Raw genomic sequence first — 144179 nt, forward strand, 5'->3', positions numbered from 1 at the left:
GGTTGCCGTGCTCAAAAACAGTCAACTCAAATAGCCTCATGTAATGCAGTGTTACATGCCAGATTGGATGTGTTTTATTAATTTAGATAGGCCAGATTTAATAGGAAAATCATTTTGGACTTTTCTGCTAAGAAAAAATCAATTTATTGAGCACTCCAGAGTTATGCATTAAATTTGACAATGTTGAAATCAGATTCCCCCTGCCCATCCACCACACACACATTTGTTGTTGTTGTTCAGTCATTAAGTCATGTCCGACTCTTCGTGACTCCATGGACCATAGCACGCCAGGCCTTCCTGTCCTCCGCTGTCTCCCGGAGTGTGCTCAAGTTCATATTCATTGCATCAGTGATGCTATCCAGCCATCTCATCCTCTGCCGTCCCCTTCTCCTTTTGCCTTCAATCTTTCCCAGCATCAGGGTCTTTTCCAGGAAGTTTTCTCTTCGCATTAGGTGGCCAAAATATTTGAGCTTCAGCTTCGGTATCTGTCCTTCCAATGAACAGTCAGGGTTGATTTCCTTTAGGATGGACTGATTTGACCTCTTTGCAGTCCAGGGGACTTGTAAGAGTCTTCTCCAGCACCACAATTCGAAAGCATCAATTCTTCGGCGCTCAGCCTTCCTTATAATAGTCCAGCTCTCACAGCCATAGGTTGCTACTGGGAAAACCATAGCTTTGATTATACGAACTGTTGTCGGCAAGGTGATGTCTCTGCTTCTTACTATGCTGTCTAGGTGTGCCATAGCTTTCCTCCCAAGGAGGAAGCATCTTTTAATTTCATGTCACCGTCTGTAGTGATCTTGGAGCTCAAGAAAGTAAAATCTGTCACTGCTTCCATTTCTTTCCCTTCTATATGCCAGGAAGTGATGGGGCCAGATGCCATGATCTTAGTTTTTTTAATGTTGAGTTTCAAACCAGCTTTTGCATTCTCCACTTTCACCCTCAACAAGAGGCTCTTTAGATCCTCTTCACTTTCTGCCATTAGGGTGGTATCATCCGTGTATCTGAGATTGTTGATAATTCTCCTGGCAATCTTAATTCTGACCTGTGATTCATCCAACCCGGCGTTTCTCATGATGTACTCTGCATATAAGTTAAATAAGCAGGGCGACAATATACAGCCTTGTTGTACTCAATTCCCAATTTTGAACCAATCGGTTGTTCCATGTCCGGTTCTTACTGTTGCTTCTTGACCCTCATACAGGTTTCTCAGGTGACAGGTAAGGTGGTCTGGTACTCCCATCTCTTTATGAATTTGCCACAGTTTGTTGTGATCCACACAATCAAAGGCTTTAGCATAGTCAATGATGCAGAAATAGACATTTTTCTGGAATTCTCTTTCTTTCTCCATGATCCAGCGAATGTTGGCGGTTTGATCTCTAGTTCCTCTGCCTCTTCGAAACCCTGCTTGTACTTCCGGTAGTTCTTGGTTCACATGCTGCTGAAGCCTAGCTTGTAGGATTTTGAGCATAACCTTGCTGGCATGTGAAATGAGCGCAATTGTACGGTAGTTTGAACACTCTTTGGCATTGCCCTTCTTTGGAATTGGAATGTAAACTGACCTTTTCCAGTCTTGTGGCCACTGTTGCGTGTTCCAAATTTGTTGGCATATTGAGTGCAGCATTGCCCTTATTTTCTCCGTAGTCTACGTAAATCTTTATGTAGACTACCCGTGCCCAAATTAGGAACGTAAAAGGCGGCGCCCATGGGCGCCGCCATTTGCGTACGCGCTTTTCTTCTTCTTCTTCTTCTTCTTCTTCAAAGTCAGCCGTGATAGGCTACATAAATCGTTACGTAGCCTATCACTTTTTTTTTTTTACTTTACTGGGAAATGGCGGTGGCGGCAGCCGGTTGGAAGACCGGCCGCCGCCCCCGCCGCCACCGAAACGCTGCTGGGACCCGCCGCCGAGAGGGACATTCACATGAGGTAAGTCCCATCCTGGCGGGGGCGGGGGGTGTCAGAGAATTTCCCCACCAATTTCGGGGGGCCAAATGCGTTGGCATTCGGCCTCCCGGAGATTCGTGGAGAAATTCTCCGACATCCCTACTTACGAGTCCCCTGGACTGCAAGGAGGTCAAATCAGTCAATCCTAAAGGAAATCAACCCTGACTGTTCATTGGAAGGACAGATAGTGAAGCTGAAGCTCAAATATTTTGGCCTCCTAATGCGAAGAGAAAACTCCCTGGAAAAGATCCTGATGCTGGGAAAGATTGAAGGCAAAAGGAGAAGGGGACGGCAGAGGATGAGATGGCTAGATAGCATCACCGATGCAATTAATATGAACTTGAGCACACTCCGGGAGAGAGCGGAGGACAGGAAGGCCTGGCGTGCTATGGTCCATATGGTCACAAGAGTCGGACACGACTTAACAACTGAACAACAACAACAACAACAGCAGCACTCAAAGGGATTGTTTTAACCCAATGATTTCCATGGGCATTAATTTCAGTGGGCATTGGTGCTCCCAACTCTGCATTGGATTGGGCTAGTACATGAGTTCAAGATTTTGAAACTGGGCTGTTGTGCACAACCACTGCACAGGTGGTTGTGCACACTTGTGTTGTCAGGTAGTTTTGTTATTCTCTAAAGCAGCCTTCCCCAACTTGGTGCACTCTAGATGTTTTGGAATTCAACTCCCATCAGCCCCATTCAAAATGACTCATGGTCAGGAATGCTGGGATTTGTCATCCAAACCATCTGAAGGACACCAGGTTGGAGAACGCTGCCGTAAAGAATCAAAACTGTGATGGATATTCAGTGCTTGATTTGAGCCAGTTCTGTCCAGACCAGTGCTGAACTGAAAATTTCTCCCACATTTTTTGACCATTCTCATTCAATCTGATAGAAAAGCAATTGCTTTTGAAAAGACATTCAAAGGAGGAGAAATTTCAGAGAATTTTTCATTGGTTGGATTTGGGGTTCTTGGGCTTACTTTACTTATGAGGTGGCTGAGGAATGTGCATGAGTGTCCTGTCTTGTCATTTTACTGTAATCTCTGTGGCAGCCTGTACCCTCCTCAGCTTCCCAAACTCCAGTTAAAGCCACCATGAGGAAGAAATCATGAGGCGATTTCTCCAAAGGGCCTTTTTCAGTTCAGGAAGTGCAGGTGGCCTGGAAGGCTGCAGAGCAATGGCAAGATGTGTAATACAGAGAGAAAACACACACAGCACCCTTGGCCACCTTTCAGTGATTAGGTAAGCTCAAAAACACCACCAAAAGGAATTCAAAATTCTACCTCAAAAAAATGGAAGCCTCAACACAGTTGATGCTGTTGTCACCTACAGAAGCAGTGCCGTAAACCAAAAACCCTTAGGTAAAAAGAAAGAACCTGTGCGACAACCTCTGTCAATAGTGAGCCCTATCTGTGAGAAACTGTGGGAGAATTTCTCCTCCCCCAGGAGAAATGTGGTGGAATTGTCCCCGCAATTTCTCTGCCCAAAAATAGGCTGGAGAATTTTGAGAGGCCATTTGCACACAGCTGTAGTCCAGAATCCATTTCCAGAATACTTTGTGTTAGCCATTGAACCAATGGGGGTAGTGGAGCCAGCACATGCCTCCTTTCAAAGTAGAATGATTTGGCCACCTTCTGATTTGATGCCAGTGGTGATGAAAGGCACTGGTGTTCTTGTTGACTCTGTCAGTTATCACAACAATTATTTACTGCTCCTACCAGTGGTGATAATTAGCTTCCACACGGACTATGTTATGAACGGACAGTTTGTATGAGAAATCCATCACATTTCAAGGGAACTTAAGCTCATCTCCTGTGAGATGCCCACATTGCTGAACCCAAGGGCAGTGCTTGCACATATTGGAGGCCTGCATAACATGTGAAGGAAAAGAAAGCACCTCTTTACACTATGGCATGTACAGAGTGTGCACGTACAGAGAAAATAACAGTGCTGCTTGTTTTACCACTGCCTCTGACAAAGAGTGTATTTGAAACATGCAGGGCTGAATACATTATATTTTAGTGCTCCTTCTTCTCTGTTTCTGCACAGCATGTGGCCTACCAAAGCTAAACGCAGCACACCTGTCATGCATAGTGACCCACCAGGGGCTTGACAAACCTACAGGCTTTGCTGTCAGCTAAAACTGGAAGGTTGTCAAGTGTCTTTCAAGCCACAAATATATAACTGGAGGGCTGCATTCAAACTGGATCACATGTTGTGTAGGCCTGACATTTAAAACAACAACAAAACACCTCTTTCAGAGAACCAACAGGTGATGAAATTGGAGATTCTAAGTACAAGAAGAATAAGAATAAGAGGAGGACGAGGAGGAGGAAGAGGAGAAAAATAAGATATGGTTCATGACTGCAGCTCTGATGATGATTTTGAAGAAGCAGTCATGGGGGTCTGACCTGGAATGTGTTCCCAATCTGGACTGGGGCCACACACTAGGGTTTTTGGTGTGTGTGTGCTAAAAATCACTGCTTTGCTAGCTAGTGTTTTTGTCCAGACTTAGTGTTTGTAGCATCTTTGAGGGCAAATAGCGAGATGGGAGATTTTCAGCTGGAAATGTGGGGTCCTGATCCAGATTGGGAGCATGCTACAGAATAGAGCCCTGCAGCTGCTTTTTCTTCAATAGATGTGGCTAGTTTAAGCCTGGATTTTAAAATGCATGAACACCTCAATACTTGGCCCTAAGTACGTGATTAAACTGTGCAGTGCAAAGCGTTTGAATAATATGGGCCTAGGAAGTGGAACATAAAGGTTCTAAACTGACTTATGAAAGAAATCCTTGCCTTTTTCTTATGACATTTTTGTTTTGTTTTCCCTGCCAGAAAATCTCAGTATAGCTTACGCATAGGGTGAGCCATATGGTGCTTTCACAATTCAGGCTAAAGTGGATTTTTGTGACTTGACAGCTTTAGCAAGTGAGCATAATGGAACCAAGGACCCTTGAGTATGATTCCAGTTAATGTAATGGAATTAAACACAAGAGTAAATAAAGGAGTACATGTTCTGTGGAAACATTGAAGGGTTTATACGGTTTTTACAGCACGGCTGCAGGTTCCCCTCCATAAAGTATATTTGAAAGAAAAAAAAACTGGACTGAGAGATAACAAGGTGCTAGGGCTCAAGGAAGGAAGCAAGAATATTTATCAATCATTAACACCCAAGGAACATGGCACTGGGTGGGTAGTGGTAAAATTCTCAAAGGCCACAGTTGTTTATCTGTAAGTGAAAGTTGGTGTTAATAATCAACAATTCTGATCAACACCTACTAGCTGAGAGCTGAAGTGACTTATTCTAGTCGTGGTGCCAATCACAGCTTCTTTTAGAAGCTCAGTTGCATGGGATTTTATTTGGAACAATGATAATGAGGAACAAAAGCCATTGTCCTGAACACTTTATTTCTTAGCAACTATTAATTTTCCTTTCCTAGTTTTTTTTTTTTAGAGATGTTAGAGATGCTTACAGAATTCTCCCTACCTGAATCCCCCTCCCCTAGAGTTTGGGGCACTGAACTGTCTGTTGTTTTCATATATAGAACAGTAAGGAAGCATTAAGTGGAGAGCCAGTGCAATGGTGAGAGTGTTGGACTGGGATTGGGCGATCTGGGACCTAGTCCCCACTCAACCATGGAAGCTCACTGGGTGACTTTGGCCCAGTCCCAGACTCTCAGCCCAACCCACCTGACAGGGTTGTTGTTGTGAGGTTAAAATGGAGTGGAGGAGGGTTATGTATCCTTCCTTGGGTTCCTTAAGGAGGGGAAAAGATGGGATATAATTGTAATAAATAAATAAATAAATAGTTCTTTCTTTTTTGAATAATGGAGTTCATACAGACTGCTACACGTGCCCACTTTATCACAGTTTTCAGATTGTGTCTTTGTTTCCACTTACAGGTTAGTCCTGCACATAAACCCATGCATGCATTGAATAAACAGCCAAAAAGGAACATTGATGCAATAACATAATCCCATAAAAATTCATTGTGTGCTGTGATTTAATCCATGCACACATGTGCATGGATTAACTGTGCAATCCTATACATATCTGCTCAGAAATAAGCCCCATGGAATTCCAAGGGACTTACTCCCAGTGAATTGTGTATTGGATTGCAGCCTAAACCACTGTGAAAAATGGCATCCTGATATGGTTGTGAGATCATATCAAGACTGCTTTTTGCGGGTGCTTTAATGAATGCTCACATGCACTCATGTGCAGCCTGTAGGAAAATTAAAAGATGTGTTTGAAAACAACAGGAAACTGTGCAAGCACCAATTCTGAAACTAGAAGTTTAGAACTTTAGAAATTTTTGCAGTTAAATGGGAAGGGATGCAGAACAGTGAGTGGAGACAGAACTAACCTATGGAACAATGACAAAACAGAACAGGGGGCATTCATTCATCCCTAGTTTTCTTGTGGTACTCCATCGCTGAAGAGCCATAAGGGAGGGAGTGTGTGTGTGTGTGTGTAGAGCAATGCTTTATCTGATCCTTCCACCAAAAAGCAGTCTAAATATCAACATTGTCTGTGGGCTGCTGGATGCAATTAAATATGTGCAAAAGGATTAGAAGGCCATCTGTACAGTGACTTTGCTGAATCAGGTCCATGTGTGCATCTCTCTCCCCACCCTTTAACAATTTCCATCCCATTAGTTGCAAGGGGTGTGTGAATTATGCCAGCTCCAGGACTGGCATACATTCCCCACCATTCTTTTAGAGGAACAGGAAGGCAATGGATCCTGCAGGTCCAAGCCTTCCCTTGATCCACCCCAAGATGCCACAGAATACCCCTATTTCTGCTCCAATGCTGAGAGGCAAGGGCCACTGAAGTGTCTGCAGCAGATAGGAGAGGTGTTCCAATGCCAGATCTCTCCCTCCACCCTTGGAGGGGGATATCTGAATCATTCTATGAACACCCTCCACGGGACCATAGGATTGTGCTCTTAAAGCCTGTGGAGTAATGCAACTCAAATTAAAAATGGTAGGATGGTAGATATATGATATTCATCAGTTCAGCTGTGAAGTGATCCTTTGCTTTTAAAATGAAAATCAATATATTTAAATATGCCTCCCCAGCTAATGAAAATAGTGATGAATATGTAGGGCATATACATGTAGGAGGTATATTGGATTTTATTATTGGACTATAATTTTTTGTAGCAATATATCTGTCATTGGATGAAAAAAAAAAAAACATTGCAAGAATGCATAACTGACACAATAGATAGATTCTGTTCATAACCCTGAAATCATTTACCTTAAGATGTCCCATGGTAATATCAGAACAACTGATCTGAGCATTGCAGTCTATCAGTACAATCCTGTACATGTTTACACAGATGTGAGTCCCATTTAGTTCAATGAGGATTACTCCTAAGTAAGTGGGTACAGGACTTCAGCCCTAAGGTTGATTTTAATGTTCAAGCAAATAATCCGAGAAACTCTAGATTTTACTACAACATTTCATATACTTAGGAGTTGATTCATCTTTAACCATCTCTAAGTACACTTTGTTTTCACCCTGATCCAGTGGTAATGTAGTTTTACAAAACAACTTGAATTCATGTCCAGACTGGCAGAGTGATCCTAAGGGCTTTCAGCCCACAGGATGGAGCACTCCAATGTTGGAGTGCTCCAGGAATCCAACAACCTGCCGGGAGACCCAGGCAGGGTGAGAGGAGTGATGGAGCCATTTCCAACTCCTCCTTAAAAAGCATTTAGAACTAGATGGGCCTCTGAGCCTGTCTAGCATGCTTACCTGGCAGTAGGTATGGGCAGGTATGGAGAGGCTTGTGGATCCAGTAGATCCACAGCATCTCCCCTCCTCACCCACCAGCATGTCCCCTTCCATCCTCCCTGTCCTCATCTAAGGTCACAAGAAGAGAAATGGGTTCTCTTCTTTGTGATCTACTTTGGATGCTCACCTCTTCCTTCAGTTTTCCTCATCAACAGTCACAACAGCAACCTTGGAAGAGGAACCACTGCAGGGCTAGGAGGGGTGGGAGTGGAAATTCCCCCAAATCCCCTGCCAGGACTGTAGCTCTGTCTAAGGTCCCTGAGGCCACAGCGCTGTCTGTGGCCTGCGGTGGGAGATCTGCCCTGTCCTATGACCCCTGGGACACACTCCCAGGGACCATAGGATTGCTTTGTAATACATTAGCCTGAGTCAGTACTTCTCAAACTTCATTAAATCAAGCCTCATACACTAAGTAAGAAGAGACCTAGAAATACCCAGTTAATTTTTTAAAAATAAAAACAGAATTCTAATATCCATTTATGAAGCCTTTTGCTCAATGGCATTTTATATATTGGTACATCTAAAGTATACTGACTCTTGAGGGAAATGTTTAAAAGCAGCAATATATATTCTGCATCTCCAATGGACTTTCACAGTCCTTGAATGTATGAGGCAAATTTTGCAGGGCAAACATAATAAAACAAGGCTGTAATATAGCTCAGAATCCCTTTGCCCTTCTTGCTTCCTGTGCTTAAAGACATAAACTCATGCTTTATTTTAAAATAGTTAATATATCTAGTATAAAATGTATTACTGATGGTTGAAGGTTTATATTAAGTTTTATTAGTATATAATACTATATTATATAATACTAATATATATTAATAATAATAGTATTATAATAATAGTATACTAATATATATTATTATTAATAATAATAATAATAACATAGGCTTTTAGGAATGAATTGTAGACCTGTTTCCTTGATATAAGATTAATGGTATGATATAGAAATGTAAGGTTGTTTGTTAAACTGTTAGATTGTTAAGGTTATAGATATAGTTTTTAAAATAGAAAGGCATCAGAGGCCGGGGGGTGTTGGAGTTTAAACTTAATTTTTTAAGGGGGAGGGAGAGGGAGAGGGGGAGGGAAGGGGAGGGAATTTTTTTCTTTTTTCTTCACTTCCTTTTCTCTTTCCTCTTCCCTTTTCCCCTTTTTCTCTTTTCTCTTTTTTTCTTCTCTCTTTGTTATTGTGGTGTCTTCATCAGAATATTGTGCTGTTGGGAAACTGAAGTATTGATTAGGTTTTGGGTAATTTTAGTATTGTTTATTTCATTTATAAAAATAAAATAAATAAAAATATATTTAAAAAAGGGAAAAAAGACATAAACTCATGCAAGACAGTTATATGCCAGCTGTGTTATACAGAGTTAAGCAGACCTCAGAAGACTGCTTTTACAAAACCACCTTTTCGCAGACGGTTCATTTCAAAATGAAAAAGAAGTTGGGGGGAGGAAAGGAGTGGGATTGTATGTTTCTATACTGTTTACCAGCTCAGACAAGTATGAGCAGAAATAGATGCACAATATGTTTGATTTAAAAACAAACATGTTTTGTTTTTTAATTGGACATCAGTATATCACTACATCTGAGGTCCCCAGAGCTTATATTCCATACTTGAACATGATGGTTATATAAACCATGAGTACCTAAACTGTAGCCCACAAGCTACAGGAGGCTGTGGTTTTCCTGGACAGAAGTGCAAGGGTCTGGCTGCAGCATAGTAATATACTCCCACCTCCTCTCCCTTCTTTGCTGCTGCTTTCTTTCTGGATCAGTATACTAGACACATAGTCTTGCCGCGGCACATAGGTATTATACGGCAGATGTATGGTAGTCTGTGCACTCGAGCGGCATTCTTTCATATTTTGGAACTGACTTGTGGGGCTATGGATGTATGAGGAATTTGTTTCAGTTCGTTTTTGATCAGGATTAACCCAGTTTGCACCTTCCAGGCTGAACACAGACTCAGATGCAATCTCCGGTTGAAGTCTGTACATTTCCGAGCTTGCAGTATGATTTGCAGAACACCACCCACCCACCCCTAAAAAGCATTCTATCTCTATGGCATATGTACATTTAGAAAATATGTACATTTGAGAAATGCACACTTTTGAAAAATGCACACAAATACACTTTAATCAATGAGAGAAGAATGTATACATGTCAGCGATGCACACAACTGATGTGTACATTTGGAAAAATATGCACAAAAATATGCATGGTTTTTCATACGAAAAAAAAAAAGAAAAAAGCTCGTAATCTGATATGGGCTTGAGGTGGAACGACCTTCAAGATTGGAATTTGGGGAACTTTGGCGAGCTTGGGTTTTGCTGATTCGCACATCCTTACTTGTAGCAGACTTGTATGGTTGCCGTATTTCCCAGTTGGCCAGATTTCACTTAGATTCTAGCCATCCAATGCCTGTTCGAGCCACTAGCTGTCCTGAATCCCCAGCTTTCATTTCTTTGTTTGCTTTAGACCACATAATTCATAGCTATGTGATAAACAATTATAATGTTGGTGTCACCATCACTAACAAGGGGCCAACATATGGAGCTCTGTGCCCCAATTTGATAGGGTCACATTGGTGGTGATGGCTATTCTGGGTTTCAGCTTTGGCTGCCTTTGGCATGCAAAGAGAGAGGAAGATGGACACATCTGAAAATTGGTATGTTTGAAGGACTGAGTTTTCCCTGGGTCAGGGCTCTGAAAAACATGGCAGATGAAACAGGACAATTGAAGAGTAAGCTGTAGAAACACTAGTATACTGAACTCAGGTCTTCACAACTTGTGACCCACCAAGCCAAATTAGCCCAACAGTCTTCCAGATGCTTGAGAAGCCCCTGGGTCCAGCCTATCAAAAATAGGAAGTTTATTAAGGTCCTGGTGGGCCATCATATTGGTAGTTGTATTTGGCTTATTCAACCACAGGTTGTGTAGGCCAGGGTAATCTAGTTCAGGGGTGGCAACTTTGGTGGGCGGGGGGGGGGAGAGACACATTCCCTCACCCCTGAACACACTTTCAGCTGCACCCCTCCCCCACTGCCATCCCTGCCACCACTGGAAGTGACTGTGTGACTGGATTCCCAGTGATTCTGCTGGGAAACAAGGCAAGCAGGGAATGCATGCCTTATTTTTCAGCACAATCGTGCTCCCACCACTCCACCAGATGGCTGATGGGAAGTATGATTCTGCTGGGAAAGAAAGCACACTCTCCCTGCACACCCTGTTTCTGAGCAGACTCACTGTTTCTCTGCGGAATCTCACTCTCCCGCCCCCCCAAGCTGTTTGGTGGGCTGCAGGGCGGCGGGGAGTTGTTTATGTTGGGAAGCAAGGTGCATGCCCCCCATGCACCTTGTTTTCAGCATAATTTCTGGGAATCAGGTGATGTGGTGGCCACAGTGGTAGTGACAGGGGACCCAATGGTGGCCACAAAACTCCTCATAGGGGGTGGGGACTGAATGTGGCCCATGTGCCACTTTTGCCCATCCTAGATCTAGTTGGACTCTGTATGTGGCACAAACGGTATTAGCAAAATTAATGAACAAGGTACCACCACTAAGTCTTCATCATTGCCAGGCCATTTGCCTCTTTCTGACCCTATGCAGAAATTATTTTTAAAATGTTAATGAACACTGTGTTTAACCCATGCACTTGCGTTGTAGCATTGATCTGTCGTGGCTGCCTTTCATATCCAAATGAGACAATTGGTGCAGCCTAATGCCAGCAAAGAAATGGAATCCCATTGATCAATCGGCCTGGAGATTTAGAGTCAGGCAGTGTAAGCAGTGGGCAGCCTTCCACAAGACATACAAGAGAATTAATAATTGGCGAGATGCACTTAGCTACTGTTGTGCTGGGACATTGCCAGACTCTCACTTGCAAATGATGCGAGAGACTATAAGGCAGTCTTTTTTTCCCCCTTTGTCTTTCCTTCAAAAAAATAAAACACCATTTAAAACAGTGTTCATTGTTTAAATCAGTGTCTTGGGAAACAAGTTTCTCTTTTTAAGTTGAGGGCTCCCCATCACAAAAAGCCTTCCTACCCCTTAAACAGCTGATTAAATGGGAACAATTTGTATTCATAGCAGTAACTAATCGGGAAGGGGAAAGCAAAAGTCCACTCAGCCGCAATACAACTATCCACTTGGAAACAGTAGTAGTAGTAATAGTAGTAGTAGTAGTAATAATGATAATGATATTAACACCAATAATAATAATAATAATAATAATAGAGAAAACTTCAAAAATGGATGATTTGCATCATGTTTGAAGTTATAAATAGCATAGCTGAAAACTCTGCAATTTTTGCAGCTTTTTGAAATCTGTTCCTTAAGGGCCCCTTCTTTCTTTCTTTCTTTCTTTCTTTCTTTCTTTCTTTCTTTCTTTCCTTCCTTCCTTCCTTCCTTCCTTCCTTCCTTTCTCTCTCTCTCTCTCTCTCTCTCTCTCTCTCTCTTTCATTCTCAAATTCTGTTGACCTTTTAAGTCTCCTGATCTGGGCATCTGGGATGAGTGTGGGCAGTTTGACGGGTGGGGGAGGGGGGAATCAGAGACTTATATCTCCCTTGTGGGTATTGCATTGCATCTCAGAAGGTAAAGAGTGGAGTTATTTCATTTATGTATTTATTTATGTATTTATGTATTTATTTATTTATAAGTGTCACTGCTGGAAGTCTTGTCTTTCTATGTGTATGTTTGTCAGGATTCCATTGTTCACTCCGTTTAGGATAAAAAAATAATAACTCATGATTATAGTGGGGTGTTTGTTTTTGCTTCTTTCAGAGCTGTATGATTCAAAGTATAATTATGGATTTAATTTGTTGTCCCTTCTGTACAGAACAGCATGGTTTATTTCAGAATAAACATGTAGCCCTTAACATTTCCCTGATGTGTGCCCTAATGTAGGGATTGGCAGCTGGAAAGCACTGGGACATATTTGATCCCCTGAAAAGTTCTGTCTGGCCCACCACTTGGCAACTCGAGACAAGCAGTAGTAAAAAAGAAAAAGAAAAAGAGGAGCTTTTGGGGCCCCTGGGCAAGGTGCAAGCATGAGAGGAGAAGGTTGCCCTTTACTGAGGCCTGGAGATCCAGGGTGGATGGCCTACATACAACTTCATCACCATGGAGGAAAAATGCTGAGTAAGGGAACAATCCTATGGAGACAGGCATCAGCCTCTGAACCTGGAGGCTGATGTCTATCCAATGCAGGACGGCTGGAGCAAGGAGGGGATCTTCTCCCCTGTGCTCTGGCAGCCCTACATTCTTGGCTAGATATGCGATTTCGTATGTCTAGCTGTGGATGTTGGAGTGGGAGGGGGGAGATTGCATGGCACATGGGAAGCCTCATAAAGAGGATTCGGCGGACTCCTCCCCTCCCCCTGGACTGCCCTCTTTTCGCCCTGTCCACGTTCCGTTCCAGAATGTGGAAAGAACCACGCCAGCTATGAGAGTGGGGGAGGAGAGCATGGTTTCCCCAAGCTCTGGCTCCGAGCTCGGTTGCCAGAAACCAAAAAATCCTATGGCCTCTAGACAGTGTCTAGTGGACATAGGATTGTTCTCTAAATTGTAAATGGTCCGTGTGGCTGATGGACATTTATTTCCTTGTATCTATGTCCCTATTACTCAGATTCAGTGAGACTTTCTAGAGCCAATCCGAGGCAATTTTAGAGCAAAACAAGCAACATTTTGAACAGGGAGTTGCTAGCCCAGGCCCTTCTCTAGAGCAGAGAAAATAGGCTTTTGCAGTTAAACTAGGTCTTGTAATTTGAGAGACAGAGATTTGTGTTTCCCTATGTGATGTGCTATCTCAAGCACTACTAGTCTCAGTGCATAGGCAGGAGTCAGGAAGGGCAAAGCACCATAATAATCAAGGCTACTGTTCCTAGGGTCCTTGGGAACCAGTGCTGCTGGCAGAATTTACAGGCTCATATATGTGAGTAAAAGTCTAGTTCATAGGAATCATACTATACCATCTCTAAAACTGAACCTGTCTTTATTCAGAAGGAATGTTTTGATGAAACATTGGACAATGCCTTCTGTGAATGAGAGCACAGGTTCAAAGCAACCAATAACATTTGCAGTACATTCCGCTCGCTCCTAAAAACTGTGACACTACAGCCCAAAGAACAGAAAGAAGCTTCTAAATATCTAGTTCAGAAGTATCCAACAGACCTTTATGAGAATGTTATTTGTGAAATAGGCCATCTGACAAATTAATCTTCAGGTCTACTTTAGAAAAAGAGTATAGACTACCCCATTTTTTTTGTATTAAGTCAGATTTACCACACACACAAAACCCTACCCAACAGCAATTAATTATTGGTGATGTATGCACAGCCCTGCAGAGTTTTTGCACGCTGCCAGTGACTGTGGTAGAAGCTGAAAGAGTTTTCAGCAAGCTAGCACTCATTAAAATGGTTAAGGGCACAGTCCTATCGGGATAAGCGGCCTATCCAATGCAGGGCAGGAGAAGTGTGGAGGGGATCGTCCCCTCTGTGCTCCAGCCGCCCTGCATTTACAGCTAGACAACTGATTTTGGCTGTCTAGCCATGGGACCTCAGAGTGTGGGAAGCAGCAGCTGGACGACATGTAGGATGTGTCATACCAGCATTTCCGACTTCCACACTCTGAAACGCCCCAAGGAATGCCCTGTTTTCACCACTCCGCACTCCTCTTCTGAGCGCAGAGTGCAGGACCTTTCTGCGCTGCCTATGAGGCAGCACGGGAGGGGAAAGAGGTCAGTTCTCAGGGAACTGACCTTGGAGCGCGGGCTCAGAGGGCAGTTCCCGGGAACCAACTTATCCTGTGGCCGTCTAGCCACTGACTAGCAGCCATAGGATTGCTCCCTCTGCCACCTTGCTATGTTATATATCAAGTGTGAACTTGCAAGAGAAATTAATTTTGGGGAGATAGATTTTGTAGTGAAAAAGGCCAGAAAAATTAGATATGATTATGATGAGGATGATGATGATGATGATGAGAGAGAGAGAGAGAGAGAGAGAGAGAGAGAGATGATCGATCGATCGATATCTACGCACACACACACACACACACACACACACACACTCATCTTTGCAGCTACATTCATCTATTAGAATAATTAAAATTCAACAGGATAATATTAGGCCCAAGCAAAAAGTTAAAATATAGTCAGCAAGCTTTGTGGGACTCTTCTTCAGGCTGGATACTAGGTTAAACACAAATAGCAAAAAGTATGTTGGAGGGGATGTTTGGGGGCATGGTAGAAAAACCTCAACATGAGTAGGGATGTCAGAGAATTCCACCGTGGACTCAAATGAGGCCAGATTCTTTGGAATCTGGAATCCGCGGCGGAACAGCACAACTTACCTCCAGCTCTGGAGGATTTTCTGCAGACTGGCACTCTGGCTCCATAGTGTTTGCGATACGGTAATGGCAGCCGCCATTACCATATTCCTGGGAGAAATACAGCCGCAAATGGCGTAGTGGACGCCACTTGCAGCTGTAAAGCACTGGGTTTTTTTTACCTAAATAGAGCCATGAACAGCTGCAGTTAGGTTAAACTCAGGGCTTTACAGCCGCAAGTGGTGTCCAATACGCAATTTGTGTCTGTGTTTTTCCCTGCAATAGGCTAGACACAGACGCAAATGGCATATTGGATGCCACTTGAGGCCATAAAGCCCTGAGTTTAACCTAACTGCAGCCATTCACAACTCTATTTAGGTAAAAAGCAGCACTTTACAGCCGCGAGTGGCATCCACTATGCCATTTGCAGCTGTATTTCTCCCAGGAATATGGTAATGGCAGCTGCCATTACTGTATCACAAACGCTACGGAGCCAGAGTGTGGCTCCGCAAAAGCCCCCGGACGCAGAGCTGCTCCAGAGGATTCTGGGGGGGGAGGAACGGATCGCCTCCCTCCCGCGGACACCCCCATGGACCAGAAAGTAGGGAATCTGCCCATCCCTAAACATGAGCCATGGCGTAATTACAGAAAGGAAGATAATTTAATTTCAAAAGTAAAATAGAAATATTATTTTTATGAATAATGAGAGGCATGGGATGGGGCTGTGATATTGTGGGAGGGGGATGCTACAAATTGCAATGTCCCCCCCATTATGCTTGAGCCCTGCTCCTGGGCAAGTCCCCCCCCCCTCCATATCTCAAGAATTTAGAGATGTGGAGCACATCGAAGAGGGAAAAGCCCAGTCTTCTGCTCAGATGTTTCATGCAAGTATGCCAAGCCACATGCCAATTTCTTTTGAAGAACATTGCTGTCTAACTGTATCACCAAGGGGCAGCTTCATTATAATTCATAACACAGCAGTTCTGGAACAGTGTATCATTCATTACCACCACCACTGCAGGTTTCAGGGCTACTGCTCTACTTTGCCTTCCTCTAGAACCAGTTATAACTCAAATTAGCTCTCCTCACTCCTTTGCCAGAAAGAAAATTCACATGGCCAGGAATATAGAAGGAGTGTAAGAGAGATGGGAGCCCTAATTGTAAGGGCTTCTCCATACAAGCCATTTATTGCACACTCATGATTGGCCACTTATGGAAGTTTGTGGGTCCTTTACACAACATCATCAACCTCCAGGGCATCTCCCACACTTTCCCCCTGTTAGCCCGCTTTAAAAAGATCAGAGATAAGCTGTAATAACCCTAAATGGTGCCATATCGGCAGTGTGAAATTCCGCTGTTGCGCAATAATTCAGCCACTAGATGGCGACGCTTCACTGAACATTTCCGGGAGAGGAAGTTTTCAATTCCACGTCATGTGCTCACTGTCTACAGGAGCCCATCGTAATCCTGCAAATAAACAAAAACAAACCAGAAGCAGAAGCAGAAGAAGAAAGCCCCAGTAAAGTTGTGGGATTTTAGCCTGGTATAGAAATGCTCTAAGGCTACTACTGGTGCAAGGTGGGAAACGAAAAGTTACCTGTAACTATGGCTTGCTTTCAAACCAGGATCTACTAAGGCACTTTGTCTAATCTATAGACTGAGAGCCAACTATGGTTACCAGTAACTATGATTAAGTCAGTTCAGAGGTCACTCTGCACCATAGTTATTGCTAGCCAGAAAAAGAAGGGAGAATTCATGCAGATGTGTAGAGGAGGATGGAGAAGGTATGTGTGAGCACATAGAGTGTGCTCATCATTGAATCATAGTTTGGAAGTAAGCTCACAGTGATTTCTCTTCTTCTTTTCTGACCCAAGCCAATGTGTCATACAGAAAAAGTTCCATGCACAAAGCTTTCGTCATCCACAATTTACACTGACTGGCAGTCTGCTACTGAGCTAGGTTTAAGTAGGGATGTCAGAAAATTCCACCACGGACGCCAGTGAGGCCAGCTTCAAAAGAATCCCGCCTTCGGAGTCTGTGGCAGAAAGGATCCCTTACCTCCACCTCCCTGTGGAATCCGCCCCAGCCATAACCTCCCCACCTGTAGCTCCGGAGCGCTAGTGATACGACCGCCATTGCCGTGCCGTATCACTGGCTGAGGCTGACTCCAGATGCAAATGGCATCCACTATGCCATTTGCGGCCATAAAGCTCTTAGATTAACCTAAATGCAGCCGTAAATGGCACGCCTCAGCCAGTGATACGGCATGGCAATGGCGGCTGTATCGCTGATGCTCCGGAGCCAGCCAGCGGCTCCATGGAATCGCCACAGAGAGGAGCTGGCCGGCAAGGATTCCGGGGGAGGGACGGATCGCCTCCCCCAAGGGTGGATTCCCCAGTGGAGCAGCAGGTAGGGAATCCACCCATCCCTAGGTTTCAGGGGTTGGTATTACTATTATAACTGGGAACAAATGGCATCTCAAAATTCTCCACCCTATTTGTGGCCAGAGAAATTGGGGGGACAATGTCACCAAATTTCTCCAGGGAGAGAAGAAATTCTCCAGGGAGAGAAGAAATTCTCCACAGTTTCTCACAGGTAGAGAAACCAATTGGCAGGGAGCGTAGCACAGTTTTTTTCTTTTATTGTAAGGTTGTTTTGCGTTTTTTTGTACTGCCACTGCAAGTAGAAACAACGCCAGCTGTGTGGGTAGCCTAGCCCTCATTTTGCATCCACCAGGTGTGAGGGGGTCAGTGTTGTGTCCAGTTCCAGGGAAGAGGTGGCACTAGTGCTGTGCTAAAATCTGTTCTCCAATTTCCTGAAAGTGTTCTTCCCTCATGAAAGAGGCTTCAATTCCTCTGCCTCATTCTCTGAGTGTTTTATTTTTGGGATGCTTCTGAGCTCACTTAATCACTGCAAGGTGGCCAAGAGTGCTGTGTGTGTTTCATCTTTCTATTGGACATCTCTACATTGCTCTGTAGCCTCCCAGGCTTCTTGATCTGAAAAAGCCCTATGGGAGGAATTGCCTCTATGTCTCCCCCTGGGTAAAATAAAGCGTGGGAAGCCAAGGAGGCTACAGGGTGCCAGAGAGAATATTGTACAATAAAAGATAGGACACCTGCACATATTCCTTGTCAACCTCATAAGTAAGGTAAGCACAAGAACCCTAAACCCAACCAATGAGAATTTCTCCAAAATTTTATTTCCCTAAAAGCAATTTATTTTCATCAAATTAAATGAGAATGGTCAAAAATAATGTGGCACAGTACTAATTAGTCTACAAACCCCTATATAACTCAGGACCAGGTTACCTCAGGGAATGTCTTCCAACCATTCCAGGCCACTATGATCTTCAGGTGAGGCCCTGTTGTCTAGATTGCAGCCTACAGATTTCTGTTTGGCGAAAACTTGGAGATGGGCCTTCTTGCAGTGGTGTGCACCATGCGGAATGATCTCTCCTCTGAAGTACGCCAGGCCTCAACACTGGCATGTTTTAGGCACTGATTGAAAATGTATCTGCTTACTTTGGCTTTCCCCCAGCCATGAGCACTCTTTGTACCAACCCCATATTGTGTGTGTGTGTGTGTGTGTGTGTGTGTGGTTATTGTTTGCTTGTTTTGTTTGTTCTTATTCTTTTGTAAAATGCTTTGGGATTTGTTTCAAATAAGAAGAGGTATATCAATATTGGCAATAAATAAGTAAATAAATAAATTCAGGAAATGGTAAGAAACATGATTAAGTCCCATTGATTTCAAAAGGAGAGAATGAAGCATGAGCTTACTCTTGTCTGGCTGATGCCCTAATTTTTTTCTCACCTCATAGTAAGTATATTTGCATCTAGAAACATTGAAAGCTGCCTTTTACTGACTCAAGCCATTGGTCCATCTAGTTCGGTATTATCTAAACTAGGAGTAGGCAACCTCTTGGGCCATGGACACATTTGGCAATTTGAGAAACTGTCCTGGGCACTACCACCAAATGACTGCTATGGGAGGAAGGGCAAAGGACAAGTAATATTAAATGTGTTGTTGTTGTTGTTTTTAAGTGGGACAGATAAGGTACCCTGGCAAGCACCAAGAAAACTGTCCAGGGATGCATTGGTACCCACTGGCACCACATTGCCTACCCCTGGTCTAAACAGATTGCCAGTGGTTCTCTGGGGTTTCAGAGGAGTCTTTCTGGGAACTACCTGGAGATGCTATTTCAGAATGCCCTTTTGGGGGCAAATGTTATGTCACCATGTGTATGCCTTAGCCTGGTCAGAATGTGACCCACATCACACATCACACAAGCATGAAATCTTAACATTCAGCATAAAATTGCATCTTGACAATTATAGTTTTCTTTCAGTAAAAACTAGTTCTAGTCATCCTGGTGGAAGGCAACAGTTTAAACTAGAGTGGTATACACATGGCCTCTTGAAATTCTCCAGCTTACTTATGGGCAGAGAAATTTGGGAGACAATTTCACCAAATTTCTGTGGAGGGATAAGAAATTCTCAACAGTTTCTCCCAGCTAGGGCTCCCCATTGGCAGGGCTTGTAACACAGCTAGGGATGTATGGACTGTGTAAAATCTAATCCATCTGTGTTTTGCGGATTGTCAGGTGCCTTTTGTTCTGTTTGCCCACAGATTGATACGAATACTTTTTTTTTTCTGTTATGCGGGAAAATACGCAAATAATTGCGTAAGTATTTTGGATGTAAGTATTTACGTAATTTACCCTAGTTATGTAACATTTAGCATATTGTCCCCCATTCCATTCAACGTTTCCTCGGCAGAAACATATGTATTTTCTTACACATTTATATGCGTTAATTTCGGGAAAGTAAAAAAAAAAATCATCTGGAAATCCACAGACTCCACACAGCCTGAGGGGGCACTTCACAGTGGATTTCGCAGGTCAGATTCTTAGAAATCCGAGCTCATTTTAGTCTGTCTTCAATTTCTCCAGCATCCCTAAGTGCAGCTTCCTTTTTTCCCCCTAAGGGTTTTGGGTAGGGGTGCACGAAAGTCACTTACCTGGACTCGCAGCTTGCTTCGCGGTGGGGGGGAGGCACGTCTCTGCTCCCCCCGAAGTTCAGGCCGGGGGGGGAGGCTTCCCTCCTCACCCGGCCGAAATTCAGGCCGGGGGGGAGGCTTCCCGCCTCACCCGGCCGAAATTCAGGCCGGGGAGAAGCGCCCCATCTCCCCGGCCGCGAACTTCAAAAGAAAAACAAAAAACGCCCCTGTGATAGGCTACATAACGATTAACGTAGCCTATCATGGCTAGATCTGCAAAGTCAGCCGTGATAGGCTACGTGACGATTAACGTAGCCTATCACGGCTGACTTTGCAAATCTAGCCGTGATAGGCTACGTTAATCGTTATGTAGCCTATCACAGGGGCGTCTTTTTTTTTTTTTACTTTGCTTGTAATGGCGGCGGCGGCAGCCGCTCGAAAGACCGGCTGCCGCCCCCGCCCCTGACGAAGACCTGCCGAACCGCCGCTGGGACCCGCCACTGGGAGGGACATTCGTGAAAGGTAAGTCCCATCCCGGGGGGGGGCAGGGGAGGGCAGAGAAGTTCTCCCCGAACAACCTTCGGAGGACCAAATGCGTTGGCGCTCGGCCCCCCGAAGTTTCGGGGAGAAATTCTCCCCCATCCCTAGTTTTGGGGGTCTTCGTGCTGCAACAGCATCAACTGTCCTGGCAGGCTGACCCCACAATGCAGGTGGGGGCAGTGTTGTGTCCAGGGATGAGGTGGAGCTAGTGCTCTGCCAAAATCTGTCCTCCAATTTCCTGAAAGTTTTTTCACCCCATGAAAGAGGCTTCCATTATTCTGCCTCATTCAGAAGGCTTTGTAATGTATTTTTGTGGTGTTTTTGAGCTTACCTAATCACAGCTAGCCCCCCAGGCTTCCTGCACATCCTGATCTGAAAAAGCCCTATGGGAGGAATTACCTCATGGTGCTTTACTAGGATTTCATTGAAGTGTAGGAAGCTGAGGCAGCTACGGGCTGCCAGAGAGATGACTGTACTATGAAAAACAGGATACTTATGCTCACTCCTTGGCCACCTCCTAAGTAAGGTAAGCCCAATAAACCCAACCCCAACCCATGAGAATTTGTCTGAAATTTCCTTACCATTCAATTTCTTTTCAAAAGCAATTTCTCTTCTATCAGATTGAATGAGACTAGTCGAAAAAAATGCTGGGAAATTTTTTGGCACAGCACTAGTTTAAACTCTTCTGTCAGGTCATGAAGACTTGGAGCTTGTTTTTAATTAAAGAAACTTAAATTCTCAAGATGCAATGGAAAATTCCCTGCCAGAAACAAAAAAAAAGCTGTTCTTCTGAGAATGCAGATCTATGTGTCATAATGGGGAGAGAGTGGAACTTCAGAAACCAGAACAACAAACATAAGCACATTTAAGTTCCATTGCATTCAATAAGAGAGAAATAAGTAGATGTGCCTTTTCACAAGTGAGAGAGAACCTCAATCCACAGAGTGGATTTTCTAGCCAGATAGAAGCCATGTGAATTGGCCAGAATCAGTGCCTTAGATTCTGCTTCAGCTTTTTCAAAAAGCTGCTTCAGCTTTTCCAGCTAGTGATATTTTGCATAAGCAAATAGATTCTAGTCTTGAAAGCTTAATGAGTGCTAAAGTGAGAAAGAGAAAATAAACAATGATGCTGAATGTCAGCAGGGCAACATTTGCCAGATTAAGAAGACTGTTCAGTGAGGCTGAGCGGTAAACAAGAAAGCCTGTTCCTCAATCCCTCACCCACATCCCTGTAAGTAAGAGCCCCTGATTAGAAAACATGACAAAATAGCTAGTGATTTATAATTTATTTGATTATAGTATGAATATTTCCAAGAAGGAAAGACAGGTCGCTAGGCAGATCATCCTGTTGGTTTCTCATTTTCAAACAAACACATAAAGAACTAGTAGTCAATGTAATATGCATCCAATTAGGGAAAATATTTCAGCACCATCCACGGGTTGGGGGGTAGACATAAATCTACTTCGGTTTATAAAAGCAAACAAGGTATCATTTTTGCCCTGTGTGAATGACTAAATGGATATTGCTGGATATTAAATAGAGCATCTGTAAGGGAAACAGTAAGATGTGGAATGCTCTTGAGCATTGCCAGAACATGTTTTTTCAATTAAAATATCTATTGCCTGGAAGTAATATCACCCAGCAAGGTAATGCTTTATCTTTCTAATGGTGTCTACATTAGAAATCATTTGTGGAATTTTGATTGCTTTATTATTAAGGGGGGAAATTAATTGGGGGGGGGAAGCGAGAGAACAGAAAATGGGCGAATGTGTACCAGGGACATTGGGATCTTTTCTTCTCCCATATAAAAGGTTAAAAACAGACAAAAGGACAGTGAACTGTGTGTGTGTGTGTGTGTGTGTTGGAATGAATGCAAACACAATCTAAAGTGGCCCAACATAACTGAATTTTAGGATTCCCCCCCCCCAAAGCTATATATCTAGATAGATAAAATAAACCACCATTACTGGAAATTTAGTCCTGCTTCCTGATCTCCAAATGTATTGTCTGTGCAGCTGTGCTCCATCTAGTTGAAATCACTGTGAGACCTTGATAATAGGGTTGATCCATCTTTAGATTACCTGAATGCTTTGGATGTTTTTCTAGCCTAGATATAGGTAGATGCATAAAATGGCTAGCTAATAATCAGCTAGCTAATAATCAGAAGAGTTTTTCATGCAAATATTGCATGTTTTTCAGCATACCACCTACTGTAGAATGCCAACTCTCATGGCCCCTCCATGCATTATGTTTGGGGGGATTACACGTAAGGTTCCATAAATGTACATCTAAACATTTAAAGTTTGAATATGGCAAGCAGGTGTTTTGAAACATTTGTATCATGTAGGTACACTGGTCAGGAAGCTGAGATTGGCTCCAGCACTCTCCTGGGAAACCAGGATTTGTTGCTTCATAATGTGTGAAATGTCTGATCCTGAACAAACTGTTAAAAAAACCAACTAAAAAACTTAAAAGCTGATATGATCGGAAGACAAATGGAGGATTCAGACTGATAAGGAAACAAGGATAGAATATAATGACTTCTGTGCCACATCACAAGTTGTCGTCAATGCTACAATTGTGCAACATTGACAACTTGTGATGTGGTACAGCGGTCAGTGTATTCTTTCCTTGAAAATGTGTCTGCACAATGTCCCTCCACCCCCAATTCATGTGTCTGTTTCATGTGCTTTGTGGCTTTCCAACATAATATTTTTGAGAACATTTTTTATAGCTTCTATACTCTTTGTGGGATGCTTGCCCCCATTATCAGTTTTGGAAAGCATCACTTTTCCTGTGATGTAGTGCTCACAATTACTGATAGGTGTAAAAGCCTGTTCCACCATTGGAGGGAGGGAGAGAGGGTACCAATATGATTTTTTATTCCTTTTTTCTCTTCAACCTTGAATCCAAGGGAATTTCAAACTATAGCAACATATAAATGAGTGAGAATTCGGTCAATTAAGGGTGAGACTTTAAGTGTCTCATTGAAATACAGTGCAAAATTCTTCATCACCGAAGAGTTAGTTTTAACACTGCTTTCCATGTAAGTTGAAATAAGTGATTCTAATTAGGTATGAGCGAGAGTGGGCACCAAGCAGAGTCACATTAGAACTCAGATATCATAGAAGAGATCAATACGATAGATGTCCTGGGAAGGGTAAAAATTAGTGCTGTGCTGAAAATTTCTCTCACATTTCTTTCGACCATTTCAATTTGATAGAAGAGAAATTGCTTTCAAAAAGGAATTCAGAAGAAATTTCAGAGAAATTCTCATGGCTTGGGTTTGGGGTTCTTGTCTTTACTTTACTTATGAGATGGCCATACAGTGTGTGTGATTGTCCTGTCTTTCATTGTACAATAAGCTCCTTGGCAGCCTGTAGCCTCCTCAGCTTCCCACACTTCAATTAAAGCCACCATGAGGAAGACATCATGAGGAAATTCCTCCCATGGGGCTTTTTCAGTTCAGGAACAGGAGGTGGCCTGGGAGGCTGCAGAACAATGGAAAGATGTATAATAGTGAGAGAAAACACACACAGCACCCTTGGCCGCCTTGCAGTGATTAGGTAAGCTCAAAACTACCACCAAAAGATATTCAAAAGTCTGCCTCAGAAAAGTGGAAGCCTCAACATAGTTGGAGCTGTTGCCACTTGCAGAAGCAATGCTTAGGAATCCCCTAGGAAAAAGAAAGGACCTGAGCTACAACCCTTGCCAATAGTGAGCCCTATCTGTGAGAAACTGTTGGAGAATTTCTCCTCCTATAGGAGAAATTCGGTGAAATTCCCCCCCCCCCTTCCTCTGCCAACAAATAGGCTGGAGAATTTTGAGAGTCCATTTGTGCACAGCTCTAGTAAAAGTAAGAGGAAAGAAAACATGTCACAAGTGTGGTAATGGAAAAGAACATGTAGTATATCTAGTTAGAAAACTCTTCTGACTATTATCTTAAGGGCTGTTTCATACATTACATGGAGATAAATATGTGCTTACCTAAGCAGGTGGATATGAAGGGGAGCCTCAGACCAAGTTCCCTGGTGCCTATGACTGTATGATAGATATAGACGTTATACAGTATGTGCATTTGGTACATAGAACCATTTTGTCTTTAGGGGCTTCTTCAGATCGAGAACAGACCCAGTGCTACCCGACCCTTGGCTAGGAGCTGTCATTTGTGAGATGTGAGATGACTGTAATCCCTCAAAATCACTGCCACATTTGTGCAATTTATATATAGCCCCCACACGGAGGCACCAGTTCTCACAAATGGGGCCTAGCTGCGAGAATGACAGCGACCTCCTCAGGCTCCCAGGGAGCTACCTGAACTGTGAACTGGGCATATGGGTACACATGAAGCAGTTTGCATGGACACATTAGTGGAGAGAGGTATTGTCATAGATATCCAATGTTTTTCTGATTCAGGAGTCTGTTCTGCTGAACTGTCTGGTTGCAGTTTAAAACCCTTTGAGATGAGAACATAGCTTTTATTGGGGGCAGAGAAGGCAGATCAGGGTAATAGCCCTATTCACATGTTGTGCAAAGTACACAGAATCAATTCATGGAAGATAAGGCTATTCATGGCTACCGGCCACAGTGGCTATACATTACCTCCAGTATCGGAGGCCCTTCTTATGTTCTTATTTATTTATTACATTTTTATACCATCCAATAGCTGAAACTGTCTGGGTGGTTCACAACAATTAAAATCATAAAATACAAGACAATAAAATATAGATGGTAAAATGCAATATAAAAGTTTAAACGTTTAAAACTACATATAAAAATAATAACCAAACAGAAGCTAGCAGCAGTGCAAAAATGTTAAAATACAATACCAGTTATAAAACAAACTGAAAAACTAAAATGCCTGGGAGAATAAAAAGGTCTTCACCTGGAGCTGAAATGAATAAAACGTAGGTGCCAGGCAAAACTCTCTGGGAAGCTCATTCCACAACTGGGGTACCACAGCAGAAAAAGACCTTTTCTTAAGGAACATAAGCAGAATTGTAGTATACACTTTGTTCCTGGAACTGACTTTCCTTCACATTTGGGCTATAACTTTAAAGTGATCCATATACAGTTGGATGTGTCTAGACCTGGTAACCCTTGCTCACACTCCATTTTGATAGGACAAGGTCATAGCTTATCTGCCCTACATGTATTGTACTCTGTGCATACATGCATCACTTGCAAGTTATATCAAGTGTGTAGAGGGAAGCCCTGGCTGAGGGACAAGACAGACAGAAACACCCTGCTGTCCCACCATGCACTGACTATGCCCCTTGCCCAATGTGTGAGCAGGGCTAATTAAGGATGACAATAACCCCTGGCGCATACGTACAACCTCTTACAGGTACATTTTGCTCGATGGTCATCATAGGTGAAAATGGAATGCAGCATTTCAAATAACTGGTATGGAGGTGTTGTCAGCCCATACAGGGAAATCAGACATCTGGAAAAACCACCTGCCCCTCTCTCAAGCAACACTCAAACTAACCTCTCTTTCAGGCAGCTGTATCCAGACTAGGGATGGCGCAGGCATCTGATTCCATCTGGGAATCTGGCTGATACCCCCACACACACCTGCACCCCCGAGCCCACTCGCTGAGGCCGTGCCCCTGCCCCTGCTTGGTGAGTGGCCTGCACTCACCCCAGTGGCCTTGGTGAGCTCTGTGGTTGCCATTTTTCAAAAAATAAAACGGCAATCGCAAAAATGTGCATATTTGTGTATGTCTGATAATGCATTTTTGCAAATATGTATGCTTGTGTATGCAAAAATGTGCACTTTGCAAATGCAGATTTTTGTGTACGTGCAAAATGCACATTTTTGCTAAAATATGCACCTGCACATACACAAATATGCGTATTCACAAAATGCATATTTTCACATACGTAAATATGCACATTTTTGTGATCGCCATGTTATTTTTCAAAAAACGGCGACTGCAGAGCTTGATTAGGCCACTGGGGTGACTGCAGGCTGCTCACCAAGCACAGGAGGGGCTCGAGCACAGTCTGGGGACCGGCGAGTGGGAGCAGGGGCTGGGTGGGTGCCTGGAGAACCCAGACAGTGGTGGGTTTGCACATTCTAAATCCAGACTCTAAACTTTAGTTTTATGTACCATGCCATCTTTATAGTGGCTGCTACTTTGAATGTAACATAATGACCTTGCCCAGTTCCACCAGCTCTGAAACTTCAGCAGGTGGGATTAACAAGGATTCATAGCCCTCTACCTAGCTACAGGGGATTGTTGTTGTTGTTCAGTCGTTCAGTTGTGTCCGACTCTTCGTGACCCCATGGACCATAGCACGCCAGGCCTTCCTGTCCTGCGCTCTCTCCCGGAGCATGCTCAAGTTCATATTCATTGCATTGGTGATGCTATCTAGCCATCTCATCCTCTGCCGTCCCCTTCTCCTTTTGCCTTCAGTCTTTCCCAGCATCAGGGTCTTTTCCAGAGAGTTTTCTCTTCACATTAGGTGGCCAAAATATTGGAGCTTCAGCTTCAGTATCTGTCCTTCCAATGAGCACTCAGGGTTGATTTCCTTTAGGATTGACTGATTTGACCTCCTTGCAGGCAGGGGACTCGTAAGAGTCTTCTCCAGCACCACAGTTCAAAAGCATCAATTCTTCGGCGCTCAGCCTTGCTTATAGTCCAGCTCTCACAGCCATATTTACTACTGGGAAAACCATAGCTTTGATTAGACGGACCTTTGTCGGCAAGGTGATGTCTCTGCTTCTTACTATGCTGTCTAGGTTTGCCATAACTTTCCTCCCAAGGAGCAAGTGTCTTTTAATTTCATGGCTACAGTCACCGTCTGTGGTGATCTTGGAGCCCAAGAAAGTAAAATCTGTCACTGCTTCCATTTCTTCCCCTTCTATATGCCAGGAAGTGATAGGGCCAGATGCCATGATCTTAGTTTTTTTAATGTTGAGTTTCAAACCAGCTTTTGCACTCTCCTCTTTCACCCTCAACAAGAGGCTCTTTAGATCCTCTTCGCTTTCTGCCATTAGGGTGGTATCGTCTGCATATTGGAGGTTGTTGATCATTCTCCCAGCTATCTTAATTCCGACCTCTGATTCATCCAACCCAGCATTTCTCATGATGTACTCTGCATATAAGTTAAATAAGCAGGGTGACAATATGCAGCCTTGTCGTACTCCTTTCCCAATTTTGAACCACTCGGTTGTTCCATGTCTGGTTCTGACTGTTGCTTCTTGACCCTCGTACAGGTTTCTCGGGAGACAGGTAAGGTGGTCTGGTACTTCCATCACTTTAAGAATTTGCCACAGTTTGTTGTGATCCACACAATCAAAGGCTTTAGCGTAGTCAATGAAGCAGAAATAGACGTTTTTCTGGAATTCTCTTGCTTTCTCCATGATGCAGCGAATGTTGGCGATTTGATCTCTAGTTCCTCTGCCTCTTCGAAACCCAGCTTGTACTTCTGGTAGTTCTCGGTTCGCATACTTCTGAAGCCTAGCTTGTAGGATTTTGAGTATCACCTTGCTGGCATGTGAAATGAGCGCAATTGTGCGGTAGTTTGAACACTCTTTGGCGTTGCCCTTCTTTGGAATTGGAATGTAAACTGACCTTTTCCAGTCTTGCGGCCATTGTTGAGTGTTCCAAATTTGTTGGCATATTGAATGCAGCACTTTAACAACATCATCTTTTAGGATTTTAAATAGCTCAGCTGGAATACTGTCATCTTCGCTAGCTTTGTTGTTACTAATGCTTCCTAAGGCCCACTTGACTTCACTCTCTAGGATGTCCGGCTCAAGTTCAGTGACCGCACTATCATGGCTATCAGGGACATTAAGATCTTTCCTGTATAGTTCTTCTGTGTATTCTTGCCACCTCTTCTTAATCTCATCTGCTTCTGTTAGGTCCCTGCCTTCTTTGACCTTTATCATGCCCGTCTTGGCACAAAACGTTCCCTTGAGATCTCCGATTTTCTTGAAGAGATCTCTAGTCTTTCCCATTCTGTTGTTTTCCTCGATTTCTTTGCATTGTTCATTTAAGAAGGCCTTCTTGTCTCTCCTTGCTATTCTCTGGAACTCTGCATTCAGTTGGATATATCTTCCCCTTTCTCCCTTGCTTTTCGCTTCCCTTCTTTCCTCAGCTACTTGTAAAGCCTCATCAGACAGCCACTTGGCTTTCTTGCATTTCTTTTTCTTTGCGATGGATTTTGTTGCTGCCTCCTGAACAGTGTTACGGACCTCCGTCCATAGTTACTCAGGCACTCTGTCTATCAGGTCTAATCCCTGAAATCTATTCCTCACCTCCACTGTATATTCATAAGGGATATGATTTAGGTCATACCTGAATGGTTTAGTGGCTTTCCCTACGTTTTTCAATTTAAGCTGAAATTTTGCAACAAGAAGCTCATAATCTGAGCCACAGTCAGCCCCAGGTCTTGTTTTTACTGACTGTATGGAGCTTCTCCATCTTTGACTGCAAAGTACATAATCAATCTGATTTCGATATTGACCATCTGGTGATGTCCATGTGTAGAGTCGTCTCTTGTGCTGTTGGAAAAGAGTATTTGCTATGATCAGCGTGTTCTCTTGGAAAACTCTATTAGCTTTTGTCCTGCTTCATTTTGTACACCAAGGCCATGCCTGCCTGTTATCCCGGTGATTTCTTGACTTCCTACTTTAGCATTCCAATCCCCTATGATGAAGAAGACATCTTTTTTTGGTGTTAATTCTAGAAGGTGTTGTAGGTCTTCATAGAACTGATCAACTGCAGCTTCTTCGGCATCAGTGGTTGGGGCATAGACTTGAATTACTGTGATGTTGAATGGTTTGCCTTGGATTCGTACTGAGATCATTCTATCATTTTTAAGATTGTACCCCAGTACGGCTTTTCCCACCCTTTTGTTGACTATGAGTGCTACTCTGTTTCTTCTAAGGGATTCTTGCCCACAATAGTAGATATGATGGTCACCTGAATTAAATTTGTCCATGCCTGTCCATTTTAGTTCGCTGATTCCCAAGATGTCGATGTTCAATCTTGCCATCTCATGTTTGACCACCTCCAGCTTACCTTGATTCATTGATCTGACATTCCAGGTTCCTAAACAATATTGTTCTTTACAACATCGGATTTTCTTTTCACCACCAGACACATCCACAGCTGAGTGTCCTTTCGGCTTTGGCCCAGCCGCTTCACTCTTTCTGGCGCTACTTGGAAATACCCTCTGCTTTTCCCCAGTAGTATATTGGACACCTTCCGACCTGAGGGGCTCATCTTCCAGTGTCATATCTTTTAGCCTTGTGATACGTTCCATGGGGTTTTCTTGGCAAGAATACTGGAGTGGGTTGCCATTTCCTTCTCCAGTGGACCACATTTTGTCAGAACTCTCTGCCATGACCTGTCCGTCTTGGGTGGCCCTGCACGGCATAGCTTATGGCTTCACTGAGTTACGCAAGCCCCTTCGCCACAACAAGGCAGTGATCCATGAAGGGGTACAGGGGATTATGGAGTGACATCTCAACAACTGGGTGGGTTGGTGTCAAACAATAGATGAAAGGGAGGTGGTAATTAGGACATAAGAAGAGCCATGCTGGATCAGACCAAGGGTCCATCTAGTCCAGCATTTTGTTCACACAATGGCCAACCAGCTGTTGACCAGGAACCCACAAGCAGGGCATGAGTGCAACAGCACCCTCCCTCCCATGTCCCCCAGCAACTGATGTACAGTACATAGGCTCACTGCCTCTGGTACTGGAGGTAGCACATAGCCATCAGAACTAACAGCCATTGATAGCCTTCTCCTCCAGGTATTTGTCCAACCCCCTTTTAAAGCCATCCAAATTGGTGGCCATCACTACATCCTGTGGTAGCAAATTCCCTCGTTTAATTATGTGCTGCATGAAGAAGTACTTTCTTTCATCTGTCCTGAAACTCCCACCAATCATCTTCATGGGATGACCCCGGGTTCTAGTATTTTGAGAGAGGGAGAAAAATGTCTCCCTGTCCACATTCTCCACACCATGCATAATTTTGTACACCTCTATCATGTCTCCCCTTAGCCTCCTTTTTTTCCAAGCTAAACAAACCCAGCTGTTCTAACCTTCCCTCATAAGGGAGAGGAAAATGATGGGTTCGCTCTCTCTCTCTTGAAGTCAATGAAGAACATGTTTCAGGAGATCTCAAGCTACAGTCTGAACCCCCCTGCCCCCCCCAGGTCTATGCAAAAAAGAAAAAGAAGAAAAAAAAGAATTTGACCATTTAAGATGTGAGCAGCAGAAAAACCAGAGCCAATGCAATGAAGTATATTGGAATAGATTAAAAAAAAATTAGGAAACATGGTTTTAAAAATCTGTTGAATTTCCTAACAGTTTTACAGCTTTCCCTGTCAGATCTGTATTGAACTTATATATGTAAGAGCCCATTTCATGCAAAATCCTACTCGACATTATGAAGCATTTTATGAGTCACAGCACTTAAAACAGTTTTCAGCTTAACAACGCTATGTAAGATCACACCATTTAATATATTCTAAGGAAAGAACCATATGAATATATGAAATTCAGAGCTATGATGCTCAGTAATTGCTGTAGGTGCAATCATGATGATAAAGAAATGAATGCGAGAAATGAATATGTAACATATTCAGATTTATTCAGATTTCCAAAGAGGAAGATACAGTGTTGACTGCTGAAGAATGAAATGCTACCGTTGGGGAGAGAAGAAAGGAATTCATTGAAATAACAGTTTGCAAAATATCAGAGACAGATATAAAAACAAAACCACATCTTTACAGCTGATCATTTTAGGAAACAAAATTGCTAAGTGAAACAGATGTCTTTTCCTTTCTCAGTTTGGCTGACATGAATCGCAGATGCCCATTAGCCAGAAGAAGTGTGAACATTTTACTCTTAAGATAGAAAATGAGAACTTCACCGTTGCTTGTGGGTGTTTTTTTTTTTGCCAGTTCTACTGAGCAAAAAAGAGAAAGTGTGTGTGTGTGTGTGTGTATTTCTGGTCATTTATTACTTGTGGAAGTATATAATAAAACCAGGACTAATAGTAAATAGAAATCAGTGCCACTAGTAGTAAATAATGATAATCAGAGGTCCATTTGGCACTCGTTCAGCCAGGGATGTGTGTATTTTTTTATTCTGGTGAAATCCCCTATTGAGGACATCTCCTAGACAGTCCCTCTGAGTTGCCAAAACGTTCTAAAACATCCAGAGTCAGGAAATACCTTTATTAGGACCAGCCAACATGCCACAAAAGAATATGCAAGATTTTGAGTTCCCTAGAACTCTCCAACAGGCCAGCAGAAAGCCAACATGGCTATATTTGTTTTTTATATACCTTGGAGAATACCACATTTAGCTATTCAGGCAGAATCTTCCACCAGGGGAAGATGATTTCATACTACCTGAAGGACTTTACGTTTTTAGGGTTCCATTCCCTTCAGTGACAGATCTACGCCTTGTGTCATATCATCACAATCCCATCATGGTAACGCTATATCCCTCTTGCGCATTTATACCTCGTAGGACACACAGTGACATTTGTAGTGGTATATTGGATGCTGTGAAATACAAAGCAGGAAATAACACTACAAAAGCGGTATGTGTAATGTGCCCCAACAGTTATCATTGCACTTCAATATCACTATAAAGCAGTAGTGTAGATCTAGCGTAGGTAATACAACACAATTTGGTATCAATTCAGTTTTTTTTTTTACCTAGAATTAATCTCTAGGTTTGCTAATATAAAGACTGACTTTCTTTACTTCCGCCCTCTGCCTACCCCAGAAGCTATGTGTTTCACCCAAAGCAAGAGACAGACCTGAGTTACAGCTGGCCTTTATATTTCAGAAATGGCTATTCTTTGTTCCAGAATTCTAGGTGTAATCTGATATCTACAACACCTGACAGTGACTAATTCATTTAATCAGCCATCTCCATCTTGAGACTCATTCTAAGCTGCAGAACTCATGGCCACAGCATTTGTTGATGGGGGTGGGACATGGCAGTGAGCTGTTGGAGGACAGCATTGTGTGTGCCATGCAATCTGTCCTGTGTGCCTCCTCAGCTAGCTTGCTGTCTTCAGGTGCAGTAGAGGATGCTGTCCTGTCACCAGTGAAGTAAGATTCACCTGCTAGTCCAGTCAGCTTCTGTACATGGACTTGGGGATGTCTTGACCTTCACCCAGATCAGGAATAGAGAGAGGGTATAGCTCAATGGTAAGAGCACATATTTTTTTACATGGAAGGCCCCAGATTCAATCCCCAGCATCTCCAGATAGGGCTAGGAAAGAATCCTGTCTGAAACTCTGAAGAGCTGCTGCCAATCAGTATTGGCAGTACTGGGCTAGATGGACCAATGGACTGACTCCGGAAATGGCAGCTTCCTATGTTCCTAGGAATACAACTTGGGCCAGCACTAGAGACTGTTTCACCCTGCTCTGGCAAGAAGTGAGTGAGTAGATAACATCAGCCTCAGGCAGGTATTTTGTTGCGGTTTTCGTGTGCTTATCATCCAAATTCTAAAGTTGTGAATATATAGGAAGCTGGCGAGTCACTCCGAAAAAGCATTTGCAGGATAGGTGGGACCAATTATCACTCTGTGTCTCTCTGCTTGTGCATTAAAAATCCAATTATTTCCAGGGAAGGCAGTTTTCTCCTGAGCACTTCTCTTTCTTAATTGTCTCTTCTCTCCCCCATTCCTACCCTCCTCCAAACTGGGAAAGGGAAGGAGGACAGAAGGGGAGGCAGAGAAAGCTGGCATCGATCCAGATGGGAGAGGAGGAACCCAGCATTTGTTCTCCAGCTTGCAGAGCTGATCAGTTTCACAAATGTTAAGAGAAAAATAATAATTGTTATTTCACAAAGGTGCAAAAATGTGCAAGTAAAATAAAACGACGATCGGGGAAATGGCATCAAGGAAGCAAGACATTTAAGGGGAAGAAGGTGGAGAAGGAAAACATTAATTAGGTCAGTAATGCACACTCTGCTATTGCCTCTGCCATGTTGATGAGCATTATGGGATTGTACTAAGGTTATATTTAGTGCTGTCTAGAACCACAGTTACAGTGTGGTTTATTGTAGAGTAGCAACACCTCAGCAACACCAAAGTTTGTAGTTAGGAACAGTAGGAATTCAGTCAAATTCTATGCTGTTAAGCTGTTCTGACGGACCTAAATACAGGAGCTTAAATACCAAAAATCTGGTTTCATCACGAAACCTGAATAAAAAAGATCCCAAGGCTTCAGTGATTTAGCTTGAAAAACTGCATCTAAATAGAGTCTTGTGTAGAAAAAACTCATGACATTAAAGAAATGTTCGTCTTTAAGGTGCTTCAGGACTCCTGCTTCTCGAAAGAGTGGTAATTTATTTTTCATTTTTGCAATAAAGTTCATTCATCAGGGAATTAAAATGGGGATTTTATTGGCTAAAATCCACATTTTCCCCACATTTGGGGATCTGTACCAGAAAACTTAAATGCTGTATAATATTTGAGTTTCTTATAAAATTATACAATTTGAAGGGAGAAAAATTAGCCTTAAAAATTAGAAAGAAAAAAAGTCAAAAGACATAAAATGAATCACAGACTAAACTTTTGTTAAAGAACACATGAAATGACTTTTTACAGATAAAGCCTGAGTTATTAATCCATAACCTTATCTGATGAAGCTATCTAATTTCAATACGCTTTCTGTCTTGTTGCGCTATCGTGGTAGAACTGGATTTCGCTACCCAAATTGAACCAGAATTTGTAGAACCTTGCCCCAAGCATCTTAATGGAACACCTGCTTTTGTAGTCTCAGACAGTAGGGTGTTGTTTATGCATGGCCAAAAAGAGGAAATGCATCAGCAAAAAGTGAACACGCTTAGTCTTGAGTAGACATGAACAGGATTGTATTAAAAACTGGACTTGGACTGAACAGCCCTTGAAATAGAGGGCTGTCCTCTGTAAAGTGGGGCACAACATGGCCACCCTATCAGGCAGTAGGGATGGAGAAATCTGTCCATTTTGGTTTCTCTTGGTTTGTCACTTTCCCAGTCTTAAATTTGGTTTGTCTTGAACTTTAAGAATGTCTGCAGTCTTAAGTTTGGGCTCTCCTGAATTTTGGTGTGTGTGTGTATACACACACACACACAAACACACACACACATTAAGTTTGCGTGAAAATGCAAAAGCATTTCTCCTAATACTTTTGTGTGTATCTTCGCCTAATACGCACATTTTTGCAAGTGGTTTTCTTAATGATTAAACATTTTCTTCCCTAATATGCACATTTTGTACACATTTTGGGATTGGAGAACTCCATTGCCAAATTTGGAAAACTGCCAATGTTGAAGGAAAACTGACGTTCAATTTGCATAGTGGCTTGAAAGTGTAAAATTAGGTCAGTTTGCATTACAATGGGAACTGGATGAATTACCCCCTCCCCCCATCTCTATGAGGCAGGCAGCAAAACAGAAGGTCCACAAAGCCCCTGGTGTGCCACCACATACTTGGCTGGTGGGCTACATTAGGCTTGGTGGGTCAGTGCTTGCACAGGCCTGCTTTATGTGAAGCTGCATTTGTTTTTGTAAGGCGATAGCTAGAAGCTGTGGTATATTTCTCTGCTTAAAAGGAATATTATAAACCTATCTAACTGACATTGCCTTTTGCCAAATAATCTGACTTTCTAATGCTCATTTAATGAAAGATAATGAGTAACTAAGTTATTTGTCTCACGTAGCTATCTGGCAACCTGCCAGCTGAAAGGAATAATTTAACAAGACACTCTGATGAATTCATATCAGTTAATATTTCTTTAAGTGTCCAGGAATTATTCCATGAGAGAAAATCTGTAAGGCAGAGTAGAGAGAGGAATTTCCCAGCATTTTAGAAAGGATTGCACGAAATCTGATAGTTCATGCTAAATCAAAGCCTTAATTAAATTTTTCCAAGCCCCAGAAACATCTATTTTAATGGGGTGTTTGAGAAGTTCCAATCAGCATTGATGGCTGGTTAATTTTATGCTGAATACAGATGTAAGATGTTGTGGAGAGGCATCAGGGGTCACTGTACCCCCAGGTATTCCTGGTTGCCTAGCAGCAGTAGCCAGCCACAGTTAGGGCTGGTTAAACAGAAGAAAAGGGAATCAGCAGGACAGGGGCTCTTTAAATGGGTCCAGGAGTCTGAGGGAGGAGGAGAAGGTGGGAGACAAGCACAGGATTAAAAAAAGCCTGAAGGAGGGAAGCTCAGGAAGAGAGGAAAGAAGGAGCTGCAGTAGAGAGGCTCTGGAAGAGTGGCTGAAAGGAGCAATTAGAAGTAACAAAGACTGGAAGGTAAAGAAGGGGAGAAGAGCAGCTGGGCTTCCTTGAAGGCCAGGGATCTAAAGCAGAGGAGGGTCTGCTAGCAAACCCAAAAGAGGCCTACCTGTGCAGTTAGCAATAGTCTGATGCCTACAGGAGCTGGTGGATAGAGTTGATTCTACTGCTGCTGCGCTGGGGTTATGCACTTCACACCCACCGCTACCTGCACTGTAGACCTTCAGCCTGCTCCAGCAGATACTTACCAGTATTGCCCACTCCTGCAGTTACTTACCTCATGCTATGATCTCATATCCAGGGCCCCGCAGATACTGACTGTTATTGATGGAAAGACTCTGTGCCTTATTCTGGAACTAACAGGTACCGAGAGGAGATCCTGATCCTGCAGCTACTGATTTGACTGACCCTGTGCTGTAACAGAAATTAATAAAGTCTGTAATTGCTGCATTTATGTGGTCACCATAGTCATTGGGATGGAAAGAGGACAGAGGGATATGTTCCCCTAGGCAGAGAGAGTGCACATTATGACAGATATAAAAAGAGCTCATGGTGTATTTTTGAGACACACTCCAAGCCTACCTTGAGATCTGCACTGTCAGGTATACAAGTGAATTGTACACATGTTGCCCAGGGCCAGCCCAAAATATTTTGATGCCTAAGGTGAAAGATGGCATTCCATGTACAGAAGCCATCTGGACTGGTCAGTTGAATTCTACTTCAATGCTGGTGGTGGGACAACATCCTCCATCACACCTGGGGGCAGCAGGGTAGTTAAAGGGGTGCAGGGCAGGACAGGCCATGTGACACAAACAGTTCTGTCTTCTAACAGAAGGGAACAGTTGGGGACTCAGGGAAAAACAGTCCCCAGTATCTGTAGCCTAAGGTGGTTGCATCACTCTGCCTAATGGTAGAGCAGGCTCTGGTCTTGTTCCTCCCCATTGGTGCTGGCATTTGCTCTAAAGCTTTGCTCCAAAGCTTCCTCCTCTATACTGCCTCCTTGGACTAGGGTGCCCTGCAAGTAGAGCTGGTGGGAGAGAAGGCAGAAGTGGGAAGGAAGAGACGGCAGCAAGTGATTGTACCAGTGGAGAGGGGCAAGAAGATCTTTACCAAGTGTCCAGGTCTACTGCTTTAATACTTTACCTGGGGTGCCACACCTGCCATCAGACTTGAGCCAAATGAATTGTAGCTATGCATGCTAGTTTTCTTTTCTTTTCTGCAAGGACATGTGGCCCCAATTTGGATCAGGACTGGGGCACTTTGGGAGAGGAGGCTTTAAGCTTCCACCACCACCACTTGTTTTCTCCCCCAAATTCCACACACACACTGGGGTTTATTGATTCTAATGGAGACACACACACACCCCGTGGAGACTTTTTTTTTTCTTTTTTGCAGGGGGATGGAATTTTGGGACAAAAACAAGTGGGTCGAAAGCTTAAGCCATCCTCTCCAGAAGTGCCACAGTCACAGTCTGAATGAGGATGGTGTGTGTTTGCAGGAGAGTAAATAAAAGTAGCATGTATAGGTCCACTGTGCGTGCTGAAAGTTTAAGTCTGGTTGCAGGTTTGGAACTCTGTGGGCTCCTTCACACAGAGCTTTTATCCTGCTATTGATATCCTGCTCACTCACGGAAGTTTGCAGGTCCTTTTCATGATGTTGTTAACCTCTAGGGCGTATCCAGAGGTATTTCCTGGTTATTTTGTCTCAAAAAGATCCGGAACTAATTAAACATTTTTTAAAAACTCAGAATGATTAAAACAGCCACTAGACGGTGGTATTTCATTGAGTTCTATGAAACCAGCAATCACGTGGTCGCTGTCTGGGAGACCGCAATAAACACGGAAAGGCTCCAGAGCGGGAGAAGTGTGTGTGCGTGTGTGTGTGTGTGTGTGTGTTCTTTAGTGTAAAGGCAGCCTGTGTAAGGTACGAGAGTAATAGTCCTGGAGTATTTTTGTTCATGTCTAGAGGGCCATTGCCCCTTCATGGATCACTGCCTTGTTGTGGCGAAGGGGCTTGCATAACTCAGTGAAGCCATAAGCTATGCCGTGCAGGGCCACCCAAGACGGACAGGTCATGGCAGAGAGTTCTGACAAAATGTGGTCCACTGGAGAAGGAAATGGCAACCCACTCCAGTATTCTTGCCAAGAAAAACCCATGGAACGTATCACAAGGCTAAAAGAGATGACGCCGGAAGATGAGTCCCTCAGGTTCGGAAGGTGTCCAATATACTACTGGGGAAGAGCAGAGGGTATTTCCAAGTAGCGCCAGAAAGAGTGAAGCGGCTGGGCCAAAGCCGAAAGGACACTCAGCTGTGGATGTGTCTGGTGGTGAAAAGAAAATCCGATGTTGTAAAGAACAATATTGTTTAGGAACCTGGAATGTCAGATCAATGAATCAAGGTAAGCTGGAGGTGGTCAAACATGAGATGGCAAGATTGAACATCGACATCTTGGGAATCAGCGAACTAAAATGGACAGGCATGGGCAAATTTAATTCAGGTGACCATCATATCTACTATTGTGGGCAAGAATCCCTTAGAAGAAACGGAGTAGCACTCATAGTCAACAAAAGGGTGGGAAAAGCCGTACTGGGGTACAATCTTAAAAATGATAGAATGATCTCAGTACGAATCCAAGGCAAACCATTCAACATCACAGTAATTCAAGTCTATGCCCCAACCACTGATGCCGAAGAAGCTGCAGTTGATCGGTTCTATGAAGACCTACAACACCTTCTAGAACTAACACCAAAAAAAGATGTCCTCTTCATCATAGGGGATTGGAATGCTAAAGTAGGAAGTCAAGAAATCACCGGGATAACAGGCAGGCATGGCCTTGGTGTACAAAATGAAGCAGGACAAAAGCTAATAGAGTTTTGCCAAGAGAACACGCTGATCATAGCAAACACACTTTTCCAACAGCACAAGAGACGACTCTACACATGGACATCACCAGATGGTCAATATCGAAATCAGATTGATTATGTCCTTTGCAGCCAAAGATGGAGACGCTCCATACAGTCAGTAAAAACAAGACCTGGAGCTGACTGTGGCTCAGATCATGAGCTGCTTCTTGCAAAATTTCGGCTTAAATTGAAGAACGTAGGGAAAGCCACTATGCCATTCAGGTATGACCTAAATCATATCCCTTATGAATATACAGTGGAGGTGAGGAATAGATTTCAGGGATTAGACCTGATAGACAGAGTGCCTGAGGAACTATGGACGGAGGTCCGTAACATTGTTCAGGAGGCAGCAACAAAATCCATCCCAAAGAAAGAGAAATGCAAGAAAGCCAAGTGGCTGTCTGATGAGGCTTTACAAGTAGCTGAGGAAAAAAGGGAAGCGAAAAGCAAGGGAGAAAGGGGAAGATATATCCAATTGAATGCAGAGTTCCAGAGAATAGCAAGGAGAGACAAGAAGGCCTTCTTAAATGAACAATGCAAAGAAATCGAGGAAAACAACAGAATGGGAAAGACTAGAGATCTCTTCAAGAAAATTGGAGATCTCAAGGGAACGTTTTGTGCCAAGACGGGCATGATAAAGGACAAAGAAGGCAGGGACCTAACAGAAGCAGATGAGATTAAGAAGAGGTGGCAAGAATACACAGAAGAACTATACAGGAAAGATCTGAATGTCCCTGATAGCCATGATAGTGCGGTCACTGAACTTGAGCCGGACATCCTCGAGAGTGAAGTCAAGTGGGCCTTAGGAAGCATTAGTAACAACAAAGCTAGCGGAGATGACAGTATTCCAGCTGAGCTATTTAAAATCCTAAAAGATGATGCTGTTAAAGTGCTGCATTCAATATGCCAACAAATTTGGAACACTCAACAATGGCCGCAAGACTGGAAAAGGTCAGTTTACATTCCAATTCCAAAGAAGGGCAACGCCAAAGAGTGTTCAAACTACCGCACAATTGCGCTCATTTCACATGCCAGCAAGGTGATACTCAAAATCCTACAAGCTAGGCTTCAGAAGTATGCGAACCGAGAACTACCAGAAGTACAAGCTGGGTTTCGAAGAGGCAGAGGAACTAGAGATCAAATCGCCAACATTCGCTGCATCATGGAGAAAGCAAGAGAATTCCAGAAAAACGTCTATTTCTGCTTCATTGACTACGCTAAAGCCTTTGATTGTGTGGATCACAACAAACTGTGGCAAATTCTTAAAGTGATGGGAGTACCAGACCACCTTACCTGTCTCCCGAGAAACCTGTACGAGGGTCAAGAAGCAACAGTCAGAACCAGACATGGAACAACCGAGTGGTTCAAAATTGGGAAAGGAGTACGACAAGGCTGCATATTGTCACCCTGCTTATTTAACTTATATGCAGAGTACATCATGAGAAATGCTGGGTTGGATGAATCAGAGGTCAGAATTAAGATTGCTGGGAGAATGATCAACAACCTCCAATATGCAGACGATACAACCCTAATGGCAGAAAGCGAAGAGGATCTCAAGAGCCTCTTGTTGAGGGTGAAAGAGGAGAGTGCAAAAGCTGGTTTGAAACTCAACATTAAAAAAACTAAGATCATGGCATCTGGCCCTATCACTTCCTGGCATATAGAAGGGGAAGAAATGTAAGCAGTGACAGATTTTACTTTCTTGGGCTCCAAGATCACCACAGACGGTGACTGTAGCCATGAAATTAAAAGACGCTTGCTCCTTGGGAGGAAAGCTATGGCAAACCTAGACAGCATAGTAAGAAGCAGAGACATCACCTTGCCGACAAAGGTCCGTCTAATCAAAGCTATGGTTTTCCCAGTAGTAATGTATGGCTGTGAGAGCTGGACTATAAGCAAGGCTGAGCGCTGAAGAATTGATGCTTTCGAACTGTGGTGCTGGAGAAGACTCTTACGAGTCCCCTGGACTGCAAGGAGGTCAAATCAGTCAATCCTAAAGGAAATCAACCCTGAGTGCTCATTGGAAGGACAGATACTGAAGCTGAAGCTCCAATATTTTGGCCACCTAATGTGAAGAGAAAACTCTCTGGAAAAGACCCTGATGCTGGGAAAGACTGAAGGCAAAAGGAGAAGGGGACGGCAGAGGATGAGATGGCTAGATAGCATCACCAATGCAATGAATATGAACTTGAGCACTCTCCGGGAGAGAGCGCAGGACAGGAAGGCCTGGCGTGCTATGGTCCATGGGGTCACGAAGAGTCGGACACGACTGAACGACTGAACAACAAAGAGGGCCATTGTCCATGCTTCCAAAATGTCATACTTTTCTTCCCAATTACTCTATGTATGGTATACTTAAGCAGAACATCCTTTAGATGGGAGGGGAGGAAGAAATGCAAGATTTAAATATAGGCTCCCTGAGGACAAGGGTCTTTGTCATTTCCCATCCACAGCTAGATTTATATCTGGTTCTCAAGGGCATCTCCCTTCCCTTCCTATCACTCTGCCTCTGTCACCACTAAAGGAGGGGCACCAGCAGGGTCTTCAGCAATTAGAGCTAGACAGTGCATGTAACACTTCTTTTTCACAGTCCCTAGAATGGGAGGGAAAGGTGCTTTTTCTCATGGGATTAGCATTAGTTGTAACTGCTAGTTTAGTAAAAGAAAAGAAAAACAAGATATGAATAAAGCATCTTTTAGAATATGTGTTGTCCGATTTGCACATAACTACCAAAGAACATCTACTTCACATAACTTATGAATGGGGTTACATTGCAGTCCTCCCCACCCCCTTTTCCTTGTAAACACCATCCCCCTGCCCTTTAAACACCCTGTGGAATCTCAAGTATATAAAAGCCAGTTTCTAAAAATGTGTCACACTCTAGCACACCCTTCCCCAGCCTGGTGCCCTCCAGATGTTTTGGGCTACAACTTCCAGCATTCCTGACCATTGGCCATGCTGGATGGGGCTGATGGGAACTGAAGCCCCAAACATCTGGAGGGCTCCAGGTTCAGGATGGCTGTTCTAGACTATGTCTCCATAGCCCACCCCTCTTCCTCATTCACCAATCAGGACTTTGAGGGGCAGAGTTGTAGTAGTAGCCCCTAGTGGACATATGTGCCATCCACTTCTCTCTCTGTCCATTTATGTACAGTGAAGTCTGTTTGGCAAATGAATGCTATTACCCCCAGCTATTACCCCCAGCGCAAGCTGATGGTCATAGGAAAGTGCCAGCCTGTCCGTGGTCCTTTTCCTGATGCCACTGAAGGCCTGTGCAGTGTGGAAATGAATACACCTAGAAGATAGTAGGGTCACCCCCTACTGTTGCCCCTGACCAATCCCCTATGTTTGGCATGAGTAGTGAAATAGCCTGCATGCATATGTGCATACATTCTTTTGCACGTTATGCCAAATTCAAGTAGGTAGGAGGCAGAGCCTGCTCCCCCTTTTAGGCATGTTCACTGCACACACATACAACATCTGGACGGTCCTTAGATTTTCATTGTAGGTATGCCTTATGTTTTACTTTATTCACTTCACAGTCATACCACCTACTTGCCCACATAAGGTCCAATAGGGTTGGAATGGGTAAGTGGCTTTCACCCTCCAGTTCTCAACCACACAAGTCTGACATTGTCACTGTTTTTGCTCTCCCTATTTGGAATCTATTTGAAACTAGACTGTTGTCATTGGTGTTTTTCATAAACTGTCAGTGACCTGAACGCAGACATAAATATTTAAGAAATGGCATGTCAACTGGGTATATGTGATAAGAAAATCTGGGACAGGCATTCAGTCACTACAGTAACCTGATGTGCAAGATGACAACAAAATGGTCTAAGAGTTTTTGGAATGTATTGAATAGGTTTGTAAAATAGGTAAATTAGATTTTTAACCCATAGTTTCACCTTATGTAGTATCTTAACTACACATGCTCAGACAGTATGGGCCACTACTAATAACAACATTTACCATCTATATAACATATTTAAAATGTTTTAAAGGCTTCTTTATAACATAGGAAGAATATAGCTGCCTTATACCAGGCCAGTCTATAGGTCAGGCTCAATACTGTATACTCTGGCAGAAGTTTTCCAGAATCTGAGTCAGGGATATTTCCCATCATCTGCTAGTTACCTTGTGGCTTAACCCCCGCCCACCATCCCTAACAACCTAGAGATGTCAGGGATTGAAGTTTAGACCATTTCCATGTAAAGCATTTGCTCTACCACTGAGCTACAGTCCTATCCTAAACTTTTCACTTAATTTATCTCCACAATCTTAATAGCAGCCCTCTAAAGTGGTCCAGTACTGCACATATTGCCAACAGGAAGATGGAGTTGAAAGAAGAGTGGATTTGACGAAGGTCACCTAATGAGTTTGTGGCTGAGGTGAGCTTTGAACTGAGGACTTTCCAGCTCAGCCTCTTAGCCAATAAGGAATCAGCTCCCAAAACTAGAGATGTTGAAACTAGTGAAACTAAGCATTCTCAGCCTCTGAGAACCTTTCCACCCCCACCCCTTCAGCAAATTTTTGCAGTCCTTCGCAAACAGGTGTGAAACTGTTCACAAGGAGGCAGGGGATGAGGGCACCACTGGTCAGGCAACTAAGCAGATAGGCCTTCAGCCCAATCCCGTAATTGACTGTTTGGGGCAGAATGTGCATGTGGAACGTACAACATGGTGCAGATGGACAACAACTGCCTCTATATGGGTTGCCAGATGCGGATGTCATGTAGTGCTGGCATAGGACAGAAGTCTTGCTGCACCGTGTTGACAAGCAGTGAAACCTCAGATCCTAAAGGCCGCCTCCATTCTTCCAAACCAAGACACAGGAAGTTGCTATTTAACCAGTAGGGATGTGTGAATCAGCAAAATGTGAGCTTGTCGAGGTTCTCCGAATCCCATCTAAAAGCTTATTCCAACTCATGTCTGTATCAGATTGCAAGCTTTTTCTTCCTTTTTCTGTTCGCATGAACCTCGGTGCATATTTTAATGTTTATTTTCTAGAGCTGTGTACAAACAACCTCTCTTCGTTACCCCATTTGTGGGCAGAGAAATAGGGGGGCAATTTCACCACATTACTCCAGGTTGAGGAGAAATTATCCAACAGTTTCTCACAGGTAGGGCTCACCATTGGCAGGGATTATAGCACATCTTCTTTCTTTTCCCTTAAGGGTATTTTGGGGGTGGGCGGGGGAGGGGGTTGCACTGCTAGCAGTAACAGCAGCATCTGTGTTGGCAGCCTGGCTCCCATTTTGCATCTTCTACAAAGCCCAATACCTAGTCTTGCTCCAGGGCTTTGTGTGGGGAGGGGAGAGCCCCCCCCCCAATGGTGAATACAATTTGGAGGAAATTCTGCAAAGTGAACTTTTATTTCTAGAGGGGTAAAAACAAATCTCAGAACTTTTCTGAGAAAAGTTTCTTCTCAAATTTGGGGGGTCAGCTCTAGTTGTCTAGCTCAGTACTTTCCCCAGGTCTTCTAAAGGTTAAACTTTTGAGGGGTGATTGTGGATACATCTTGTCTGTAATGCAGATGCTTTTAAAATTGCTACTATGTGCAGCGCTAAGGAAGAGGTGGAACTAGTGCTGTGCCAAAATCTGTCTTCTAATTTCCTGAAGCTTTTGTTCCCCCATGAAAGAAGTTTCTATTTTTCTACCTCATTCTCAGGGCATTGTATAATTCATTTCGAATTTATTTTGATCATATTTTTGAGTTTACCTAATCACTGCAAGGTGGCTGAGGGCGCTGTGTGTGTGTGTGCTTCCTGCCACCCCTTTCTATTGGACATCTCTCCATTGCTCTGTAGCCTCCCAGGCTGCCTGTGTGTCTAGATCAGAAAAAGCCCTGTGGGAGGAATTGCCTCATGATGTATTCCCCTGGACTCTAACTGAAGTGTGGGAAACCAAGGAGGCTGCAGGCTGCTGCAGAGATAATGGTACAATGGAAGACAGGACACTCCTGCACACATCTTAGCCACCTCATAAATAAAGTAAGCACAAGAACCCCAAACCCAGCGCATGAGAATTTCTCCTAAATTTATTTGGTTTTGAATTTCTTTTTGAAAGCAATGTCTTTTCTATCATATTGGATGAGAATGGTGGAGAAAAAATGTGGGAGAAATTTTCAGCACAGCATGCACTATGCACATTTTTGAAATTTTGAAATACAAACATTTTTCTCCCAATTGATTAAAGCATATCTGTGCACATTTTTAAAAAGAGTTTTTTTTCAGATGCATATGTCGAACGTATGCATATTTTTGGAATACTTTTTTGTTTGTTTTGTTCTGTGAATGGCATCATAAGGTCAGAAACATACGGACGTTGGCCACAGATTTCATTCAGGTCCATGTTCGGTTTTTGGATATGCAAACTGGCTTGATTCTGATGAAAAATGAACTGAAATAAATTTCTCATTCAACCCTATTAACCGCTACCACTTCCTACCCAAGTGTGGGAAGCAACAGAGGCTTGGGCAGAGTTAATTCCTTGCGCATAGCAGCTGCTCACACTTTTATAGAACCCAAGACAGGGCAAATGGAAATAAGCAGCTGAGGTGCATAAAAGGAAAGTGCTGCCATAACCTCAGCTGATGTTTATGTTGAAGAGAAGGTGAGTCACCAGTGAACACAAACAGCCGATGCTGCTGTCTCCTAAAGCAGTGGTTAGTAAATATGGCACCTGATTAGGGATGGACAAGCTGACCGGAGTCTACCTTGGCAACTGCTCACTGGACCCCTGCTGGCTGCCCAATCCTGTTTGGCATGCCATGCGAGCCGCTGGACAGTACCCAGGTGAGCAGCATACAGTGCACCAGCAGTGCCCATTCTTATTTTGTGTAAGAATGGTGGCTCAGCTATTTACGGAAATCATCATTTGCATAAAATGGTGTCTGGCAGTAACTCCATTTATGCAAAATTACAGGTGTAATTGGGCTAACTAGACCATTTACACCTATAAATGGTGTAAATAGACTCTCAGAACCGCTGTCTATTCTCTTTGAGAAATCATGGAGGACCGGGGAAGTGCCAGATGACTGGAGGAGGGCTAACGTTGTCCCTATCTTCAAAAAGGGTAAAAAGGAGGAACCTGGGAACTACAGACCAGTCAGTCTGACATCAATCCCTGGGAAAATTCTGGAGCAGATCATAAAGCAATCCATCTGGAAGCACCTTGACAACAATGCCGTGATTACTCGAAGCCAACATGGATTTGTCAAAAACAAGTCCTGCCAGACAAATCTGATCTCATTTTTTGATCAAGTCACCTCCCTTGTAGACCGTGGGAATGCTGTAGACATCATATACCTCGACTTCAGCAAAGCTTTCGACAAAGTGCCCCATGATATCCTGATGAGCAAACTAGCTCGAAGTGGGCTAGATGAAACAACGATCCGGTGGATCCACACTTGGCTACAGAATCGGACTCAAAGAGTGCTTATCAATGGGACCTTCTCCAACTGGGGAGAGGTAACGAGTGGGGTACCGCAGGGCTCAGTCCTGGGCCCAGTGCTCTTCAACATTTTTATTAATGACTTGGAGGAGGAGGTGCAGGGAATGCTGATCAAATTTGCAGATGACACAAAATTGGGTGGGATAGCTAATACTTTGGAAGACAGAAACAAAATTCAAAGTGATCTCGATAGGCTGGAGCGCTGGGCAGAAAACAACAGAATGGCATTTAATAGGGACAAATGCCAAGTTCTGCACCTAGGAAAAAGAAACCAAATGCACAGTTACAAGATGGGGGATACGTGGCTCAACCACACTACGAGCGAGAAGGATCTTGGAATTGTCGTCGATCACAAGCTGAATATGAGCCAACAATGTGATGTGGCTGCAAAAAAGGCAAATGCTATTTTGGGCTGCATTAACAGAAGCATCGCTTCCAAATCCCGGGAAGTACTAGTTCCCCTCTACTCAGCACTGGTTAGGCCTCATCTGGAGTACTGTGTCCAGTTCTGGGCACCACACTTTAAGAAGGATGCAGAAAAGCTGGAGAGGGTTCAAAGGAGGGCAACAAAGATGATCAGGGGACTGGAAACAAAGCCCTATGAAGAGAGACTGAAAGAACTGGGCATGTTTAGCCTTGAGAAGAGAAGACTGAGGGGAGATATGATAGCACTCTTCAAGTACTTGAAAGGTTGTCACAGAGAAGAAGGCCAGGATCTCTTCTTGATCATCCCAGAGTGCAGGACACGGAATAATGGGCTCAAGTTACAGGAAGCCAGATTCCGGCTGAACATCAGGAAAAACTTCCTGAGTGTCAGAGCAATACGGCAATGGAACCAATTACCTGGGGAGGTGGTGGGCTCTCCCACACTGGAGGCCTTTAAGACGAGGCTGGACAGCCATTTGTCAGGGATGCTCTGACTTGGATTCCTGCATTGAGCAGGGGGTTGGACTCGATGGCCTTGTAGGCCCCTTCCAACCCTACTATTCTATGATTCTATGATTCTATGATTTATGCTTGTAAAAAAAGGAGGCTAAGGGGAGACATGATAGAGGTGTACAAAATTGTGCATGGTGTGGAGAATGTGGATAGGGAGACATTTTTCTCCCTCTCTCAAAATACTAGAACCCGGGGTCATCCCATGAAGATGATTGGTGGGAGATTCAGGACAGATGAAAGGAAGTACTTCTTCATACAGCACATAATTAAACGAGGGAATTTGCTACCACAGGATGTAGTGATGGCCGCCAATTTGGATGGCTTTAAAAGGGGGTTGGACATATTCCTGGAGGAGAAGGCTATCAATGGCTGTTAGTTCTGATGGCTATGTGCTATCTCCAGTACCAGAGGCAGTGAACCTGTGTACATCAGTTGCTGGGGAACATGGGTGGGAGGGTGCTGTTGCACTCAAGTCTTGCTTGTGAATTCCTAGTGGACAGCTGGTTGGCCATTGTGTGAACAAAATGCTGGACTAGATGGACCCTTGGTCTGATCCAAGGGATTCACCCAATAACTCCATTTATGCAAAATTGCAGGTGTAAATGGGCTAATTAGACCATTTATGCTTGTAATTTTGCATAATGGAACTATTTACAGTCACCATTTTATGTAAATGATTTCCATAAATAGCTAAGGTGCCATTTTTGCACAAAATGATGGCTTGCGAACAAGAGGATTCCTGTGCTTGCCCAACTCAGTGCACACCAAGTCGGGCAAGTGTGGGGAATGGGGATCCATGGACTGGTGCCCGGGGGGGGGCAGTGAGAAATTGCCAAGCTCAGGCCTCAACTGGACTCCCGCAACATCCCTACACCTGTTATAAAATATTTGCCAACTGAGCCTATAAGAGATGTTAATATCAGAGTGAAGGTGGTGATCTCTCTGTGCATTAGAACAGTTATCTTCAACCTTTTCAGACCTGGGACCTGCCTTTAGTCCAAACATTCATTTGGGGACCTTGATTTTTTTTTTTTAACCATATATTTTTATTGATTGATTGATTGATCGATTGATTGCATTTCTATCCTGCCTTTTTTCCTCCTTAAGGAACCCAATGCAGCTTACATAATCCTTCTCCTATTCATTTTAGCCTCACCACAACAACCCTGGGGGGTAGGTTGGGCTGAGAATCTGTGACTGGCTCAAAGTCACCCAGTGAGCTTCCATGGCCAAGTGGGGACTAGAACCTGGATCTTCTGGCTCCCAGTCAACCACTCCAACCACTACACCACACTGGTATGGTGGTAGTGCTGCTGTTATAACCCACCTTAGGTTAGGAAGCAACTTGGCAGTGGATCCTGACCACCAGTTGGACATGTATTTTATGTATTCATTATTTTTACTTTTATCTCATCTTTCTTCTTTAATGTCCCCATAATGGAATTGATTATGATGGATTCTAAGTGGGGTAATATGGCTGAACTTGATGAAAGAACTGGTTGTGGCGGCTTTTACTAATGTTTCTCTGTTAATTGAGGTCAGAACCCAAAAACAAACAAACCTTGCCACAACATAAAATTTGATTTAAAACAAATCTGCTGTGGTTTCTTGGTTCATTCCAAAACATTATTATAAGGATTTCTGATATATACCTCCTATAAGGCTGATGTACGTTTCCTTATGCATGTTATCCAGGATGCATTTTATACTATGCAAATGTCTAACAGACTGCTTACACATACAAAAAGTTGTTGCTGCTGTTAACATTTAAATATAATGAAACCAATATGCAAATCTGTTCATTAGGAACATAACCGTATGGCTGCTTATTTGCACCAGAAGAAATAAATAAAGCCCCAGACCATTTGCATGAACTTGCTTGATGCACTTAAAATGAAAGCTGCATTCTTCTCCTCTCTGTATTTCTTTTATGTATTTCTTCGACATATTTACATGTATTTACTTGAATCAGTGTCAGTAATATGAAATTAAATCAGTTTTGCCATGAGTTTGATTTTGAGTTCAGTGCTTATTACAGAAATTAATATTTCCTCCCTCCAATCGTGTCCAGGGGTGTTTTGTTTTGTTTTTATTTGTTGTTGTTGTTCAGTAGTTAAGTCGTGTCCGACTCTTCGTGACCCCATGGACCATAGCACGCCAGGAAGCATAAAAGTAGTGCATGTTACCCCATAGACTCATGATGTCAACAGACTCGCTCCCTAGGTGCAGTACTTGGGAGCACTAAGGTCCTTAGGCCTTAACATATGCTTAGCTGTAGAAGCGGGAAGGGGGAAATGGTAAGGAGGAGTGGCTGAATTTGAAAGAGGCAGATTCTGATAAATTACTAGTACTGTGCTGAAACCCCACCTGCCCTTTCACAACCTCTTTGTTTCCCTGCAAAAGAAGCAGTCGCTTTTCTGCCTCGTTTGTTGGGATGTTGAGCATTTCTCTGCAATTTCTCAGGGTGCAGGGCTTGAGCGCTTACTTTACCGGAACGAGGTGACAGAGTGGCTCCTGTGTGCTCTGTCTTTTACCATTCCCCCCTCCCCCTTTGTCCTTGCAGCCCCTCCGGCTGCTTGAGCGTCTTGGAAAACCCCTTAGAGGACTTAGCCAGGACTTCCTCTCATGGGGCTTTCCAGTACTGCCGCTTACTGAGTGCCTGAAAACCAAGAGGGGCGTTTTTTTTTATTTTCCTTTATTGTTATTAAAAGCCCTTTTAACAACAGCAAGGAGAAGAATAACAGCAAATCCTCTCTCAGCTTTCTGCAGGCAGCAGCACAGGGAAGCCCTAAGACAGGAAGTCCTGGCTAAGGCCTCCAAGGGGCTTTCCAAGAAACTCCGAGCTGGGCAAGCTGTGAGGACAGAAGGGTGGGGGGATAGTAAAAGAAAGAGCACATGCACCCCTCTCCCACCTCCTTTTGGTAAGCACTGAAGCCCTGCACCCTGAGAAATGTCTCTGAAATTCTCACCCCTTCCCACAAATGTTTGGGTGCAGTTTATTTTCGCTCCTCCCTCCACAATGAGTGGTTGAAAATAAGTAGTCGAAAAAATTGCACAGTGCTATAAATTACCAGTGACCTCCATGTAGAAGAACGAAAGAAGCAACGGGGTTTAGTCTATCCCTCCTATAAAGCATTAGGAAGAGGGAGGAAAGAGAAAATGACACATGGGGGAAGGTATTATGGGTAAAAGAAATTAAACTTCAACACTTCTTGTACATGGAAAGGGCAGGGCTTGAAATAGGTGGCCATTTACAAGAAGTAGATCTAAAAGTATCACAGAAATAAACTACTTAAAAACACACTATACCAGAGGATATAGTGGATATATATAGATGATTACAAGGCCTGAGAAAATAAAATTGTCTTTGCCTGCTGCCAAAAAGATTAAAAAAAAGTAGGCACCAGGCAGAGTTCTCTGGGGAGGGTGTTCCATAACTGAGGGTGCAGGTACTTCTGAAAAAGACCACTGCTGAGTAGCCACCTACTATACCTCAGCAAAAAAGCATTTGGATAGGGGCCTCTGATGACAATCTCCTGCTTTAGGTAGGAATGTATAGTCCCTTGCTAATAAGCTTGAAAGTGTTAGCATTAAGGACCATTAACTGGCTTAGGGTACAATCCTATGGTTGCTAGACAGCAGCTAGACGGGATTGTTCGGTTCCCAGAAAATCACCTCCCCCCGCTTCCCCACCGCCTCGTAGGAGTTCCATGCTCGGAAGAGCAGCATGGAGTGGGGGGAAAGAGGTCATTCCTGGGGGGGGGGGAGTGCCAACATGATGGTTCCTATGCTCCATCTCCCCCCCCCCCAGCTCCACTCTGGCTAGACAGCCGAAATTGGCCATTTAGCTGCAAATACAAGGCGGTCGGAGCATGGAGGAGAAGATCCCCTCCAAGCTCCACCCACCCTGTATTGGATAGTCGGTTTCCTCAAAGTTCAGAGGTGGACGACTATCCCCATAGGATTGTGTTCTTAAGCGCTTTAGGAGATAGAGCTCTTGGTAAATTAGAGTAACCTTAAGATCATAGAAAGAATACCTAGGGAGACTGCAGAGATCCCCACAAGTTACTGTATGCTCCCATTTACTCTTTTGAAACATATACTTAGTTTTCTTATTTTAAAATTGTGCAAAACCAGCACCAGTTACTCTGCTTTCCTTAATTATTATGTATTCCGCCATGTCCTTTATCTGCTTAGAGAATTTACAACTAACACAGCAGGTTGTGAATGTTTAATGGATTCTTTTTCGAGGAAAGAAAAGGTCAGCATTAACATAAAATTCTTCTTTAAGATTGGTGGCACAAATGTTCTGCGGCACGGAACAGGTGTTGCAGGAATATCTAAAATCTGCCATGGGAGGCGAGCTCTGAAGATTATTTTGTTCGTGAAGGGAGTTGGGGAATGACAAACTTAATGCTACAAATGCACATGCATACACACACACACACACACACACACACACCACTGTGTATCAAGTCAGTGTAAGCTGAAAGGAACTTTGGATTGTCAATGCATATCTTGTTTGAGGTACCCTGTGTGCTTGCTGAGTTCTAAAGAATTGTTGGTTTGTTTTAAAAAGCACCTTCTTTCTCCCCACCCCCATCCCTCCTCCTTTTCTCTTCTAGCTTCACTCTGATCAGGACAAAGGAGATGGGTCCCTCAAGTACATTTTGTCAGGAGATGGGGCTGGTACTCTCTTTGTTATTGATGAGAGAACAGGTGACATTCATGCCACAAGAAGAATTGACCGAGAAGAGAAAGCTTTCTATACCCTACGTGCCCAGGCTATTAACAGAAGAACGCTCCGACCAGTAGAACCCGAATCAGAGTTTGTCATCAAAATCCATGACATCAATGACAATGAACCGACGTTCCCAGAAGAAGTTTATACTGCAAGTGTTCCTGAAATGTCAGTGGTTGGTAAGCATCCCATTCAGATATGAAGGAATGCCTGCCGCCTGAGGGTCTGTTATTGTAAATGCAGGCAGTCGGGGTAGGAGTGGGGGAGTCAAGTTCCAGGAAAGCTATACATTGACCTGTGAGCACTGATGTGTCAGCCTCTAGGCCTGGAAAGAACCCCAAGGCTGGGATTAGAGGGAGGGAGGGAGTGTATAATGGTTGGATTATCTGAAGAACAGAATCACATGGTCGAGTTTTTCCTTCTTTCACTTCAAGATGTGTGAGAGGGGTTGCATGTTTGCTTGAATGCTTGCATTGAGTGCCCCATCAAAAGATTCTTTATGTAGATAACTAGCATATCTTGGAGAATTTCCGAGTCTAGCTTGCTTGCTTGCTTGCTTGCTTGCTTGCTTATTTATTTATTTATTTATTTAATGTCTTAATCACCCATCTGGCCAGTCACCTGGCCACTCTGGGCGATGTACAACAGTACAATTTAAAACAGTAAAATTAGACATTAAAACATTGTTTAAAAATACCCTAACCCACCCCAAATGCCTGCCTGAACAAGCAAGTTTTCAGTGTGTGGCAGAAGCTCATTAAAGAGGGGGCATGGCGGAGTTCCCTAGGGAGGGAGTTCCACAGAGTGGGGGCCACCACAGAGAAAGCCCTCCCCTTCGTCCTCACCAGCCTAGCTGTCCTGGCTGATGGGACAGAGAGAAGGCAATCCGAGGCTGATCTTGTTGAGCGGCCTGTCTGGTGTTGCTGGAGGTGCTCCTTGAGATAGGCTGGGCTGGAACCGTATAGGGTTTTAAAGGTCAAAACCAACACCTTTACCGACAGACTATTTTTTTCTGTCTGCAGTGATATATTTTGGCACAGGAACATTCAGACACATACATACACATTGTAAAGGAACAAAACTGTCTTCTATTTTCGCATTTGGTTTTGTTTTGTGTTTTTTAAAAATATGAGGAGGTTAAATCATGTGTTTGTGCGTGTGCTTGTGTATGTGTGTGTGCATGCATGTGTGTGTTTTGGTCAGTTTCAGAGAAAATGTCAAAAGTTTCCTTAGATTAGTGGAGTCAGGATGTCTGCAGAGGAAGCCAAAGGTGTGCAGAAGGCTCAACTGACGTAGAAGAAGTTAGGAAAAGTGTTGGCAGGAGGTTCAATGGAAGATCAAGAAATGGGCATTTAGATTGCAAAACTAAACAAGAAACTACCATCCTGATTGGGTGGCATTGGAGAGGGTGAAAAACTAATTTTAAGATATAAAAGTCTCAAAAAGAAAAAAAAGAGAAGATGAGAGAGACAGAGATAACAAAAATACAGAATTCTAGCAGAAAGAAAGAGTCAGACCTAACTGGAACTGGAGAACTGGTTGAAAGACTGCTGGACCTAGGACAGTAAGACATTGCATGGTTAAGGGACCTGGGTAAAATGACACAGTCTTTATTTTATTATCCTATTGCTTTTATGGTGTCTATCCATTCAGATTTTAAAACTTTTTTCTTATTGACATTTTTCTTCAGTAATTTTTTCTCAAACTTTGTTGTTTGTAACTTTGTGGTCTCTTTTCTTTTGGGTTACCCAACCTAATAGCCAACCACCACCCTACCTGAGTCCTGAGACCTAGAGAGTTTTAAGGCTGGTTTGGTGGAGGCACCCCCCCCCCCCGCAAGAGATTTCTACCTGACGGCAGTGGAAAAGGCCACACAAAGGAAAGGACCAAAAGGAGGCACGCTATTCTGTCTGTTTTCCTTTCCACTCATGGAACAGGGTGTTGTTGGTCCATCACGCATACCCATAGAGAGAATCCTTGCAGCCTGGAGTCCAAGAAAAGCTTGATTATGCTCATTTTATAAACTGACATAATCACATGGGTGCTCCCCCAGCATGTACCAGAAACTGAGTACAATTCTATATACACTTCCCTGAGCGTCAGTCCCATTAAACTCAATAGGGCTTGCTTCTGAGTAGGCATGCATAGGATTGCACTGTAAATTGCTGTTCTATTTGCAAAGGAAGAAGGAAACCCACCACCCTTCCTCCATCTGACCAGAAGGAATATTTATTCCCCATTTGCAAATGTCGCAACTAATTACATCACGAGCATAAAAGCATGAGCTGATCACTGAGTGTTCCTAATCATAAAATTTTATTAGCGTTTGCTGTCTAGTGTAAAAGCAAGCTGTGCTGTTTTAGCCATATCAGAAAAAAGAGGGGATTCTTAGGGACAATAGACCACAATCACCAAGGCACCTAATTTTAAGTGTATGTACAGTGATCTAGCAAGGCAAGCATGTATGTGTGCGTTGGTCGGAGTGGGGGGGGGGGAAGCAGCTTTCTCTGTGCAGAGTTCCATGCTGAACTAGTATTCATGCACATGCATCAGCTGCAGGTTCTACGACTACATTCATGCACATCTACACAGCTGTGTCACAGAGAAAATAAGGAGGCCAGTCATTCAACATGATTCCCATCCAAAATAGATATGCACTTTCCTGTCCATTTTGCAATACAGATGGAAATGCACATCCCCATTGGGTTTCTTAAGCTGCAGTCCTATACCCACTTACCTGGGAATAAGCCCTATTGAACGCAGTGGTACTTATTTCTGAGTAGGCACACATATGCAATCATATACATGTATAGTAAGCATAGTTAGGGATGGATGGACTCGCCCGTGCCTGCCGAGTCGCCACTACCGCCCATCCCCGCTCGCCAGGCCGCATGAGCCCTGTAGGGCTCCGTGAGTGGTCCAGGCATGCCCCGCAGCCACTTGCTGTGAGCCACCATTTTAATGCATTTTTAGGCCCCTTTGTGCCTTTAATATTGTGGAAATGGCCCTGTGTGGCCACCACTGTGCACAACATTAAATATACGGAAATTATGGAGTCCCCATCTTGAGTAAAAATGGCGGCTCACATGAGAAGCGGGCAGCTCCAGGGCGCTCCTGGACCACACGGCGCTTGACTAGCGTGCATTTGAGTGCTCGGCGAGCTGGGGCCGGGGAGCGAGGTGCAGGGGAGTCCGCCAGACTTCCAGACCCAGTTGGGTGCTTGGGACATCCCTGTGTATAGTATATATGCAGGCCTATGCTCACTTGCTTTGGAGAAAGTGCAGTTGAACTCCTGGGGACACTGAACTTCTCAATCCACATACGTAGGATTGTGCTGTTAAGCCGCTGGTTGTACCTTAAACTTGCCTGCATATGACTATTGCTTTCATATAGTTCCTTTGCTTGGCTTTTGAAACTAATGATGATTAATGTTTCCCTGGCTGTTATAAGGAGACCTTTGCTAGAATCCTACTTCTCTCATGTTTAGAAACATTTTATTTTTAAATTTAAAAACCCAAATGTTTTGTTTATAATGTTCAAGATTTCTTACAAATCAGTAAGTGCACATAAAAAACAAAACAAAAAATACAAAAAATATAAGAACTAAAAAGTCACATAAAAATCACTATAATACTGTCAACTTTTCATTATACCACAAAAAACATTTCTATATGAAGGCGTGTGTGTGTGTGTGTGTGTGTATACATACATACACACACACACACATACCCATGTATGTGAAAACTGACAGAAAAATCCAAATATCACAATTATAGATATTATTTTATGCTTTTACTTGCATTTATTAATGGGCAGATATATTCATTTTCACTGAGGGCCTCTTTTATCTCCTCCTGTTACTATGTATAAATAGTTTTCCTACAGCCGAATCAAATATATCGACGTCCTTACAATCCTTATTTGAATTTGATTCTCACAACTCTTCTATAAGGCAGGAGTACTAGAACATTCAGTGTTTCAGCACGTACCCTCTGGAATGTGCACCCCATTGACATCAGACAGGCGTCTTGAGCTTTGACCCTCAGGGTGCAGCCCTATTGGGTTGCTGCCTGCAAGATGGAAGCCTCTGATCTTTGGGGCTTCCAAGATGCCCATGCCCTCCTGCCTTGATGCCAGTAGAGTGGGAGGAGCAACAGAGGTGATTTTTACCTCTCTGTCCTTTTTTCTCTTTTTCCTCTGAGCCCGTCTAGAGGAGTCACACTGGCAGGGGTAAGCCTGGGGCTGGAGAGGCCACAGGATACTGTATATCCCAGTCTCTCCTCCTTCCTCCCTTCACTCCCCTCCCCTCCCATTGGAATACCCCCTTTTTTACCTATACCAGGACTTCTGAGGCTGCTTTTGCAGCCTCAGAAAGCAGTCACCGTGGTTCTTCCTGCATCAGCAGCGAGGGGGAGGGGGAAGAGGTCAGATCTTAGAGTCCCCCTCCCAAAGTTGTAGGACTGTCTACGGCCTTAGGAGAGAGAATCCAAAAAATTATCTGGTCCCTGGGAATAGGGGTGAACGAAAGTCACTTACCTTTTCTCGCAGCTTTTTCGCGGTGGGGGGGAGCGCTTCGCTGCTCCCCCCGTGAAGTTCAGGCCGGGGGGGGGAGGCTTCCCGCCTCGCCCGGCCGAAATTCAGGCCGGGGGGGGAGGCTTCCTGCCTCGCCCGGCCGAAATTCAGGCCGGGAAGGAGGCTTCCCGCCTCGCCCGGCCGCGAACACGAAAGTAAAAAAAACAACAACAACACGTCCCCTGATAGGCTACGTGACGATTCACGTAGCCTATCACGGCTAGATCTGGAAAGTCAGCCGTGATAGGCTACGTGAATCATCACGTAGCCTATCACGGGTGACTTTAAAAAAAAAAGCGCGTACGCGAATGGCGGCCCCCATAGGGAGCCGCCATTCGCGTTCCTTATTTAGTTGCTGTAGTCTACGTCAATGTTTACGTAGACTACGGCGAAAATAAGGGCAACGCAAATAGCGTTGCCCTTATTTTCGCCGTAGTCTATGTAAACATTGACGTAGACTACAGCGACCAAATAAGGAAGGGGAATGGCGGCTCCCTATGGGGGCCGCCATTATCCGTACACACTTTTTTTTTTTTTTTAAAGTCACCCGTGATAGGCTACGTGACGATTCACGTAACCTATCACGGCTGACTTTGCAAATCTTGCCGTGATAGGCTACGTGAATCGTCACGTAGCCTATCAGGGGACGTGTTTTTTTTTTCTTTCACTGCAATGGCGGGGGCGGCAGCCGGTCGAAAGACCGGCTGCCGCTCCCGCCCCGCTCGAACACCGGACGAACCGCCAGCCAGACCCGCCGCCGGGAGGGACATTCAGGGAAGGTAAGTCCCGTCCCGGGGGGGGCGGGGGGCGGGGGGGGCGGAGGATTTCTCCCTGAAACTTGTTCGGGGGGCCGAACACGTTGGCGCTCGGCCCCCCGAAGTTTCGGGGAGAAATTCTCCGCCATCCCTACCTGGGAAGCTCTCCAAGGACCATAGGATTTCACCCTTAGACATTTCCTTAAGATCCATCTCTTTGGGCTTCACCACATGAGGCTAAATCCCACATACTTACTGGGGCATCTGCTTCTGGATTCTTTGTGGGATTAAGAGTGGCTCCTTTACACAGGCTGACAGTGAGGAGTGCTATGCCATTTCTCAGCAAGTTGTAGATGTTTCATTTTACAGCCACTAGATGGCGCTGCTGCTATAGCCCCATTACGGAAGTATATAGCAAGTAGGGATGTTGTGAGCATCTGTTTGGGGGTTCGAGCTCGGCGGGTTCCCGCCAGTTTGTCCCCCTGGACACCAGTCTGAGACTTCTTGCTCTTGCCCGACTCGGCACAGCAGCCCCCGCTTCTTGCCTGAGCGGCGACAGCAGGATGGGAAGCCTTCCCATCCTACCGCCAAGAGCAACTCCACCCCTCTCTGCCGGTGCTCGGCAGAGAGGGACACAGTTGCTTGCGACAGTGTTCGCTGGGCCCCTGCGAACCACCAGCCGGCTTGTGTCCCAGCACGAGCCAGGTCCGGCAGTGGGCAGGGCTCCAGCAAGCCGGTTGTGGGGCAGATTCACGCGAGTTCACAGAACCCTACCAGCAAGTAAAGTGCTTCTTTGAGAAAAATCTCACTTTCCCCATGTTTAACAAAGGCGGGATAAAGGTCATAAACCATGGGAGAGAGGCCCTGGAGGTTGGTCCATAAATTTCCACGAGTAACCAGTCTTGGTCTCATGATATAAGCCCTGTATGGAGAAGCCCTTTATGCTGGCTTTCCCTGAGGTGCGACCCAGCTAGTCACAGTGATAGTTTTATTGCTGATACAGTGATTAATTTATTGTTGCGCTTTACTGTTCTATTTTAGTGTTGATGCCATTATGTTCACCACTTCAAAACCATTTTTGAGAAGCGGTATATAAATTTGTGAAATGATAGATAGATAGATAGATAGATAGATAGATAGACAGACAGACAGACAGACAGACAGACAGACAGACAAGCCTCCCCCAGTGTGACGCCTTCCAGATGTTTTGGACTGCAACTCCCATATGCCCCAGTCATCCTGGCTAATGGTAAGGGAAGATGAGAACTGTAGTCCAAAACATTTGGAGGTTACCAAGCTGGGGAAGGTGACTGTAAGGTGTTAGGGTGAGCTGGATGGTAGTGGCGCACCCAAAGTTATCCAGCGAGCTTCATGGCAGACCTGTGACTTTTCCGCATCTAAGCCCCATAATTTTTACCTTCTACATTTGATTCCCACTTGATACAACTCTAAAGTACAATCATCTCCTCTGCCAGGCCAGCCCCAGCTCTTTAAACCTCACCTTACATGGTGACTTCTGAAATCTTGCTATTAATCAAGCTGTCCTTTGTCCATGTTTCAGTTCGAAATGGAACATACTTAACAATGGGTGTCTGAGTACATCATCCAAGACTTCCTGTTTGCTAGAAAAATCTGAGAAGAGGGCTTTTCCCCCCCATCCCTCCCCTCTCAAAATGGGGGATAAAATATGCTCTATTTTTGTTGTTAATATTTTATTGGATTTTATCAGAGATTGGCAATCATTGCCACACTACAATTAGTAGCAAAGAACATGTTCAACATCTGCTTGGAAGAAAAACACAGTCTCTCCCTTATATCATCCCTAACTGCTGCCCTGGTCCTAACGAAATAAGAACAATTTGAAGGGGGGCGGGGACACTCTTGTTCATGGGTGCAACCAACCATGGGTCTAATCAGTATATAAAAAACACACTGAGAAATAAGTAATTTCCACATTAGTCAGAAAATGGAAATATGTTATGGTATAATGTGTTGGGCCACAACTTCCACCCTCCCCAGCCAGCTGGGAGTGATGGGAGTTGTAGTCAGACAGATATGGAAGGCACCAGGTTGGGGAAGGCTGGTATACATAGAATCATAGAATAGTAGGGTTGGAAGGGGCCTACAAGGCCATCAAGGCCACATCTACAAGGCCTACAAGGCCACATGTAGTTCAAGACTTCCTGATCCTAGGAAAATGTCCAAAAATGGGGCAGTTTTATATATAACAGTTAAAACTCAGGATGTGAAGCATATTTTAATATGACCTTTTACATTGTGCGTTGTGGGTTTTAAGGTTGTTTTAATGTTTTCATATGGTTTTATTGGCTTTTTGTATTATTGCCCTTGTTTGAATTCTTTTATATCTAAAGAATCTAAATAAAATAAATATTCCCTATAATAGAGGTAGCCTTTTATAAGGGAGCATATAGAGCCAGATATAGGACTGAACACTCTCTTGCATATTTGCATAATTGCTCGGCAATTGCTCAGCAGCAGGCAGGAGCATGAATCTGTGTTGGCAGAATGCAAGCTGTACTTCCTAGTGAGCAGTTGGCCAAATCAGTGGATCTTCTTGGCATGACAAGGAGCTTCCCCTGAATAGCTTACCCGAGGAGCCCTTTCAAGCTGCCATAGTGGTGTTTGGTTTGGACCTTGAAATGCTAAAGTGACTGATAAGACAACATCATGTGTTGCACACCTGTAAGGATGCTGGAGAAATTCAAGGCGGACTAAAATGAGCTCAAATATCTAAGAATCTGACCTGCAGAATCCACTGTGGAGCAACCCCCTCAGGCCGCGCGGAGGCCATGGACTTTTGGATTCTGTTTAAACTTTCCCAAAAAGTGTGCGTATTTCTTCCTAGGAAAATACGCAAGTTTCTGCTGAGGAACCGTTGAATGGAATGGACGAGAAGAATACGCTAAATGTTATGTACTGAGGTAAATTATGCAAATTGTCACAAAACCTCTTACGTAATTATTTGCGTATTTTTCCGGATGTTGAAAAAAATATTTGGATCCGTCTGTGGGCGGACGATGGGAAAAAAAGGCACCTGACAATCTGTGAAACACAGAGCGGATTTTACACAGTTCGTGCATCCCCACACACCTGGCATCCTAATGCTTGAGGAGTCTGCAAGGCAAAGAGCAGGCTGGGGAAGACACTACAAGGCCTGTTGTGTTTGTAAGCAAGAAAAACAAACACGACTTTCCTGTGTTATTTTGGTGATGATGATATCTTTTTAAAGTATCCCATATAGCCTGACACAATTGTTCCGGAACACCATCACATTACAATTGCATTATTAACAAGATCTTGCAGTGCCAGCCGTTTAACTCTCTTTCTCTCTCTCTCTCTGTGTGTCTCGTCACTCAACAAGAAGTACGTATGTCCTAAATATTAATCCCCTGTCTATGAAACAATCCGTGATTATCCTGGGAGTCTCAGGGATGGATTAAAAGATATAGAGGCTTTACTCTAAGCCCCGATTTGACTAGGAGCCCCCTCCACAATGTGATCCATCTCTCTCCCAGCAGCAATTTCTAGAGGAGAATATATATATCGCTTCTCTTCCTTAGTTGCAACTGGGGAGTCCCCTGTTCATTCTCAGTCTTTGGGGGAGTTAGCTTTCTTCACCACTGCTTTTCTGTAGGGTTGCTGAGGCCAAGGAAAGACATTCTAGCTCTGAAATGTCTCTCCCCAATTTGTATCTTTCGCCGTTCTTTCACTATGCCCCCTTCCATTCATCTCTTCTAACCTATTTCTTCCTCTCCTTTAATGTCTTTTGTCAACCTTTGGCCTACTTTGGATCTTCAGGGTTTAGCAGCTCATCCTATGAATTACTCCAGCTATGATTTTTGCTGCATTGCTGATTGCTGTCATCCTTTCTAGTTGGTGTCTCAGCCCTCTAATCTCTTCCACCCTCCTACCTCAGAGATGTCAGTGCAAACTTCACACAGGTGTGACCTCCTTCTGGGTTCACAAGCGGTCTGCAGCTGTTACCCTGCCATCATTCTGAGCCAGTGTTCCTTTTGTCTTTCTTTTTAGAAGTTGGACAATCTATTTATAGTGGCTACTGCTTCCCTTGCTCCCCAGGCTTTTCACTCACTCCGTTATTAGTATGAAATGTCCTTTTTTCTGGCTGCCAGATCCACAATCATTCTTCTTAATAGGGCACCTGAGCTGCTTAATCTTTCCTTCATTTGTCCTAGTGGTCTTTAAATATTACTCCTCCATCCCACAACTCAGTAAATACCCATGTTTTACCGATTCGTATATGAACTGAGAAGCACCTCTGAATCATGGGTATTAGTGGCTCATATGAAGGTTTTGTTGAATAACATGACAGGTCTACTGCAGATTTCCCACCTCCAAGCCTCCATAACATAGTTTTAGACTATATTATGGGAGGGAGGAACCAGCAATTAAGAGACCAGACTTCAGAGACAGTCCAAAGTGTTTTGTTGCGGGGTGTGTGTGTGGAGGATCGAAATGGCATTCCTGTATGGCAATAAGAATATACTAGTAATATACTAAGTAATTGACAATTCACATCTCGTTAATGGTAAGCCCAAATCTGCTGCCTGAAGGAGGGTACCTCAAACCTGCCTCATGGGAGGAGCAGGACCTGCCACAGTTAGTATCATATGTTGCTTCCTAAAATGGCAAGGCTGATTACAAAGAGATATTTGGGAGAGCCAGTGTGGTGTAGTGGCAAGAGTGTTGGACTAGGAGCTGGGAGATCCGGGTTCTAGTCCCCACTCAGCCATGGAAGCTCACTGGGTGACTTTGGGCCAGTCACAGACTCTCAGCCCAACCCACCTCACAGGGTTGTTGTTGTGAGGATAAAATGGAGAGGAGGAGGAGGATAATGTAAGCCGCCTTGGGTTCCTTGCGAGAGGAAGAAAGGCGGGGTATAAATGCAATAAATAAAATAAATAAAATATCTTCCCTGAGCTTTGATAACCTCTTGCTCTTCTTTCCCAACTAAAAGCAATGTCCTGTACCCAGCCACTTTCGCCCTAATGTTCCTTTCCTACTTATCCTCTAGCCTTTTTTTTTAAGTCCTTGTTTTCTCAACTTCATTTGATCGACATAGATGCTTCATTTAAATTAAAAAAAAACAAAATGCTATTTGTAATAGGGCTCTACGGCCCAAGACGTAAGTTAGATTTGCCACAGGGATGGCATTGAAAAGAGTATCTCATGTGAATGTCACCCTCTGTCCTAGCTGGACAATGGTCACATCGGAAAGGATCACACCATTGTCCCCCACTCACATGGATCCTGAATTCAAAGGTTCAGGATGGCATGGGAGAAGTTGTCAGGAGTTGATTCCTATACAGCTGTGGCAATGCATGAAGCACCCTGTAATTAAAGTCCAGGGAGGTACACAAGCACAGAGTGGAATCCAACATTACGCTCGGGGCAGAATGTACAAGAAGTGGCATTGTGCTGCTAGTGCTTCTGCAACCAGTAGCACAGGCGCAGAATCTCAGCCCCTGGGGGCCAAGGTTGGCCTTCCTGCTGTCCCAGTCTGACCCTCCAGGGATCCCCAGAGTCTGTCTGTCTGTCTGTCTGTCTGTCTGTCTTCCTTCCTTCCTTCCTTCCTTCCTTCCTTCCTTCCTTCCTTCCTTCCTTCCTTCCCAGTACTATTATACTGCTTAATATATTAAAAACCATAGAATCATAGAATAGTGGGGTTGGAAGGGGCCTACAAGGCCATCGAGTCCAACCCCCTGCTCAATGCAGGAATCCAAGTCAGAGCATCCCTGACAGATGGCTGTCCAGCCTCGTCTTGAACGCCTCCAGTGTGGGAGAGCCCACCACCTCCCCAGGTAATCGGTTCCATTGTCGTATTGCTCTTACAGTCAGGAAGTTTTTCCTGATGTTCAGCCAGAATCTGGCTTCCTGTAACTTCAGCCCATTATTCCATGTCCTGCCCTCTGGGATGATCGAGAAGAGATCCTGGCCTTCCTCTCTGTGACAACCTTTCAAGTACTTGAAGAGCGCTATCATATCTCCCCTCAGTCTTCTCTTCTCAAGGCTAAACATGCCCAGGTCTTTCAGTCTCTCTTCATAGGGCTTTGTTTCCAGTCCTCTGATCATCTTTGTTTCCCTGCTCTGAACCTTCTCCAGTTTGTCTGCATCCTTCTTAAAATGTGGTGCCCAGAACTGGACACAGTACTCCAGGTGAGACCTAACCAGTGCTGAGTAGAGGGGAACTAGCACTTCCCGGGATTTGGAAGCTATGCTTCTATTAATGCAGCCCAAAATAGCGTTTGCCTTTTTTTGCAGCCACATCACATTGTTGGCTCATATTCAGCTTGTGAGCGACAACAATTCCAAGATCCTTCTTGCTTGTAGTGTTGTTAATCCACATATCTCCCATCTTGTAACTGTGCATTTGGTTTCTTTTTCCTAGGTGCAGAACTTGGCATTTATCCCTATTAAATGTCATTCTGTTGTTTTCTGCCCAGCGCTCCAGTCTATCCAGATCACTTTGAATTTTGTTTCTGTCTTCCAAAGTATTAGCTATCCCGCCCAATTTTGTGTCATCTGCAAATTTTATCAGCATTTCCTGCACCTCCTCCTCCAAGTCATTAATAAAAATGTTGAAGAGCACTGGGCCCAGGACTGAGCCCTGGGGTACCCCACTCGTTACCTCTCCCCAGTTTGAGAAGATCCCATTGATAAGTACTCTTTGAGTCCGATTCTGTAGCCAACTGTGGATCCACCGGATCGTTGTTTCATCTAGCCCACTTTGAGCTAGTTTGCTCATCAGGATATCATGGGGCACTTTGTCGAAAGCTTTGCTGAAGTCGAGGTGTATGATGTCTACAGCATTCCCACGGTCCACAAGGGAGGTTACTTGATCAAAAAATGAGATCAGATTCATCTGGCAGGACTTGTGTTTGACAAACCCTAAGCAGTTTACATTAAAATGCAACAAAATGAGATAAACATAATGAATAATCAAGGGAGCAAGCCTCTTGGGATAGGCAGCCACCTCCGAACCCGGAGGCAATTATCTATCTAATGTAGGGAACGCAGAGCACAGAGGGGATCTTCTCCTCTGCACTCCAGCATTTGTGGCTAGACAGCTGATTTCAGTTGTCTAGCTGTGGGACTTCAGAATGTGGGGGGTGGGGAGTCTGGACGATGCATAAGAAGTGTTGTACCAGCACTTCTGCACTCCCTGCCCTGTCCCGCCTCTGTGAATGTCCCCTTTTGCCCCGCTCCACGTTGCTCTTATGAGCCCGCAGCCTGGGGACGATCCATGCTGCCTACGAAGGGGCAGGGGAGGGGGCGGGGAGGCAGTTCCCAAAAACCAAACACTCCTATGGCTGTCTAGCCACTGTGTAGTGGCCACAGGACTGTGCCCTAAAAAAGTTAAAAAATTTTTTTATGAAGGCATTATATCATCATAACAATAAAACAGGGCAGTAACAAAGTCTTACTGGTCAGGGAAAGTCTGTGTAAATAGGCACATTTTCAAGCGGTGTTTAAAACTTGCCACCCTTTCTGCCTGTTGGGTCACGTGGGAGAGCATTCCAAAGGGTGGGTGCCACCACTGAGAAGGACCTCTCAGGTACTGCTATGAGATGATATTCCATTGGCTGGTGAACGTCCAGTAAGGGCTCCTCGGAGGATCTCAGGGGTCAACTGGGTATATATGTATGGGAAAACTGTCAGCTAGATATCCTGGTCCCGAGTTGTTTAGCACTGTTTATGCAGTGCAGCCAGTGCAGTTCTTTTAACACAGGTATAATATGTATATGTCTAGGTGCTCCACTGAGCATCCTAGCTGCTGCATTCTGCACTACAGCAGTGGGAGGTGTGTGTGTCTTACCTTAATTGCAAATAAAATCTGAGATAAGTGCCCCTTTCTTCCTTTATTTTTAAATTTTTATATTTAAAAAAAAAAATCCCAAGCCACCATGTAGCAGCTCAGTGGTATTCACTTTCTCAATAGAATGGTGTGTTGGGATGAGAACTTTTCAGTGGAAATTCCAGAGCCTGAATTTGGGATTCTGTGTTGCAAAGCAGATGCTGTGATGCAGAATTATGAGCCCTCCTCCACAGCTTGGTAGCATACTTAAAAGCCCTATTCCCTTCAGATGAGTGAATATTATACTGTGTTACAGACAGGATTGGCCCAAGACATTTTGCTGCCTGAATTGAAAGACTAGATGACACCCCCCTCTTCTATTCCATGTATAAAAGCCAAACAGATTGGCCATTGAATCTTCCTTCAGTGATGGCAATGGGACAACATCTTCCACTGCACTAGAGAACAGCAGGCTAACCATATGGCACACACATTTCTGTCTTCTAACACATCACTGTTTCTCCTTGATCCCCAACATCTGCCGCCTGAGGCAGCCCCCTCACTCTACCTAATGGTAGGGCTGGCCTTGGTTACCGAATTCGCCAGTTATCAAATATGAGGAAGAACATCAAGAGAAAGCTGCCTGATGAGCCACAGTAATATTTCAGCTTGTTCCTAACCTGAAACCAAAACAAAACCTCAAGCTCAAATAGAATTGGAAAATTATGCCGGACTATTTGTTTGTGAAATGCTTCTGATATTCTCCCATGCATTGCAAAAGGACTCACGGCTCTTCAAAAAATGTGATCTACAAAGTACGGCACATGGGTGTACCATTGAAAGGGATTAAAAATTGGCTGGCGGGCAAGAAATGAAATAATCTTCAAAAAGTAATAGTATAATATGCAACAATGTAACAAGCTGGGTAGAACTGCAAGGGCGAGTCAAGACTCCCTTTAATTTTACCTCAGAAGTCTTTGAAGGCTGTACAGTTTCTAAACTGGCTAAATGTAGACATGAAACAGAAGGGAAGGCCCTTAATTTATTCAAATTGATTGGAATGGATTAGTCTTCCAGCTGATTAAAGGCTCATACATTTCAGCATGGCAAAACGAAAGGCAAGAAAGCTACAGGGCAGAGCTCACTATGCCATTAAAACTAGCTAAGTTATTCATTATTAACTTATCATACAGACTGAATTCCAACTCCAGTTTTAGTTATCAGTCATTTTATCTATACAGGATTAAATTGTGCCTCCACTGGGCCTGTAGCAAGTGTAGGAGTGTCAGGGGTGGGGTGGGGGGCACGTTCCAGAGCTCCTTTGCTAAAGTGCAAAGTTTGGATGATGAATAGGTCAGGCTGGCACAAGATGTGATGATGTCCACTTGCTCTAATAACTTTAAACGATGGGGGTGGGGAAACTGTGCCCTCCTGGATGTTGCTGTTCCAATCCCATCATCTTTGATCATTGGCCATACTGGTGAGGCTGATGTGAGTTGGGAGCTGAACAACATTTGGAAGACCACAGGTTCCCTACCCCACCAGGAAATTCATGGAGGATAGGCTTACGAATAGTGATTTGGGGCAGTATCCAACTGTGCCATTCCGTTAGTGCAAATGATGTTGTGCTAGCGGAAACTAGGTTCTGAAATATGCGCAAGAGGAAAATCAACTAACGTTACGTTTGTGCAAGCACGGTTGCACAAGCAGGTGTGCATTACACTTGTGCAACTGGTTCTGCAGCAGGGTTATGCAATGGATTGCACCATGGGTTGCACCATGGGTTGCACAACCCTACTGTGCAACCAGTTGCACAACTGGTGGTGCAAGCATAATGGGCAACTGCTTGCATGACAGAAACGTTTGTTAGAGTTCTGCTAATGCTATTTGAGTTTGCAGAATGACACCATTGGATACTTCCCTAGGCATGGAGGTTCTAAACAGAACCTTCATGTACAGAGACAATGTACCTACCAGATGCTGGCCACAGACAAAAGGGAACAATTGCCACCATCATGTCCTGCTTGTGAGCTACCCTTAGGCATCTGGCTTTCTACTGCAGCCCTATCTATGTGTTTGTATAAAGCATCAATGTACATGTTATATTAAATACTATAAGAGGACAGTGATTCGGGTAAAAATCCTTACAATTGACATGGTTATTTGAGGAGAAATAATTTCATGAAATGGCTCCCCGCTCCTACTGCTTTGTTGACTCATCACTATGTTTACATGGGAGTAAGCCACATCGAACTCAATGAGGCTTACTTCTGGTTAGACATGCAGAGGACTGCACTGTTACTCCCTGATCCCACCCTCCTAAATAAATACAGCACTGTTTTTAAACTCTGGAATCTCCTTTCAAATAAAGCATGTATGGGTGTATGTATGTATATTGCCATTTTGCTCAAAATCCAAGACTCCATTTCGATGGGAGTGAAATGGCCTTCTCATTTCTCCATTTCACTGAAAAATCAGTGAGATGAAGCAAGCAATTTCAATGGGAGTAAAATGGCTTTGAAATGATCGTTGTAATTTTGATCCAGTCCTAATTTTACGCATTAGGTGTACAACTCTAAACCTAATCGTGGGTTTGGAAGACACGTCTACCTTACAGTTACTTTCAGAGAGCCAGAACATGGTGCAGCTCTATGTCAAGTGTAAAATTATTTGCAAACATAGATTTGCTGCCACATGATGTGCAGAAAGACTATGACACATACAATATTCAAATTCTGCTGGGAAAACAATACATAAATGCATGTCAACCCTGGTACTGTAACTTCACATGTGTGGCCATTAATTCAATCTGCTCCTTAGAATTTCTACAGAATGAGATAACACTGCAGTAGATTGTAAGAGGCAAGACATATTAGTCAATATTCAGAGTCACGCTTAAAATCTCATTTGCATTAAGCTCAAAGGGCTAGTTCAGCTAAGGAGTTGGAAACATTTAGATATTGTATTCCAATTTATCTTTCATATTAGCCTCCAAAGAGGATTCTGAAGGGACTCCTTAGATTTTCTTTTCAAGAAAAATGGTTTCACACCACAATAGATAGACTACAAGGAAAGAGGAGGGCCTCAAACTGGAGCTGGATTGGAACTTGAAATGCTAATTCTTACTGAAGAAACAGGAGGGGCTCAATGTGTTTCAATTACAATCTTTCCTATGGGCAGCTATCACTTATAGTCAAGCTAGATGTGTTGATCCTCCATAGTTGCTTATTCTTTCACAAATACCTGATGTGGGGGTAGAGGGTGGGGAGCTGGATCAGGACAATATCAGGTCTTTAGTGCTTTTCAGCCATTGTGGTCCGAACCAGACCACCTATCCCCACCCCGCAATTCACAATGGGAGCTTTCCTGCTTTTGTAAATAGTAGGTATGTGGGAGGCATTCCAGTCAGGAATGGGGGGAAAGCCATTAAAACCTTCCTCTCCTCAGTCAGTGGTCCAGATCAGGCTTCCCCCTCCCTCTACACCACATCTAGTTTGGTCCTTAGTTCTCAGTGAGGTTGTAAACCTGTATACCACTTCAGATTGTAGGTGGGAGCTCAGAAGACTGAATTCCTTTCAGACCAGAAAAAGAAAAGTTCCCTCCACATAGAAAACTAACATGTGAGGGAGATTGAGCCTAGCCTTCTCCCTGACATGCTCTATGTACAGGATGTTGGTTTTGTGTGTGCAGCCTATGAAAAAAAAATAACAGAACTCTTTGCTCTATAAGATTCAGCCTAACGCTGAAATCAAGAATACAAAGCAACTCTCTTTGCTGTACGAGATTTGCATGATTTCTGTACCTTTTTATTTTTCTCGCTCACACCACCAATATAACTTTAAAAAAGATTGTTGGCCAGTATAAAGCAAAATACTGAGATTTTTTTCAGTATTTACAAGGAAAATCAGCTAATTCTTCCAAGGAGAGGCATGTCAGGAGTGAAAGTTCTTTTTCTTTGAGCACTCTTGGGTGCCTTTGAGTGCTAGTCCTCATACTCTGGCCTGGTTTAGACCTTTGCTAGGCCCCATGCAGTGGCTGCAGGAGTGCTGGTGGCCTGATGACTGATCAGGTATCATTTGGAGGCACTAATGATGATATGAATTGATGCTTCCATCCAGGGCCTATATATGCATTCTCTGTAATATGTGCAACCGCGATGGCCTTGTAGGCCCCTTCTAACCCTACTATTCTGTGATTCTATCAACATTTGATAGATATCTATCAAATAACATATAACATATAACATATCTATCAAAATCTCAACATTTTGAGATGTTGGTGTTCTTGCTGGGCTGATGACAATGCAACCAGAGGTCCCTTAGTCCTTTGCCCCAGAAGATAATATTTTTAAAATGTGAGTTTCTATGAACAGAAGAAGGGAGGGAGGGAGGGGAAGGGAGGAAGGTTAGGCAAGGGGAGAAAGAAAGAAAGAAAGAAAGAAAGAAAGAAAGAAAGAAAGAATTATTGAGGGGTTTAAGAGAGTTCCTTTGAATGCAATGTGTACTGCTTTTTGACTTCTGACATGATGCAGAACTAAGTTCTCTGTGAATACTCCAGGTACGTCGGTTGTGCAAGTCACTGCTACTGATGCGGATGACCCTTCCTATGGAAACAGCGCCAGAATAATCTACAGCATACTCCAAGGCCAACCATATTTCTCTGTGGAGCCAGAAACAGGTCAGGAAACAGGGTTGCTCTTTTCTTTATTTCAAGAAGGACTTCTTCAGCCGCATGCCATATTCTGGTAACTTACCCAAAAACCTGATGTGTGAGAAATGCAAAAATGTCATCCAATTAGCATAAATGAAATAAAACCCTGGATGTGTTTTGTACTTGGAAAACAGAAGACAAATGGTGAGGACAAATGGACATAACATGTGACATAAGAGTTATTCTACATGTTTTGCAAAATGAAGTGGTAGGTTTCTGGATGGCACCACTTCAGTCTCTAGGTGTCAGGAGCGCCCTAGCTGCCTCTTGCAGTCCCCTCCAATAGCCAACTCAGGACACAGACGATGAGGATTCTTTCCAAGGCTTTATTCCTTTATTACTTTATGACTCTTACAGATACTAATCACTAGCGACTAAGCAAGGAACTGCACTGGGGATAGATAGCAGAGTAACCTAAGCTCCAGGTAAGGCAGCTGGTCCTCGTTTGAAGGAGAACCACGGGAAGACTCTGAACTTGTGGGCTAGGGAGAGATCCTCCCTCTTTCCCTTGGGTCCTCAGGACGCGACCGTTGTTTGCGCGCCAAACGAGTGCTATGCCTCCTTTCCACTCCCTCCATCTGTCGTCGCTCCCTGCATCTGCACCGAGCATCCAGCAAGCCCCCCTCCAGCGCTCTCTTGCTGCCAGGGTCACTATTTATCCCAGGAATGCTGGCAGGAGGAATCTCTGCCAGCTGCTGTGCCTGTGAGAGATGAGTGCGCTCCTCTGCCATGGATAGCTGTTCCTCCTCAGAATCAGAACTGCTCTGGGGCTCTTTGGGCTCAGTTTCCACCCTGACACTAGGAGTGTTTCCAGACGGAGGGCTCCTAGCACACTCAATACAGCAATTCTGTCTTTATTATTATTTTTTTTTCCCATGATGTATTTTTTTCTAGTATTGAAAAACATCAAGAATGGAAGAAGCAGGGAGAAAAAATGGAAGGGCAAATTGAAGATGATGATGTCTGGACTTCCCATAAAATTAGGTGAACAAGGCAGGGTAAAAGCCTAATCTGGAAGTATTTTCTGTGAGGGAGTCATAATTTGAATGTTAGTAGTTCCCTACATGTACCAAACAAGCACATGAGGGAGAGGAATATGCTAAAAAAAAAGTCCTCCGTGGTAACTAGTTTCTACATGTAAGGAGGGTTTGTTTGTTTTTAATATATGCAAAGCATTCAAAAATACTGCCTCCCCCTTTTTCCAAAGTCCAGAATTCTACCGCCTCATTCTGCTTAACATATAGCTTACAAACTCTATGATTTCCCTGTAATTTCTCACTATGTTGGCCAGTTCTTTTATTTAACCGTTCCTAGGTGGTGGTTGTTAAAAAGAATGTCTTTTAAAATTTTATTATGGGTACATCCTTCCAAAATGTGTGTGCACTGTTGTACAAGCGTGAATGCCAGCAGTGTAGTGAGTGGTAACAAAGGCTTGCTTGTTTTCTTTAAAGGCATAATCAGGACAGCTCTACCAAACATGAACCGGGAAAACCGAGAGCAGTACCAAGTCGTTATCCAAGCAAAAGACATGGGAGGCCAGATGGGTGGATTATCGGGGACCACAACGGTGAACATCACCTTGACTGATGTCAACGACAATCCGCCTCGATTCCCCCAGAGTAAGCTCCCTTCAATAGCCCTTCTGCACTACAAAAGCATCAGAATAAAAGAGTTAGGCAACAGTAATCTGGTATAATTTAAAGCAAATATAGATTATGGGCACACATGAACAAAAGGCTTATACACTGATTTATTCACGGTTATCGAAAGCAAAAATTAAACGTTACAGAAACATCTTAGTTCAGGAGTGGAGAAAAACCTAGTCACATCAAACAGCTGTGGAAATACTGGGGTAGTTCTCAGTACTGGGGTGGGAGGTCAAGAAAGAAAGGGACAGATGATAAGAGCTTTAAGAACAAATCTTCTGCTGTTATCTGGAGGTAAATACTTTCATCAGTGGAAAATTAAAAAAAAATAATAAAGGGCAGGAGATGAGTAGAGTGGACTCCCTGATTAAATGGTGAAGCAGGAAGCATCCAGCCCTGGGGCAGAAGCAGCTTTAAAAAATCTAAGGAGCTTTGCAGATGCAAGGCCACAATCCAGTGCACATTAGTTATGTGCAGTTTAATCCCATTGAGATGCTTGAGGCATAAGTAGCGATGGCCCAGCTCCCCCAGGATTGCTATGAAATGAGTTCAGTTTTTTTCCGAGATCTCTCAGAAAATTCTCGGAAAGACCTTGGAATCTCGTTCCAGAGCTTTTTCCAATAAAGTTTGGAAACGTGAAGCTTACCCACCCCCATAACTCATAAAACCTAATCGGGGGGGGGGGGAGCCAAGAGGCTGGTGCGGAGGGTGTCAGCAGTTGTGCAGGCCTCACATTTAAGGCCTAGTTGTCCCAGGTTCAGTTCATTGCTGTAAGAGAACCTGAGAAGTCAGTGTCTTTCATCTCAGTCCATTAAGCAGAGTGACATTGGGAATGGAATTTCCTGTGCTCCTCAGCAGAAGTGGACTTCTTCTGAGCATGTTCACAAGTCAATTGCTTAGAAGAATCCAGCATGCTCAGAAGAATCCAGGAGCAACTAGTTCTTAAAGAGGAGGCCCATGCACTTGCTGAAGTTCATCAGCCTAGCCCTTCCTGGTGTTGCCACTAGGGATGTACGAAAGTCACTTACCTTTAACGAAATTTGATTTGCGGTGGGGGGGAGGTGCTCCATCCCTCCCCCCAAAATTCTGGCCGGGGGGGAGGTGCTCCATCCCTCCACCCCCGAATCCTGGCCAGCCGGGCCCGCAAATGGCGGCGGCCATAGCCGCCGCCGTCTGCGTCCCTGCAGTCAGCCGTGATAGGCTATGTAAATGTTTACGTAGCCTATCACGGCTGAGTAAAAAAAAGCGCGTACGCAAATGGCGGTGCCCATGGGTGCCACCATTTGCGTTCCTTATTTTGGCACGTCTAGTCTACGTAAACATTTACGTAGACTACTGCGAAAATAAGGGGAACACAAATAGCGTAGCGTCTACACTATTTGCGTTCCCCTTATTTTCGCTGTAGTCTACGTAAATGTTTACGTAGACTAGATGTGCCAAAATAAGGAACGCAAGGAACGCCCATGGGCTCCGCCATTTGCGTACGCGCAGTTGTTGTTTTTTTTTACTCAGCCGTGATAGGCTACATAAACATTTACGTAGCCTATCACGGTATTTTTTAAAAATCTAGCCATGATAGGCTACGTAAATCTTTACGTAGCCTATCACTTTTGTTGTTGTTGTTGTTGTTGTTGTTTTACTGGAAATGGCGGCGGTGGCAGCCGGTCGGAGGACCGGCCACTGCAGCCGCCGCCACCAAACCGGAGCCGCCGCCGCCAGGAGGATTCGCCGAAGGTAAGTCCCGTCCCGGGGGGGGGGGGGGCAGACCGTTTCGCCACCAATTTCGGGGGGCCGAATGCGCTGGCATTCGGCCTCCCCGAGATTTGTGGCGAAATTCTCTGACATCCCTAGTTGCCACCCTTCCGCCACCCTTTGGCAGGAGAAGTTTTGGGAAAGTGGGGAGAGCTTGCAGCTGGCAGGGCCCTCTTGAGCGCTGATGCCGAGATGTGCCATTATGATCCAAACCCACACTTTGGGTGTGGCTGATAATGGCATGTTATTTTTTGAACACGAAGAGTTCATTTCTGACCCACCCCTCCCCTTCTGAATTTCAGCAACATCACTCGAGAGAAGCAATCCAGAACTCTGTGCTGGATTATGGCCACCAAGCTGCTAAAAAAGAACAGATGGAGGGAGCATCACCTAAAGTGAATTGTTTTGGTGGCGTGTACACCATCAGTTGATTAAGACCTTTGATTAGACTACTGCCTAACACATGAGCTTTAAAATACTGCTTAATAGGTGAGCTCTTCCCTAGGCTCCATGTTAAGAAAAAGCATGAGGAAAAGATCAGTTCTAAGGGGATGCAAATGGGGAGAGGCTCCCTGTCCCTTTACTAGCTGTGTACAAGAGGGCACTGTAGCAGGTACAGCTTTTCTATCCCCCTAGACAAGTTGCATCTGCCAGGATTCCCTCTTGTACACAGCTATTGAAAATACAGGAGCCCTGACCTCATTTACTCCTTGTCAACTTAATTCCAGGTAGGGGAATAGTGTTAAAGCCTGAAACCCATCCACCCCCATTGTAGTTTGCAAATGGCTTCAGTTTTCAAATGGAAAAGGAAGAAGGTAAATAAATGCTCTTCGTTCCTTGTGTAAGGAGTGAGTGAGTGTGTATTGAGTGAAGGGATGGAGAGAGAGAGAGACAGAGAGACAGAATGATACATAATCTCTCACATTTAACATTCCACAGATGAATGTGTTCCAGTTCCCGTCCACACACACATTCAAGCCTAGCTGGCAAACATCAGTTTCTCCTCACCAAAATCTAACCATGAAATTAAACTTAATTCACTTCAGCATGGAACCTGTTTTCTGCTGCTGCACAGACATATGGAACCAGTTTTCCCTTGCTGCACAAATGTAGCCAATAATGTTTTGATTAATACCATCCTCAAAAGTAGACAATATAGGCAACACTGGATATTTCAAGTATTTTCCTCCTACATCCTGACTTGAACTTGACATAAATGTATCACTTTTGGTTTGACTTTCACTCTTCAGAATAATTCTTTTGACTTGTTAGCTTTGGAGATGGACAACCTGGCTATGTGCTCACACACACACACACACACACACACACATATATCCTAAGAGAGGTAGAATCATAGCATCTCCAGCTGTCCTGTGGATATAAATTTTATACTTTAGCGGTCTCAAGAAGTTTATGATCTACTGCAGAAAGTTCTATGAGGTGATACTTAGCCTCAGTGTACAGAATAGTTATTAGATTGGTTGATTTTTGCAGTTGCTTCTATAATATAATGCAAAAGAAACTATTAGTGGTTCCCAGAATATTAATTAATTAGTATATTTATTTAAATATATCCGCATTCTCACCACATTTTGAGCTATGCTACCCTTCCTTGGGGAAATATCCAGAATGAGAAATCTTTATTCAAATCATTACTGTAGACTTATCATATATATATTTAGTAAAAATAATAATCTTCTTTGTTGTTGTTGTTCAGTCGTTAAGTCGTGTCTGACTCTTTGTGACAATAATCTTCTACACAGCTATAAAACTGAACTGTCAAGGCTTCCTAAAACACACACACACACACACACCAAGATTTTAAAAAGCCTTAGCAGATGTATCATTATACAGACTGGGAAAGCACAATGAGAATTGTAGTTTGCAGCATCTCTGAGAATCAAACTACACATTGTGTTAAAATATGTAGCGTGCAATGCCATATGGTCTTTAAAAAACACACACACTTAAAAATAAGTGTGGGGGTGATCCAGATCAGGACCACAGTGCAAGTGGAGCTTATCTTTTCCTTCCCCAGCTGCAATCCCAACCACCACCACCCACTGTCCCAAAAAGCAATTGTTGTTGTTCAGTCGTTAAGTCGTGTCCGATTCTTCATGACCCCATGGACCATAGCACGCCAGGCCTTCCTGTCCTCCGCTTTCTCCCGGTGTGTGCTCAAGTTCATATTCATTGCATCGGTGATGCTATCTAGCCATCTCATCCTCTGCCGTCCCCTTCTCCTTTTGCCTTCAATCTTTCCCAGCATCAGGGTCTTTTCCAGGGAGTTTTCTCTTCGCATTAGGTGGCCAAAATACTTGTGCTTCAGCTTCAGCAGCTGTCCTTCCAATGAGCAGTCAGGGTTGATTTCCTTTAGGATTGACTGATTTGACCTCCTTGCAGTCCAGGGGACTCATAAGAGTCTTCTCCAGCACCACAGTTCGAAAGCATCAATTCTTTGGCGCTCAGCCTTCCTTATAGTCCAGCTCTCACAGCCATACGTTACTACTGGGAAAACCATAGCTTTGATTATATGACCTTTGTCGGCAAGGTGAAGTCTCTGCTTCTTACTATGCTGTCTAGGTTTGCCATAACTTTCCTCCCAAGGAGCAAACGTCTTTTAATTTCATGGCTACAGTCACCGTCTGCGGTGATCTTGGAGCCCAAGAAAATAAAATCTGTCACTGCTTCCATTTCTTCCCCTTCTATATGCCAGGAAGTGATGGGGCCAGATGCCATGATCTTAGTTTTTTTTAATGTTGAGTTTCAAACCAGCTTTTGCACTCTCCACTGTCACCCTCAACAAGAGGCTCTTTAGATCTTCTTCGCTTTCTGCCATTAGGGTGGTATCGTCTGCGTATCTGAGCAAAAAGCAATAGTAAAAAACAAAAAACCACACACAAAAATGGTTGCCAATGGGTTATTTTTTTTACTATTGCTATTTGACATGTTGCGGGGGGGGCATGATGTGGGAGGGAGGCATTATGTCTGCCCTTCCCATGCTCTGTGGCCTTGATCCATATTGGAGCCCCACACTGACTTTTAAGTAAACAAAATACAGGGCAACGTATTTAACATGAAGTGAAGTTTGATCCTAAAATGAGTATATTGACCCTTACTTTTTTCCGAGAAAGACATTGGTGCCTTAAAAGAGTTTGCATTCCTTTTCCTTATACAGCATATTTTACAGAGACTGTAATCCTCTGGAGCTCAAAAGGGATGCCCTTGTGATTTCTGTTTGTTTGGTGCCATCACTTCCTTTTGTGGCCTTGTGTATAGCATAGCAAAGGCAGTGAATGTTGTAGAAACTATTCTTTTTTTCATGTGCTTGTATTTAAATTAGTGTTATCACAAACAAGTTAATCTCAGATTATTATGTTTTCGTTGATCTTTGGAACCCTTTCATCCATATATCATCTCAGGCGTCAGTTTTTCATGGCTTTGCCTCACACATCTGCTCCCGCAGTCAGGTGATGACGGTGGCCAAAAATGGCTTTGCCCAACTTTGGCTGTTGCGCCACCCTTCCTGGGGAACGGTGGTGCTGGTGTCAGTGATTCATGCCTTAATCTCTTCATTTTTAGATTACTATACTGCACTCTGTGTGGAGCTGCCCTTGAAGATTGTATGGAAGCTTCAGCCAGTGCAAAACGCGGTGGCCAGACATTTGCCTGGTGTGCGTTTTCTAGACCACATAATAATGGTCTTTAAACAACTGCATTGGCTTCCACTTGGTTGCCAAGCTCAATTATGCGTGCCGGTTCTTATCTATAAATCCCTAAATGTCATATGGAAGCCTGCCTGAAATTTGCATTCATCATCTGAGGCCTTCTGGCATGTCCCACCTCCTAGAGAGGTGAAGTAGATGGACACAACAGGGCCTTTTATGTAGCAGCATCCCAGTTGTGGAATGCCCTCCTCAGGGAGGTTAAGCCAGTCTCTTTCTTACTGCCCTTTAGATGGGTGGTGAAGACGATACTGTTTTGTTGAGCTTTTAATAACTAATGCTGCTGTTTGTTTGTTTGTTTATTTATTTATTTATATCCCGCCTTTTTTCCTCTAGGGAACCCAAGGCAGCATACATAATCCTCCTCCTCTCCATTTTAGCCTCCCAACAACAACCCTGTGAAGTAGGTTGGGCTGAGAGTTTATGACTGGCCCATAGTCACCCAGTGAGCTTCCATGGCTGAATGGAACCCAGATCTCCTGACTCCCAGTCCAACACTCTAGCCACTACACTACATTGGCTCTCATTATGTTTTAAACATTATGTTTTAAGGTTTTCCATTTTTATGTATTTTAATCTTTGTATTCTTATTGTACACCACCCGAGCTCTCATTGAGTGGAGCAGCAATCCAAAAATATTCTAAATAAATAAATAAATGGCTCCAGTGGCAAGGAATGCAACATTTGCAAGTGCTCGGTGTGTGAGTCACCCCTATCTCACTGTGAGTGTCTCTGGGTCCCAATCTGCTAGGAATGTGGGGTGGGTGTGCAGAGAATCTTAACATGATGGTGAATGAGTCACAACGTGAGTACTTCTAAATGCTACTGATGGGGTGGAGAACACTCACACGAGGGTGCCCGTTTTGTAAATGTAACATGTGCTTCTTCAATCAAGGATGCCTCTTGTCTTTTGACGGCAGGTTGTTGGTTGAATGAAGTGTGCCATGTGACCAGTTCGACACACACAAAAATGCACACTGATTTGTGGAATCACCAAAAGACTTTTTGAAGTAGTTTGGGCTATTTTGCGTGATTTTTGATTACACAGGGGGTTGAGGGACATAATAATAAGATCTGAGTAGGTGCTGAATAGAGAAAGGGGTTATGATGGGGATGCAAAATGCTTTCTGGAAAATAAAGCTCATATCCCCCCACCCCCATTTTTCATGGCAGTTTGCAGCCCATTGGATTCTCCTGTCTGCTGCTCCTCCAGGACCAGTTTCTTCTCCCTCACTGCCAATCAGGGATCCCTGCCAATCAGGGACCCCAGAAGCTCTCTTCAGACATTAATCAGAGTGCAATGAATATTTCAGACAGCATCACAGTGGCAGTCTCCAGCCCTGCCTACATGCATTCAGTGCATGTGAGTACAGCAGTAAGGGCTGCTCTCCACAGACTGGAAAGCCTGCAAAGGGACAGTTTTGGTCCTGTTGGGAGAGCTCTCTGCATGCACAGCTGAATGTGCAAGAGGTCTCTATAGGAATTCTTATGAAGTATATAGGCCATATACTGCATAAGTGGACCCTGCCACTCCCCATGCATGACCGTTGCACCCTGAAAGGCTGAAGAGGGCTATAGTGAGCCAGGTGATGTAACAATGCTATGTAGCATTATCAGATTTGGCTAGGTAGCATCTTCACTGCGGGCAAATGAGGCAGCATTGCACTCCAGTAGAATGTAGTCCTGTATTGTAAATCCAGCTCAAGTCAACCTTGCTACAGTCCAGTACTGGAGCACAAAGTTGTTTCAACCATGTGGGAACATATTCCTGTATTTTTGCCTTGCCTTGTGGTGGTTTTACTGCTGCCCAGCTTTGCAGTACAGTAGGCCATGACCAGGAGTGTTGCCCAATTGCCTCAGCAATACAGGGACTTGTTGGGTTGGATTCAGACTTAGTTATGTTTTGAGTAGATCCATTAAAATCAACGGGGCCTACGTCTGACATGACTTTCTTGTCTCATTGATTTCAGTGGGTCCATTCTAAGCATGACTAAGTCTGGATCCAACTTGTTGTGAGGAAGAACAATGAAAGTGCCACATCATAGTACTGGAAGAGAGGGAATTGGTTTGGCAAAGTATTTCCTTTCCTCCACTCCCAAACTATGGATGAACACTTTTGCCCCTGTATACATGCCCAGTGCCCTTTAAAAATGCCTAAAGCTTTTTGCAGGAGGAAAAAGCTTTAATAAAAAGCACCTACCCCCTCTGTTTCAACCAGCTCTGTAGCTAAAGTCATTACCAACCACTTTACCAGACTCCTGGAGGAAAGAAAGTCACACAGCCTACATTTACTTATTTCGTTATTTACTACATTTCTATACCATCCAATAGTTGAAGTTATGTGGGCAGTCCATGAGACATTTCACTATCTCAGTTTACAAAGAGGAGCTAACTCCTAGCTGTACAGCACAGCTCACATAAAATGCCTGAACATAATGCAGGCAACCAGTGGTAATGTTGATATTTGAATACCAATTTTAAGCATATCCTGTTGAATGGAGGCAGGGGGAGAGTTAATTTGGATGGTGATTCAGTTTTCTAATCTTAATTTACAAAGCATTTTCATGTCTTAATGGACAATTAATGGATCAGCAAAGCTGCAATCATAAACCTTTACTCTTGAACATTGTGTTCTTTATGAAGTGTTGCAGCATACACTGTTTTCACAGTGAAGTTTTCTTAGGCTCTGGTGAAATAATATTTTCTTCTGATTAATTGAGGCAGTTTGCTGAGTCTTCTTTTCCATACACTTTTTTTTTTGGTAAATTGGCATTGTGCTTCACACTCATGTGCATAATATGATATTCTGCCACCTTGTTCTAAAGAAGCACTGCTTTATTTTTAATTTTATTCTTTTTTAAATTTTGATCTCAAGTTCTTTCCCTCTCCCACAGAGGATGCCTGCTAGGTCCCTTCACAGCAATTTATACTTACAAACACATAAACATAAACTTTTATCCTTTTGCAAAATCGTGCATTTTTTATTCAGCATTCCGCCCCCGCCTTTCCCTTGACACCCTCCTTATTAATGGGGCTTATATCACATTAAAAGAAACAAAATGAATGGGTTCATGAAAGGGACTGAAAAGTGCTTGATTCATGGAAGAGCTGAAGGTCTTATTGATTCTTTCTTAAACGCAGAATCGATAAAATTCATGTCAAATGTGAAATTGTACACTAAACTGATCTTATCTTTTATCTGATTTGCTGACTTGACCATGTATCAAGGGGACTAATGAAATCAAAAAGCCTCTTACACAGTTATTAGCAGAATAGTGTTATATTAATATCAATGACAAAGACCTACTCACCGTTATGGGTAGCCTCCTGCAGCGTTGGGAACTCCTTTGAGAAACGACAGTTTTCCGACCTGATCATCAGAATCGGGGAGTTGGACTTTTATTGGAGGTAAAAGTCCAACTTTTAACTACAGCCAAGGGGGAGTTGGTGCTACTGGGCACTCCCCTGATCCTCCTCTGTTGCCACGACAGCAGTGAAGCCAAGTGAACTTCAAATTAGAGAGACCTGCTGGGTTCATGGCATAACCTTTCAGATTTGGTCAGAAAAATGAGAAAGGTTTGCATACAGGCAAAATTCTGACATGAAAAGTACAGTTCCAGTACTAAGACATGCTCTTCATGTAGGGTGGAATTCATTATGTGCTGAATGACGATCATTCAGTATCATCAACCAGGGTAATGTATTTGTTACATTTGTATCTTGCCTTGTCTCCAAGCAGCTAAAGGTGGTGTATGTGGTTCTTGATCACTCCCATTTTCCTCACAACAACTCTGTCTTGTCCCCAATAATGCATTGAGCTTCATGGCTGAGCACAGATTTGAACTTTGGTTCCCCAGTCCTAGTCCAACACCCTCACCACTACACTACGCTGACTCTCATCTGGTTACAACAGCACAAATGAGGAAGAACATTCTCTGGTCCCCACCCCACCCCGCCGCCCTCGCCTCCAGTGAATTGTTATACTATCTCTGCAATGAAGCTTGTGGTTTCCTGGTCGACAGCTGGTTGGGCACTGTGTGAACAGAACTAGATGGACCTTTGGTCTGATCCAGCATGGCTCTTCTTACGTTGTTAGGTTCTTAAGCTTGTATTTCATCATCATGGCTAATAGCCATTGATAGATCAACCCTCTGTGAATTTGTTTAATTACAAAAATAAACTTATTTGAGTATACTAACAGATCAGTATTGTTCAAACTGTTCTGGAGAGTCCTCGGGTTTCTTGGAAGCATATCAAAGATGCCTAAGTAGTGGTGTGACAAGCTTCTCTGAAAGATGGCTTGCCTGCCATTACCCATCTTCTCCTGAAATGTGGAGATTCAGGGCCAAAGCACACGTTACTTTAAATATGTAGCTAGCAGCAAAGTCTTTTTTTATTCGAGAGTCAGTGCAGGGTCCCCAGTGCAGATAAGGACCCTAGTGTGGGGGATATGGGGCCTTTAACTCTCCCCCACTAGTGTGGTCCTGATCCAGAATGCCTCCCCCACATCTGCAGTATATATTTCTAAACAGTGAACCATTAGCTTTAATTAATCAATTTGGGAAATATTAATTACAGGTGCTGTGCTCAGTCTGGATTGGGACCACAGCAGGGGCAAGGGTTAAAGGCCCCCTATTCCCCAAGGTAGGGTCCCACTCTGGATCAAGGCCCCTGCATTTATTAGCTATGTCTTTAAAGCAATGTATGCTGTGTCTTTATCGGAGCTCTCTGGCAGCTGTTATCCCATTCCCCAAGGTAAGGGCTCTTTGGGGCCTTGGGAGAGGGGATGGGGTAGCTGTTGCTGGAGAGCTGGAAAGCCCTCTCAGGTGTTTGACTTTAACTCTCAAGAAGCACAACTGCTGTGGTGGCCAGCAGAAAGTTTTCTTTTGAAAATTGCAAAATAAACCCTTACCAGTTAATTGTGATTTAACAAAGGCTTTGCAATTTGGCAGCACTAAAGAATGTCTTACAGCTCTAAAAATGATTGATCATGATTTTATATTCCTTTAAGGCTGTCAGAGCTTTCGAGCTGTTTGAGGCAAAGGTGCAAATAAAAAATAATAATTTTAATTTATAAAGTGCCTCAAAATCGAGGTGCGCTGCCTGAAGGTTTATGATCTAATGAGACATGAAGAAAAAAAGAGGAAACAAGACACGAAAGGAAGGGGTGTTACACAGTTTGCTTCTCCCACACAGTCTTCTGCCTGAGGCTGAGCTTTGCTTCCCTTTGTGAAAGGTCCTGGCCTATATTGCTTATGTTTAAAGAAGTTGTACCATCTTTATTAATGGCTGACATCCTTCACCATTAAGGACTTGTGTGGTAACTGAGAATCTACCGGCATTTGTAGAGTTTCATCAAATTTCTCTCCATATGGATAAGAACAAAACATCCCACAAGACTTACATTAAGGTTATTTGAACATGTTTTGTGTACTAAACACACACACATACACAAGCTGACCATTTCAGCCCTCTCTACAGACCAGGAGCAAAACACACCTCACCTACACACACTGCTAGTAGAAATGTCTCTCAATATGAGGGTGTTTAGAGTCTGGCAGTGCCTGGATGAGTGAGTACTACCACAGAGGCCCACAACGTCCTGGCCTCCTTGCCAAAAGCATTGCATGGAAGTGAAATAATCAAATCACAGCAAATACAGGCACAAAGGCATCAAAAAAAATTCCTGTCCAAATTGCATTGGCACAAAAGGGAGATGTCCAAGAGCAATGTTTTACACCTTTGCAGATCCCATTAATTTGCACAAACTCACACAAATGAGTTTGCCTTGGATTTTGTTCTGCATTTTCAAAATAGATTCACCACCAAGGATGGACAAACACTCCCTTTTTTCACCTCATAAATCATGAGGGCATTGCAGATATTCCTTCAAGTATTTGAAAAACCTCGAGGAGTTCTGTAAGTTATCATAAGGAATGTTCACAAAACCCAGAGGGTGGATTGCTTCATTTCTAGCCTGAGATCTGGGGCTTGTCAGCTACAATATGTGGGGCTGCAAATGCCAGGGATGCACACAGCTGGCTGGATGCTAAAAGGGGGTGGAGTGTCCACCTCACATTGGGATTCCTCTAATTTGAGCAGCGGTGCTCACATTTTTTATCCCCCCCCCCTTGATGAATTGCCCTAATTCTATTGTCCATTTTAAAGCCAAGGATTGAAATCATTTTGGATAGGCTTACACAGCTTGTGGCAAACAGATTGAACTAATTATATAAACACTCTAATCAGCTATCTTTAATATCCTCATCATCCATTTGCAAACAACTGAATCCCAGGTCAGTAGAAAAATTCCAGATATAACTAAGCATGGAAGCCTAATTATATCTGGAAGACATAGAAGTCTTCACATTAAACAAATCATCCCAAATTCATCCAGTCTTTAAAAGATGGATTTGTTTGATTTGAGAATTATTGTTCTAAGAGTAGTTACACTTAAAGAGTATTCAGTACTGCTGTTGTGCTTCCCCTGTTTCTGTTGCACCAGTAGGACCCACTGTTAGTGCAACAGGAAGTTATCACTTCCTAAAGCAATCCAGAAAATGAGCTGAAATGCTCACTTATGGAACAGGATAGGTCAGCGGAGTTCTGTTCTGTGAGCTCTGCTGACCTACTCCATTCTGTAAAGTAGCATTTTGGTTCATTTTTGGATGCTTTTTGGAACTGCTAGATTCCTGTCACACTACAATGGGTGCCATGGGTGCATGGGCAACTTTGGGTAATGCCCATAATTTTTCTACTAACTTGATCAATTTTCTTATGGTTTGGTTGGGTATTTGAAAATTATTAGTATTAATTTGTTTCTATAATTAAAGCAAACTTTTTATGATGTTGCATGTAGTTTTGGGTTGCATCATACAGGGTATTTGTTGCTGCACAATTTTTGACCAGCAGAGCAGAACACAGACCACTAGTTATATATTGTGGCCTGCCAAGCACTTGACAACATTTTTTCTAGTACTGTGCCAAAGTATGTACTCCAATTTCCTGAATGTTTCCTTCCCCCGTGAAAGAGGCTTCCATTCTTTTAACTTTCTTTTGGTGGTGTTTTTGATCTTACCTTATCCCTGTGAGGTGGTCTAGGGTGCTGTATTTGTTTTTCTTTCTATTACACATCTCACTAGTGTCCTGCAGCCTCCTTGGCTGCCCACACTTCATGATATGAAAAGCCCTGTGAGAGGGCTTAGCTCATGAAGTTGTGGAGGCTGCCATCTGAACACCTGCCAGCTTTTTTTTGTAAAGTGAAGTCTTTTTACTTTTAAAGAAATTATTAGGTCCGATCAGAAAGCCTCCTGATTTCTCTGGAGCTCCATAGCAGTCATTTGGGGTGATTTGTGCACATTGCTAATAACCACATCCCTTAAGCTTCTCCCATCTCAGTATCCAGTATGATGTGCAATGTGCCACACTGCCCACCAGTTGTCAGGTGCATGGAAGGCAAGCTTGCAGCCTTCCTGTGCTTACAAGAAAGCCCAGCTGAGGATGCCATGCAGTTTTAGGAAAGAACGGGCACCCAGGAAGGTTGCACATGGCCGGAGAGATGATTGTACAGTGGAGGACAGGACACACGCACCCCTTCAGCCACCTCATATCTAACAAAAGTCCAAGAACCCTGCACCCCCACCCACAAGATTTCTCCAGCATTTTCTTGGACATTTTTTTTTGAACTAAATATCTTTCCCATCAAATTGAATGAGAGTGTTTGGAGAAAAACCAGTGGAAGGATTTTTCAGCACAGCACCACTTTTTACTGTCCCAGGAAGACTGAAAAGGCAGGAGGTTTTTCAAGCTCTTAGTACAGGGGTGGGCAGAAAGTAGATCTCTAGATATTTTGAACTTCAGCTTCCAGCATTCCTGACTATATTGGCCATGCTGGCAGGGGCTTCTGGAAGCTGAAGTCCAAAACATCTGGAGATCTACCTTCTGCCCACTCCTGTCTTAGTGGAGTTCTGCTCAAGACTGGTAAGCTGTGTTTGGCTTGGTAACTGACAAGGTGTACAGGCTTGCTTTTCAAAAAACCAGTTGGGAAGCTGTGCATATATTATTAGGTAGAAATCTAGTGCCTCTTCAATTTTAGTCCACTGCCTACATTGGGGAATGTGTGGCTCTCCAGACATTTTTGGACTTCAAGTCCCAGCATCACTCACACCATTGGCTATTCTGACTAGGTATTTCTGACTCTGTTCTTCTTCGCAGGTTCAGTCCACCTTCGTATTCCAGAATCGTCCCCGGTTGGCACTGCCATTGGAAGCATAAAAGCCTCTGATGCAGATATTGGGAGAAATGCAGAACTTGAATACCGAATTATTGACGGTGATGGAAGGGATATGTTTGATGTTGTTACCCAAAAGGACACACAGGAAGGCATTATAACAGTCCGAAAGGTGTGTATCATCACAAGGAATCACTGAATGTTTTAAAACAACAATAACAACAACAACTGAGATTATATATTTTGTAGAGATGGTGCACTAAACACTGCTTGCCAAGAAATAACATGTAGTTCTATTTTAGATTCCACAATTATTTCCTTTCTATAGAAGAAAAATAACTGGTGCAAAAATTACTAACATGTAGCCACAGGAATATAATGAGATATAAATAGCAACAGCCATAACATTTTCCATTACCAGTTACATCGAAGAGTGGATGTGAAAAAGTATTAAATTCCTTTTTATATTTGCATGACATCAGTGCTTTGGAGGAAAGGTTTATTGATTTTTTTTTGTTTATTTGCTGAAAAGTACATTATCTGACTTCTCTTGGGGAGTCCCTTCTTCCCTGAATTATTAAGTTTCAGCAAAATTGTGAACTTTTCTTAAGCTGTATAAAATGTGTACAAACATGTGTTTTATGTCTGTCGGCTTGTTTGTGAATTGTTGACTTTGAGCGTCAGTCTAGTTTAGGGCTGTGCTGTGCTGAATATTCAGTCATTTTGATTTTGGCAGGGTAGACATTTTCCCCCCAAATAATGTGAATACTCACCTTTTGAAAAGATGGTTTGGTCTTATTTCTGTAGCTGCTGCTTCAGTGCCATTGTTTCCTTTGGCAGCAGCAGCTGTCCCCCCTCCCCTTTCTGAAATACTTACAAAAGTGATTTCCACCAATCTGGGATCATATAGCAATAGGGATGATGATGTCAACCTGTTTTGGCCACATGGTGATAACGCCACTGGCGGAAGTGGGGGCAAGTGAAAGCAAGGGCATTCCAAATGACAATCCAGACATGAGTGCTGAAAAATTGCCAAAGATTTTACATATTTTACTGAACCAAAAACATTCACAAAAATGGTGGGTAGACTTGGCTTAGTCCTGGTCTAGTTGGTTATGACACTTCTCGATCCCCTAAGTCACACAAGTGTACAGTTATCTTGGGCATTTGCTTTATCTAATTAATAGGCAAAAGATGCCCTTGTGAACAAACATTTGCCTATTTTCATCGATGGAACTGCGCGTCAAGCATTTGAAAGCAATTAACAGTATGCCTTCCCACAAATCTATGAAACAAACTTTCACAGTGTGCTCCTGAAGAATGGCACATGCCAAGAAACTAGAGCAGCATCCTGTGTGTCAGATACATAATGTTACACCGCCTATCACTGTCATCATGTAAGTTTTCCATTATATAAGATGAGTAGATTTTTCTATGTAGCCAATTACATCGTTCCAAATCTACATACCTTATATAACGGAAAGCTTACATGATGACAGTGACAGACAGGTTGAAGTATAGGAGTGGCATGATTCTCCATCCTGTTCTGGAGATTCATCAGCATTGCAGTGACATTGCTGCTACATTGGTTCAGTGCTCTGGGCTTGCTTAAGGTAGAAGCTCAGACCAATTCTTCTTCTTTCTTTGGTATTTTCTTTACATTTTTCAAAATAAGTTACAAAAATACATCAATACTGATTCTAAATCCCTCCCCAGGCCTTCCCCCAGCTTGGACAGTCCAAGCTCAGACCAATTCAAGTGGTGACATTGCTCTCTGTAATCATCAGTGTGCCTCATCTTAAGCATACTGTTTTTTGTACCATCAGTCCAAATGTAATCAATGCACCTCCTGAATTACTTTAGGATTTTTCTGGTACTAATTTAGGCAGTATCAGGAACCCAGGGACATTCGCAGATATGAGGCCTAAAGGAAGATTCTTCTGGCACCTTAAAGACAGACAGACACATAGTTGGGGGAATTGTAATCAGTAGAGCTGTGCAGGGACCCCCCGATCCACCTTGGAGGTCGCTTCAGGGCTTCCAAGACAGGCCTGATACGCTTCAGGCTGCCTCCCCCACCCCCAAATTTCTTTGGCCTCTGGAGCAGAAGCAGGTTTTGGATGTCCAACCCCACCGCCCTGCCCATCATGCAAGACCCCAACTCCTTGCCTGGGCCCTCGGGATGCATGCCAGCACCTATCCTCCTATTCTAGGGAGTGGAGTCGCCATTTTTAAATGGTGACTCCCTGTATTTCCAGAAATAGGTCCTGCGCCATTTTAAAGATGGCAACTCCCTGGAACAGGAAAAAGTCTGCTGGCGCTCATCCCTAGGGCCCAGGCAAGAAGATGGGGCTTGGCCGGCAGCGGAGGGGGAGCTGGGCTTCCAGATCACTCCAAAGCACTGCTGAAGCACTTTGGAGTGACCCATCCCACTTCGTGCCACTTCATTCCCCCTCTGCCTCACCTCGGAAGTGGCCTGAAATAGCCCAAAGCACCCGACTTTGGCTCGGAACTCAGGCTTTGGGCTGAAGTGGTGCACAACCATAGTAATCAGTGATGTCAGAAGGAAATTTGAAGTTTCCCGTTGAAGTTTCTTTGCTCCACAATGGCCAGTTTAAGGTCAATGAGAGTGTGTCCTGGGAGGCTGATTCCCCCCCCCCCATGGTAATTATTGTATATTGTCATTTCTGAAGGGATGTACGAGAATTTTGTTTGAGTTCGCAAAGAAGTTTTAAACAAGCTCCATTTGCAATCCCAAATGTGCACACATTTTAAGAGAAAATGTTTGCACATTTCCGAACTTGCGAATCCATTTGAAAAATGCACATGTTTCATGCTTTACTGAATGGGGACAAGGTGTGAATTTCTAAAAATGTGAATGTTTCCCCAATAAAAAATGTGCATTTTCCCAATTTTAAAAAATGCTTACGTTTGGGAAAGTGAACAAGACAAAATGAATTTCAAAGGGGAATGTGGAGAACCTCAACACCCTCAAATAGCACATGTTCACCCATCCCTATTTCTGATGTCAGATTTGTGTCCATTTATTATTTTACATAGAGACTAGACTAGTCTGTTTGTCCTCCTTAGAATCCAGAAAGGCAATGCTGACAGGAGATGGCATATATTACATTGAAAGATGACTGAGCCAGTGAATGAACCCCTGATGTTGTAGGAGATTACTAGGGCCTGTAATAGTACTGCCAGAGTAAGTGTGGGGACAGAGCTGGCATGTGGGTCTGTTGCAGGATCTGTTCCCTGTGTTTGTATCCTTTGTGGAATGCACTCTACTTTCCAGTATTATGGACAGTTGTGTGATCATTTGCCACAGTTTTCAGATTTGTCAGAGTTTGCTGTTGCCAATTGAAGGCAAAATAGTTTATCAGTGATACATTCAGAGTTAGAGGAATGGGTTCCAATGCATCATACTGTTTCCATCATCACAGCTGTCACCCAATTTTGCAAAAAGCGAAATTCAAAGCAAATTTGGGATTTCTCATTTCTGCCTCAGGGAAATGCCTTAAGGATTTTGAGGGAAAACAACAGGGTTCTGATAAAACTAGTGCCATTTCTCAGGGGGAGGGGAGCTGTACCCCCCCCCCAGTTATGAAATGCTGGTAATGGCTGTCCCCAAATTGATTACTTATATTCTGGCTACCCCTCAGTGTCTGAGGACAGAATGTTGCATTGCAGTATATTATCCTGGGCAATTCCAAAACCCGAGAATGTGTTTGAGGCATGATTACCATGTACAGCATAAAGTTCTCCTTGAGAACAAGGTTAAGATGCAGGGAGAGAGAGTCTCAGGGCAATGAAGGAAGGGAATGTTTGCTGCAAATGTAATGTAACTTCAGAGTAAACAGAAGATTTAAGAGCCAAGACAGTCTGGCATCTTTTATGAGTACTAATTTAACATTAAAGGTTTTAGGGAAAATACATTCAGACATGTCTCTAGAATCCATTTTGATTCTGTTTTTGATATCTTTCTGTTATATTGTGCATGCTAATGAAGCTCTGCTCCAGTGTCAGACAAGCTGCACTTCCTCTCAGCCTGTTCATGCCCTGGAAATCATTAATTAGCTAGCACCTTTCATCTGCAGTCAAAGAGAGATTGGAGAATGGAATCTCTTTATCCAGAAAATATGTATTCTAATTATAACTCCAAACTTTTCATTTTTAAAAGGAATTGCTGACAAAATGTCACATATATTTTGCAAAAAATTATCTGATGTTGGATTCATGAGATTCAGAGTAAATGAACCAGGTTAAGCCCAGATTCTCTAGACTGAAGTTTAAATTCTGTCAAATTTCTTAGAAAGCAATTTGGATCTTTTGTAGAAATACTCTTATGGTGCAGCCTGATCAATTGTGTGGATCTTTAAACCCACTGAAAGTCAAGCTGTATGTATGGGTGTCACACACACACACACACACACGGTGGGGTATGATCTCGAACTATCAGATCACACCAGTGGGATTAAATGATGAAAAAGAACCCTGTACTTTCCAAAATAGCATAACAGGGAGAAGGCTAGAACCCTGATCCCTGATATCTAGTTTCCTGTGTAGTGAGTTTTTATAGTGGAGGAAACATTCTGTTATGTAGTCCATTGCCTCCAGTTAGGGATGTGCAAAACCACCCCCGTCCGGGTTCTCTGGGTGCCCGCCTAGCCCCTGCACCTGCTAGCCAGTCCCCAGAACATGCTTGAACCCCTCGCTTGGCAGCCTCGTCGAGCTCCATGGTCACCATTTTTTGAAAAATAAAATGGTGATCGCAAAAATGCACATATTTGCAGATGCACAAAAGTGCACATGTCTCATGCACAAATATGCACATGCACAAAATGTGCCTTTTTACGCATGCGCAAATATGCACATTTTTGCTATTGCCATTTTAGTTTTTTAAAAATGGCAACAGCAGAGCTCGACAAGGCCACTAGGGTGAGTGTGGGCTGCTTGCCAAGCGCAGGCAGGGGCTCGAAGAGCGGGGCTCGGGGGTGCAGACAGGGAGGGTTCCACTGGATTCCCAGATGGAATCAGGTGCCTGCACCATCCCTACCTCCAGTGAGTAAATGTTGCAAGTCAAGGGTGCCTGACACGTAGTAAAAATGAGTATTTTTGTCAGGATCAGAACTCTAAAATTGTAAAATGACTTACAATTGTAAGATCATTGCTTTGTCAGATTGTAAGCCTGAGGGCAGGGACTTTCTTATTGATTAAGCCACTGAGAGCCTTTTATGGATGAAGAGGATGTTAAAAATTCTGCAAATAATATATTAGTAGTGGTAGTAGCATTTATTTAATTTTAATCACTGTATTAATCTGGAGGCCTGATCTACTCAGGGCCCAGTCAAAATAGATTCTTTGAATTACCAAGATGAAACTAGACTACTTGTGAAAGGAATGACAGTCTATTGATAGAAAATGGATACAGAATAAAAGTACAAAGAAAGCTCCCACATCTCTTCAGTTGACAAAGCTGGCACCTTCAGCCGAGTGTACACAAGGCAAGGGTCCCTGTCAACAGCGTATGAGATGTCGTTCCTAGGACCAAAGTTCTCCAGGCTGGTTGTGCATGTTTTCCTTCATGGAGTAAAACCAAACAGCAAAACCAGCCTGCTGGATTTTATAGGTGTCCCTAGTTCAGGAGCTGACAGGCTGGCACACACAATTCAGAAGGAGGGGGCTTCCCACAGGAAGTAAAACTTATCTCTTCTCACAGGAATGAGATCATACAGCTGGCCAAAACAGCTTCAAAGTGAAACTGTAAATTACCTGTGTGTGAGAGAGGCCTTCCTAATTAACTATAAAGCTGCCAGTTAGGCCAAACATGTCTCTATGCATTCAAGCAGTATATAGGGGACTGTGTCAGTTCAACAGCTGATTCCTCACCAGTTCTTCCAGTGTCAAACTCACTACAATCACCTTCGTCTTAAAAAGAACAACAACAACCCAAAAAACAACTAAGGTGACTTACAACAAAATTATTTAAACATACAAAATATAAATAGCTAAAACCAATTTCCATGAAAGACACCCAAACATAATGACTAAAACACCAGTACAGACCATATCCAAAACAACTGATGCATAAAATGCCCATTCTCCAGCCCTCAAATGTCTGGGAGAAGAGGAAAGTCTTGACCTGGTGCTGGAAAGATGACAATGTTGGTGCCAGGCAGGCTTCACTGGGGAGAACATTTCACAGTGGAGGAGCCACCACTGAAAAAGGAGTTATCCTTTGCTGCCATCCACTGAATCTCCTTCAGAGGAGGCACTCTGAGGTGGGTCTGAACCTATGCCCTGTATACGGGTTAGGCTGATACCAAGAGAGGTTCTCCATCAGGTATGTATATGTGGTAGAGTCCAGGAACATTTTTGCTTTATCACCTACAGTTTGGGTGAACTAGGACTGAGTTCTGTGCCTAAATATGGATCTGATCCCAGCTGTCTCCAGTACTCCAGTCCAGCAAGGGAGATCCACAGGCAGACTCAGCCTTCCACTTGCATAGCTGAGGCAGACACAGATGTGCATCCATATTCTCACTGCAACAAACATCCAGCCCCTCTTGAACTGGCTATATGAGGGTTGTTGTTGTTGTTTTAAATGCAAATTGGCCATCCTTACTGCCCCATGACCAAAGCAGCATCGGGATCTAATATTTAGTCTGCTACACGGCAACACAAGCTACATAACATCACTTGGATTGTGTCATTTCTATTCTGTTCAGTACCTGGCACACGGCTGGCATTAAATAAATGGCAAATGCCGCTTGCCATGCTGTTGCACATTTGTGACATTCTGACAGCCAACTTATTTTTGTGCAGTTGTATTATTAATTTTGTTCCATGACTGTGTTTTCTTACAGCCACTGGACTATGAGAACAGAAGGCTATATACTTTGAAAGTAGAGGCAGAGAACCTATATGTTGACCCACGTTTTTATTACCTTGGGCCTTTTAAAGACACAACTACTGTGAAAATATCTGTAGAGGATGTGGATGAGCCTCCCATATTCAGCAGATCCTCATACCTTTTCGAGATACATGAAGATATCGAGGTGGGCACCATCATAGGCACTGTGATGGCCCGAGATCCCGATTCTGCTGCAGGCCCTATCAGGTAAAGGCCAGAAAGAAACTAAAACCTTGATGGATAACATTGTAGTAATGATCTCTCTGTCTAATTATTTCAGTTGATACTTTTGCTCTGATCTAATCTAATCTCTAATTCAAATATTAAATATCAATTGACAAGTACCAGTAGAAACTATTCAGGGAATGTTCATGGAATAATTAAGTATTAAGAAAATACTGAGTGGATATTTGATTCAGTTTCATGGCTTCTTCACAAGCAGATTTGTTACCTTCTTCTCCTCCACCGTCCATATGATAGTTATACAACTGAGAATTAATAAGGTTATTTAACATGGCCGATTTATTACAGGCTCATTTGACAATAGCATAAGCCAACTATAAGCTAAAAATGAAGGTTAATTGGATCTGCCAAGATTTGAGGGTCTGTAATGGCATAAGCTCATCTCTTATCATGTTCTGTTGTTCACATTGTATGACAGTCAAACTAATGATAATTGTCTCGTTAATGTCTGTCCGGGAGTCTGGATATTCCATAGAATGACTAAGGGGGTTTCAGCAACAATTAATAAAAGCAAGAATGAATGGCAGGAAAGTTGGACAAAACATTAACTGGCAAAAGAACTGGACAAGTGTGGATTTGGTATCATTCACAACAGGGGAAAGCAGATTTCAGGCTTGCAGTATCTACTTTTCTTTTTTTTACCAGAACCCCAAGATCCATCAACTGGAGCCAGATGACAAACTGGCTTAGGTGGTGCAGACAATGTTCTGCCACACCCCATGAGTCATACACTGGGATGATCTACACGAATACAAATCTACATCTGAATTCTTGCCGTAGTAACTAATCTAACAGTCTAATTTGGAGCTACAAAATAGCTATTGTTGAACAACTGCGAGTTAGAAACCCTTGCTGATCTACTGAGAATCACCTAGAGATCTATCTGTGGACCCCAATCTACCTCCTGTGCACCCCTGATTCAGAAATCACTCTCTCACATCTAAATACTTTCATATGACTATTAGAATTCCCTTAGGAAGAATAGGAAAAGAAAACAAACAATACCTCATCGCTCAAACCCCAGCTTATGTTTGTATTAATAATGACATTAAAATGCCTCTTAATAACACAGGTTCTCTGGGTAGCTTACAAGAGAGGATAAAACAGTGAAATAAAACAATAAGGGCACAATCCTATGGGTGCTAGAAAGTGGATAGATGGCCATAGGATTTTTTGTTGTCTGGGAACCAAGCTCAGAGCCAGCGCTCCAAGGTTGGTTCCCAGAAAATGAACTCTCTGCCCCTCCCCTGCCTCTTGTAGGCAACACGGTTTATCTCTGGCTCCACACTTGTAAGAGCAGCATGGAGTGGCTGAATAGGGGGCCATTCCTGGGGGCTGGGAGGGCAGGGTGGAAGAGCTAGTACACCACTTCCTATGTGTTGTCTGGCCTCCCCCCGCCCCACTCCAAGCCACCCTGGCTGTCTAGCCACAAATGTAGGCTGGCCAGAGCATGGAGGAGAAGATCCCCTCCATGTTCCACCCACCCTGCATTGAATAGTCTGTTGCCTCTGAGTTCAGAGGTGGCCAACTATCCCCATAGAACTGTGCCCTCTGACCATGAAACCATAACATCTAACCAATGGTTGTGTCCAGTCACTGTTCATAAATCCATTCTGAGATATGTATGTGTGAAAAGTTTAATGCTGAATACAGAGTGCCTGTATTACATGGCTTGAGGCCACAGGGTGGGGTGGGGGCAAAGATAATTCAAGGAGAGGGACAACATTCCATCAAGGTTGCTAGGCCTCCTCTTGGATGTACTAAAGAGTAAATTGCAAAAGCAAACAAAAAACCCCAGTACAGTTTAAGAGCATTATGTCTAGTTATTTTTGTATACTTCATAATGACTAGCAATATAGGTATTCCTTTCTTCAGTAAAATATATCAAAACATGAGTGTTGGTTCCACTGCATTTTTCAAAATGGACTCAGGTCAGGATCTGGCTTCTGTGGTCAGCTATCCACTTTTATGTGAAATAAATTGTAGGTGAAGAATAAGCTAGAACTATTGATAATACTGGAAGAAAGAGCTGTCCCTGCAATTTATTTAATTTAGAGTAATATTATCTGGGGTTTGAAGTAGGAGCAGCAGGGTTACATTACCCCTTTCTAATTAAATATTTTTGTCCTACAGAGATAATAGGGCTAATAAAGGTAAATGACTGTATTTTTCTGGGTTGAGTTCAGAAAGAAGGAAAAACTGCCTTTTACCTATTAAAGCACAGTAGTTGATTATTACAGTTCTGCCTGAGCTGTCTTTTTTCAGCTTGCAGAAAAAGACACTTGATGCCACAAAACTGTTCATATAAAAGGCAGATATGAAATATAAGTTATCTGCAATAATGATTATATATATTTATAACACACAAGCCTTTCACACACAAGCCTGCACATACCTTTTCTGTATCAGCACATGATGTAGTAATAATTACTTTTTATACTGACATACTTCACCGCTGCCTTATTTTGCTCAGATAGGAAGCACACGAAAGGCTTTTTTTTGCATGGAACTGTTAACTCCAAGGTGTTGATACTCTGACAATTCTATATGAGGCTGCTTTAGAAAGTTACTGGACCAGCATCTTGAAAAGAAAAAAAATGTTCAGTCATAAAAGCATGCATATCCCAGCAACTCAAATTACACAGACTTCATTGAATCAAGCTGAAAGCAGGCAAACACGAAGCTCTCACTGAAAACAGCAATCCTTTGTCTTGTTATCTGTTTCCCGACATCTTGGGCTATTTCGTGCATGGCATCATGAGTGACCCTCCTTTACAATCGGCAGCCTATGAAGTGGAGCATGGGAAAATTTGCAGTATTGTGATGTCACATCACCCTAGACATCATGAGAAAGAAAGGAGGAGACATCAGGCTATTTTGGCAGTATTCTTGTGCTTGTTGTATATCTAGTTCCAGCCATAATAGTCTAGTCTTTATAGACATTGTGCTGGATCCAGACTTAGTCATACTTAGAGTACATCTCTTGAAATCAATTGGATTTCAGTTAGTCATGACGTAAAATATAAGAACATAAGAAGCATCAGGCTGGATCAGACCAAGGGTTCATATAGTCCAGCATTCTGTTCACACAGTCACCCATCAGCTGCCTGTGGGAAGCCTCATGTAGGTCATGAGAGAAATAGCATGTCCCCCATCAACGAGTATTCAGTGATATACTGCCACCAATACTGGAGGTAATATTTGGTCATCATAGCATACCTAAGTCCCATTGATTTCAATGGGTCTATTCTAAATATGACTACATTTGGATCCAACTCATTATTGTGATCCATTTATATTATAGCAAATTATATTCCTATTGGGCAGTATCCAAGTTGGCGATAGTGCTAATGTAAATTATATTGCATTAGCTTAAGCGATCTTTAGCACACCAATAGCATTTCCTACAAAAAACCTGCCACTCCAGCTAACACTATAGGTATTATGCTAGAGATTGTTTACAACTAGTGCCATGTAATTTACATTGTCAACCAGAATACTGCCTATGGTTCTGATTATTGTTATTTTTCCTATTATTATTCCTAATAATAATTTCTCAAACAGATAACACAACAAGACATAGTACAAAACCAAACCAAGTCAGATCTTGCCCACAAGCTGACAGTCTACAGCCTCTAGAGAAAAATATATGGGAGCAGAAGGGGATAAAGGAGGAAGATTACTCATGGACAGTTAGAGAAAGGGTGAAGGAGAGCAAACATTAAGAAAACAATGGAATTTAGGACAGAGAAGAAAAGAGGAAGGACAACATGGAGACTATTACAGTAGTCAATATAAGAGATGATGAAAAAGTGAGTGTGAAGACAGACTCAACCATGTAGCAGAGGTTCTTCACCACTCTCCCCCCAATGTGAGCTCAGCAGTACAATTTACTTAATATGAACATGCTAATGAATTGAACACCATTTCAGCAAATGGGTCATAGAACCATAGAATCATAGAAGAGTAGGGTTGGAAGGGGACTACAAGACTATCGAGTACAGCCCCCTGCTCAGTGCAGGAATCCAAGTCAGAGCATCCCCGACAGATGGCTGTCCAGCCTCATCTTGAACTCAGTAAGGCTATAGCATCATTTCTGGTTTCCAACTTTACATAGCCATACTTGGGATGGCTTCATTCTTTATAGTGGCCCCGCTCCACACATGGCAGCGTTTAACAGGGAATTTGAAAGGGTTGCTTCATTGAGTCAGCGACCCCTTGTGCAAGATGGCTTCAAGAACTGTTGGAGAAGAAGGAAGTTCATGACTGGGTTCTGCTTCTGATTTCTTAAGAGCTCAGTGCCAGTAAGGAAAATATAGGTCTCAATAAAATGTTGTGGGAGTGCTTCCAACTTGGTTCCACTACTCTATAAATGTAGCCTATATCTTCATCCTCAGTTAGAATGACTGTGTCTTATGATATACAAAGAAGATGAAAACAGTGTTTGTGCAGTTGCCAACACACAAATCTTTCTCTACTTGATCACATTTAGGTTTTCTTTGGATCGTCACACTGACCTTGACAGACTCTTCAACATACATTCTGGAAATGGATCTATTTATACTTCCAAGATGCTTGACCGAGAATTATCTCAGTGGCACAATCTTAGTGTGATAGCAGCTGAGATCAGTAAGTCCATTTTTATTTTTCTCTGTGTTTTTTTTTCTTTGTGCTTATGTGAGGAAGATTTCTTAGCAGTGGAAAATTATTTTGATCTTAGTTGCCCCATCCAGCAGGGAAGCAAGCTTTTGATGCTGTGATGATGGATGAAGAATTGTAGTGGGTGATGCCTGCACACTTCCCAGGCCATTCTACCTGCTAAGAACATAAGAAGGTTGATCTATCCAGCATTCTGTTCACAGAGTAGCCAACCAGCTGCTCATGGGAAACCCACAAGCAGGGTATGAGGGCAACAGCACCCTCCCACCCATGTTCCCCAGTAACTGGTGTACATAGGAATACTGCCTCTGATACTGGAGGTAGCATATAGCCATCAGGACTAGGAGCCATAGAGGAGCCATCTTCTCCATGAATTTGTCCAATCCCCTTTTAAATTTGTCCAGTCCCCTTTTAAATTTGTCCAGTCCCCTTTTAAAACTATCCAAAGTGGTGGCCATCACTACATCTTGTGGAAGTGAGTTCCGTAGTTTAATTATATGCTGTGTGAAGAAGTCCTTCTTTTTATCTGTCCTGAATCTCCCATCAAGCAATTTCATGGGATGACCCCATTGGGTTCTAATATTACAAGAGAAGGAGAAAAATGTCTCCCTATCCACTTTTTCCACACCAGGAATAGTTGAGTAAATTTCTATCATGTTTCCCCTTATTCACTTTTTTTCTAAGTTAAACAGTCCCAGCTGTTGTCACCTTTCCTCATAGGGGAGTTACTACAGCCCCTTGGTCATTTTAGTGGCCCTTTTCTGCACTTTTTCCAACTCTACAATATCCTTTTTTAGGTGCTGAGTTGGAAGTGCGTAGACCATCCTTCCCCAATCTTGGTCCCTCCAGATGTTTTGACCTTCCACCCTCCCTGACATCAAGATGGCTGGAACTGATGGGAGTTGTAGGCCAAAACATTTGAAGGGAACCAGGTTAGAGATGGCCAGCCTAGATAATGAGAAATAGCATCAATTGCATTTTGTCAGTACTAGGCTAGATGGACCATAGACTCAGTATAGGCAGCTTCCTATATTCCTATGTTTCTAGTCCCCTCCCCACTCATTTCTTCCCATCAAACAGCTCAAGGTGCAATCCTATCAAGATATAGTTGCCAACCTTCAAAGTTGTAGGCTGGCCACTATCCTTTACAGGGCAGGCGGAGCACGGAGGGGATCCTCTCCTCTGTGCTTCACCTACCCTGCATTCTTGGCTAGATGTGTGGTTTCATGCATCTAGCCAGGGCTTCGGAGAGGGGGTGGGAACAGTCCTGTTGAACCCCAAAGGAAGCAGCGTAAAGGGGCTTCCACAGTCTCCTCCCATCCCTGCCCCTGGAACGTCCCCTTTTTGCCCTCTCCATGCTCCTTTTTATGAGCACGGAGAAGCAGCTACTACTATAGTTCTCTTTGTGCATGGTACAAGGAAAGGGGGAGGGGGCAGGGAGCGCGGTTTCCTGGCTCCGAGCTTGGGGCACTGTCTCTGAGTTCAGAGCCAGGAAGCCAAAAATCCTATGGCTCTCTAGATAGTGTCCAGTGGCCATGGGATTGCTCTCTAATTGGCGCAACTGCCAATCATCTAACAGGGCACATGTGTGGAGCCCTGGCTGCCGCCTGCATACACAGTATTAGGGTCACTGTGTTTTAGAAATAAATAAACACTCAAAGTCCAATCCTGACTGTTTTTGCAGAAATCTGAGTCAACTCTTTCAAAAAAGAAGAAAAAATAGTAAAAACGAATCTGTTTCTCCATTAGAAGTTACCTAACTTCATGGACTCATGTAACAGTGTTTATCTGCATTCCTACTGCTGCAAAAGATTATACAAAATTCTATGCCTGTAAATCAAATCGGGGGCGGGGCATATGTGGGATTATTCAGCATAGGGAAGGAAAATTGTATGCCATGCTGGTATTACTGTGATTCTCTGTCAAAATGGCTATTTTCCCAGAATACAATCAGTGGGGAAGTTTGCCTGCAAAGGTAGTAATGAAATAGGGAATTGTGCAAGTTCATGGTTGCGTCCTTGCACAGCTCGCAGTCACTTTGATGGGACTAATGCTGAGAACTCCCCAGCAGAGTGTGCTCAAAATGCTAATGAGAAAGCCATTCTGGCCTGGGTCAAAGAAATCCATAACATGAAGTAAATTATGGAATATAAGATTCCAAAATAACCACTGTAGGCACTACTTGGGTGAAACACCATAGAGGTGACAGACCTGGAGATGATTACTAATTTCATGATAGCAAGAAAATTATCTGTAGCCTTTTATTGAAAATGAAGAGATCCCTCCGCTGCCCTCAGAATGGTTTTACGAAGTCTGCGATTACTAAATTAATTACTACATTCATCAAGCTTATACAGATCATAGAAGGATATCAACTAGAAAAGCACTTTCTAGAAAATTACATAGTAAGATACCATCATAATCTCTGTTTTCTCGAATGTGGAACTGTGTATAACATATATTTGTTTATGAGCTTTCCACTTCAGGTTTTTTTTTTCATTTCTTTATAAATACTAAAATACTAAATAAATAAAAGATTACAAGTCAGCCCCAACACAAGCATAGTGTCCCCAAGCAGAGGATTTTCATAGGGCTCTGTCAAAACCTGTGGGAATCCACATACAGGTGTATGTCCCTGGTGGTGTTGGGTCATGCCTGAAATTTATAAAATCAAATACAAATACTGGATTGTATCCAATGTTAGTGTAACAGAAGTCCCATTCTTCACTGGGACTTCTCATTCATTTCATTTCATTTCTCATTCAGTTCATTTCACTGGGTCTACTCTATGTAGGACCACCATAAGATACAGCCTATAGGCAGCAAAAAATATAATATGGACTGAATGGCTGGCATCCAAAGTCCATTAGGTATATACAAGTGCCTTCATATATAGACCAAAGATCACCCTCTCCTTGAACTTCACCAGAAGCTACTCCTGAAGTTTCCCCCAAGTCTGTGACTGACTTATTGGGCAGATAGCTGCTTTTGTTGGGGGAGGGAGGGAAGGACATCAGAAACTGTAGAACTTGGTTTGCAACTCGGACCTCAGTCCAACTACATGCAGCACAAGACAATAAGAAATCATTTGCTTCCCTACTGACAGATGCCTATGTCTTTAATTTCTAAATCTACTCAAACTACCATAGTCTTCTCTATTTGCATTCACAATCACTCAGTACGGAATAGCAGACTGGACGAGGAGTGAGAAATGGTTCAGCATTAGAGACCACCAGAGAAATTAATCACAAACCAGTGGACTGCTTCCTACCATAATTCCTTTTCACACCAAATAATTAGTGATGAGCAGTCCCATCCCAGTCCACAGTGAAAAAAATCCAGGGAATTCAATTATGTATGGGCTGGGCCCTGAATTGAATCCAGTGTGGACTGGGTCTCTGCCATAACAGACTAACGTAGGCTCCTGCTGTTCCCTTTACTCTGCTTACCTGGACATGGTATCAGGAAGGGTTTACAGTGGACACCACAGTAGGTCTTCCATTAGGGCTGCCACATGTGGAAGATCTTCACTGTTTTTCAAGCAGGAGCCACTTTGGCCCCAGTCACTGCTGCTAAGGACACTTGGGGGGCTTTTCTGGGCTGGGGGCCCTCTCTCCCCTCCTCCAGCAGACAAGTTCCAACATGCTCACATGGTCCTTGGATTGGGATGGATAATTTTGTCATAACTGAGAGAATGATCTGTTCTACATGATGCTTCAGAATTTTCCCAGTGTAGTTCCATGCTTTCTCTCACTCACACATTCCATTTTCTCTCTACCCCTGGTTCCTCCACAGTCCACCACTGCAGCTAGCCAGTCACATTGCTTTTGGTGCCTTCCTCCACCACAGCTAACTGGCAGATTGTGCCTGCATTCTCTTCTCCCCCCACTAGGGATGGTGGAGAAATCTGCCATGGACTCCAGTGAGGCCAGATTCTTTAGAATCCCCCCCCCCCGGAGTCTGTGGCGGAACAGACTTCTCCCCTCACCCACCACCCCGCATAATTCTCCCCGGACGGACCCAACCTGCCTCCGGCTGGTCCGGATCCATCTGTTGCCATCCACTCTCCTGGTCTGCAGACACAAATGGCATCCCCTATGCCATTTGCGTCGCTACTCTTTTCGTGATCACGGCTAAAGCAGGGATGCAAATGGCATCCGCTATGCCAGATGCCATTTGCATCCGCAGCCTGGCAGCGGACGGAGGTTCAGCTGCGGACGGGCCCAGCCAGCAGCTTCGTGGACTTGCCGCGGAGCGGAGCCAGCTGGGGAGGATTCTAAGGGGAGGGACGGATCGCCTCCCCCCCGGTGGACACCCCGAACTGGAACGGTGAGTGGGGTTCATACTACCCTAGCCCCCACCCAGCCATCTTACAGATGATGAGTGACAGGTCCCCCAACTGTTCACGCCCAAAGTTTCCTCCAATAGCCTAGATAACAGCAGCTGGCCCACACCTAAAGCAAACAACAAGGAAAAGCTAGAGAGCCCCTGAAGGGAGTGAGCAGCTACTGCAAAGAGAGAGGAAGAGGAGGAGGAGAGCTGCACTTGAGGAGATTCGGTGCCACCAGTGGTCCTCAAGCCTTACTGTGAAGAACACTGCTTTAGGATGTAGAAGCAGCGGCAGTGTGCGTTCCTTCATAACAGTGGAAGATCGGAGCCATATTGGAGAAGTCCACACTGTAGCTTTTTTCCAAGAGAGTATTGTTCCTGTTTATGGGAGGGGCAATGCTGGCTGGTTTGGGGGAAAGCTATGATGTAGGTGTCTCCCACAGGGCCCAGAGTAATGTGTTACCACAGCAACGTGAGAGGAGTATGCATTGTATTGTCAGAAGGGGCCCTAAGGGTAAGGATTGTGTTCAGGCCTTAGGCCCAAACTTCCCCTCAAAAAGCACGGGTGATACAGTAAAGGACCTCCCAGTTATAGTCCTCTGTAACTCTATGCGTTGATTGTGGCATCCAAAGTTTTCCTTAGCTGGTAGAAATTCATGAAGTGAAATTGGTGTTTCTTTGTTTTTAAAAAGATACAGTATATCTGGGGCCTGTTGGTTTAGTTCTAATTGAAAAAAGAAACCAATTTTTACATGAGATTGCTGATTTCCCCTGCTTTGACAGACAACCCCAAAGAGATGACTCGTGTTTCCGTTTACGTCCGAATCTTGGATGTGAATGACAATGCGCCACAGTTTGCCGTGTTCTATGATACGTTTGTGTGTGAAAATGCAAGAGCTGGCCAAGTAAGTCATTTATACAAATGCTCAAAGCTATTTTTTTGTTTTTTGTTTTTTTGTTATGGGAACAGGCACCAAGTCATTCGTTTACAAGAATGTGTTTATTCCTTAAGAGTGAAAGATTGCTTATGAGAACGGCTTGGGAAATGTAACATGAAAAGGGGGGAAATGGCTGCCAGCAAAAAGGACTCCAGCCTTGCACAGTAACACTTCCCAGCTACATCAACATGTAAATTACCAATGGCTTTCTTGTAGATCCACAAAGGGTGCTTTGTGCTCTTAAATCTTCAAATTCCACCCCCCCCCCCGTGTCATTCCTCTGTGTTTGTTTTCTCCGATACATCTTAAAAGACAATCTCTTCACCGCATTCAGTGCTGCCTTCATAGAGGAAAACACTATATTTACAAATGGTAATCTGTAATCAAATTTGATTTTTCTCTCTTTTTTTTTTAATCCTCCCTTGCTACAAAACCCAATTGTACTCTGAGCTGACATGGATGGTGTTCCAAAATGTCACTGTCAGCATTCTATATTTATGCAAATGTCAGTTTTATCTCAAAAGGCTTTCTGTAGGCAAATCACACTAGCATAAAAGTTGTTCCACCAGAAGGGCAAAGCATTTGTTTTGCTTTGCCTCTTGAAGAGATGCTGTGAACTGTACTTTGACCACTGTGAAATGACTTTGCCATCAAGAGTAACAAAGTACTACCAGCCATTAGGGCTTGATGAAACTCACAGTTGTAACTCTGAGGACAAACGCAGCACTGGAGGCTTCAGGTTGGGAGAGGAAGAGTGGGAACACAGGGGCAGCTTAACCCTTTCACTTCCTGCTGTTTTGTTTTGTTTTTCTACTCAAAATTACCCCTTTCCCATAGTTGCTTTCCCGCCACCTGTGAGGAAAAAAAAGGTATGCCATCCCCAACAAGGAGAAAAGTGACTTTAGCAGGTCAACTCTGAGTTAAGAAATGAGGAGAAGGTAAAGCACCAACCCCCCACAATCTGGTTTACTGTTGTTTTCAGTAAAACGACAACAACAGTAAAAAAAAAAAAAATGGGAGACTACCCACGAGTCTCCTGCATAATTTTCTGGAGCAGGATATTTTCTTTAAGGTTTGGAAGCATTATCAGGCAGAATAATGTGGGGTTGCATCTGTAAGTCTTGTGTCAAATGGGAGGAGAGGAGAGTAACCTAAAGAAAGCTTTAGAGCTATATCCCTCTAGAGAGTTTGCTGCTCTCTAAGGCTGAGCTGCAAGATGTTTCAACAGAATTGTCAATTCAACGTGTGCAAGGAGAGGGGCCGGAGAGGTTGATGAAACTCTCCTGCTACAGCCCTATGTTTCCTGCAGGGCTGGCATCAAAGATAGGCATGGTTGGGCACCTGCTGAGGGCCCACACCCAACAGGGGCCCACTGCCAAAAGCCTCCTGGACTCACTCCTCCATTGTAACCTGCTTGTTCACCTGCCTCTTGCTCTGGCCCAGTGGTGGTAGTGAGAAAGAGGAACAGCAGACACCACTGCCTGCTTGCTCACTGGGGCTCTGCCTGTCAAGGAAGCAATTAGTAATAATGTTGAGAAAGAGGGTGATGTGCAATAGCAGAGAGTAACAATGGTGGTGAGAAGGTAGACTCACTGAGGGAAGGGCCCAATTGAGGGCCCTCAAAAACCTGCAGCTGCTACTGGGTTCCTGTCAGTGACATATAAGCGACCACCATTCTCTCCCCACCAGCCAGCCACCAAGCCAGTAGAACAGCAGGCAGTTAGGACAGGAAGCATTTACCTCACTGACTGGCATCAGGATGGCACCATGTGATAATGCGGCAGCATCCTGAAGCCAGGCAGAGGGAGGGCAATGCTTCCTATTTTCATGTGGCCTGCTGTGAAAACAAAAGGTGCCCAACAACTGTCAACAAGCTATGGAATACTATAGTAAGTTCATCCCCCTTTTGCGCTCCACCTGACCATTGTTAAAGTGACCACAAAAATGGTCAACACAATTGGCAGGGGGAGAGAGGGAGGATATAAGCTCAGCTCCATGATTTTTCATCCAGTGCTACTTTGCACTGGGAACACATTTTGGTTCTCCCATTTTGTTTGTTTTTTTGTTTTTTAAGTGTTAAACTCTGGTTGACAAATCCAGGGGCACCATTCCAAGCTTCAAGGCATGTAGAAGAGGGAGGCAAGATTCAGAGACAATGTTTAAAGGCCTGCGTTTTGGTAGATTCAAGATTAAGGGTGCAATCCTATGCATGTTCAGACAGAAAAAGTCCTGCAACTCCCAGCATTCCCCAGCCAGCCATGCTGTCTGGGGAATGCTGGGAGATGTAGTACTTTTTTCTCTCTGAACATGCATAGGATTGTGCTCTAAATTGCAATTTTAAGACCATTCATTGTGATGACATTTTTATACCCGGGAATTTTTTTATAAGGGGGGGGGGATTTAAGAGACCAATATGAATTTCTATGTGATGCTTCCTGTTCCTGTTAAGGGGAAAATATTTGAACACTGGAAACAGCATTTCGACATGGTATACCACATTTTAAAGGATGTGCAGTGGGGAAATGTGGATGTTCTTTACCGTTTTTCATCTTTAAATGCATGTAGTATTTAAAGTATTACTAATCACCTGGATTCTCTGAATGCAGAAAGAGCAAATTATAGGATTCATCATATGTTATATGTTCTAGAGTAGGTTGTTGTTGTTGTTGTTCAGTCGTTCAGTCGTGTCCGACTCTTCGTGACCCCATGGACCATAGCACGCCAGACCTTCCTGTCCTGCGCTCTCTCCCGGAGAGTGCTCAAGTTCATATTCATTGCATCCGTGATGCTATCTAGCCATCTCATCCTCTGCCGTCCCCTTCTCCTTTTGCCTTCAGTCTTTCCCAGCATCAGGGTCTTTTCCAGGGAGTTTTCTCTTCGCATTAGGTGGCCAAAATATTGGAGCTTCAGCTTCAGTATCTGTCCTTCCAATGAGCACTCAGGGTTGATTTCCTTTAGGATGGACTGATTGGACCTCCTTGCAGTCCAGGGGACTCGTAAGAGTCTTCTCCAGCACCACAGTTCGAAAGCATCAATTCTTCGGCTCTCAGCCTTCCTTATAGTCCAGCTCTCACAGCCATACATTACTACTGGGAAAACCATAGCTTTGATTAGACGGACCTTTGTCGGCAAGGTGATGTCTCTGCTTCTTACTATGCTGTCTAGGTTGGCCATAGCTTTCCTCCCAAGGAGCAAGCATCTTTTAATTTCATGGCTACAGTCACCGTCTGCGGTGATCTTGGAGCCCAAGACTGTACAAAGACAGCAATCAAGACAAAGCTCAGCCAAAACGTTGGTACAGCCATAAGTACCTGAATGTTGCTTTGTGCCCTGTAGCTATGTTCTGCAAGGGACTAATATGGTGGTGAGACAAAACTAAGGCTTGGAATGGCTAAGTCCATGGGTCATTAGCCAAACCCCATAGTAAGCTGGGACTTGGGCTGAGATATGGGGTATATTTTAATGTCTTTTCATCACTTCCCAGACCACCTACAAGCTACATCTTTTTTTCATTTTTCCTCTAGAGTAGGCACAGTTTTAAGCTAGCTGTGATCACTCATTGACTGCAGTTGGACGCACTGGCTTGTCTGATTGAGGAGCAAAAGCTTCCGATCTCTTCCTTGCAGCAACACCAGGGGGGCAGGTGGAGTGGGGGGGAGCTCATGGCTCATCCATGTAATGCTGTACCATATAGCTTGGTGCAGACTTCCTCAACCGGGTGCCGTCAGGAGTGTTTCTGAGCTCAGGGAGTAGGAGAGCAGATTCTGAAGAACTGCCAGACATGGGGGAAGTATGTTCCCAGGCTAGTCCAGACATGGCTAGGCAGGCTCCTCAGGTTTCAAAGGTCCAGCTGCAGGAGGAGGGTCCCTCTTTACCCCTCCCCCCCCGTGAGAGACAGCGAACAGGGAGAGGAGGGGTTTGGGGAATCTGAATTAATAGATGCCAAACACAGATGCAGAGCAAAAAGGGAGAAGGCCAGGGTGGAACTTAGAGGGTTTACCCGATTGGCCTTGCATGAACAGCTGCGCCTAGAGACCTCATGAGAGAGAGAGAGACCTCCCCCACCCTTCAAGTTAGGCTAGTGAGACTGCGTTCCTTTCAAATGATGGGCAACTTTTGTAGCTATCATTTGAACCCCCTGAAGGCATTTCCTTGTAGACTGAGAGTCACTGGGAATTTGCGTCTGCATGACCCTTTGAAGAAATGGATTAAAAGCCGTAGATTGAAGCCTCTTGTCTGTGTTTGATTTGGTGTTTGAAGTTCAGTGGGACAAAAGGAATCCTGACAGGTGCCCTTCAGATGTTTTGTACTACAATTTCCCCATTCCTTACCATTGGCCAGGGTCCAGAATGTCTGAATGGCACCAGATTTGGGCAATATATTTAGCATTATGTCCAAAGGAGGCCAGTATGAATTGGGCAGCCAGAGCCCTTTAGGCACTTCAACTGCTCCCTACAATTTCCTCATGTCTTATTTTGTGCAGGAGAGTGAGGAGCTGAGAGACAAAATATGTGTGTGTTGAGATACGACCACACCTTTCTTGCTGTTCAGACTGTGGAGCGGGGGAAGGTATTAAAGAGTATTTTGCCTATGTCTCAGTTTAGAAGAAAGCAGCTGAGATACTGAATTGTGTATATGGGAGATGGGTTGCCTCTAGAGATCAGGGGCCAAATGGAAAGCTTTTGGAGGCCAGATTTGGCCCCTGGGCTTTCAGTTGCCTATACAAGGTCGATGAAATGCAAAAAAACAAAACAAAACGCAAGTAAATGATGTCGCATCTATCGAAATTTAATCATGTTGTTTGGTGACAATGTGTGTCATTCCTAGGAATGTACGGATTGTTTAAAATCTGTTCTGTCTGTGTTTTGTGGATTGTCAGGTGCCTTTTGTTCTGTTGTCTGCCCATTGATGGAATTGGATTTTTTCATTTCTGAATTTGCGCAAATTCACACCTTTGCATGTGCGAAAATGCGTAAATCCCCCAAAATGTACATTTCACACTTTAGTCTATGGGGAAAATGCACACTTTTGGCCTTTTAAGATTTTGCATATTTTTCTATTACAAAATATGCACAAAATTCGGGAAAGTTAGAAAATAGGTCTGCAAGTCTGCAGAATCTGCCCAACAGGAGAGAAGTGGGTCCGCTGTGGGATCTGTGGGTCGGATTCATGAAAATCCAAACTCATTTGGTTATGTTGTGGATTTCTCCGACATCCCTAGTCATTATGAACACAGAAATGCATTTTGCAATTGTCTCTTAAGACCACTCACATTTCTCAGAGCAGACAACCATGTCATAAATGTCAGCTTGTTTCTTTTTGTCCTTCCCTGCAGCTAATACAAACCATAAGTGCAGTTGATAAAGATGATCCCCTTGGAGGACAAAAATTTTTCTTCAGCTTAGCTGCTGTTAATCCAAACTTCACAGTGCAGGACAATGAAGGTAAAATGCACAGACAACTGAGGATGTAGATGTGTATTTCTGTATGTACATTTCTGTAGTGTTTATTTTCATTGTGTTAAGTAGCTGGGTGACTACAGTCAGAAAGCCAGTATAAAAATCTTAAAAATAAATAAGTGTTGGAACTCTGGAGCGCAGTGGTTGAGATCTGTCAACTGGAAGGAACGATGGATGCTTTTCTGGTCTACTGAATCATTGAACAGTGCTCATAGCGAAACCAGGCCTTCTAACATTTTGAGATGTCATTGAGGAAATCCATGTACCCATTTGTGTCTCATTCAGCAATAACCTTTGCAGTAACCAGGTGGTGGGAATCATAAGATGACAAGAGCTGCCCTGCTGGACTGGTGCATCCACTAAAGCATTCTGTTTAGAACTGTAGCAAGCTAGTTGCCTCTGGGAAACCTACAAGCTGGACGTCACAGCAGAAGACCTCTTCAATTGTGTTTCTGCAACGACTGATCATCAGAGGCAAACTGCCTCTGCACAAGGAAGCTCCATTTATTCAGCATAGATCAAGGCCGGGAATCCTGTGGCCCTCCAGATACTGTTGGACTGCAAATCCCATCAGCCCTATCCAGCATAACCAATGGTGAGGGATGATGCGAGTTGCAGTCCTACAACATCTGGAGGGCAACAAGTTATCTATGCCATCCCTGGCATAGATAATAGCCATTGATAGTCTAATCCTCCTGGCATCACAGTCATCCACACCAGCACCATCCTGGGGTTGTTGTCTGGTAAATTTTAAAGAGATCGGTGATCCAATCATGGATCTTTGTCATCAGTTTAGTTTGGCTCAGAACAGCTCCTGTTACGAGTGTACACTGTGATGGTTTCAGTAAACTATCCCCCCGCACCTTCTCTTATGGCACTGTGGCTGCAGAGTCATATCCCATACCACTCAATGTGCAACCAGCAGTAGACAGAAAATGTAATTGCTCGTTGAAGAAACAAACAGATAGTTTTGAGTGAAGGGAAAGTAGAGGGGAAATTTGGTGAGCTTGCATAATAGGCATGCTGAATTGCATTATTAATATCAACCTTGACTTAATCAATGGATTTTCTTCTTCATTTAAAGCAGGGGTGAGCAGAAAGTAGATCTCCAGATGTTTTGGACATCAACTCCCAGTATTTCTGACCATTGGTGTTGCTGGCAGGGGCTTCTAGGAGGTGAGGTCCAAAACATCTGGAGATCTACCTTCTTCCCACCCCTGATTTAAATCACAGTTGGTGAGACGGTGGGGGGGGGGATGTCAAATAGAAGTGGCTGTCAGACCTTAGGCTGCACACACAATTTAGCAAACTGCTTCTTTAGGGAAAATTTTAGTGGTAGCTCTCGTGAAGTCCCATGACATATTCATATGGAATGCATAAATCTGTGGTTTGGTTGTAATGTATGCATTGTTTGTGACTAACTGGTCTAGATAACACTGCTCGAATTCTGACGAGAAGGAATGGATTTAGTCGGCATGAAATAAGTACTTACCTCCTGCCAGTGGTGATATCAGATAATGACTACCCCATCCAGAGTAGCACTGGCACACTGACAATCAGGGTGTGTGCCTGTGACAGCCGGGGAAACATGCAGTCCTGTAACGCCGAAGCTTTGCTCCTTCCAGCGGGCCTCAGCACAGGAGCACTCGTTGCTATTCTGCTCTGCATCATTATTCTGCTGGGTAAGTTACAGGGGAACCATCCCTTGCTAAATGAAATTACACTGTAGAAAGATGTTATGGCCTGCCAGGTTGCTCTCTGCCCTCCTTTTTTTTCACAAACATAGCACCTTATGTATTTGTTACAGCCTATTGCAATCCAGATACCATTCCGGTAATCAAGCTGAAACCTTTCATGTCATTGAAATTGGATTACAGTGCAATATTGTGTTGGAGAATAACCTGCACAGATGCCAGCAAAGCAGCTGTTTCAGTACAATTCAGGTTGCATGTTGCTACACTGAAACCTACTGCAAAACACCTCAAGAATGACAGGCCATTTATGTCATAAGGGAAACTGAATCTCTCTTTCAATTCTTCACCTTGGCACTTGGCAGCCCCTTACTGGCCTTCATCCAGTCTTATTCAAGCCCCTGCTATAATGTGAGACTTTCACCCTGACCCTCCTGAAAAAGACCAGCACGTGCACACCTCACACTATTACCAAGTGACCAAGTGTGCCTCCCAATTTGCACACTTCTTTCCGAGACATTAAAGTTCTCCCATGGTGGCTTTACCGCCTTGTTTTTACAAGGGGAACGTATTTGTGTGAAATAGCACCCTACGAGAAAAACTGAAAGGCTGCCATACCGGAGAAAATTACGGTCTTGCAAAGCGGTATAATTAAATGTGTGAATCAGCCCTTACTTGCTGAGGTATGCTTGCAGTGAGGTTAAAAGAGTGAGTGGGGTTTTCTTTCCCCAGTTCTCCCCCCTTTCTCTTTGATGTACTTTTTCTTTTAATGTCTTCACCCAACACCCCAAATAAAAATCTGGGAGCACTTTTCAGCCTACATTATAAATAATTTTCCCGCAGATATACCCTTCTTATGCAATATACAGCAGAAATAAGTAAATAGTCAAAAGCAGGAGCCACTTAATAGGGATAATGGGTCAATTAAATGTATTGTTGCTGCAGATTTCCAATTAGTTCTGCTGTCACTTCATTCCCCCAGTGTTCCCTCTTCAGCAAATAGATATAAAGGAAACTGTATGGGGGCACATGTCAAGTAATCGCTGTCAAGGATATTAACAAGTACTTTCAGAAGCAAAACAAACAAACAAAGGAGGGAAGCATTAGTTAAGTGTTACATTTTGTATTCTATAGTACTATTTAAAAAAAGAGTGTTTGGGTGAGTTGTTTTCAACATTTGGTTAGCGTGTATTTTCAGTAGCTTCAGCGGACAAAAAGAAAGTACTTTCACATAATGCATCATTAACTCACGGAATTCACCATGACAAGAAGTGGTGGTGATGGTCACTGACTTAGATGGCTTTAAAAAAGGATTGGTCAAATGTATGGGGAATAGACTGATCAACAGCTGGTAAGATGGCTACACAGAACTTCCGTGTCCAGATACAATATACCTTTGGTGCTGGAGAAAAGCAGCAGAAGATAGCCACTACTTTCATGCCATTCTTGTGACTTTCTAGAACAGGGATGGGGAACCTCTGACCTGAGGGCTAGATATGGTCCTTGCGAGGTCCTCATCTGGCCTGCAAACTTTCCTGCTGCCTTGTCTCCATTCAGTCAGTCAGTCAGTCAGTCTTACATTCTATACAATTCAATAGCTGAAGCTCTCTGGGCAGTTTACAAACGTTAAAACCTTAAAAATACATTATAAAAACCATTTCCATACAAACGTGAAGGGATAGCACACAGAGAGACACACATATTCCTAAAACAATGTTAAACAATCAACAGTAAGAAAAATCTAGGACCTGTTTAAAACCTCATCATATGCTGCCAAATGCTTGAGATAAGAGAACACTGAAAAGATAACGATGTTGGTACTAGGTGGGCCTCATTGGGGAGATCATTCCATAATTGGGGGCCACCACTGAGAAGGCCCTCTCCCTTGTTTCCTCCTTCCGAGCCTCCCTCAGAGGGCCTTAGATGATGAAAGTAGTGTATGGGTAGGTTCATGCCAGGAGGAGCACGCCATCAGGTATTGCGGTCCTGAGCCATGTAAGGCTTTATAGGTCAAAACCAGCATCTCGATCAGTGGAATGGAAATAAGGGATTTCCCCTTCTCCTTCCAATGCTGCAATGAGGGCTTTCTAAAGCCTCCATTGGTGCCAACAGAGGCTTTTAAAAAGCCTTATAACAACATGGGGAGGGGTCATCAATGCTGAGGATGGAAGATCTAAACCTCCCCTTCCCAATGCTGAGACCCTCTCTTGAAAAATCACCCCCCCCCCACACACACACACACACAATCAGTCTTTTAAAAAGCTGCTATTGGCATCCCGATAGATGAGTTTTTAAAAACTGGATTGCAGTGTGTGTGTTTGTGATTGTATACGTGAGTAAGTGAATGGAGTCTGGGCACTCACATCGGGGCTAATGGCAGCAGCGGGGTAGCCCCACTCACTTTGGGGCATGGGCCCGCCCACTGCTGGCTTGCATCCCTGAAGTGGTTGTCCAGAACTAATTCTGCCCTTGGTCTGAAAAAGGTTCCTCACCTGTGTTCTGGACCTGTCAATGTAGAAAACAAAATGCTGAACTACATGGTCTGATTCAGCCAGGGAATTCCAAACGTTCTTATTTGATTCACTCTCCTGATGAAGGGCCAGAGTTACTGATTTGCCCTTCCCTGCAGGAGGTGTCTTTGTAGATTTATAGCAATATTTACACATACACAAATATGGTTCAGTAGTCATATATTTGGTCAAGTCAGCCAGATAGGAAGCCATGTGCATCAGAGAGCACTATGAAATAGAACCCAGCTGAAATCATTTGCCAAGCTGGTAAAATATTTTTGTTCATTTACTTAACGATTAACATTCATATACTGCTTTATTTGCTAAAAAGCCATATATGTATACAATAGCCAGGTTTGGAAATTGCGATTCTTAGTTCATTCTGTTCTTTCTTTTTTCCAAGTTATAGTGGTGTTGTTTGCTGCTCTAAAGAGACAGCGAAAGAAAGAGCCTCTGATTTTGTCTAAAGAGGACATCAGAGACAACATTGTGAGTTATAATGATGAAGGTGGTGGAGAAGAAGATACGCAGGCTTTTGATATTGGCACACTGAGGAATCCTGCAGCTATTGAAGATAAAAAGCTCCGCCGAGATATTGTACCAGAAACATTATTTATACCACGGAGGACTCCTTGTGCTCCAGATAATACAGATGTCCGAGATTTCATTAACCAAAGGTTAAAAGAGCATGATAATGACCCCTCTGCACCACCGTACGACTCCCTGGCAACCTATGCCTATGAAGGAAATGATTCTATAGATGAATCCTTGAGTTCTTTGGAGTCTGGCACTACTGAGGGAGACCAAAACTATGATTACCTCAAGGAATGGGGGCCTCGGTTTAATAAGCTTGCTGAGATGTATGGTGGAGGCGAAAGTGATAAAGACACTTCCTAACCTACAGTAGGATATACACTTTTTGTTCATTTGAGAGGAAGTAACTTTACAGACACCTTCTCCACGTGACGATATTTGATGTTCAGGAACACTCTCCTGCCACTCAGCACAATGGGTTTCTTCTTCTTCTTTGTTTTGTTTTTGAATTTGCTCATTAATGTCCTTTATTCTTTCTTGTAGAATGTCACATGGAATATATACAGCATTTTATTTAACCCCTTTCCAAAAGCCAAAGCTATCAAAATTCAGTGTCGTCGATTTTATGAAATAAAAGGATACACTCTGTTTGAGCAGGTTTATAATCTCTCAAGCAATCCTAGATAACAAGTTGCTTCTGTTAAATACATGTTCTACTCTTGCAAGTGCAGCTTTTAAAATGACCCAGACCGTGATCCATAAAGGGCCATGCATGCAGAATCTACATACCTATAAAACAGAGCCCCACTTTTGGGGGGACAAAAATTACTTCTCTGTAAAACACCCACCTGCTCAAAACCCATCAGATTTTCCAATAAATTCATTGAATTTTGGTGCAGGTGAAATTTCAACAGCAACTCTAGTTTCAGTGGAGTGGGGTGTGTTACTCGTGCAGTTTCCAAAAAAGGAACTGAAAAAGAATTCAAATGCCTGAACAGAACATCTGTGCACTTCTTTTTGGTTTGTGGCCCAAGAGGAAAAAAAGAAAAAAATGAAAACAGTATGTCCCTATTCTGTACATTAAAAAAAAAAGAAATCCCTGAAAATGTACACGTGGTGTACATGTGGTGTTAATGTGATATGCAGCTGGTTTAAAAACAAACAAACAAAAATTTGTGCAACTTCATTTCATCAGATTCTATCTGCCAATGTTTTATATTTATATTTTTGTATTTATTTTTAAGAAATAAACCAGTTTTATAACGATACTGTTTCCTACCTGTTCTATAAGAGAGAGGGATATGTTGCTGGGTTAACAGTGCAATTGATGCATGTATCCTTGGAAGTAACTCTCATTTAGTTCGATCGGACATATTCCCAAGTAAGTGTGTATAAGATTGCAGTCTTAGGGAGCAATCCTATGGCTGCTAGTCAGTGGCTAGACAGCCAGAGGATATGTTGGCTTCCAGGAACCAACCTCGGAACCCGCGCTTCAAGGTCAGTTCCCTGAGAACCAGCCTCCCCCCCCCCCCCGCGCTGCCTCGCAGGCAGCTCGGAATGGCCCTGCACTCGGAAGAGGAGTGCGGAGCAGCAAAAAAGGGGTGTTCCTGGGGGTGTTGCAGGGTGGGGATGGTGGAAATGCTGATAAGACACATCCTATGTGTCGTCTGACAGCCGCTTCCCCTGCTCCGCCTTCCCACGGCTAGACAGCCAATTGGTTGTCTAGCCGAAAACACAGGGCAGCTGAAGCATGGAGGGAACGATCCCCTCCGCGCTTCTCCTGCCCTGCATTGGATAGGCAGTCACCTCCAAGTTCGGAGGCGGCCGCCTATCCCCATAGGATTGCACCCTTAGTGTTGTATCTAACGTTAGTCCAGCTTAAGTCTTATTCATTTCAGTGCTCTGAAAGTACATAGGAACATAGGAAGCTGCCTTAAACTGAGGCTGAATCTACACATAGCAGTTTTACCATTATCATATCGTTATCATAACTACTGGTGCCCATTGGTGTCATGTATACCAATAGTTATGATAACGGTATGATAACTGTATAACTGCTATGTGTAGATTCAGCCTGAGTCAGACATTTGGTCCATCTAGCCCAGTATTGTTGACACTGACTGGCAGTAGCTTTCCAGGATTTCAGGCAGGAGAGTTTCCAGCCCTACCTTGAGATGCCAGGGATCGAACCTGCGATCTTCCGCATGCAAAGCATGTGTGCTCTACTACTGAGCTACGGCCCTTCCCAAGTAGGACTAACTTTGGATAGGCTACAATCTTTTACCCACTTACAGCGTAAACTGAATGGGACTTACTTCTGAGTAGATATATATGGGATTGACTGTTAGATATCGAAAACATTTTAGAGCTAGTTAGCACCACTGCCAAAATATGTTTAGACATATCTGTAAAGAGAAAAATCACTACCTCTTTCCAGCTATTTAGAAAATGAAACCCCATTTGCAACTTGATACATACACCCTGGCCTTGTTGATTCCTGAGAATAAACATATGTGAATGAATTCCTCCATAACTCTGCAAAGGTCCCCTCACCCCATATGATGCATTTATAGCTAGTGATCATGTACTAAACTAACTGTACAGCCCCACTCGTGTTGACTCATAAGTAAGTTACCGTAAATACAGTGAGACTTACTTCCAGATAAATGGGTGTAGGATTTCATTGTTAAGTGAATCATTGGCCTGATTCTCAACCATATCTCCTGGAAAGGGCTATACTTTGCACAACTCTCCCCCCAAAATGCTCAGATGGCTGACCTGGGAATATGATCTGGAGGTGGGGGTGGGGGTGGGGTGGGGAGACTGTTGCATTGTTTAGCCAAAAGAAGAATGGACCTGATCCAGTTGTGTGTGGACACAGGAGCTGGGAGTCTGTGTGAGGAGACCTTAAAAAAACCAGCATTCTGTGCCACTCAGCTGTTTGGTGAGCAGAAGGTTTGTATGTTGTATGTTAATCCATCCCCTTGCTCCGTCCTTTTCCTGAACAACTGATGGTCAGGATTAGTCTAAACTGAATGAGAAAAACTTGCCAGAACCAATACTAAAAAAAATAAAAATAAAAATGTTTTCTTGACCCACCCTATATTTTAATGAGATGAATGGAAATGTCACATTTCTGAATGTTGGGAAGTTCGGAGTTGTTAAATATTTGGTAGTTTTGAGTTAAGAAAAGTTTAGAAAATGAATGCATATTTTTAAAGACTTCTGACTGAACCTGAATTTTAAACAACATATGCAAACATTGGAAGGGAAACATTTCCCTGCTCTTTGTCACAAAATCTGGCCTCATCTTCCCTCACCTTCCCCATGAATTAACATCACTCTTACCTATTTTAGAAACCCTTATACCAGGCCTGCACAAAGTCTAACCCACCAAGCCAAGCTCAAACCAACATCTATGTATTGTGGTCTCCTAGGTGCTCAAGAACCACCACTACCCTGGTGGTTCTGGCATGTAGAAAAAACAGATTTGTTGAGCAGCCTGATATTACTCTGTGGACTTGGCTTATATTAATCACTTCGTAATTGTGTAAGTGGCTTTCCTTGCAACAAAAATCCCCCTCATCCATTCCCCTAAACCTGCATGCAGAGCTCTCATACTGCTCTTTCCTTTTCAGTGGAGTGCCTCAATGTGTACAAAGTATGTGGAGTTGATCTTTCCATTTAAAAAGCAAAACAAAATCTAATCTGGGCAGTCCTTCTAGGCAGGACAGCTCCCTAGGTTCACTCGAATTCCTGCACCCGCAGCATGCTTTCTCCAGAGGAATGCCATTGGTTTGCTCTAGAAGGAAGGATGAGCAATGCCCAGAGCTTCTGTCATGAAAACACTGCCAACTCACGATCCATCAATATACTTGTTTTTCACTGCTCCGAGCTCGGATTAGAAGGGAGGTGGTAAAAACCGTTCCTGAATTTCAGGCAGGAGATCACATGAAAACTCCTTGTGCAAGTCTAGCCTTCTTCCTAATATGCTACTTGGTTTAAATGTGTTATGCACCATAGTGCTGTTCTACAGCCTAAAATTGCTCATCGAGTTCCCAGTGCAATAGGCTTAATTGTACAGCATTCAAAGATTAGTGCAACAAAGCTTTCTCTTCTCTGTCTCTCCTTTGGTTCAAACATACCACCACCATGATTGCAACAACCAGCAGTCTAAAGTGGTGCAGTCCACGAACAGTTTTACCATCCACATCTGCTGTTTGTGAATTAGATCTGACTACTACAAATGCCTTGTCTTCCTCTTCGAACCACATTCTGCATACGTATCTTCACCCTCTAGTGGCTCTTATCTGTGCTTGGAGTAGAGGTCAGGTGATATGAAGGCAGAAGTGGTTGCTGAGTCACTGCTGCCCTTGAAAATCCAGTTAAAAGAAAAAAGAAATGGTACCCTAACAGACTGAGGGGCCCAGCCAAGATAATGTTTTGGGCCTGATACTGCTGTGGACCTCTGGTTGGCCAAACCTGCCTAAAATAAACAAGTTATGAACTGCAGCCAAGGGATCTCCTATTGACTGTGCCAATGACATTAAGTAATTTAAGATAAGAATGTTTGACAATGCTTTTTAAACATTTCAAAGTACAGGACTTTGCCAAGCATTATGTCAACAGTCAAGTAATACAGCTTTACCATTTACTTTTGAGGTGGGAAAAATCTTTATGCCTTTTTCTAAAGCGATCCTCTGTTATGGAATAACTTTCTGAAGAGACATAATTAAACAGTAGTCACTTTAAACAAATATTGTAGTTAAGCTTCCTGTGGAACGTAACACTGAACACCTTTCCAAGTATGTATATTATTTCTTCTGTAACTGCTTAAACCTGCTGTGGCTGAGGAAACCATGTCAGGGAATTCGGTATTCTGCTTCAGTGCCTCAAAACCACCTTCAGACAGTCATGATTCTAAGCTGAGGGTTTGACCCATTCTGAAAATTCTCCATCTTTGGGCATATTCACATTTCCCTCTAATGGCGCAATCCTGGGGCCACTAGACAGTGGCTAGACAGCTGTAGGATTTTCCTGTTTTGGGGATCTGACCTTGGAGCCCGAACTCTGAGGTCTGTTCCCAGAAAACTGCCTCCCCTCCCACCTTGTAGGTGGCATGGATCATCCCAGGCTCTACACTTGGAAAAGCAGTGTGGAGCTGGAGGAAAGGGGCATTCCCAGGGGCAGGGAGGGCAGAAGCATCATTATGCTGCTTCCTATGCTTTGTCTGGCTGCCACCACCCACTCCAAACTGCTCCAGCTAGAGACAGCCTAAATCGGCCATCTAGCCAATAATACAGGGTGGATGGTGTGCAGAGGAGAAGATCCCCTCCGTGCTCTCCATTGGATAGGTGGTTGCTTCCAAGTTTGGAGGCAACCTACTATCCCAACAGGATTGCTCCCAAAGTAACATAAATTATTTTAAAACAATTGTGTGTTCTTATTTTATCTACTGCAAAACATAAAGGAAAAGAACTGTTTAAAGGAATATTGCTTGTTAAGATGAATTGTCTTTAGAGCAGAACTAGCCATTTTTTCACAAATATATTTTGGGGTAGAAGGCAAACCACCAGACATTTTTCTCCCTCTCCCATAATACTAGAACCTGGGGCCATCCCATGAAGCTGATTCGTGGGAGATTCAGGACAGAGAAAAGGAAGGACTTCTTCACAAAGCACATAGTTAAAACTATGAAGTTATCCACCACAAGTTGTAGTGATGGCCACCAATTTGGATAGCTTTAGAAGGAGATTAGATAAATTCATGGAGGATAAGGCTATCAGTGGCTACTAGACCTGATGATGATATGCTATCTCTAGTATCAGAGGCAGTAGGCCTCTGTATACCAGTTGCTGGGGAACTAGGGATGTATGAGTAATTCGTTTCATTCATTTTTGGTCAAGATTTACCCAGTTCCCACCTTCTGGACCGAACATGGACTTGGACGCACTCTGCAGTCGAAGTCCATATATTTTTGAGCTTGCAGTGTGTTTTGTGGATCCGCCAAAATGCATTCAGCAGCATGGGTACATTTGAAAAATGTGCATTAAAGATGTATTTTTGAGACATGTGCACAGCTACGCTTTAATCAATGGGAGGAGAAATGTGTATATTCCAAGATGCACACAACTGATGCATACATTTTTTTTGGGGGGGGACATGAAAATGTTTGTGTGAAAATAATAATCAAAAAAGCTCACAATCTTATACGAATTCGAGTCAGAACAAGCTTCAGGATGGAATTCAGAGAACTTCGGCGAGCTCAAGTTTTGACACACTCACATACAGGAATTCACACATCCCTATGGGAAACGCATGCGGGAAGGTTCTGTTGCACTCATGCCCTACTTCTGGGTTTTCCACAGGCAGTGGCTGGTCACTGTGTGAACAGAATGCTGGATTAGATGGACCTTGGTCTGATCCAGCATGGCTTATGATCTTATGATCTTATGATCTTATGTTCATTTCACTTCTAGCACCGAATTCCTTCTCTGTTCTCAAATTTTGTTGCTACCTACCTTCCACTTATTGACTAGCACAAAAGTATTAGGATCAGGCTTGGCCATATTAACATGTACCTGGTCCTCCAATATGAGTTTTACTGGTGAAGTCCTCATGGTAATAAAATGTTTGGGTATTATTCAAGCACAATATTTATGTAGGCTGTGAAGGTTTCAGGCCTACAGGGGCAACAGGAAAAAAAGGTCAGATTAGAGGCCTGGAGCATTGTTGGGAGGGGATATCCCTGAGAGGAGTAGCTTCATTTCCCCAGTTAAGTTTCATTTTCATTTCCCAAGTTAAGTTTCATTTCTTCAAGTTTGAAGCAGTACTTTTGGTTTTGAGGGAGGAGGGTATATAAAGAGAGTGAGAGAGCCAGTCAGAGCAGAGCCAGGGAGACCAGAGCCTGAAGAGGAAGCAGGAAGAAGCAGCCTTGAGAGGTCTAGATACAGCTAGGGTAAAGGAACGTGCATTTTGCAACTTTTATTTTCTCTTAATGCATTTTGTATCACTCAGTTCTATTGTATAAATACCTTTAGTTGTGATTTGCTTGCTTTAATTTACCAGTAGACTGTTGTGGTTAAACCCTATGTCTAGTAGGGATAGTGGAGAATTCTGCCACAGACTCCAATGAGGCCGGATTCTTAGAATCCGCCCCCACTGGAGTCCGTGACAGAACGGACCATTCACCTCTGCCACCCCATGAAATTTGTGCCAGCCAGATCCTACCTGCTGCCGCCGGGTCCAGGTCCATCCGCTGCCAGACTGCAGACTCAAATGGCATCCGGCATAGCGGACATCATTTGCATCCCTGCTCTTTGCCGTCATTGGCTATGTAAATCTTTACATAGCCTATTGCCCGAGGGAACAGGGACGCAAATGGCATATTTGCATCCCTGGTCCTTCACACGATGGGCTATGTAAAGATTTACCTAGCCTATTACAGCAAAAAGCAGGGATGCAAATGGCGTCCGATACACTGGACGCCATTTGCATCCGCAATCCAGCAGTCCGGCAGCGGAGGGACCCGGCCAATGGCTCTGTGGACTCGCCGTGGAGCGGAGCCAGCTGGGGAGGATTCCAGGGGGGAGGAACGGATCGCCTCCCCCCCCCCGCAGACCCCCTGGCGGACTCAGATAGGTGGGGTTCATACACCCCTAATGTCTAGAGTGTCAGTCACCCTATGTCTACAGCCTAAACCCTATGTTACTGGAAAGGGGAAGTTTGAAAGAAGGAAGGTGGGACTCTTAAGGAGGCAAGAGATTCTTAAGGAGTTGCTCAGGGAGTCCAAGTCATAAGGGGAACCCTGACATAGACAAAAGGGATGCAAGGGCATACTGAGCAAACCAAGGAGGAGAAAGAGCAGGTGAGAAGCTGCTGTTGTGCTTGATCCTCTGTCCAGTCTTACTCAGGTAGGGATGGAATGGGGGAGGAAAGGTGTTTGGTTTGCATTTTACTTTTGCGCTTTTGAACCTATACATGAATTGAAATTCAGCTATCCTTCAAAATTTGCACATCTCTGAATTCTACAGTGGAGTTCCCCATTAAAAATGCATACAAAAATTGTGAATGCCAGGGGAAAGTGCTCACAAAAAATGTGTATATTGGTGAAAAATACATTCAAAATTCATTATATTAGGGGAAATTGCTTCCAGTTCTGTTAGGCAAAATTGCAAACAAAAATATGTGTGCTAGGAGAAAAGCACGCAAAAATACATACATTCATTTTCATTCAAACTGCATTTAAAAAAATCAAACTTATGTGGAAATGGAACAAACCAAATTTAAGATTATAAAAATGAGAAACTGCGAGAAACCAAAATTGACAGATTTGTCCATTCCTACAACAAGGCATTTGGAAATATCAGACTGTGTCCCTTCAGAATGTAGCTCTCATGCTTGAATAGTTCACTATATTGGAAACTCCCTGCCTGTGAAAAGCAAGCATGTAGGCAGAAGTCTAACTTAGAAGCCTTCTCTCTGGTATGATAGCTTTCCACAGGCAAGAATGAATGTGTATGGGGAAGCTTTCAACCTGTATCTACCATCCCAGCCATAGGATTATAACAATATGCAGTGGCTCAAAGCATTTAGGCTTGTGTGACACTCTCCTGAGAAGTTTCATGAGTTTTATTAAAACTTCTTAGCTTCCTTGCAAATTCTACAGATATTTTGCCTGAGCAGAAACCTCCAGGTGGAATTCTGTGATAACCTGAAGATGAACAAAACCTGCTTGAGAAATTTTACTAGTGTTATTGACAGGACTGCATCAAATCTCTCATGTTACCAAAGCCAGGATTTTTGGAAATATGATATCCCCTCACCCCAACCCCAACCCACAACACCTTGAATTTTGAAAATACTCGCCTTTTAAAAATCCTGTTTACTGCCTTGTTTCACCTGTCTGCTCCTGGTTCAGCTCCATATTTTCTCTGGTTACATCCTTTCGCTTTCCTGTATCAGTTACATGGGCAATTGCAACCACTTGGGGATTGAAATTCCTTGGATGTTCTGTCTGAGGAAGACCCCCCTCAATTCCACTTCAAATTTCACCTTAAGTAGAAACTTGAGCTCTGTTGTCTGTGTTATTGAATAGGGCCTGAGCATGAAGGCAGTTGGGGGGGGGGAGGGTAGAGGTGTGCACACTTTACCGGGCCCTGGATATCTAGGGTGGGGCCAGCCTAGGCTGAAATCCTATTGTAATGAAGAAAAAACTGATGCTAAATAAATTCTAGATCATGCTAGAGGATATTCATAGATAACTATTGCTCTGTATCTTTGTAGCTATTGCCCAGATCTTGTGAGATTTGCTGGAGCCAATTAGAAGCAGTGTTAGAGCAGAACAACCAGCATTCTGAACCAGTGGCCATTGGTGACTCCAGGTCCAGAGGGATTGTTACTCCATTCAGGGGTTTAGTTATCACCAGCCAAAACTCTAATGGTGCTAACCAAGGTGCTGAAAAGTGCTATCCAAGGTGCTGGACACTATCCCTAAAATGGGTTCAATACCCTGGATACCACTTTTCAGCACCTTAGATAGCAGAGCTTTGGCTGGTAGTAGTTAAAACCCTGAGTGGAATTATAATCCCTCTGGAACTGGAGTCACCAGCCACCACTGTTGTGAACAATTAATTGCTACTTGTAGGCCCTTCTCTAATGAAGAGAGAATCTCTTGTACAGATAAACTAGTCTAGGGGCCAAGGCAAACATTAATTTAAAGATGTAGCAAGCAGCTATGTCTTCTGTTCTTTTTTCTTTTTTTTAGTCTAGTGTAAGTGCAGGGTGTCCAATGTGGAATAGGACCCAAGCTGGTGGGGGGAAGGTAAACAGAGAATTTAACCCTTCCCTCCAACCGTGGTTCTGATTGGGGTGGGTGCCTGTCATTTATATTGCAAAATAGTGATCCATTAACTCTAAAAGATCTGTATTTGGCAGGGGGGTGACCCAAGACGGATTGGGACTACAGTGCGGGGGAGAGGGTTTAAAGCCCTCCTAACCCCCCACCCCCATGCTAAGGTCCTAATCTGCCTTTTTTCAAGCCATCCTTACTTACTTATTTACTTAATACCCTGCTTTTTCGGGTTTCTCCTTACAAGTCAGCTTACAAAATTCAAAAGCAATAAGAGCTTCGCATAATCAGTAAAACTGATAAATTCACCACAATGCAAATTCACCACAACGCACCCCCCCCAAATAACACTGTCTCCATTTTCGTATTAGTATGTTTTCTTTCTTTCTACATGGTATCCCACCCCTCCCGCTTCGCCTCAATAATAGTGCTTTTATCAGCACTGTGGAGGATTAGCTATTCAAATGCTCTAGTTGGATCCTTGATGTGTTGACTGCAAGCATTCTGTCATGTTTGCTTTATTCTTTATTAAACATTCCAACTTGATACTATTAATTCCCCACATTTAATTAACAAAAAGAAAGAAAGAAATCTGTTTTGCCATGTAAAATGTCAAGTTCCATTCCAAAGGATCTGATGTTGTAGATATAGCAATGGCAAAAGAACAAACATGCTTCATTCATATGTGCAACAGAATGTTTTAGAAATGTCATAGTAACCTTTGAAGATGACAGTCTCAGCAAAAGGAGCTTGTTTTCTGATCCTTAATTATGTGAAAAGAAAATCTTGAAAGAGCAGATATCTTTTTCTGAAGTATTTTTCGGGCCTTGCACTTTAGGACAATTGACATGGCCAATTATTGTGCTGCTAATTCCATCACATTGAGACTTTTGCCCTCTTGATGGGTGAGAATTTTGTTCTAGTTCAGTTTTGATAAGAATTTACCAACATTCACAAAGTTCCCCATATTCAAGAGAGAAAGGTTTTGAGATTTTTTTAAAAAAAACCGAATGCAGGAGAAAGAGAAACTGACAGATTCCTCCATCTAGACCTGGGGCTTTGAGTGCTTTCGCTTAAAAGTCTGCATTTGAATTCTGGAATGTTCAGCCATGTTAATGTTGTATTAGAATTGCCACATCCTTTTTTTCTGACAGGCTCCTCATCTTTAACAGTGATATGGAGGGCAGGTACATTATGATCCACTCCATATTCGGAATAGCTGTACCTACTGAATTTGGCTGGTGGAGAAGTGTGAGAATTTCATTTCAGTACATTTTTAAAAGAATTTCCCAGATCTCCCAAAGTTCTTAATATTCAGGGAGAAAGAACTTGAGATTTATTTATTTTTTAAATGAATAAGAGAGAAAGATAAACTGATAGGTTCACCCCTCTCTACCCCTACCCAATGAGCTACTTTGGACATTTCACATGAGTGACAACAGAGAAAGCACGGATAGTGTTTACATCTCCCTCTGTCAGATAAGATCTGGAAATGCTGGAAGGGAAAGTGCCGTTACTCATGCTTCCTCCATCATTGCTTCTGTTGTGGAATATCGGATTCAACAGTAAGTATCACATGGAATTCCACTATGCAGGGTCACCCCATAACAACAACAACAAAATACACCTCACGGTATTGACATATAAGAAAGACTATGGCTTTTATCTGATGTCAGACATGCAAATATGGCTCACTTTTACCTCATGGCACATAGTCAGCAATGAGCTGCAGCTCTGCATGCTACTCCCAACCCATTGTAAACAAGCCATGAAGACTATTCTGCTACAAGCACTTTAAGGTGGACATTATGGTGGACATTTGACAGTGACTGAGGGTAGCTTCTTCACATGAGGAGCTCTTTGTCTGTACTGGATCCCTATTATGGATTGATAGAATAGTAGATTTAGGGCACAATCCTATGGCCGCTAGTCAGCAGCTAGATGGCCATAGGACAAGCCGGTTCCCAGGAACTGACCTCGGAGCTGGCGCTCTGAGGTCAGTTCCCTGAGAACAGAACTCCACCCCTCCCACGCTGCCTCATAGGCAGCACAGAATGACCCCATGCCTCGCGCTCGGAAGAGGAGTGCAGGCCAGCAAAAATTGGGCGTTCCTGGGGGCACTGGGGAGGGGAAGACAGAAATGCTGGTACAACACATCCTATGTGTCTTCCGGCTTCCGCTTCCCATGCTCTGAGGTCCCCTGGCTAGACAGCCGAAATCAGCTGTCTAGCCGTAAATGCAGGGCAGGTGAAGCATGGAGGGGACTATCCCCTCCATGCTTCCCCTGCCCTGCAGTGGATTAATGGTCACCTCTGAGTGTGGAGGCGGCCACCTGTCGTGATAGGATTGCACCCTTAGGCATTTAAGAGGATAGTCCAGCTAAGGTGGACATTACTAGGGATGGTGGAGAATTCCGCCACGGATTCCGGGGGGGGGGATTCTTAGAATCTGCAAAGCAGAGCTGGCTGGGCAGGATTCTGGGGGAGAGGACTGGATCGCCTCCCCCCCTGTCGAGGATTCCGGGGGGAGGAACGGATCACATCCACCCACCTGCAGACCACAGTGAAGCCCGGTAAGTGGGGTTTCGTACGTTCCTAAGCTGACTTATTAAGTGGGTTTCCAAGTGTTGTTATTAGCAGACGAATGTCATAACCATATGTAGGGATGTACGAAAATCACTTACCTTTCGCAGATTATGCTGATGGTGAAGGGGGAAGCGCTCCGTCCCTCCCCCCAGAATCCTGGCCGGCCGGCTGTGCTCTGCAGCGATTCTGCAGAGCCGCCGGCCGGCTCCGCCAGCAGCGGGACATCCGGCTGCTGGCTAGCAGGGATACAAATGGCGGCGGCCGTAGCCGCCGCTGTTTGCGTCCCTGCAGTCAGCCATGATAGGCTACATAAATGTTTACGTAGCCTATCACGGCTGACTTAAAAAAAAACCAAAAAATGCGCGTACGCAAATGGTGGTGGCCATGGCCGCCGCCATTTGCGTTCCTTATTTTGGCACGTCTTAGTCTACGTAAACATTTACGTAGACTAAGACGGCGAAAATAGGGGGAACGCAAATAGCGTAGCATCTACGCTCTTTGCGTTCCCCTTATTTTCGCCGTCTTAGTCTACGTAAATGTTTACGTAGACTAAGACGTGCCAAAATAAGGAACGCAAATGGCGGTGGCCATGGCCGCCGCCATTTGCGTACGCGCGTTTGTGTTTATTTTTTTTTAAGTCAGCCGTGATAGGCTACGTAAACATTTACATAGCCTATCACGTTTGTTTTCTAAAATCTAGCCATGATAGGCTGCGTAAATCTTTACGTAGCCTATCACATTGGTTTTTTTTTTAACTGGAAATGGCGGTGGCGGCAGCCGGTCAGAAGACCGGCCGCCGCCGCACCGCCACCAGAGCCGCCTCCGGAGCCGCCGCTGCCAGAAAGATCCACCCAAGGTAAGTCTCGTCCCGGGGGGGTGTGGCGGGGGGGTGGCAGGCCATTCCGCCAACGATTTCAGGGGGCTGAATGCGCTGGCATTCGGCCTCCCCGAGATCTGTGGCAGAACTTTCGTACATCCCTATTCATATGTTTGCAGCACTTACCTAGGATAGGAAGGTTGCCCCTGCCATGCTACAAACATAGGTCGCAGCTACATGATTTGTTGGCACCCCAAAAGGAAATATAGAAGAATCATCCACAACTATAGAACAGAAAGTTTCTATACTGATGGTGATTACATTTGCATACCATCTGACATATAGATATAGTTATAGATGATATAGATATACATGGAGAGAGAGATTGGATTCAGATTTATTCATACTTAGAGTACATCCATTAATTTCAATGAGTCTACTCTAAGTATGACTAAATGTAGACCCAGCCCATATATATGACAAATGGATGTGGCTTTTGTTTGCCATGTCTTGTCTGTTTGTACCTATTAATAAACCTCATTCATACTCCATTCTCACAAACATACTATTTACACACTCCATTCACATACGCACCTACATACCACTTGCATATAGATAAACAGACCATCTCACAACCTCTTCTTTCCATGCACTATTTGTGTTGACACTTAAATTTCTTAAGAGCCATAGCATTCTATGACATCACAGTAGGTCAGCCAGTAGCTGAGGGGTGTGCGTGTGCTCAATGTTCATTTCTCTGATTGCCAAACTTCTCAGACATCACAGTTATTCAGGTTTGTTGTGTAGGTTTCCACGACTACACCCTGAATTATCTTTTTTTGAGCATGCCCTGCCAAATTCTTGGGTCTCTGTGCTTTAGTTTGACAGTTCATCCTTTACAACCACAGCAGAGGCCCTAACTAAAATGGCATAAACCTGGGGGTAGGCGGTGGGGTAGGGAGAGAGAGGTGGGGATGGGATGGGAAATATATTATGTATTAAATAACTGAGCTGCTATAAGTTCATGCAGGGTTGCCAACTGATCAAACTCAAAAAACAATACAGGACTTGGTGTGTTTTCTGTTTGTTTGTAGCTTGCTTGCTTGCTTTTGAGCCAGTTGCAAAGGTTTGCATTCCTCATCTGTTTTTTGTTTTTTTTTAATCTGTCCACCATTACTTTTTTGCTGAAATGCCCCATTGAACCCAATAGAAACTGCTGGGTTTCATTCCCTGACTTCCCCAAAAAATCTAAGCTCCATCCCTGGGCCTTTCAGGAATCACTGGGCTCACCCCTAATTCCACACAGGTTATACATAGGGCCCAGCCAGGAGATATCTCTATCTCTATACCTATACCTATACCTAGGTAGATGGAAAGCTTAATGGGGAGAGGAGCTCAGGTGTTAGGGAAATTAAATGACAGGGAAGGGAACCCTGGGGATGGTGGCTGGAGGAAGGAACAGAGGAAGTAGTAAATGGAGGAGAGGTGGACTTGAAAAAAAGAAGGGCAGATGAGAAGCGGAATTGCGGAATGATGGGGCTAAGACAGGGGTGCAGAACCTCAGGTCCGGGGGCCAGATCTGGCCCTCCTAGGGTCCCAATCCAGCCCTCTGTAGCCCCCTAGATGGCAGTGCCTCTTTTCTCTGGCTCCACCCCGTTCCCCTGACCGCTGATCATTTGATGGTTTCCCAGTTTTTGCATGCTCTTATCCCCATTCTAAATGGTTGAAGTGCCTCTCCTAAGGCTTGGTTACCAGCAGTAAAAGTGTTAAGCTAAACCATTCCCACCCCATTTGTCTTTGGCCACGCCCTTTTGCCTGCAGCCCTGCCCACCACCGGAATGCAAACCCTGTGAACTTCCCTGAAATGGAATTTGGCTCTCAGACCAAATGAACCCCTCTGGGCTAAGGATCTGGGTTTGGGAAACCTTCACATCAAACAAACCTAGGGACAGGAGGAGTGAGAACAGACAAATAGAGAGCAGAGTGGACAGATGGTGAAGCTCTGTGGGTCAGAAGGCAGAGAAGACCAGGTGTTTGAATGAAGTCTTTGACTGTGGGTGTTTAGCATACATATGCATCTTTACAATGGCTGGGTTGGGCAGCTTGTTGTGTGTCACTTGACAGTAACTTTTCTCCTTATGGGCTATGCCTAAATGCTGAAAGCAATTTAGGGTGCAATCCTATGAGGATAGTCAGCTGCCTCTAGGGATGGACGAAAGTCCCTTACCTGGTCCCGCAGCTTGCTTCGCGGTGGGGGGAAGGCGCTCCATTCCTCCCTGCCGAAATTCTGGCCAGGAGGGGGTGCCCCATCCCTCCGGCCGAAATTCTGGCCGGGGGGGAGGCGCCCCATCCCTCCGGCCATGAATCTCTTCTCCTGCCGGGATGCAAATGGCAGCGGCCGTAGCCGCTGCCATTTGCATCCCTGCAGTCAGCCATGATAGGCTACGTAAATCCTTACGTAGCCTATCACAGCTGACTTTGGGGGGAAAAAAAAAGCGCGTACGCAAATGGCGGCGCCCATGGGCGCCGCCATTTGCGTTCCTTATTTGGGCACGTGTAGTCTACGTAAACATTTACGTAGACTACGGCAAAAATGAGGGCAACGAAAATAGCAACGCAAATAGCGTTGCCCTTATTTTCGCCTTAGTCTACGTAAATGTTTACGTAGACTACACGTGCCCAAATAAGGAACGCAAATGGCAGCGCCCATGGGCGCCGCCATTTGCGTATGCGCTTCCCCCCCCAAAGTCAGCCGTGATAGGCTACGTAAGGATTTACGTAGCCTATCACAGTGTTTTTTGAAAATCTAGCCATGATAGGCTACGTAAATCTTTACGTAGCCTATCATGTTTGTTTGTTTGTTTTTTTACTTGGAAATGGCGGCGGCAGCGGCCAGTCGGAAGACCAGCCACCGCTGAAACACTGCTGAACCGCCGCCGGGAGCCGCCAGTGCCAGGGACATTCGCCAAATGTAAGTCCCATCCCGTGGGGGGGGCGGGGGGTGTCAGATAATTTCTCCACCAATTTCGGGGGGCCGAATGCGTTGGCATTTGGCCTCCCGGAGATTCGTGGAGAAATTCTCCGACATCCCTAGGCCTGCCTCTGAACTCGTAGGTGGCTGACTATCCAATGCAGGGCGGGTGGAGTGTGGAGGGATCTTCTTGTCCGTGCTCTGGCTGCCCTGCGTTTGTGGCGAGATGGTCAATTTCGGCTGTCTAGCCAGGGCTCATCGGAGCAGGATGGGAAGCCAGACAGTTCATAGGAAGCATCATAACAGCACTTCCATAGTTCCCTCCCCTTCCCACCCCCAGGACTGCCTCCTTTTCCGCTGTTCCACACTGCTCTTATGAGCACAGAGCCCGGGACGAACAGCGCTGCCTAAGAGGCAGTGGGGGAGGGGGTGGGGAGTCAAATTTCTGGGAACTGAGCTTGGAGCACTGGCTGACTCTGAGCTCAATTCCCAGAAACTGAAAAAGCCTATGGCTGTCCAGATGCTGTCTAGCAGCCATAGGATTGTGCCCTTAACGAAGCAAATACCAACACAACCCAGAAATTAAAATCAGAAGAAGAATTCAGCCCAGCCCCTCTGCTCTGGCACTAAGAAGTGTAGCTTGCCGCTTGCATTTGAACATTATAAAATACATGAGCACCAGTTTAAAATGCAACTAGACTTCAAAATAATTACACCCACGTCCCCACCACAGTATGAATTCCACCCGCCAGTGAATAAGCTGAACTGTCTCTTTTTGTGTGGGTGCGATGCATTTGTGGTACGAACTGAAAGGGGCAGGGGAACTACATTAAGCATTAAGATGACAATGGAAGGTCATATTGCATTACTGACAGATGGCTTCTTCTGTCGCCTTTCTCCCATGTTAGTGATGGGTGAACCGCGACCACTTCAGAGGTGCAGTTTTGATAAGCACTCCAAAGTGTGGCTGATTCAATTTGAAGCTGATCTAAACCCCTTTATGGTCTAATCCTGCAGCTTTCCCCATACTTTTAACTCTGATTGAAGGTGGCAGAGAAAGTATCATGCTTGGCTTGGTAAGAAGCCTAGAAATCTTATGAAATCTAACATTCCAGTAGTTCTGCATATGCCTAGTTGGGCCACAGATGCCATCAGCTCAATCCTTTTTTCATTCTCCAGTTATAAATCTTATGATTCCAGCCTCACTCTGAATCTTAGAGCCAGGGGTGGAGGCAATGAATGCACATAATAAAGGCAGACTGTATCTAGGCTCTGAATGAAAAATTGCAGTTTCCATTTTGTCTGAAATGCACTCATCCATCTCCTCCTCCCAAAGAAGTCTGGATCTAACCATTTGCTTCACAGCAAAGAAGGGAATGGTAGCTTCACTAGTTAGAAATGTCTCAAGAAGGCCAAAGCAGGAAACAACCCTATTGTGTGTTCCTATAATCTTAGAACTGCTCTACAGAAACTGCTTGTGGAGGGCAGAAGACAGTTATCCTCACTCCCAGCGGGGTAGGCAGGGATAAAAGGGTTGCTCGGGCTGAACCACAGCCCTACAAAGTAGGCCGCCACCATCCCTTACATCCACCTCAGCTGAGTCAGAGGACTCTCAGACCTTACAGGACACTCCCAAGGCTTATGAAACAAGAGCCCAAATTGGTACTCTTTTTTCAAAGCCCTAGCCCTGAAACTTTAAACGGTTAGAATTAAACACGCAGAAGTTTCTGGATTTAGTACAAAGGCTGCTTGGAAGAAAGCACACACAACATTTGAGGTAGGTGTCAAGTTTATTTACAAAGGGAAAGGTGGGGAGGGGAATAAAAGATTTACAAGAATCAGGGTACATTTGGAAACAATTCCTCAGTAAGAAAGTAACAAAAGCTACCTAACCCTGTCAATATCTACCTAACCATTGGTCTTCACAAGCCAAAGGCAGGACAAAGATGAAGACAAAAGTGGCTACATCCCCTCTCATTTTATGCTCAACTCCAAGGAGAGCTTTGTTAGCCAATTGCAGGCTGGATGGAACAACATTCCCAAGCCCCAAAGGGGTGTGTGTGTAAAAGTTCTGACAGGAACACAGCTGAGTTCGCTCAATCCAATTAGTCAGGTCTTGTTCTGACCTGGGCACTAGAGACATCCCAAGATAACGCACAGGTGGTTTTATCACTATGTGCAGCTTTAGCCTGGCCAAATGAAGTCTTGCAGACTGAGCACAAACAGAAAATGAGCAGAAATACTTCTTGACTAGGGATGGCACGGGTGCCCGATTCAGTCCAGGGGTCAGGAGGACACACACACACACACCTGCACCCCCAAGCCATGCTCATTGAGCCCCTGCCCCCACTCATTCCCCCCTCGCACTCGCTGAGCTGCAGGCACTCACCTGGGACCCAAGTGTGAGCACTGCTTTGCGCCGCCAAATGGCAATCACGATATGTGTGCATCTAGTTGTACGTAGGGATGTCAGATAATTCCGCCATGGATCTCAGAGAGGCCGAATGCACTGGCATTCCCCCGAAATCCGTGGTGGAATGAAGCCCCTGCCCCCCCCATGAAAGGCGCATGAAACGGAGCACTTACCTGCTGCCGTCCGCACTGACTTGCAAATGGCGGCCACCCTGCGGCCGCCATTTGCTTCTTCATCATAGTCATGATAGGCTACGTAAGTATTTACGTAGCCTATCATGGCAAGCCAAAAAAAACCAAAACCCATCGTACGCAAATGGCAGCGGCTATGGCGGCCGCCATTTGTGTTCCCTATTTTTTGCCGTTTTAGTAATCAGCTATTACGGCGAAAAAAAAGGAACGCAAATAGCTCCCACTACGCTATTTTCATTCCCCCCTTTTTTTGCCGTAATAGCCTATGTAAATATTTAAAATAGGGTAAAATAGGCTAAAAATAGGGAACTAAAAATAGGGAACGCAAATGGCGGCCGCTGTAGCCGCCGCCATTTGCGTATGCTGTTTAGTTTAGTTTTTGGTTTTTTTGGCTTGCCATGATAGGCTACGTAAATACTTACGTAGCCTATCACGGCAGCTTCACTGGACGCAAATGGCGGCCAGTACGGCGGCCTCCATTTGCGTCTGCAGTAACCTGTCCATGGCCAGAACTCCGGCTGTGGACGGCCCTGGCTGGCGGCTCTGCAGAACCACCGTGGAGCAGAGCTGGCCGGGCAGGATTCCGGGGGGAGGAACGGATCGCCTCCTCCCCCGTCAAGGATTTCAGGGGAAGGGACAGAGTGCCTCCCCCCTACCGCGGATGTCCCTGGACAAAACCAGGTAAGTGTTTTGTACATCCCTAGTTGTATGCAAAATGGCACCGTGAGTGGCCCATACAGGTGTAAATGGGTCATTTGCTCTGATCATTGATTGGAGACAACCACAGGGGTTCCTCAGGAAAGGCTAGCAGAGGCTGATGGGCCTGGGGAGAGAGCAGGGCTTGGGAGAGGGGGAAGGGCTTGAGAGGAAAACTCCACAAGCTGGAAGTTCTTCATCCCTGCCTTGGGTCATTGGTGGTCCTGTACATGAGAACAGGAATCAGGGGCTGGATCCAACTTCCTTGTTAGGCTCACAGAACAGATACTGCTGGTAGAATGGGACTTCTGTATCCTCTATGCTTTCCTGCAGCAACAGCAGCACCCCCGCTGCCCCCATGCACCTTCCAGATCTGTCCCAGAGCATTAGGGGACTTTCTGGAGGAGATCTGGAGCACATGTGAGGTGCTGCAGTGGGGGAGGAGGGGACCTAGAAGTCCCCTTCTGCCAGCAGTATCTTTTCCATAGGCACAATGAGGAAGTTGGATGCAACCCCAGATGTTGTTAACTATTAGCGAGCCCCTACATGAATATTTTGCCATGTATGTTTGCATTTAGATGTGTTGATCAGTTAACCTGGAATAACAAAGGGAGTACTCCTTATTTTTTAATACATTTACAATACAATCCTATGCATGTGTACCCAGAAACAACACGGAATCCAATGGGATTACTCCTAAATAAATTTGTATTGGATTCCAGCTTTAAGGGATTAAAACTAAGTCTGGGCTGAAGCAGACTTAAGAGAGAGAGAGAGAGAGAGAGAGAAGTAGATTGTTCCTGTCCCCCTGAGTTTCCCAGCACAAACCAATTAGTGTCTACTCAGAAGTAACTCTCATTGTCAATGAGGCTTGTTCCCTGAATGTGCGGGAGGCGGGAGCCCCTCTTATTCTCAAAGGAGAAATGGGGGAGAGCCTGGAGGAGGGGGGAGCCTTTCTTATTGCTTGAGCAGCCCTTGTCAGTCAGATGACTTTCATTCCACACGCCCTCCAACCTGGAAGTATGTTCTGTGAAGTGACTTTTATGGTGGGATACGGTCACTCATGGAGCCCTGCCCGGAGCAAAGCTGGCTCCTTGAAAAATCCAGGTAAGCCACGATGGGCTTCTTCTTCCATCTCCTTCCGTTGTCATGGAGAACCCCCCCCCCCAGGATAGAACCGAGGAGCTGTTTCTGCATCTACTGCAATCAAATGCCCAGAGAAAAGATATTCTATACATTAGGGGTGTATAACTTCACCTGGACTTCCAATCTGGCTCGCAGAGGTTCCCCAGATGGCCCCATCCTCTTTCCTTGGAGCACTGATTGCTTGGTAGTTTCCTGGCTTTTACACAGTTTCCTGTTTTACTGTTACCACCTCATCCCATTCAGAAGCAAAGTTCGCTCTCCCCAGGGATCACCTAGGGATTGGAGAACCAACCACTGATGCTTGAGCTCGCCAAATGAACTCTACTTCAAAGCTTGATTTGCCCAATTGCCTTGCTCTTGTTTTTGTTTTCAACCTGATTCCCCCCCCCCCCACACACACACATTTGAATAGGGAAAGTGTGCATTTCAAATAGTAAAAGCTCACATTTCCATGGGCATTTTTCAGAAGTGTGCAATCCCCACCCCTGAATAAAACATGAAAATGCTCTTTAAAACAAAACAAAACAAAACATACATTTTAAAGTGCACATTTAAACAATGACAATAACACACATTTTTCAAACACACAAGTTCGGGAATGTGCAATTTTTTCCTGAAAAAAATGAGCTCCCATTTGCGTTCAGACTTGCGAACATGGCAAGCGTTGATGATTTGCAGACTGACTGAAACAAAATTCTCATGCATCCCTAGGATAACCTGAGTTTGGCTATTCCCATCCCATGCCCATCTAGTGGTTGGTGGATGTAAGAGAGGATTAGAGAAAACCTATAAAGGGATATTCATCATGATGGCTATACTGAACCTCCATGTGCAGAAGTGCTGTAGCTTTGAATACTGGTTGTTGAGGAGCAACAACAGAGGAGGGGGGCATTGCGTTCATGTCGTGTTGTGGGCTTTGCAGAGGCACCTGGTTGGCTGCTGTAGGAAGCAGGACAGAACTATGATTTGAACCAGCAGGGTTTCTTATTTATTTATTTATTTATTTCTATACCGCCCAATAGCCGAAGCTCTCTGGGTGGTTCACAAAAATTAAAACCAAACAACACACAATAAAACAATTTAAAAGATATAGAACATTAAAACCACAATATAACAATACAACCACAATAAAACCTAGCAGCAGTGCAGGAGTTTAAAATACAGCAAAGCTAAAAATTTAGAAAGCTAAAATGCTAAAATGCCTGGGAAAATAAAAAGGTCTTGACCTGGCGCCGAAAGGAATACAATGGAGGTGCCAGGCGAACCTCACTAGGAAGCTCATTCCAGAGCCGGGGTGCCACAGCAGAAAAAGCCCTCCTTCCAGTAGCCACCCGCCTCACTTCCTTTGGCAGGGGCTCACGGAGAAGGGCCGCTGACGATGATCTTAAGGTCCGGGCAGGCACTGTTGTTGCTTCTTAATACTCTTCTGATTTTGTTTCATGTGCCTCTGTCGTTTAGACTTACTGGTTCCAGAATACAGTGGAAGACCTTTTTCCTCCTCACAGGCAAGTGCTAAAGAGCAGTTCATACAATACCTGTTCAATATGGATGTCGCTCCTTAAAGATGCTGTTTCAGATTTTATCAAAGGAAGCTTTTCAGCAAATGGGTAAGATTCAGAAGAAGGTTTCAATATTCAAGAGCGCATCAAAAAATGTTGAGCTTTCTATTTTATACATCCTGGTTACTATAGAAATGCTGTCAAACAGGACACAAACACACACATGCACATACACAGAAGGCTTCCTGCCTTTGACCTGCACTCCTAGTTGTTGTTGTTGTTCAGTCGTTCAGTCGTGTCCGACTCTTCGTGACCCCATGGACCATAGCACGCCAGGCCTTCCTGTCCTGCGCTCTCTCCCGGAGCGTGCTCAAGTTCACAAGCCCATTTAGCTATTTACAGTCACTTCCAAACTACATGTAACTTTGAAGACAGAGCTAGCAGGAACATCTCTCTCTCTCTCTCTCTCTCTCTCTCCTATTGGGATCAGAACCCTATTCTGAAGGATGTGGAGATTTTAACCCTCCCCCCCCCCCACTCTGAAAGGATCACATTTGGCAATGAAAACTACAGGTACTTCTGTGAGCGTGTGTGTGCGTGTGCGTGTGTGTGTGAGAGAGACAGAGAGAGAGAGAGAGACAGAGACAGAGAGGGAGAGATCTGGTTTGGGACCACAACAGGGGACAAAGGGTTAAAGCCCCCCCATCCCCCGTGCTAAGGACCTGATCCAGATTGGGGCCTCTGCACTTAGTTTAGAGTAAGTACTGTACGAAAGAAAGACATAGCTGCTAGCTTTAAGGTCACATGTAGCTTGGCCCTCAGTGTACTGAACCAAAGATTTAGATGTTTTACAAGTAGTCTGGAACATGAAGGAGAGGGACAACAGCCTCTCTGCTCTCTTTAAATGAAACTCCTGCCACTGCTCCCACCCAGTGCCGCATCACTAACCTTTGAAATGAGATTCCTGCATTGAGCAGGGCAGTGGACTCGATGGTCTTATAGGCCCCTTCCAATCCTACTATTCTATGATTCTGTGAAATTACATGGAATGGGTGGATCATACAAGACCTTCCCAATGCAACTGCACCAGTCCACAGAGAATTACAGAGCTTGTTTGGGGACTTCCACCTTGATCCACTCACCACCATAGGCAATTCACCACTGGAAAAGTTACTGGTGGAAGGGAAGTTGATAATACACTCTCTTGAGGTCTGTCTCTGAAGAAGCTTTGTCTTCGCTATAAGCCCCTTGGTTTGATCCAAATAATTCTTCCATCCACCCCACACCCAGGATGTATGAGAAATTGTCTTCAGTTCATTTTTTATCAGGATCACACCTTCCGGACTGACCATGGACTCAGATGCAATCTGTGGTTGAAGCCATTTCTGTGCTTGCAATGTGATTTGTGGACACACACCCTCCCCTCACAAAAATATAATTTGACAGCATGTGTACGTTAGAAAAATGTGCATGAAAAATTGCATACTTTTGAAAAATGTGCATAAATATGCTTCAGTTCATGGGAGAAGAATGCATACATTTCAAAGATGTGCACAACTGATGCATACATTTGGAAAAATATGCAAGAAAATACACATGGATTTTCATGCAACACACACACACACACAAAGTTTGCAATCTGATATGCACTTGAATCAGAATGAGCTTCAAGGTGGGATTTGGAGAACTTTGGCGAACTCAAGTTTGGCTGATTTGCACATCCCTAACATACACACACCAGTTACACATATTTAAACTAGCTTATCAGGTTTCTTTACTTTATCCTTTCTGTAGCTATAAACAATCTGATAAAGCTCCCAGACGTAATACCCCAAAGAAACATTCTTTTGCAGATATATTTTCTCCTTTTAACAAACCCTCCTAGCGATTTCAACCTTTTTTTCAGAGGGAAGAGGGAGAAATATACTTATTTGAGATGGTGGTTGCATATCACATATACAATGGTGTTTTTTTTTTTTGCCCAAGTGCTGTTAATGTCATATCAAATTAATTAACTCTTACAGCTCTGTAACTAATCACAATCACTGTGTAATGTCTTGAGCTTTTGAACATAGGAAATGATTCAATTGGTACAAGAAAAGTAACCAATTTGGAGAAATAATAGAGTGTTAAATGTGGAAGCAAAGAAACCACTTTTTTTTTCAGCTACTTCTAATCTTCCTGCCTTCCATCTCTTGGCCTTTCACTCCTCCCCCTTCCCACAGGAAAGGTTTGATCATATGCTGAATTATCTGAACAGCCATCCAACATTCAAGTTCCAAGGATGCTAAATGGGGATTTCACCTGCAGAGTTAATATCAACTTTATGATTGAAGTTTGACACCCATAAAAGAGAATGTTAATTTGCTTCACATGAATGGTTAGATTACTTAGAAAGATATTACATTCTGCAAAAGCTTTAGCCTCTTGTTTAACAATATGCTTTTCACAGCCATAGCCACGGGGGGTTGGGATGTGGCGTCCTGGCTTCCTTTGGGGATATTGCCTGAATTTCAGTCTTTTTAGAAAAATAACCCTTTTGTGTGTATGCTGGCAGCATGGAGCTGAAGCATGGATGAGAAGGCAGTCCAATAACAGATATCCAGACCTCATGTGGGTTGGAAGTAGGGATGCTGGAGAAATTCGAGACAGATTAAAATGAGCTTGGATTTCTAAGAGTCCGACCTGCGGAATCCTCTGCGGAGTGCCTCCCTCAGGCCATGCAGAGTTCGTGGATGTTCGGATGATTTTTCTACTTTCTTGAAATTTACGCATATAAATCCGTAGAAAAATACGTAAGTTTCTGCTCAGGAAATGTTGAATGGAATAGGGGACAATACAGTCAATGTTACGTACTGAGGAAAATTATGTAAATACTTACATAAATACTTATGTAATTATTTCCATATTTTTTCGCATGATGAAAAAAAAATCACATCCGTCTGTGGGTGGCTGATGGAACAAAAGGCACCTGACAATCCACGAAACACAGACGGAGCAGATTTTACACAGTCCGTACATCCCTAGTTGGAAGTGGCCACAACTTTGATTGATAACAGCTTGGAGAGCTTCGGCAGGGCAGAGGGCTTGGATTCAGCCTTGGTCAGTCCACTTGTTGACCAATACCAACCCAGCAGGCATGACAGGCATGTGATGAGCTGGAGTCTTGGGACCATCATGACATAAACCATTCACAGGATCCTTCCTAGGGATGGACAGACCACCCTGTGTCCACCCCACATGGTGCTTGCTGAACCCCCAGCACTTACCCGGCCCAGGTGAGTGGTGTGGGGCAACCTCCTGGGAAGTTTGCAGGGTGCCTGGCAGCAGTACGCAGGCATCCGCCCCCTCATCGAGCACCATTTCCCATTCAAATGGCTGTCCGTTCTTTTCCGTACATATCCTATCTATGCAACTGGGGGCCTTAAAGGGGCAATGTCCACAACGTTACAGGCATCTATGGGCTGAAGCCAGCAGGGCAGGAGAAACGGTGAAGGTAATCTTTGGTTCCCTGTCCTCTGATCTCCTATATTTTTTTCGCTAGATGGGCACTACAGATAAGTGGAGGGAACGAGGCTCGAGGAGACTCAGGATACATCATATCCTGGCCTCTCCAGTCTCCTCTTTTCCCCACCCACTGGAACATCCCCATTCTTGAGGTCAAATTTCTGACCTTGGAGAGGCAGTGGACATGATTCTCTCTGCACTGGTTGCAAGGGGGTGGGGGTGGATCTCTGACTCCAACTTCCAAGGTTAGAGTGGAGAATCTGAGTCATCCTTTAGTCCCTGGGGTTCCTGTCCCTGGGACTTCACTGTCACAAGATGTGGGGATGCTAATTAGCTTATTTAGATGACATTTTAAAGGGATTATTCAGATTTTTTGGGGCTAAATAGAGCCTCCATGTGGTGAGGCAGCCTATCTACCACTAACTACCAGATCCTGAGGACAAACAACAGGATATTAGGGTTGTGCGAACTCATGTGAGTCCGCCCTGCGACCTGCTCGCTGGAACCCTGCCCACTGCCGGACCCAGCTTGTGCTGGGAGGTGAGCTGGCTGGTGGTTCACAGGGGCCTAGCGAGCATTGTTGCTGCTGCTGCTGCAAGCAACTGCGCCCCTCTCTGCCGACCACTGGCAGAGAGGGGCGCAGTTGCTCTGACTGGTGGTGGTGATGGGACAGGGCCTCTCCTGCCACCACTGCCACTGCCCAGAGCAACTGCACCCCTCTCTGCACCAGCAGAAAGGGGCACAGTTGCTCTCAGTGGCAGGATGAGAGGTAAGCACCGCTTCCCTCTCACTTCCCATCCTGCCATCTCTGCCACTGCCCAGAGCAACTGTGCCTCTCTCTGATGAGCACCAGCTTCCCATCCTGCCGTCGCCACTCGGGCAAGGAGTGGGAGCCACTGCATTTGTCTGACTCGGCATGCGCTCAGTCGGGCAAGAGCAGGAAGTCATGGACTATTGTCCGGGGGACCAAACTGATGGGAATCCGCCAAGATCAAGCCCCCAGACAGATGCTTGTGGCATCCCTACAGGACATAATCTTCATGCCCTGCTTCTTTGTTTCTGGAGGCATCTCTTTAGCAGCTGTTGTATCCTGGACTGAAGGATGTTAAGTTTGCTCTGCCACAGCAAGATCTTATATCCTTAAAACACAGGGTTGATTGGCAGGTAGTGCTGTGCCAAAAATTTCTTCCACATTTTTTTAGGGATGGCGGAGAATTCTGCCATGGATTTCAGTGAGGCCAAATGCACTGGCATTCGGCCACCTGAAACCTGTGGTGGAACGGCCTCCCACCCCACACCACCCCGCAGAATCCGCCCAAAACGAAACTTACCTGGGGCTCCAGCGGTGGCGGCAGCAGCGGCTCTGGTGGCAGCGGCAGCAGCTGGTCTTTCGGCCAGCTGCCGGAGCCGCCATTTGCGTCCTGCCAAACTTCCGTGATAGGCTATGTAAGTATTTACGTAGCCTATCACGGCAAAGAGCAGGGACGCAAACAGTGGTAAAGGCATCCACGCAAATGGCGGCCGCTGTTTGCGTCCCTGCTCTTTGCCATGATAGGCTATGTAAATACTTACGTAGCCTATCACGGCAGCCTGGCAGGATGCAAATGGCGGCTGCTATGGCGGCCACCATTCACGTCCAAAGCAGCCCGGCCGCGGCCAGAACTCCGGCTGCGGATGGCCCTGGCTGGCAGTTCTGTGGAGCTGCCGCGGAGCGGAGCCATCCAGGGAAGATTCCGGGAGGAGGGACAGAGCGCCTCCCACCCCACCGCGAATCACACCTGCAAAAAGGTAAGTGACTTTCATACATCCCTAGATTTTTTCAACCGTTCTCATTCAATTTGATAGAAAAGAAATGGTTTTCAAAAAAATGTTCAAAGGAGAAGAACAGTTCAGAGAAATTCTCATGGGTAGGGTTCAGTGGGTTCTTGTGCTTACCTTACTTATGAGGTGGTCAAGGTGTGTGTGTGAGAGAGTGTTCTGTCTTTCGTTGTACAATCATCTCCCTGGCAGCTGGCAGCCTCCCTGGGAACACATCAATTAAAACCCAGGGGAAGATGTCATGAGGCAACTCCTTCCCAATGGAGCTTTTTCAGATCAGGAAGTACAAGCAGATAGGGAGGCTGTGGAGTGATGTAATGGAAAGAAAACACACACACGGCATCCTTGTCCACCTCAAAATGATAAGGTAAGCAGAAACAAAAAAAACAAACAAAATTCTAATGTGCCCTGGGAATGAGGCAGAAAAACGGAATCCTCTTTCGTGGGGAAAGAACACTTTTGGTAATTAGATTTTGGCACAGCACTATTGGCAAGTACTTGGGTTAAAAACCTTCTCCCTGACACACCCACTTTCATGTGCAGAGCTTTTGTTTTACTTGGGACAGATATTCCCCCTTTATGTATTTGGGTGCTTGGTTCTTCATTTTGATCTCAACACAGTGGGACTAATTGTCCTGTGCCATTTCTCATCAGACCAAGTCACAAGAACATAGGAAAAAGAATAGCAAAGAGAAAGGGTCAGTGCTGAACTTTACCAAGGCACTTGCTTCATAACCTGGAATACAGAAGAAGAAGAAGAAGAAGAAGAAGAAGAAGAAGAAGAAGAAGAAGATCGTTTTGCGACATATGCATGTGATTTTTGTGCTAAAAATGAAATGATTAAAACTTGCAGGGATTTTAAAAATTTCACCGATATGTTCATGACACCTGCCAAAAGCTCAAAAGAACCATTAAAAATAAATATTGCAGTGCCACTATTACGGCTGCCACAGTGCCAAATTAAAATGTTCCTGTCCCTCATTGATGAGAAGGTAGGAGGGGGTTGTTGTTTTTAAACCCTCCTACTCACAGAGAAAGAAAAGGGCAACCTATATATGCTTGATGAAGTCTAAGCAGTAGGGCTGTGTAGGGACCTCCCGATTGGACTCGGAAACCGCTTTGCGGCTTCCGAGGCAGGCCCAATCCAGCTTGAGCAGATTTGGGGGGCTTGAATTTGGATTCGCATGTCGAACCCCACTTCGGGTCCCCCCCTGACGCCCCGGCGCAAACTCCCTTACCTTGCTGCCGCCGGCTCCTCCACCATTGTCGTCATCCTTGCCTCCTCTGCCACCTTCACCACCACTGCTGAGGCCTGGACTCTTACTGCAGGGAGTCACCATTTTTAAAATGGCAACCTCCTGGAACTTCGTGGAAGTTGCCATTGTAAAAATAGCGACTCCCTGCAGTAAGACTAGAGTCACCGTGCATGTCCAGGCTTCAGCAGTTGGCAGCAGTGAGGGCAGCGGCGGCAGCATTGAGGATGGTGGAGGTAGTGGTGGTGAGGTTGGCAGTGGCAGTGAGGATGACAGCAGCAGTGATGGCAAGGACAGCAATGGCAGCGATGGTGGCAGCTCAGGTAAGGACCTGGAGGTGCTGGGGGGGGGGCTGGGCGGGGGGGGGCAAAGCTCCAAAGCACACTGAGTGCTTTGGAGAGCCCCAACCCACTCCAGGTCGATTCGTGCCCCCTCCGCTTCACCTCGTAATGGGAACAAAGTGACCCAAAGCAGCCCACTTCGACTCAGGGTTCGGGCCTCAGGCCGAAGCGCTGCACAGTCCTACTCAGCAGTACTGCAGTACGTACACACACATAGGCCACATCATGTCAAAAGTTTATATTTTGTTCACACAAATTTAGTTTTCTTAACAGAGCTAAAGATGGAAAAAAAATGTCAGTGGTGCCAGTATATAAACTTGGCAGGTGTAAGGTCCATGAGATGTTTTTGAACAAGACTCTGTTAACATTCTGAAATGTTAAAAAAGAAAGAAAGGAACAAGCCCATTCTTTGCAAAAGAGACTTCTGAACAGCAAAGTTGGCCAAGAGTCTAACCCACCCAGAGAGCTTCGGCTCCTGGGTGGTAGTAGAGAAATAAAATACATACATACATACATACATATATACCCAATCATGGGGAACCTCCGGCCCACATGCCTCATCTGGCCCACGAGGCCATTCCTCATGGGCACACCCCGTTTCAAAACCGCAGCCCTGTTCCTTGATCTGAGCTGGCTGCCCAGGAAATGGCTTCTCAAGGTACCAGCTCAGAAGGATTTTCCTGCCACTTGCCCTTTCCCAAGGGGCAGGCAAGGAGAGGGCAAAGCCCACTGTTGGTGTGTGCATGATGGTGCATGCATAAATTTATTTATTGCATTCATACCCCACCTTTTTTCCTCTTGCAAGGAACGCAGGGCAGCTTACATTATCCTCCTCCTCTCCATTTTATCCTCACAACAACAACCCTGTGAGGTGGGTTGGGCGGAGAGTCTGTGACTGGCCCAGTCACCCAGTGAGCTTCCATGGCCGAGTGGGGACTAGGACCCGGATCTCCCAGTCCAACACTCTTGCCACTACACCACCCTGGCTCAAATGGGGGTTTGCAGGTATATGTGAGTTAATGGGTGTGTGTTTGTGAGTGTTTGTGTCTGAGCAAATAATATTTGGGGTCACATTCCTGCAGTGCCCACGTTGAGCTGTGGGCCTACTCATTTCTGGCATGTGGCACCCAAAGTCCTTGTCCAGAGCCAATTCATGCCAAAAAAAGGTTTCCCAAGCATGTTTCAGCCTTGGTTTTTTAAAGCCTCCAAAATTCCACAAGTTAATGGGCACAATCCTATGTGGAGTGGCAGCTGACTCCAAACTCGGAGGCAACCACCTATCCAATGCACGGTGGGGGGAGCATGGAGGGAATCGTCGCCTCTGTGCTCCATCCACCCTGCATTCATGGCTATACGGCTGATTTCAGCTGTCTAGCCATGTGGGACGTTGGAGTGTGGGGTGGGGAGGCTGGGCGATGCATAGGAAGCATCATGCTGGCATTTAGGCCATCCCCGCCCTGCTCCTGGGAATTCCTCCTTTTGCCCCACTCCATGCTGCTCTTCTGAGTGTGGAGCCTGGGGATGATCTGTGCTGCCTACAAGGTGGCAGGAATGGAGGAGGTTCTCCAGGAACTGACCTTGGAGTGCAGGCTCCAAGGTAGGCTCCTGGAAACTGACTCTAGCCGCTGGCTACCAGCCATAGGATTTTGCCCTAACAGACTGACATTTGGGGAACAAATGCCTCCTTAGAAAGAACTGTGTCATACCTCCTCTAACAGGCCTCCTCCTCCAGTGGTGAAAAAGTTGGAATTGTCCTCAAGCAACCATTATAGGAAAGCCACTCAAATTCACATTCCCACCGCTGTGTGATCCTGGGGCTACGATTTGCGAACACCCTCCCCACCCTAGCTACAGGCTTTAAGAATTAGTTCTATATTTGTATTTTAGATTCACTTGGGTTAAAATATTCATCACTGATTACAGCTCAATAAAATGGCAAACAAAATGACAAGTGGTGCACTATGAAAACAACAACAACAACGAGAACGACAACAACAACTCCAGCAAAAACTGGTTCCCGGCCCGCAGCATTAAAAAGGTATAATGGTAAAATAGAAAATGCAAGTCAAGCAAGGACAAGCACCCCCAGATGCTTCTGTTTGGCTTGAATGTCAATACCTGAGTGAACTGAAGAAGTGACAACTTTCAGAGTTCTGTTGAGAAGTGGCTGATATGGCCCAAATATAGGTGCAGTAGTGAAACACCAGTCAGCTATCACTTGGAGACTGTCATGCCTGTGGGTTGTTAGAACAGAGGCAACTAGGCAGGGATGAGGGAGATTTAATTATGTTTGCATTTTGATACGAACTTAACAAATTTGCACTTCCTGAATCAATATGTGAAGCAGAACGCAGTTATCCTTTGGTATTCACATGACACTTGTTTGGATTTTGTGATGCAGTTCTCCAGTTTTGTTTTGTTTTTTAATGCACATAGTAGGGGAAAATGTGTGCAAAAATGACTACATTTGTGCAACATTCCAGAGGTTAGCCAGAAGGGATAAGGAATTATTTTTAAACAAGCAATGCACGGAAGCGGAAGAAGATAATAGAATAGGAAGGACGAGAGACCTCGTCTGCAAGTTACAGGAAGGGTGCAGTTTGGTAGTTAGCTAGTTACTGCATGGGAATTTGGGGCATAGCTAGCTTTAGGATTTCT

General features: G+C 44.1%; 1 protein-coding gene and 1 long non-coding RNA gene across 3 annotated transcripts; one reads left to right on the forward strand and one right to left on the reverse strand.

The window, feature by feature from the left end:
• Nucleotides 1–31203: 31203 nt before the first annotated feature.
• LOC146347382 (uncharacterized) lies at nucleotides 31204–80297 on the reverse strand. 2 transcript variants are annotated; one of them, XR_014790280.1, is made up of 3 exons: nucleotides 80237–80297; nucleotides 36171–36307; nucleotides 31204–33410 (listed from the first exon to the last, which is right to left on the reverse strand). It is a non-coding gene; the product is annotated as an uncharacterized LOC146347382 (long non-coding RNA). The 2 variants fall into 2 exon arrangements; XR_014790279.1 differs by lacking the exons at nucleotides 31204–33410; nucleotides 36171–36307 and adding exons at nucleotides 68873–69853; nucleotides 71307–71449.
• LOC146347383 (cadherin-10) lies at nucleotides 51821–113695 on the forward strand. The gene is made up of 10 exons (XM_084850556.1): nucleotides 51821–52110; nucleotides 69650–69769; nucleotides 71254–71421; nucleotides 85140–85327; nucleotides 92025–92278; nucleotides 96807–96943; nucleotides 102086–102207; nucleotides 107576–107684; nucleotides 109130–109381; nucleotides 112304–113695. The coding sequence occupies exons 1-10, from the start codon at nucleotides 52098–52100 to the stop codon at nucleotides 112795–112797; spliced, it is 1857 nt and encodes a 618-aa protein (XP_084706682.1). The 5' UTR covers nucleotides 51821–52097; the 3' UTR covers nucleotides 112798–113695.
• Nucleotides 113696–144179: the final 30484 nt, after the last annotated feature.

The sequence above is a fragment of the Heloderma suspectum genome, chromosome 4 (genome assembly GCF_057233095.1).
Source record: "Heloderma suspectum isolate Gila_16-S chromosome 4, 16-S_ref, whole genome shotgun sequence".
Lineage (NCBI taxonomy): Eukaryota > Metazoa > Chordata > Lepidosauria > Squamata > Helodermatidae > Heloderma > Heloderma suspectum.

Coding starts and splice junctions, on each gene's coding strand:
- LOC146347383 (XM_084850556.1), top strand. Junction 71,422..85,139: donor TCCGCCTCGATTCCCCCAGA/GTAAGCTCCCTT, acceptor TCTTCTTCGCAG/GTTCAGTCCACCTTCGTATT. Junction 109,382..112,303: donor CTGCATCATTATTCTGCTGG/GTAAGTTACAGG, acceptor CTTTTTTCCAAG/TTATAGTGGTGTTGTTTGCT.